This window comes from Brachyhypopomus gauderio, chromosome 5 (genome assembly GCF_052324685.1).
Source record: "Brachyhypopomus gauderio isolate BG-103 chromosome 5, BGAUD_0.2, whole genome shotgun sequence".
In the NCBI taxonomy this organism is placed as follows: domain Eukaryota; kingdom Metazoa; phylum Chordata; class Actinopteri; order Gymnotiformes; family Hypopomidae; genus Brachyhypopomus; species Brachyhypopomus gauderio.
Window position 1 is genome coordinate 22,034,038 of NC_135215.1, and position 144,179 is coordinate 22,178,216.

A 144,179-nucleotide genomic window follows, 5' to 3' on the forward strand; every position below is an offset into this window, starting at 1 on the left:
CAAATATGCACAATAATTAGGCATTAAGATAAGCATGGGTTTAATTTTTTTTCTTCCTTTCATTTTTTTCGTGCAAGAGTGTAATTAATATTCATGCTGCATTTTTAATACTTTAATTTTAAGCTTTGACTTCTGCCTTGTCAGTTATTGTATGTCATTTGGGAGTGAGTCCTCTGCCAGACTTCCTTCAGACGCTCACTCTTCCTCCAGCCATTCATGACTGGAGGTGTTTGGAAGCGCTGTCAGAGAGGGAGGGGCAGATGGAGAATCTGCGCTCAAGCCAGCAGGGTCGGGAGCACGAGCAGCTTCTTTATTACTGACAGATGCAATAATTTTGAAGTGACAATTAGCATCACAGTGTTTGTGTGCAAATCTAAATAAATGATTAAAAAACCTTGTCTTTGAGATATGTTTTAGAATTTCATTAATGCAGGATCCTGACCCCCCTCCACTCCACAGATCACCAGTGTCTTCCCCCATGATACAAGTACCCGCTAAGAAACTTGCCAGGTGGTCCTCCGCCTGAATGTGATTCGGTTAGAATGTATGCAGTATCCAAAATAAATCTGAGAAAATATATGAATAACAAAAGAAAGAAGGGGAAAATTATACATACCAGTGCGTGTCACATACTTAAAGGTAGATACTAAATATTTTAATGGATTATTTATTAACTATGTAAATACGCTGTGTTATTTCAAAAAAATTATGACTGCAACATTATTAAGTTAAATATGAAGGTATTTCAACATTTTCTGAATTTTATCTTGACATTTCTCAGGAAATATTATTGAACATGAAATCTGATCCAGTGATTGGTTCTTGCAGGGGGTTTTGAAACGACGTCCGGGATCAGCTTTGCGGCACAGCCAGGTGTCGTAAATCAGCTCTGAGACTGACACTTAAGAATTACTCCTACACTTCGCTTAAAGTGAGATTGAGAGGCTTGATAACTAACTTTTAGTCTCAGCTTTTAACTAAGAATTATTTTAGACATAAGTCAATTCTTAGCAGCATTCTTAGGAGTAATTCTAAGAAGTTTGATAAATACGGGCCCAGATCTCTTACAAACAAGTCTTATTTAATTAATGATTTAACTACATCTCATGGGCTTGATTTCATGCTTTTAACAGAGACATGGTTAAATTCATATAGTGCTGATATTGTGCTAACTGAGTCGGCTCCACCAAATTTTAACTTTTTAAATGTTTCTCGCAATGGCAAGAAAGGTGGAGGTGTAGCAATGCTGTTTAATGATACTTTCCGATGCAAGCAGTTACCACTTGGTGATTTCACATCTTTTGAATATTTAAGTGCAATTTTAAAAGGGGTACAAAGAATATTACTAGCATAGGCAGAGCCAAAGCAGGGGCCGGGGGGGCACTGGACCCCCCTGAATTCTGATTGGCCACCCCAAGTGCCCCCCCAGATGACTGACGTGTCACCGCATCGCACATCTTGTTGAGAGCCTGTCGCGTTTTGTAATCGGTAATAATACTCAATGCTCAATTTCATTTAGCACATGCAAGCAGCAGGCACGACGGAGAAATATTTTCAAACGAATGTGTTGTGCCGAATTCCGACTCCCCTCGTTTGCACACGCATAAATACGCTACAGATGATATTCGGGAGTTACAGTGATTATAACTTAGTTCACTGAGAACTCTAGTTTTGTCCTAACTAGATATTTAGACATAATACTGCTGTAATACTGCAATGTCGTGCATGGTCAGAGGTGAACTTCGGTATAGCCAGTGTGCATTTTATTTAAAATAATTAACACCCTTGAGCCAGTGTGGCTTTGGACATAGATAATGGAGTTTGCTGTGATGGATAAATAAAACCTAGCTCTTATTTATGCATAGAAACATAAATCGATAATATAATCTGTAGCGTCTTTATGCGGATAAACAAGGGTTGTCGGAATGCCCCACAACACCGGCTGAAAGCAAAAAGTGTCGCACGTGAAATGCTACAGGCACCATTCAGAAACTGAGTTTCCCAAAACGTTCTTTTAGCCCGGTGCAGTTTATAAAACATTTTCCTTTTTTTTTTTTTTACTTTGTAGGTGTGGGTAATATTATGAATGAATTATATTATAATTTTACATATTGTACATAAATAAATAGTAAAAAAAGACACTTTTCTAGGAAAAATAATATTATACTACACATTACATCTACAGTGGTTTCTTTGCCCCGACTTAAGTTTGTGTGACCGTATCAGTGATGTAAGTTACTGAAAATATGTACTCAAGTGCAATTAATTATTTAAAAAACAGTCACTCACTGATCGAGGGAATGCTGAAAGCAGCTTTCCTATTTCGTATATTTGGATTGTAAGATATGCCAGAAGTAGCACATCTGTGTTTTTACTTTTACATGTTGTACATTTTGCACATTGTTAAAAAACTGCAAAGTTCATACACAAATCTGATCTCCTGTGTGCTTAAGATGTACTTGATATGAAAAGTATAACATTTACAGATTTTGATTGCAATTGAATGCTTTTCTTAAATATACATTGTCATAGTCTATGGACCCCTTAAAATAGCTTTGGCCACCCTCTGGCCACCCCAAGGATAAAAGTCTAGCTCCGCCACTGATTACTAGTAACTCTACAGGCCTCCTAGGTACAATGCTAATTTTATTGATGAATTCACAGATACAGTTGTGATCAAATTTATTCAACCCCCAATGCTGCGAAGGGTTTTATGGAATTCAGTGCACATTTGTAATTGTGTTCATAATGAAATCTTACAAGGACTTGTTAAAGAACTAAATGCAACTAAGATAGCATCAATTTTTTTTGTCATAAAGTATTAAATGGCCTTTTTGTGATTTCTTCATTGACACAATTATTCAACCCCTTTACGACTACCACTCCTAAGAACAGAGGTTCATTCCAGTGTTTTCCATCAGGTATTGAAAACATCTGTGGATGTCAACGAGCAGCAATCAAGCATGATAAGCACCAATTAGGCAGATTTAAAAGGACTGTGATACTCAGCTCCTTCTAGACATCTACTGGTGTGTTTCCAAGCATGGTGAAGGCAAGAGAATGGTCCCAGAAGACAAGAGAAGAGGTTATTGCTCTTCACAAGAATGGCAATGGATATAAAAAGATTGCGAAGTTGTTAAATATTCCAAGAGACACTATCGGAAGTATCATTCGCAAGTTCAAGTTAAAGGGCACAGTGGAAACGTTACCTGGTTGTGGCAGAAAGAAGATCCTGACCGCGACTGCTGTGCGCTACCTGAAGCGTAATGTGGAGAAAAATCCCCGCGTGACTGCTAAGGAACTGAAAAAAGACCTGTCAGATGTGGGCACTGAAGTTTCAGCTCAGACAATAAGGCGCACACTGCATAACGAAGACCTCCATGCCAGAACGCCCAGACGCACCCCCTTGCTGACTCCAAAGAACAAGAAAAGTCGACTGCAGTATGCCAAAAGTCATGTGGACAAGCCACAAAGGTTTTGGAACAGTGTACTGTGGTCAGATGAAACTAAATTAGAACTGTTTGGGACAATGGACCAGCGCTATGTTTGGAGAAGGAAGAACCAGGCTTATGAACAAAAGAACACCTTGCCTACTGTGAAGCATGGCGGGGGGTCAATTATGCTTTGGGGCTGTTTTGCTTCTAATGGTACAGGAAAGCTTCAACGTGTGCAGGGTACCATGAATTCCCTTCAGTACCAGGAGATCTTGGAGGAAAATGTGATGGAGTCAGTCACAAACCTGCGGCTTGGGAGATGTTGGACCTTCCAACAGGACAATGATCCGAAGCACACATCCAAGTCCACTAGAGCATGGTTGAACATGAAAGGCTGGAACATTCTAGAGTGGCCATCGCAATCACCAGACTTAAATCCAATTGAGAACCTCTGGTGGGACCTAAAGAAGGCAGTTGCAGTGCGCAAGCCTAAGAATGTGACTGAACTGGAGGCTTTTGCCCATGAAGAATGGGCTAAGATACCCATAGGTCGCTGCAAGACACTTGTGTCAAGCTATGCTTCACGCTTGAAAGCTGTCATAACTGGAAAAGGATGTTGTACTAAGTACTAAAAAATAATGTCACTAGGGGGTTGAATAAAACTGATAATGATGTGAGCACAGTAAAGACATTTGTGGTTATTCCATCATAAATATTATGTTATGTTTGTCTAATTTATAAGTGCCTCTTTGATATAATTGTAAATAAGATGACTGAAATGATCAAAATCAATGTCAAACTGGCCAAAACACTTTATTTCAGTGGGGGTTGAATAAATTTGATCACAACTGTATGTTATCTTTTATTTCTACTGAATTCGATCATTTTGTTATTGCTGGTCATTTTAACATTCATATTGATAATCCCAATGATAGTTATGCCAAAGAATTCTATGATGTACTTGAATCTTTTGAACTTTCTCAGCATGTGACTGGAAGCACGCACTGCCACACTTTGGATGTGGTTATCTCAAAGGGTCTTAACATTTCAGCCTGTATTAAGGATGTTGCATTGTCTGATCACTACTCTGTATTTGTGAAATGTAGACTTCAATCCATAGCAATGCCAGGCAGGTTAGGTTTAAGAAAAGACAGATAAATGACAGGACAGCTGCACGTTTTGTTACCAAAGTGTGCTCTGCACCTTGCCAACCATCAGGCTCTGTTGATACTCTGCTGGATAGTTTCAACTCAAAAACTGCCAGTATTTCGGATCAGATTGCACCAGTTAGAGTCAAAACCATGCAATGTAAGCAGAAAGCTCCATGGAGAAATGATCCTGCAGTTCAGCACCAAAAACAAGAATGCAGAAAGGCTGAGCGCAGATGGCGTAAAACCAACCTTCATGTACATAAAGAGATTTTTAAAGATAGGCTGCGTGATTACAATATAGATATGTGCAAAGCTAGACAATCCTTCTTCTCTAGCTTTATTAACAATAATGTTAACGATAGCAAAGTGCTTTTCACTATGGTTGACAGACTAACAAACCCACCTACATATATGACCCCTGAGCTAGGTTCAATTGAGAGATGTAATGAGTTTGCAAAATTTTTTTATACTAAAATCCACAATATCAGACAAGCCATCTGTACGCCTACATCCACCAACGAGCCGATTTTCTCTCCAAAACCACACAAAATGTTCAACATGTCCCAGTTTAGTACTATTAATGAAGAAGGTTTAATTGATACAGTGAGTCATCTCAAATCATCCACTTGCAGCCTTGATACATTACCAACCAAGTTTTTAAAGAATGTCTTTTCCACAATATAAGTGAACATTCTTCAAATAGTAAATTCCTCACTCATGTCCGGTGTATTCCGAGTGCATTAAAAACTGCAGTTGTGAAGCCTCTCTTGAAAAAGAAAACTCTAGATACAAGCTTGCTAAATAATTATAGACCAATTTCTAATCTACCATTGATTGGAAAAATAATAGAAAAATTTGTCTTCAAGCAAATTATGCACTTTCTGTCCACAAATAGCTGTCTAGACCAATTTTAGTCTGGCTTCCGACCTAATCATAGTACTGAGACTGCACTAATTAGGGTTATCAATGACATTCGCCTAAATACAGACTCAGGAAACATGTCTGTTCTACTACTGCTCGATCTTAGCGATGCCTTTGACACCATTGACCACAAAATTCTCATAGATAGACTTGAGAACTGGGTTGGACTCTCAGGAACTGTCCTAATGTGGAAATGGAGGGTAATGTTTCTGAGACTGTGCCAGTGACCCGTGGTGTACCGCATGGCTGGATTACTGACTGGGCCAGTGGGGCCAGCGCCCAGGGGCCCTTGAGGTCAGGGGGGCCCTGGCCGAAAACTTTTTGCGATGCCTATCAACATTTATGGTACAATATATTTTTATTTCCGAGGGCCCTCCATTTTAAGGATCCTCTGACTATTAGGGACTTTGACCCCAGGGCCTCTTGGGGGCCCTAGCCATGCTTTTGGGCCCTAGCCATGCTTTTGGGGGCCCTAGCCATGCTTTTGTGCCCTAGCCATGCTTTTGGGGCCCCTAGCCATGCTTTTGGGCCCCTTAGGAAAATGGATGAGGCGTTGTGGCACTACTCTGACTTCGACTTATGGCTATTAGGGGTCCTAGGAAAGAGGGGGGCATATTTTTAGAGGGCCCTGGTTATGAGAGCCCCTACCAGGGGGCCCTAGAGAAGAGCAGGGCATACCATTGGAGGGCCCTTGATCATGAGGGCCCCTGCTACGGGGCCCTTGACTTCCATAGAAGTCGTTTACCATGGCTCCTTGACTTTCTAGGGACCTACAAACTCAGGCCCTTACTTGCTTCTGAATTTGTATTGTTTCAAAATTATTATGTTAAATTTCTCTTAAGCGCAGAGACACAAATTAATTTAGCAATTTTGCAATTATTTAAATTTAAGACAAGCAATTTGTCTGATGAATGCTATCTTTGACACTGATTAAATTGAGTGAATTTGGCCAAGGGTGTGATTTCACTTATGTGAAAACAACAAGCCATTTGACTAGTTTCATGTTTCCCCTTTAATAAACAACAGTAAAGAGACCAGTGGTCACTTTAGTTCTGAAGGAATGCACGAAAGGAAAAGTGCCTTTTCATACAACAGAACTGCAAGCTAATTTTACTGAGTAGCACAATTTTGGTTTGGTGACAGATGAAACAGCAAGTGGTTTTGTTGTAGTTGCTGTGGCTGCGTATGCGTGTAACCCTGATATTTAGTTTGAGGATTATTTATTGGAAAATATATTTTATTCAGCTTCTTATTCAATGACCATTCAATGACAGTTTGACATGACTTGACATGCTTCAATAAATTCCCACGGGGGCTGAGCCAATCAGGTGTTGCGAGAACTTCCAAGTGAATATGCAAGATCAAGACGGGGGCTGAGCCAATCAGGTGTTGCGAGAACTTCCAAGTGAATATGCAAGTTCTATATAAAACCCCCTGCCAGTATCAAAACATTCAGACAGTTCAGCTTGTGAACTTGCTCTGTGCTTTTACTACAACTTTTACCTTGCTATTACCAGATCAGCAACCAACAGCCTTTTTAAAGGCTCATTGACCTTTATACTGCAGTATATTATTTTATAATATATATAAATATTTTTAGATTATATTATACTATACTATATTGCATATATTCTGTTACATTATTTTTATAGTCTTTTCAAAGGCTTATATATTATATTACATTACATGATATAATATTACATTACTAGGCCTGTGTTGAAAAAATCGATTTTCCGATTCAGAATCGATTCGCATAAGATGATCTGATAATCGATTTGTACGTCCAAAGATCGATTTTTTAGTGAACTTTTACCCCCGCCTCTAAAAACAGAAGGACAGTTTATCCAGTGTCAGTGACTATTTACAGTTAGTCCATGTCACTGACAGTTTACCCAGTGTTTTTACAGTTTAAAAAAGTTAAAAATGTTCTTGTAACGTTGGGCGCAAGGCGATGGACGAGACATAATCCTTTACACTTTCCAAATCGTTACGTTTATTACATTTACCAAAGCGCAGACAGCGCACATAAAACACATTTACATAGAACATGTGTGACTCAAACATCGACGAGCACAGGACGCTGCGCGACCACATCAACCCCACGTGATTACGAGACGAGCCACAGGTGAGGATTATCACAAGACGCACCCGCACCCACGGAGATACACAGACGCAGACGAGTAGACGCAGACAACGTTAACACACGCCCAACAGGGAGGGTTCAGGGACCGTAACGTGACAGTTCTGTTATTATATTCGCACTTTAAAGAAAAATACATGTTTACATTTTATACTTTCAGTTTATTAAGTGTGAGCACTTTTAAAATAAAAATGCATTTGGTAGCAACAGCTTTTGGGTGAATTCCTAATTATTTCAATCATAATAATAATGCACTGGTTAGTGTCCCAGTAGGAGTCCACTGTTGCAGATATAGACACCTCAAAGATGTCCTCTGTTTATTGTCCAGCCGTCAGTAACTACCAACTACCAGTAACTATTTGCTGATTAATATCGATATAATACTAGTTTTAACATGTTGCTTCTGTACATAGTCAGGAAACAGCTCAAATACATTTTTAATAACACTAAACCCCGAATTGGATCGAATCGATTAAATCGGATTAAATCGAAATAAATCGATTCTTAATCTTCAGAATCGGAATCGGATCGATTCTTGGAATTTGAATCGATACCCAGCCCTATACATTACTATATTTACTATTGTCACGTTACGGTCCCCGAACCCTTCCTTTGGGGCGTGTGTTAACGTTGTCTGCGTCTATTCGTCTGTGTCAGTGTATCTCTGTGGGTGCGGGTGTGTCTTGTAATTATCTGTCTCACCTGTGGTCTGTCTATTTAATGTGCGTTCGCGCAGTGTCTTGTGCTCGTCGTTGTCTAAAGTCTGCACGTTGAGTGTATGTGCTTCAGTGTTCTCGTGCGCCATTGCACAATATTTGTTGTTATTAAACGTAACGTTTGCTACGTAAGCGGGGATCCTTGGCTGCGCCCGAACGTTACAACTATATTAAACTTTGAAAGGTTCACAGCCTTTTTCAAGGCTAGTGTAACGTTGCTAACTAGCAACTCACAGCTTTTTAAAAAGTTTATTGTTATTTGCACATTACATTATTGATAATAGTAGAAGTGTAAGCTTTATAATAGTAAAAAAAAGTGCGCGTGTGAAAAAATAAAAATAAAATTGCGCGTGTGAGCATGCATGTGTGAAAAATAAAAAATGTGTATGAAAAAAAAGTGCGCATATAAAAAAATTAATAAAATTGCACGTGTGTGAGCATGCCCGTGTGAAACAAAAAATAATAAAATGCGGGTGTGGAAGAAAGTTCGCGTGTGAAAAAAAGGGCGCGTGTGAAAAATATATATAAAAAAGTGTGCGCGTGAAAAAATATATAAAAAATGGCTGTGAAAAAAATTATTTAAAAAATGTATGTGAAAAAAGTTTGCGTCTGAAAAAATAAATAAAATTGCGCGTGAGCGTGCGTACGTGTGAAACAAAAAATAATAAAATGCGTGTGTGAAAAAAATGAGCGTGTGAGCGTGCGCATGTGAAAAAATAAAAAATGCGTTTGTGAAAAAAAGTGCGCGTTAAAAATTTTTTTTTTTAATTGCGCGTGTGTGAAGGGGGGGGGGGGGGGGCTGTGCAACCCTTTGTCCAGGGGCCCAGACTATCCTTAATCCGTCGTTGGGTGTACCCCATGGTTCAATTCTTGGGCCATTCTTATTTAATTTATATATGATTCCTCTGGGTGAAATCATGCATAATTATGGGATATCTTACCACAGCTATGCAGATGACACTCAGATCTACATGGCTCTCTGCCCAAATGACTACGGTCCCCTAGACTCACTGTGTAAATGCCTTGAGCACATAAACAAATGGATGAAACATAACTTCCTGCAGTTAAGTCAGCAGTCCAATGCCTAAATATCTAAAACAGGCTCAATACTGAATCTTCAGACAGCACTTTACATGTAAAAAATATTTCCCCCATTCAAAATGAATTGGAGAAGTCATGAATTATCACATGTAACTGTTTTTAATATATCAAGAATTCAATGTAATGTATCCTTCTTGATAAAATAAATTTATTGTTACATGAGAATCAAATTCCCAATTTCAAGAAAAATAGGAATAAAAGCTAAAACGGCTTTCCATAATAAATAGAATTCGTGATATCAAGTAAAAAAAGTAATAAAAGCTAAATGCCTGAGACATAACATCTAAACCAAATGAGCAAATGAACATGCTTTTTCTCACACGGTTCAACTATCACGGTACGCATGCTCCATCCTGATGTCGTCCATAGCTTCTAATGCTCCTCATTTACAATCTTTAGAACAACGCTGCCGCGCGGAGCACGAGCTTACAGAACACTCTTTCGACTCGAACCAAATTTTGAACATGGCAATGGCAGGAAGTCGTATTGAAACTAATGATAAATCAGCAAAAGCACTGTTAATCTCTCCTTTAAAAATTAGACAACTTCTCAGTGAGGGCTTCACTCCGGAGGATAATGAGGACGATGTCTTAAGTCGGTAAGTGCGTTTTACCATGGGAATAAATGTTAGCTTAGCTAGCTATCTAACTACGTTCTAGATAACCGGTAAATATGGCTAGGAAGTAATGTAGCTGTTCAGCTAATCTATTTCAAACTAAATTAGAGCAACTGTTTATTGGTCATTAGTGTAGCTACCTAGCCATGCTCAGCTCGCCACATAACCATATACCTCTCTAAGGGTAGTAGTAACGTCAGATATTTGCTTTATATTATCAGCAACTTAACTAGCTAACTTAGCAAGATGGTCATACTTCGCCGGTCACTGTACTAGCTTACAAGCCAGCCAGCCAGCCAGCCAGCTAACTGGAGCATAGCTGTTGTTATATTTTAATAGTACCAACAATCTATAAGATAAAACTAGGGTTTGGTGGGTTCCATAAATGTTCACATCGTGTGAATTGGTGTAGAAGCCTGGAATCGTTGGCATCGATTGTTGTAACCTAAACAACTAGTGCAAGATAATACACAATTAGTTATAGTTGGGTTATGCACAAGCAGGATGATATACAGGTAGCTTAAGTTGCTAGTTTAACTATGGCATAAAGTATGTGGGCACCTAACCCGTCATACCGCTGTGAGCTTTTGTATATATCGTTCGAACAACTGTACATAGAGTCGCCCCTCATTTATAGCTAGTTATATCTAGAAGATTTTTGGAATGTATCAGGGTTGCCAGATTACTGCTGTAGTTTCCACCCGAAACGAGTTTCACATCAGGTAAAATGCATGAAAATCCACCCAAACATACATATTTGTGTACTTTGAAAATACGGCAAATATTTAAAATTTTGGTTTAGTTTGTATTGTATTTGCACTATAACTAAATTAAATACACTTACAGTTTAAAAGTAAAACTCCTGTCAAATAATCACAAGACATGATTGATACATTTTTAAATATTGTAACCTTCCCATATCAATTATTTGAATAAATACAACAGTTAGTCAACAGACCACTTAGGCTTATCAACAGCTTTTTAACATGACAAAAATAGACAATTCAATAAGTAAAATTGTTAATTTGAAAATTCAAAATGTTAGATGTAAATGTTTAAAATTTTAAAAACTGTAAAAATAAATTTGATAATGTGCAAATAAAAATATTGCCTTTTTAAACTTTTGCATGTGTTGGGATATTTTCTCCAGACCCAGATCGGCCCCAACACTGCCCCGATGAACCGATTGGTTTTGACTGAGTTACCCAAGCAAAGTCTTAACACCAAAAGTTCTTTTAGACCAATTTATATGGAATATAAGTGAGTACAAAATAGCCAAAGTATACGTGGTACAAACTCCAGTGCACTGGTGCTAGTTGCCTAGAACTCTACCTAACCCAAGTGGATCTCAGCAGAGTCAGAGCAAAAAGTCTTCCATGCTGGGTGATGTCCTCCATTTCATACTCTTTCTCTCTCTAAGTTTCTAAGAGATTGTCAGTCATTACATTTCTTCCTTTACCTGTGAAAGGCTCCATCAAACGCAACGCAACACAATATTTTCAGACAACCGTTGACCAGCCGGCCTGCTTTCATCTTTTCAAACATCAGCAGCCACACAGAACTTAATCCCAAATTTATCGGGTTTATTGGCCATGTGCTGAGTGAAACGACAGCGAGCTTTAATTGGGAACAGTTGCTCATCAACAGTTATGTTCTCACCGGGCGTGTAAGAAGCAATACTGTTTTTCACAAATTTATCAAATATCTCTGAGATCATAGCAAATTTATCAGTCGCGAGGCGGGTAGACCTTGTGCTCTTGTCATCAAAGCCCGGTAGCGCATTATATCTCAATGTCTGTGTAGACATTGTCTCTTTGAAAATGGGATTTCCCAAGTCAGCAGACCAGTATTCATCAAGTTTCATGATTTTACCGGCTGTTATACCTCTCAAATAAATGAGACCCACAAATGCTGTCAGTTTGTCAGCTGTTAGTTTGAAGTGAGCATTATTTCGTTCAGGCTCTGCCTCTGTGTATTTCAGAATTGCACCCCACATTTCTGTGTCAAACACAGTAATCTGGACAGTGGACTTTTAATTTTGTCCTTGGCATAACACGTAGGCCCTGGGGGTTTTTCTCACAATATTGCACTGTTGTGCTCTACCCCGAGGATTGCCAGCAGTTTGTTCAAACCATACCTTACTGTCTTTGGCCTGAAATGAGTCACCACCACACTCAGTTTCAGAGTCCGATTCTGAATCAGATTCAAGATTCAGATCCATTTCACTTTCGCCCTCTCCATCAGACACCTCACATTGTTCGCCCTCCGATTCCATCTCATCAATATTGCACAGCATGTCCAGTACTTGCTTTGGGGTGTACATGATTCTCCATGCCATTTTTATAATGCACTATGCAACCATTCATACACCCAAACTGAGGAGTCACGCAAACTGTGTTGCTATTCAAACGCCCAAACCGAGCTTTCAAGCAAACTGTGTTGCTGTTCAAACGCCCAAACCGAGCTTTCAAGCAAACTGTGTTGCTGTTCGATCGCCCACGCAGAGTTTTCACTCAAACTGTGTAGCTGCGCCCCGACAAATTTATAGCTCGCGTTGCCTCATGAATGCTATTGTGAATAGTGTTCATAACAGCACCACCCATGCCATCATCTCAGTTTTACGTTGCTCGCAAAGGTATGCATTTACATTCGTAACTTGCATTCTACTTAATTCTTTTGTAATGCCAGTGTGTCAAAAGCAGCCATACATAATGTATGTATCTAACAGCTAGCGGTCAAGTAACCAGTGCTCGGCGCTTCTAGGTATAAGTAGGTCGAACAGAGGCAGCGCTTGTAGTAGACATCACAGCGGTTAAATGACCGGCGCAATGGTGCTTCTAGTGTTAAACAACAAACAGTATTTATTAATACATAATTGAGTTATTTTGACAACAGAAGTTGACATTAAAGTTCAAATGAAAAATGTAACTCTTTGTACACATGTGCATCAGTAGCGAACCGTGACCATTAAACCTGGGCCCGCTCCCGTCACACACCCCCCCCCCCCCCCCCCCCCCCGTTATTTTATATTAAAAATATTGACGGAAAAATCCGTCAAATCATAATAATAAACCACACACATGCGTGTGTTGTCTGTTTTGAGGCTGAAATATGATCCACTCACTGGATCATCAGCGCTGGATGGATGACGGTGGTGTCATTTGATTGACTTGCGGGTCATCCCGCCTTCTGATTTTCGGACATTACGTAAAAAAAGCTACCTCCCTCCAGCCTTAAGTCCAGTTTGTTTTGGTCAGTTAATGTTTTCAACTTGATTGGTCGTGCCGAAGACATTAATGCATAAACATCATACAGGCGGTCCAGGGGTTACGAGGTTCCCGAGTTATGATTTTTCATAACTCAGTCATGGCCTGGCGGTTAGGGAACTGGTCTTGTGACCGGAGGGTCGTGGGTTCGATTCCCAGACAGGTCATGACTGAGGTGCCCTTGAGCAAGGAACCTAACCCCAACTGCTCCCCGGGCGCCGGGCTAGGGCTGCCCACCGCTTTGGGCACGTCTGATCCACAGCCCCCTAGTAATCACTAGTGTGTGTGTGTATGTGTTCTGACTGCACAGATGGGTTAAAAGCGGAGGACAAATTTCGATTGGGGTGTAAAAATCACAATTGACAAAATATGGCACATTTCATTTCACATTTCATTTCATGTTCCGATTTACACCGAAAATCGATTTACGGTGGATCAACGTCGTAACCCGGGGACCGCCTGTATTTCAGACATCGGAATTTTTTTTTTGAGCCGGTACAGGTGGTCAGACGATTTGGTTAATCCTGGCCGCCTTACGGCGTAAGGTGTAATACATGAACAAAAGCACAAAATGTATGTCCTAATAAACCAACACAAAATATTTATTAAATATTTTATATATTTAAGCTAACTATAATCATAATACTTGTAATTCTTTTAAACTTTATTTGCATATTTTCTTTGAGTTGTCTGGTATCCTATAATTTACTAACAGTAATGAATAAATAATTAATCATGCCTGCCTCAGAATATTAATAGAAATTAGTTTTTTTATTTCACGATAATGATTACCTGACATATTTATTATTAATTAATTTAAAGATTAATTATTAAATATTCTAATTATGGTACAATTCCACTCCCCCCCCCCCCCCCCCCCCCCCCCCCCCGCTCATAAAAAGTTCAAGCTCAGGAATTTTTCCCACTATCACCCCTGCAATAATATCTGTACTAGATAACTTCTTAAGCAAAATAAGGTTCCAAACAAAATAAGATTCCACAGCTCCGTTTTCCTCGGGAGCGAAATATGTAAATAACGTGCACGAGGGTATCAAAGGAATGAAATGAAACTAGCTAGCGGTGGTACGCTAACGGGTGGGCGGAAATTATCATACTGTTAAGCCTGCCCACTAAGAGGTAAGATTTGATTGGTCAATTTTGCTGTCATTTGAAACTGGTATTGCACTGAATTATAACTGCAAGGCCCTCTATAAACGACTAGTGGGCCCACCAATCACCAACTTTCTGCGGAGGCATCACAGTCCTGATAGGGGGAGACACAGGCTCACAGGCTTCCACTTAACCCCTCACCTTCCAACACTGATTCTAAGTTGGACATATTGCGGAAATGAGAATTTTACCCTAAAATGTGAAGAAGAAAAAAATAATTCCTCATGCCGTCACAATTCCAATTTTGTGAGAACGACTCAATAATGTGATAAAAAAGCGAACTATTTTGAGTATATTTATAAATACGTAACTTAATTAAGCTTAAGGTGCTGGAAAATACTGAAAATGGACCTTGAAAGTGCCGTACAAGTGCTTGAATTCCATCTTGTAAAGGTGTAAGAAACCTGCAAACATAACTTTGTTCATTCCGCTGAAGTGCTGAAGGCACACATGAAGTTACACAAATCAATAGGTGCATGACCTCGCAACGTGACTGTGCAGGGCCAATGCGCATGGGCGGAACCACCGCGAATGTAATTTTTGATGCGCGGACCCTCCTGCCAGTCACAATGCGTCAAGAATAAACGTAGCGGTGTTCTTGTCGAGGAGTGCTCCCCCCTCCCTCTTGATTCAACTGGCTTAATTTTCAGATTTGGGATGTTTGAGTAGGGGGATTATTCTGAAACTATTCTGGACGCCAGACACTGTATTGGTGTACATGAGACAGGATATTGCATCCATGATGAGATAAATACATCAACACACATACACGTTTACTAACACTTTGTTGGTGTGAATTTTTTTCTTGTGTTGTAGGTCCTCTCAAATTTCGAACTCGCTGGGTCCAGATTTCATCAATGAAGCACCATGTGAGGCTACAAACAAAGATGCTTTCTTTGCTAGAGTGGAATCGTACTCTATATCCTTTAAAGCTTTTCAGATGTTCTTGAAACTCGACTGTGCAGATATTAATGCAATTCAGTAAACACATTTTATACAAGCATTACCATTTGTGTCTTCATTAGGTAAAATGCTTTAATTAGAATTGTAATTATAACTTTAAAATATTAAGAAATTACTTGTTTTCTTCAGAAATATGTCTTAACTTGCAAACTGTTTGAAATGGACTGGAAAGCCCTGTGTTCTCTCACCTTTGAGATGTGCTCAGTATGGCTGGATTAATGTAGACTGCGACATGCTGAAGTGTTCCAGTTGTCAAATGTTCCTTTGTGCATCCGTTCAACCAACCCTGGACTTCCAGAAATGTTAGTTATAATCAGAAATTGTTTTGAATTTAAGCAAATGATAAATTAGCTGACAACAATGCTAAATGTACTATGAATTGTTTACTTTTACATACAGATGAAGAACGTGTTTTGGAGTTGACAAGACAACTTCAGAGCCACCATAAAAAATTTTGTTCATGGCCGGATTTTCCATGCCCTGGTACTTGGAGATTTCTATTGGTCACATTTATAGACTCTTAAAATTCAGTGTGTCAGTGTATGCCTTTCTTTTTTAGAAAGATTTTGGATGGTTCCAATCAATGAACCCGAAGAACTGCTCAATGATTTCCTAGAACGTTTCAGGAGTGCTTGTCAGCTTCAGCAGCAGCTTCCTACCATGAAGCCAGAGCAACTCAAAGCTATGGTGAGAAAAGCCTTTTCAGTGATTTTCCCTGAAGCATGAAATATTTTCCGCAAAATGCAAACAACTTCCCAAATATAAAAAAAACCCTTGTTTTATCTTTAGTTAATCTGGGAAGAAATAGACACTGAAGTATAACAACACAAGCCTGTTGCTCCAAGAACATTTTTGGTGACCAGAATGGCCCTTGGTGTAAAATGTAAACCTTAAAAACTAGCCACACAAAAGATTATACATTTAACAAATTTTTGCATTCAGAAATGTTTTGGTTTCTTCCAGTAAACACATATCCATGTTAAAATATGTTTACATGATGAGTCAACTATGTAGGAATAGGTGCTGGGCGGTATGACCAAAATTCTATATCACGGTATTTTCCAAAATTATATCGGTTTCACGGTATTTGACGGTTTTTTCCCCCCATGCATGATGTTAACGGCATTGATTACAAAAATAATTACTGCAGTAGTGGTTAAGAGTACCCTATTCCACCATTAGAAAAATGTCTCCACCTAAGTATTACATGTAATACAGATTTGCATGGCCTCACATGATCAGTTTTCAAATAGTAGCACTAAAGTTGCAGTAAAAATGAAAAACCTTTTAATTTTTTTATCTCTTTTAATGTGATAAAAAGCTAATTATTTCGACCATATGTGTATTTGTATAAATATGTAACTTAAATAAGCTGAAGATGCTGGAAAATATTGAAAAATGGACCTGTAAGGTTCCGTACAAGTGCTTGAATTCCACCTTAAAAGGGGGGTGAACCCTGCAAACATAACGCAACCTCGACATGCCACAGCGGAGCCTCCACGATTGCTACCCGTATTTTATAGACTATAAACCACTATAAAAATGTTTCTTCACCCGTCAGGGGGTGGAGCAGGAAGTTAATCAGGTGGTAGGACAAAGTTGTAAATCAAAGAAGAAAGTGCTCAATTTCATTTAGCACATGCAAGCAGCAGGCACGATGGAGAAATTATTTCAAACGAACGTGTTGTGCCAAATTCTGACTCCCCTCGTTTATGCACATGCATAAAGATGCTACAGATGATATTCGGGAGTTACAGTGATTATAACTTAGTTCATTGAGCACTCTAGTTTTGTCCTAACTAGATATTTAGACATAATATTGCTGTAATACTGTGAAGTCATGTGGTCAGTGGTGAACTTCAGTATAGCTAGTGTGTATTTTATTTAAAATAATTAAAACCCTTGAGCCAGTGTGTTTTAGACATAGATAATGCCGTTTGCTGTGATGGATAATTAAAGTGTAGCTCTCATTTATGAATAGAAACGTAAATTGACAATATCATCTGTAGCGCCTATGCGTGGATAAACGAGGGGAGTCAGAAAGCCAAAACTGTAGCACATGAAATGCTACAGGCACCGTTCAGAAACTGATCAGTTCAGTTATGTTCCGTTAAATGTTCAGTAGATATATGCGACTTTTAGCCCAGTGTGGCTTATAAAACATTTTCCATTTTTTTTAAACATTGTAGGTGCAACTTATAATGAGGTGCGATGTAAAGTCGAGGAAATACGGTAATTTCTGACAAAAGACACGGCTCCTTTCTTTGGCTAAAATTCCTTTGGGGCATCATTTACTTCAATGTTTGGTAGAATTTGTGGTTCAGAATGTCCCTCGTTTTCAGCAAGCTAGATTTTCTGTGCTCTGTTGCATGTGTGCTTAGCGGCGCAGCAATAAAAAGCGTCCCTTGAGAAACAATTAACGACCGTGCTGCGTTCTGGACACGTGAAGGTTATTTAAACCAGTGTGGCCGGTTTATGAAAAATTCTTATGATAACAAAAATAAACATCGGTTTTTGGTGCGAACCGGTATACCGCCCAGCACTAGTAGGAATGACATTATATGGCTATCACTAAGAATTAGCTTGGAAGCCTTATCACAGATACTCGTGCTATAACAAAAAATTTTAAAACAGAGTGCCAGAACCAGTATTAATTTTAATACATTTTTTAAAAGTGTTTGACAACATTGTCTATTTATGCTTCTCTAGCAAATTCTAACTTCATTCCAATCATTTTCTAAGCACTAGAAAACCTAAAGGTGGAAAAACCATGTAAAAATATTTTTTTTGCTGAACCATCTCTTTAAATAGTACCAGAATGAGGCACTGAAATCTATGGTGCAAATTGGTCTGGTATATATCAGTCATTTCGGAACCAGTGCCTTACTGATTTGGTACCCAACCCTAATGATGTGTGTTAACTGAAAATAATCTGGAAAGCTAAAAAAAGAAAATGAAGTATTTGTAAAATGGTTTGACATGTTCAAATATTCTTAATGAGGTTAGAGCAAGATTCTTAATTTTGTAGATGAATGTGGTCTGCAGAATTTTTGATTGTTATGAAAAGGTCAAATACATTTTCAATTTTATTTATTTATTTAGAAAGGCTTTTTTGATTGTACAAGTTGGCTTCTCTGTCCACAAATTACTTTTCATCTTTGTATTTGTAACTGCAGGCATTGACTGAAGATGTAGTCAGTAGGATCTTGCAGTTGGTTGAGGATAAGCAGAAGATGCGGGATGAATCTTCATCAAATCCCCTCAGCATCCAGATTGCTGCTTGTATTGTGGCTGTGTGTGGGTGGGGAACAAGGTAGGAAAGCTTATTAAGTATCTTAATTTGCCAAACTTGTGTAGAATATTTCAGGTAGTTATTCCATGTTGCCAGTACAGCCAGATAGTATTAAATAGAAGAATGACACTACTGCCACATTGTAGATGCCAAGATGTTACAAACCCATGACCAAAATAGCGTGTGTGGAGTAGATAAGGTGTAAAAGTCAAAAGCTATATAAGCAGGCGGATACAACAGGATAACTCTTTAGTGCAAGGTGTGATAGCAGCAGACCAGTGTACGTCAATTTATACAACACTGGACAAACACACAAACACAAAAAAAGGATATAAACTAACCAACCAGGGGAGCGCTACAGATAGCACCAAAGAAATGAAACAAAAAAGCTAACAGCAGTAACTAGCAGAAAAGAAAAGATGTAATTACTACTGTCTAACCTTAACAAAACACACAAGGTGCCCGCCTCTTAACTAGTAGTCATATACACATATGATACCTGTGTGGGTGTAAGTGTGCTCTTTCTCCGAGGTGGAAGTTTCCTTACATATTTAAGCATGACAAATTGATGACCAAACCACACCTGGTTCACAACAACCGTCACGCAGCTTTTCCTGTCGAAGACTCACCCACTTTATCCACACTGCTTTCTCTGATTGGCCATGGCTCACTGCAAAATGTTTGAACACACCTGTTCTAGAGAGTACCATAGAAGTACAAGCGCTAATGTTGCATAGCTCATAAAAAATTTGTTAAACTAAGCGGTTACCTAAAATGTAGCTCAGCAATGGGTTTAATCATGGATAGATTACATTATCGACTTATTGTACGATAATTTTTAAAACCGTGATCATTTTTGCTGATGTCGATAATTGGCCATTGGTTTTCCGTGCAAATTTGTTTACATGAGAATAAACCGCAACTACATTAGATTTCAGAAAGGCACGCAGTGCTGCTCTCTCACACCCCCCCTCCCCCCTTAAGGGAAGATGAATCTGTGATCAGAGAGCGACATTTACCGGTTAGGAAATGAGTGCAGTACACGGAGAGCGTATGCGTCAATAACAGTGCCTCCACACACACAGGTGGAGATGTTGGCTCGCAAACGTATTCGAGGCTAATAGGACTCAAAATGATTCGAAATAATTCGCTTTTTATCACATTATTTAATGGTTGTCTATTATAGTGACCGTAGCACAACTCACCCACCTCACGCGAACCTCCGCGAATGGTGGGGGCACTTGTACTTGCCGCATCACATTCTTTGCAGTGTAACTGATGTTCAGGCCTGGATGAGTGATAACTTCCTAAGCCTAAACAGTACAAAATCTGAAGTCATGCTGATTTCCTCACCTGCGACTATCGGGAAGCTCAGTAACATCCCCTTCACTATACCGGGCTTTGTTGTCTCTTCCTCGGATTAGGTCCTCAACTTGGGTGTTACTTTTGACACAACACTATCATTTGAGCCTCATATTAAAAATATTTGTAAATCTGCCTTCTTCCACCTCAAGAGCATCTCAAGAATCCGCCCGTATCTTTCCTTTTCTGCTGCTGAGACCATTATACACACATTTGTAACATCTCGTATTGATTACTGTAATGCAGTATTACATGGTCTTCCCAATCGGCTGTTAAACAGGCTGCAGTATGTCCAAAACGCTGCAGCCAGGGTATTGACCCATAGAAGATCTCGGGAACACATTACACCAGTGTTGAGGGATCTTCACTGGCTGCCAGTACAGTTGCGAATCCAGTATAAAATACTGGTACTTGTTTTTAAATCTTGTCATGGCCTTGCCCCCTCATACCTGGCTAGCCTCTTGGAGAATTATATTCCGACACGCACTTTACGCTCCTCTAACTCACATCATCTAGCAGTTTCATCTGCAAAAATGCGAACTCTAGGTGATCGGGCTTTCAGTGTTGCTGGTCCTAAACTATGGAATGATCTCCCGTTACGTACCTATCAGTCATTACCGTCATTCAAAATCAGTCTGAAAACTCATCTATATCAGCTAGCATATGAGTGAGCAATTGTTTGTGTAATCATTGTTTGGTATTTTATTATTTTATAACATTTTTATTATTTTATTCTAGTGTCCTTGGGTCTCATGAAAGGTGCTTTATAAATAAAATTTATTATTATTATTATTATTATTATTCTCCATAACAATATGTGGTTGTATAAAGACATTCCCCTCAAAAACAGGGGAAGGAACATTTACCTGATGAATTTTAATATTGCTTTGTGTTTCAGGTTTGAAAAGTGCTGGAATTTAGGCTGGAATTTGTTTCACAACAAATAGCTATCTGACTGAACAGTTCTCTTGTATTACGTTAACAAATACGAGCCTCTTGTAATTCCAGGACGAAACTGGAGAGAACGTGAAGACATTAAGATTGGGCGTTTTGAAAATAAACAACCATTAAATAATGTGATAAAGCTAATTGTTTTGAATCATTTCGAGTATATGTATAAATATTTAACTTAATTAAGTTTAACGCGCTGGGAAATTTTGAAATGAACCTTGAAAGTGACGTACAAGTGCTTGAATTCAACTTATAAATGCGTATGAACTCAGCAAACATGACTTTGTTCATTGCGCTTAGGTGCAGCGCGCGCAAAGTTACAAAATTCGAGAGGTGCACGACCTCATGAATCGACACCGTGCGAGACCCTCGCGCACGGGCAGAGCTACTGCGATTACATCATTTTCGCCGTGCGGACCCTCGCGACGCATCAAGTATAAACCAGGCTTAACTCGCTATATAGCCAAAGAGATGCTTCCGTTAAATACAGTCGAAAAGAAAACATTTATAAACATGCTGCAAAGATTTGACAAGCAGTATGAACTGCCAAAGAAAACCTATATCTACCAAACTGCCTTTCCAACCTTATATAATGAAGTGAAAGATGGCATTCTGAAGAAGATTGGACATCTCATTTTACTCTGCCACTACAGATATGTGGTCAAGCTCAAATATGACCCCATACATGAGCTTTACAATACATTACTGCAAACTGGTGTAATTGTATTATTATGCTACTATATTATTATTGTGGCACGTTGTCTTAAAGCTCCTTTGGGGAGCCCAGAAGCAAGAAAACATTCTATAATGGCACTTTAAAATGACAATATTATCATTTATTGCAATAATTTCTGGGACAATATATCGTTCTGAAAATTTTATCGTGACAGGCCTAATCATGGATAAACGGGAAACTACAACAGGTTGGAACTGTGTGAGAATCTCTGATTGGAGCTGAAAGGCTATTCCATAACTGAGGGGCTTTAAAGGAGAAAGCTCTGCCTCTGGCTATAGTCTTACTAATTTTTTAAACTAAGAAATCCTGCATTTTGGGAGTGCAGAAGGCGAGATGGGTTATAATATGCAATGAGTTCACTCAGATATTATGGAGCAAGACCACTTAACGCCTTATAGGGCAACAGAAGAATTGAAGAATTTTAAAATCAATTTGATATTTAACTGGAAGCCAGTGTAATGCTGAGAGAGTAGGACTAATATAAAATTTAGGCTAGATACAGCTTGAAATAGGATGCTTTTCTAATAAAGTCCATAGGTATGAGGATTTTGCTCTATGGAGGGCATGCTTATATTCAATAAGGCTGTTTTCCATGATAATCAATATACTTCTAACTTAGAATTTCGCCATTTACACTCCAGGATTCGCGCGGCTTGTTTAAGACTATGCGTGTGCTCGTTATACCAAGGAGCCATTCTTCTTTGGCTTACTCTCTTATTGTCTTCCACAATATTGCAATGGTGCAACCTTGTCTAAAGCTGTATGGTGCAAAATCTCGACGTGCTCTGTAATACGCTCTAGCCCTTCCAGAGCTACAGGTGGATCAATGTTAATAATAAGGACAAAACAAGACATTATGAGAACCATAATGAAGGGCAGAAGACGCATGGAAACTGAAACCAAAACGCAGCATGTAAAATAATGGAAACAAGGAAATGATTGACTTGTAGGGAGGGGCTAATCAAGACTATCACCAAAATATAGATTTGCTAGGAAATAAGTTTCTTGGACATCTCTTTGCAAAGTCTTAATATTAAAAAAAAAAGGAAACACCCTGCCTTTTGCTTCATCATTAATAGGATCCTCCAATTTTAAACACCAACCATCCCACCATCATGCAATGCAAATTGGACATTTAATGTTGCATGGTGTACCAGTAGTAAAGAATTGCCACAATACTAAAGTTTTGAAAATGGGCAGTCATGGCCTGGTGGTTAGGGAACTGGTTAGGGAACTGGTCTTCTGACCGGAGGGTCGTGGGTTCGATCCCCAGACCTGAGGCCATGACTGAGGTGCCCCTGAGCAAGGCTCTTAACCCTCAATTGCTCACTTGTATAAAAAAAATGAGATAAAAATGTAAGTCGCTCTGGATAAGGGCATCTGCCAAATGCCGTAAATGTAAAAATGGTACTAGGTCAGCATTCTTAACCAATTCCGTACTTTTATCATGTCAGTGGCTATTTCACCTGACATTTGATCTGTTAAATGTAATGTAGACAGTGGTGATGTTGCACTAATCTTTTGTTGACATTGCAGGAATTAGGTTTGTAATATGAGCTGCAGCAAGAATGAAGTGAGTTGAGATCAGTGATGGAGTGTGTCCCACTTTTTTAATTTGGTCAGAAACTCCTTGACAGAGGGCTCACAAAATGAAATATGGAGATATTTTGACATTTTTGATCCAGTGATATGTGTTAAACTAATATAATCGTAAATTGTTTATATTCAATATTTTTATGCCACATGGACACCCGAGTCATCACTGAGAAGTGTAATATATTACAAATTATAGATCTCATTGTGTTCAGTGTCATTTGATGATGTGTGGGTATTTGTCTCACAATATTGTATATTCAAATTGTGCAGTTTCTAGATTTATGTATACAGATCATAGCTCACTTACGAATATATTGTTTGTGTTATGAAACATTCTTAATGGCAATGCATGTTTACTTATTTTTGTTTAGCCCAGGTCTGTGTGCAATGAATCTCCCAATTCTTACCTGCACATACTGCATGAGGAAAGTTGGCATGTGGAACTTCTACCAGTTGGACAGTGTTTCTGGTGAAGGGGACAGCTCTTCTTTCTACCAATCCACAAGTCCAGTGCAGGAAGTGCGTAGTGGAGATAGACTAACACCCACCTCACCCTCTCAGTCGCCAACCCCATGTCGAATGAAGCTGCGCAGCCAGGACACCACGCGCACAGAGCAGGTGATACACACTGCTACTGAAGACATGAAAAATGCTTTCATTTTGATTTGAAGTATTTCAGTACTGGTATTTATGCCCAATTTTGTTGTAATCTTGTAATACAACAATTTTTTTGTATCTGGATATAGCCTGAGAGTTCTTCATTCCCCCTGGTGGTTCGCACCCGGAGCAGGGACTCTCCTAGCCCCAGCGAGGAGATAAGGGGCAAAAGGCCTGTGACCCGTAGCAGAGGATATGGAGATGGCCTGATGACAGAAATGCCTTCCAGTCCCCAGAGAAAGACAAAACGGCCACGACTCTCCTCTGCCAGTAGTCCTGTAAGAACAAACTATTTTCTCAGTGTATAGCTTTAAACTCTTTATATGAATTAAGGCAACAGTATAAAGGGTATACATTAATATTTTTTTAATTCTACAGTACTGTGCAAAAGTTTTAGGCAGGTGTGAAAAAATGCTGTAAAAAATGGACATGCTAATAGTTTTTCATCAGTTAACAAAATGCAGTGAATGAACAGAAAATAAATGTAAATCAAATCAATAATTGGTGTGACCACCCTTTGCCTTCAAAACAGCATAAATTCTTCTAGGTACACTTGCACACAGTTTTTGAAGGAACTCTGCTGGTAGGTTGCTAACCCTAACCCAACCATCTTGGAGAACTAACCACAGCCATACCATCACTTCCAGGACTACTACTACTACTACTACTACTACTACTACTACTACTACTTTATGTTGAAGATATTTCTTTGACATTGGCTATATGCTTGGGGTCGTTGTCCTGCTGCAGAATAAATTTTGGGCCAGTCATACGCCTCCCTGATGGTATTGCATGATGGAGAACTATCTGCCTGTATAACTATCTGCCTGTATTTCTCAGCATTGAGGATACCATTTATCCTGACCAAATCTCCAACTCCATTTGCAGAAAGGCAGCCCCAAACTAGCAAGGAACCTCCACCAATTTTCACTGTTGCCTGTAGACACACAATTGTACCGCTCTCCAGCCCTTTGGCAAACAAACTGCCTTCTGCTACAGCCAGATATTTCACATTTTGATTCATCAGGCCAGAGCACCTGCTCTCACATTTTTCTGCACCCCAGTTCCTATTGTAGATTAATATATTGTAAGTTATTATTTTATTGTAAATAGCCTGTCCTGTTTTAGGGTTCAATATACTGGCACACCTTATATATTTCCAGGTGAACCCAAAACTGGTATAGCCCTGTACAGTAGGGGTGGGTATCACTATTGATTTCCCAGTTCGTTTCAATTCCGATTCACAAGGTCCCGATTCAATTCGATTTTCGATTCGATTCAATCTGATTCAATATCGATTCTTGTAGGGAAATTTCAGTTACAATAAAAAGTGTAGTTTGAATGTGAAATGTTGTAATGATACAAGGAACACTCAAATTTTATTAAAATGTATTAAGATATTAGTGTTTATACTGTGAACAACAGTTACATTCTTTTTTTATATTTATCAATTAATGCACACAAAGCTCCTTTACCAGAAAATGCATTGAAAGCGGTTTTGAACAGCCTTTTAAAGTGCAAATTAAGTCTTTTTTTTTTTTTTTTTTTACATGTAACAAAAACATTTATGAACATAGTTCTGAATATTGTAAACATTAAGGTCCAAAAACGAAGATTTATTCATGACTGCTTTCTGACATCTTGGAGATTGTCAAATTTTTCTGCAAGAAAAGGAGCTGATCAACATGTTGAGGAGTGAGACAGCTCCTTTGTGCAGTAACAATATTGTCAGCTGTTGAGAGAACTTCACAGCTTTATGCGTTTCGACCGGCGTGCCGTAAATGACGTAATCGCGGTGGCTCCGCCCGTGCCCTATCGCTTCGCGAGCTCGTGCACCTCTCGAATTTTGTAACTTTGCTCGTGCCGTGCTTCAGCGCAATGAACAAAGTCATGTTTGCAGGGTTCATACACCTAAACAAGGTGGAATTAAAGCATGTCACGTGAGATAAAACGTGAGCCGTTTAAACGGTACGCATATGCGGGGAAAATGGCCAATTCTAAAGATCGATCTCAGGTTTAATAAATTGATATCGAATCATTCAAATGAAGATTGATTTGAATCGAAAAATCGATTTTTTTAAACACACCCCTACTGTACAGTATATACAGTATATATTACTATTATCATTGATAGTGTTGTTTTCATGTCTTTATTACCTGTGGCTGCTGTTACACCTAAAATTCCCACCTGTGTGACAATAATAGATGTTTCTATTCTATTCTGTTCTATTCTATTCTATTCTGTTCTATGTTTTTGTGCATAGTGCGTAGAGCCACTTGGCCTTGTTGGAGCAATGTTTTTTTGGCTGCAATGCTTCCATAAAGACTACTTCTGGCCAGACTTCTCTGGACAGTAGATTGGTGTACCAGGGTCCCACTGGTTTCTGCCAGTTCTGAGGTGATTGTACGGCTGGGCATCCTCAGATTTCGAAAGGAAATTAGCTTGATGTCTGTCATCTGCTGCACTTAAGTTTCCTTGGCACTTAAGTTTCCTTTGTGCTTCTTCAAAAGAGCTTAAACATATTGAAACCCCAGTCTGCTTAGAAATCTTTGTCTGGGAGAAAGCTTGCTGATGCAGTACAACTACCTTGTGTCTTGTTGGTGTGAGCACACCTGCCATGGTCTTGCCATGGTGTATGACCTGTGACATAACTCTTCCACAACCTCAGCCTGGTAGCAGAGTTTGGCTTTTCCTCACCCAGTTTTAAGCCTCTGGCACAGCTATATCTGTTTTACTTTACTTTGTGTTTCAACCTACTTGTGAAATTGATGATCATTAGTACCAGTTTGGTACAACTAGTTGATCATGCACCTCACTATAATCCTACAAAATCCCTGACTTTGTGCAAATGTACCTATAAGAATTGATGCTGGTTTGAAGGCAAAGGGTAGTTTTTTTGTTTTATTTTACATTTTAAATCAATTAAAATTGTTAATGTAAATAATTTCAATTATTTTTAATTTTACACTTTTTAATTTTAAGTTTGTAAAAAAAATAAGATATTGGTAATTATTTTACTTTAAATTTACATAGAAATCTGACGATGATTGTTTTTACATCATTGATTAACTATTCACATAAGCAGACTATATAAGTGACCTTAAAGGGAGCACCTTGAGCTTAATAGGGACAGCAATACTTTCACATTTGAAATATAATGGACTTTATTTTAACATCAGTATTTTGTCACAAAAATGTTCTTTACCTACTATATAATCATATACTATACTATATAATCTAGTAAAGCTAGAAATACTGATTTGTTTATACTTAAGCTTTTCTCCAATGTGCTCACACTGATGCACTCCAGTTTTTATGCTGCTGTACCCTTTAAGCTCATGTAAAAATGATACAAAATCTTTAAACAATTCTGCAATCTACAAATATTATTTCTCATTCATTTGGAAATAGATTATGTGCTAAAAAGTAAAACACAAGAAATTATCATGTGTGATTTAATATATTGTTGTCTTTAGCAATCTCTTGTGACTAGCATGCTAACTACGAATTGTGGCATTGGTTAAAACGCTGTAAAACTGTCTTTTGAATTAACTGTAACTTTCTCTTGCATTGTGCTAGGTTGTGTTATAATTATTAGGGTTCACAGACATATTGTGGGAAACCTATTGTAATTGCTCGGGTTTTTCTTTATTATTATTATTATTTTCTACTGGTAAAACGCATACTGCAGCCTAGACCGTAAGGCCCAGCGACACCAAACTTGGCAGAATGGTGTAGTCTGTTTGCGGGACTGTGCTAAAGTACAGACACCCACATTGGCCTGATGGTGGTACTATAGCGCAGCATTTCGCGTTTTGGTCCATATCTCCCACCCCGTAGGTCCTAGAAACAAAATTCCACTTCAGGTGCATTCCTTAGCTCCAGACAAACAAAAAAGCCTCAAGAACCATTAAGCTCCACCTACTTAGATTTTTTGCTCATTTGCATAATATGCCTTTTTTATACTAGTCCCTGGTTTTTCATCTGATCACCACAATCTTGGTGTCAAAATATTCAATAGAATCTCAATATCAACATTCCTTAAAACATTTTGACATTTCCATACAGTCTGGTTGTCACATGTCAATCAATAGCTCTGAGGCGTGGCCAAATTTACTTAAGCAGCTATATCTCAGCAATGCTTTGACCAATCTTCATGAAAATCCATCAGTTGTTAGGGCACATGACTCTGGGACCACAGGTCAAAGCTGGCCACAATTATCCAATAGGGGGTGCTATAACATGGGAAAAACTGTTTCTCAGAAACCATTAGTTACATCAAAACTACAAAAAATACCAAAACTTTACAGGCATCATCAGGGGCCCAAGTGGTATGAAGTCACACAATGATGACCTCATCACTCAAAAAACATGGCCGCCAGGAGCCAGTTAATTTTAATTTGAATTAATTGGCCATTTGATAGACTTATCATTGGCCAATCAACATGAAACCTCACCACTGTGCATATCTCAGGACTATGTGTTATGCTATGCAGTTTTGAAACATTTGGCCACTAGGTGGCGTTATTTCTGAAAATCATGCATAACCCCTCCAAATTTTCACTTAGGAACATGCAACTTGATTATTTTTATTCCTTGCAGTACACCTGACAACTTTGCCATTACAAGTCCTATTTAAAAATGCATACTTTTGTCACATTCATCAATTGTTTGAAAATAGCTATTTACAAACTAGTCCTAGGAATTTGATCCAATTATGGCAAAATTTGTATGAGCATAATCAGTAGACTCTGAAGGTAAAAAGTGATTTTTTAAAAATTGGATTTTTATTTTTCTGATTGGTCCATTTTCCCATTATATCATTGTGGCTATGCCATATCAAATCAAATATATTTGTATAGCGCTTTTCACAACATGTGTTGTCACAAAGCGCTTTACAGGATTTACAAGGTTAACAATACTATGGGTCCAAATCCCTAATGAGCAAGCCAAAGGCGACAGTGGCAAGGAAAAACTCCCTAGATGGTGGGGAATAGGAAGAAACCTTGGGAGGACCAAGACTCAAAAGGGAACCCATCCTCCATTGGGCGGCCCGTTAACACACAAATTACACAAAAACAAATTATACAGACTAATACACAAGTTACAAGTAAATCACACAATCAGGCTAAGTATAAGGTAACTAGAATGAATAGGTAACTAGTTCTGGGTGTTGATATTGTCAATGTTAATGTCTTATGATGAACGCCAGGTTTTCATTCCGTTTCGGAGCGATGATACTGGAATTGTAGGCTCCAACTGCAGTGTTACTCCCCAAGTGAACCTCGGAGAAGAAAGATATGTGATGTGGTAAATATGTAACAGATTATTCAAAGGCCAAACTAAACAGATAAGTCTTTAGTTGAGTTTTACACATTGAGACTGTGTCTGAGTCCCGAATAAAGGCAGGAAGATTATTCCACAGTTGTGGAGCTTTAAAAGAAAAGGCTCTTCCACCTGCTGTGATCTTTTTGATCCTAGGAACAGTTAATAAGCCTGCGTCCTGTGAACGAAGTGAACGTGCTGGATTGTAATGTAAAGTGTAAATAGAAGTGGTCCTAGGACTGTCCCTTGTGGAACACCATATTTAACCTGAACAGATTTAGATGTTTTATTATTAACACTTACACATTTGAAGCGGTCGGTCAGATATGATCTAAACCAGGAGAGTGCAACTCCTTTAATACCTACCGTGTTTTCTAGTCGATCCAGCAAAATGTTGTGGTCTACAGTATTAAAAGCTGCGCTAAGATCTAACAGTATAAGGAACAAGATGAGCCCATTATCTGACGATATCAGTAAATCATTCACTACCCTGAGTAAAGCTGTTTCAGTGCTGTGGTTCGGTTTAAATCCTGATTGGAACTTTTCATGGATACTATTTGATTGGAGATATATGACCTATATTGCTATAACTCATAAACCATGTATGCAATCAACTCCCAATTTGAAAGGCTTTTATAGCCTGAGGTCCTTGTGAGGTATGCCAAGTTTGGTCCAAAGTGGCCTGTCGGGGGCGCTACAGTACCCAAAAACCTAAGAAAACATAAACACTCATGCTGCAATCTTGTTATGCAGAATACAGACAAGTAATTGGTCTTGTATGATTCAGATCAATGAGTTCTATAACATCGCAATTACATCTCATAACAAAAAGTGCACTGCCTGACCACAAATGAACCTTTTAATTCACCAAAATGTCCTATTTCATTACTGAGATTAATGAGATATCAGTATGGTAGTACTTGGGCTCCATCTAGTGGCCATATTCCGGAACTGAACTGTCTGAAGACTTGAAAACCAAAATTGTGGAAAAATATCAACAATCTCAGGGTTGCAAGTCCATCTCCAGAGATCTTGATGTTCCTTTGTCCATGGTGCACAACATAATCAAGCAGTTTACAACCCATGGCACTGTAACTAATCTCCCTGGACATGGACAGAGTTTGCAACGCAGGATAGTCCGGATGGTGGATAAGCAGCCCCAATCAAGTTCCAAAGAAATTCAAGCTGTCCTGCAGGCGCAGGGTGCATCAGTGTCAGCTCGAACTATTTGTCGACATTTGAATGAAATGAAGTGCTATGGCGGGGGACCTAGGAGGACCCCACTGCTGACAGATATAAAAAAGCTAGACTGCAATTTTCCAGAATGTACAGTGGGGAAAATAAGTATTTAGTCAGTCACCAATTGTGCAAGTTCTCCCACTTAAAAAGATGAGAGGCCGGTAATTGACATCATAGGTAGACCTCAACTATGAGAGACAAAATGTGAAAAAAAAATTGAGAAAATCATTTTGTCTGACTTTTAAAGAATTTATTTGCAAATAATGGTGGAAAATAAGTATTTGGTCAATAACAAAAGTTCATCTCAATACTTTGTTGTATATCCTCTGTTGAAAATGACAGAGATCAAACGTTTTCTGTAAGTCTTCACAAGGTTGGCACACACTGTTGCTGGTATGTTGGCCCATTCCTCCATACAGATCTCCTCTAGAGCAGTGATGTTTTGGGGCTGTCGGCGGGCAACACAGACTTTTAACTCCCTCCAAAGGTTTTCGATGGGGTTGAGCTCGGGAGACTGGCTAGGCCACTCCAGGATTTTGAAATGTTTCTTACGAAGCCACTCCTTTGTTGCCCTGGCAGTGTGCTTGGGATCATTGTCATGCTGAAAGACCCAGCCACGTTTCATCTTCATTGCCCTTGCTGATGGAAGGAGGTTTGCACCCAAAATCTCACAATACATGGCCCCATTCATTCTTTCATGTACACGGACCAGTCGTCCTGGTCCCTTTGCAGAGAAACGGCCCCAAAGCATGATGTTGCCACCCCCATGCTTCACAGTCGGTATGGTGTTCTTTGGATGCAACTCAACATTTACTGTCCTCCAAACGCGACGAGTTGTTTTTACCAAATAGTTCTACTTTGGTTTCATCTGACCATATGACATTCTCCCAATACTCTTCTGGAACATCCAAAAGCTCTCTAGCAAACTTCAGACGTGCCTGGATATGGACTGGCTTAAGCAGGGGGACACGTCTGGCACTGCAAGATCTGAGTCCCTGGCGTCGTAGTGTGTTGCTGATGGTAGCCTTTGTAACGTTGGTCCCAGCTTTCTGCAGGTCATTCACTAGATCCCCCCTTGTGGTTCTGGGATTTTTCCTCACCGTTCTTGTGATCATTTTGACCCCACGGACTGAGATCTTGCGTGGAGCCCCAGATCGAGGGAGATTAGTAGTGGTCTTGTAGGTCTTCCATTTTCTGATTATTGCTCCCACAGTAGATTTCTTCACACCAAGCTGCTTGCCTATTGCAGATTCAGTCTTCCCAGCCTGGTGCAGGTCTACAATTCGGTTTCTGGTGTCCTCCGACAGCTTTTTCGTCTTCACCATAGTGGAGTTTGGAGTGCGACTGTTTGAGGTTGTGGGCAGGTGTCTTTTATACTGTTAACGACTTCAAACAGGTGCCATTAATACAGGTAATGAGTGGGGGAAATAGGAGCCTCTTAAAAAAGAAGTTACCGGTCTGTGACAGCCAGAAATCTTGCTTGTTTGTAGGTGACCAAATACTTATTTTCCACCATTATTTGCAAATAAATTCTTTAAAAGTCAGACAAAATGATTTTCTCATTTTTTTCACATTTTGTCTCTCATAGTTGAGGTCTACCTATGAGGTCAATTACAGGCCTCTCTCATCTTTTTAAGTGGGAGAACTTGCACAATTGGTGACTGACTAAATACTTATTTTCCCCACTGTATATAAGTAAGCCGAAATCCTTCTGATTTGCCAACATGGCAGAAAAATGCCAACATGGCGGCGGCGCGTGCTCAACGCGAGGCTCAGTGTCTCTCCGGTTTTTGCAAATTAGTAGTTATTTTTCTGCTTATCATGAGTCTACTCATCAAGATCAGTCTGGCGGACATCACATACAGCCGACAACAACTTTTGGACATCCAGCCTTATGCCTGCAACAACTTTATCAACAATCTGTGGCATGCTCCGGCAGTACGCAGGACACCTGTGGCTACCAACCTGGTTAAGCTGACCGGAAGGACTCACAGACTGCGTCGAGACCGTAAACAAAGGCGGGGGAAACGAGGTGGGGTAAGAGCTAGGCTAAAGCTAACGCCTCACAGGCTGTCTCTACCCAGCATTTTTCTCGCAAATGTTTGGTCACTGACGAACAAAATGGATGAACTTCGACTGCTTATCACCACCAACAGATGGATCAGAGATTGCAACAGGCTGATCTTCGTTGAAACATGGCTCAACAGCAGCGTCCCTGATAGTGCCATCGAGCTAACTGGGCGCTACATCCTCTGAGCGGATAGAACAGCGAATGGCTCTGGTAAAAACAGAGGTGGTGGTGTATGCATTTACGTGAACAGCGCTTGGTGCACGGACACTGTTATCATTGAGAGTCACTGCTCTGCTAACCTTGAGTATCTCATGATCAAGTATCAACCTTTCTATATTCCCAGGGAATTTGCATCTACTATCGTATCTGCAGCCTATGTACCACCGGAGGCAATGAAAGAACTGCATGCAGCCATCTGCAAACAACAGTCTCTACATCCGGAGGCAGCCTTCATTATGGCAGCTGACTTTAACCACTCACACCTGAAGACTGTTCTCCCCAAATTCCACCAACATGTCTCCTGCCCCACGAGAGGTGACAAAACTTTGGACCATGTTTATACAAATATGGCAGACGCCTACAAAGCCGTCCCCCTCCCCCACCTTGGTCAGTCCGACCACGTCTCATTGTTCCTGCTCCCCAAATACACACCTCTCATCAAACATGTGAAACCTACAGTGAGGACAGTCAAAGTGTGGCCAGAGGGAGCTGATACTGCACTACAACACCAGTTTGAACACACAGACTGGAGTGTTTGCGCCACCCTTGATAGACGTGACTCCCATGTAGACATAAATGCCTATGCGTCCTCTGTCCTGGACTATATAAATACTCAGGTCAACAGTGTCACCACTACTATTATGAAGTGCTTTGAAAGAGCCTGGCCCACCTCAAAACCTGTCTGCCACCTACACTGGACCCACTACAGTTCGCCTATCGCAAGAATATGAGTACGGAGGACGCTATTTCCACGGCACTACACTCCAGCCTTTCTCACCTTGACAAAAGCAACACCTATGTGAGAATGCTGTTCATGGATTTTACCTCGGCATTTAACATCATTGTCCGTCCCCTCCTAACTACACACCAAACTCTGGGATTTGGGCATTATCACCTCCCTCAGCAACTGGTTACTGGACCTTCTAACAAACAGACCCCAACATGTCCGATTACAGAACCACACCTCCTCAACTCTCGTCCTCAACACCGGTGTCCCACAGGGCTGCGTGCTGAGCCCTCTGCTATACTCTCTTTTCACCTACAACCGCATACCTATACATGACTCCAACACAATAGTTAAGTTTGCAGATGACACAACGGTGATTGGCTGCATCAACAACGACGATGAGTCGGCCTACAGAGAAGAGGTCCAGCACCTAGCAGAGTGGTGCAACACTAACAACCTGATTCTCAACACCAAGAAGACCAAGGAACTTATTGTAGACTTTAGGAAAACTTTAGGTGGAGCACACACACCCATTCATATCCATGGGGTGGAGGTTGAATGTGTCACCAGCTTTAAGCTCCTTGGTGTCCACATTTCCGAGAACCTCTCTTGGACCCTCAACACCTCAACCCTTATTAAAAAAGCACACCAGCGACTCTTCTTTCTGAGGAGGCTGAGGAGCGACTCTTCTTTCTGAGGAGCACCAACTGCATCTCGGTATGGTATGGCAGCTGCAATGCAGCGGACCGGAAGTCACACAGAGAGTTGTGAAAACGGCCCAGCACATCACTGCCTCCTCACTCCCCACCATTGAGACCATACATCACAAGAGATGCCTGCGGAAGGCTCGCAAAATTACCCGGGACAGTTCTCACCCCAGCCATAGACTGTTTGCCCTTCTACCATCTGGGATAAGATACAGGGCTCTCCATTCCCGAACCAGCAGGTTCAGGAGCAGCTTCTTTCCAACGGCTGTCTCCCTTCTGAACTCTGCAACACATTCATGCCCCTCCTCCGGCTACCCCACACACACCTCCCCTCGGTGACTGTGCTTACTCCCCCCCCCCCCCCCTTTACCTACCATATGTCCCTAACCTCAATTTTCCATACACTTCCCAACTTGTGTGTGTGTGTGTGTATATATATATACACAGGAGCACTTCCACCCTTCGTTACCACCTCAACGCAAAACATGTTGGTGCTAACGCGCAGGTCAGTAATGATAACTTAGCTGCTAAATGTATTACTAGTATGATAGGGTGACCAAACGTCCATATTTCCCGGGACATGTCCGTATTTCACATCCTGTCCAGGGCGTCCCGGGTTTTTTTTTTTTTTTAAGTGAGGAAATGTCCTGGTTTTTAAATGACCTTCATTGGACCATTAAGACTGGATTAAACTTTTGCGAGTGGCCGTAGTGCACGACTCCGCACGTGTTTATACATGACGCGTCACATTATTTGCAGTGTTGTTTGCTCTCTGTGGTCGAAGATAAACGCTTACAAGAAGCGCTGCACATTGCGTCAACTGATGCAAGTTACGAACTACTGTCCAGAAAGACAATGTCGAAGAAAATCCAGCAGCTGTATGATGAGGAAAGTGAATTAAAACAGGTTATTGTGAAGAGCGCCACAAATGTGGCTCTGACTGGGGATCACTGGACCTCTGTTAGCAACAAGAATTATCTTGGTGTGACAGCTCATATTATAGATGATGAATGGAAGATCCAGTCATTTGCTTTGAGCATGCAGAAGACCACTTCTAGGCACTATGGAGATGCCTGTGGCAGAGGCCTGGGAAACAACAACATTTTTGGTCAGAATTTCCAGTGTTCTGAACTGTTTTCTGCAATCATCTATTGGTCTGTGTAGTAGACTGGTGGAAAAATAAACAAGATGTTGAAGTTTGTGATTATGTTCATTGATTCATCCATCATTCAAATTTAAATTAATATTTCTCATGTTAAATACTGAAATGCGATTAATTTCTATTAATTAATTACAAAGCTTCCGATTAATTCGATTAATTTTTTTAATCACGTCCCACCCCTATATATATATATATATATATATATATATATATATATATATATATATATATATATATATGTGTGTGTGTGTGTGTGTGTGTGTGTGTGTGTGTGTGTGTGTGTGTAATTCATTCACTGTATATATCCTCTTGTGGACAGATGAGTCCAAGATAGAGCTTTTTGGTAAAGCACATCATTCTACTGTTTACCTAAAACAGAATGAGGCCTACAAAGAAAAGAACACAGTACCTACAGTAAAATATGGTGGGGGTTCAAAGATGTTTTGGGGTTGTTTTGCTGCCTCTGGAACTGGGTGCCTTGACTGTGTGCAAGGCATCATGAAATCTGAAGATTATCAGGGCTGGCTCGGATGCCGTGCCGTCTACCTCCACAAGGGGCACCCGAGCCAGCCCTAGACTTCAGCAACGCAATCGCCAATGATCTGTCTCACCTGTTGCTATGGCTTCTTAAGGAAGCCCGTGGAGACGGATCATTGCTGATTCGTTGTGATTATGCCGTTGCGTTCTCAGCCTCTCCCTGTTTACTCCGTTGCTGCGTTTGCCTCTGTAGGTGTCCCGTCACCTATCTCTCTTGACTGTTTTCTCTGTCATTTTTCGAGTTCCTACCTCCTGCATCGCTTACTGACCTCCTTCAAGTTTTCCTCAACCTGTTTACCTTCCTATCCCGTTGCTGTGTGTATGGGAAGGGTTTTTTGTTTGAGCAGTTTTTTATTGCTAGCAGCCAGCTACTTCCCCTGGCGTCCTTGGTTTGCTTTATTTCTTTCTACGCGTTGAGAAGTCCGCGTTTTTTCAGGCACTCCTTTTAGTTCTGTTGTTTTGTGGCACTTGGTTCCACCTCTCCCTTGCTCTCTCTAACGTGGTGTGTTGTTCCTTACCCACCGTCGTTACATGTGCAACCAAATATTAAGTTGAGGGTGCCAATAACTTTGACCAGCCCATTTTTGGAGTTTTGTGTGAAATTGTCAAATTTGCTTTTTTTCCATCAGTTTTTTGTGTTGTTCCAATACACACAAACGAGATAAACATGTGTATAACGGCTTCAGGTGTGACATGGCATGGAGTAGACGGGTTTTCGGAGCTCTCTGTGGAGCGGAGTTTTCTTTAAAAATATCCGAAGCACTTTTCGCTGTTTATTTATCTTTTTGTTGATCCTCCGATTACCGTGTTCAATGGCGCTATTTCTACTTTTGGTCATGCCTCCCAAGTCGAATAAGACGCCAGGACCGTCGCAGTCTCTTATCAGGGCTGCTGTGCAGGCCTCATCCACGTCTCCAGGTAGCACCGCCTCTCCAACGAGGGTGGGCTCTGACCCGGCAGCGATGCCAGACATGTCGGTGCTAAAAACCGAGATTGTTCAAGCGGTGATTTCCAAAATACGTACAGTAATGAAAGAACATTACTCACGTGCACGGATGATGTGGTAGCGCTGCAGGCGAAAGTGGAATTTCTGTCTAAAGGAATTATCAGGCTGGATAAGTGCGATGATTTGGAGTCTAGATCCCGTCGACAGAATATCCATGTCATTGGGATTCCAGAGGGAGAGTCGCTCGCCATCACCACCTCAAAAATTTCTGAGCTCCTGAAAGAGGCCTTTTCGCTGGATAATCCTCCGCGGGTGGATCGGGCTCATCGTACTCCTGCTCCCAAACTGAGGTCTGGTTACCCGCAGCGGCCCGTTATCGTGAGACTGCACCACTACGAGAACTGTGTGGAGATTCTCAGAAAGGCCAGACGACAGCAGCAAATTACTGTCTCGAATATGAAACTGTTGGTCTTTCCAGATTTCCCTGCCAAGATTGCAAAGGCTCAAGCTGCATTTAACGAGGTTCGAACACAGTTGCGGACCATGGAGGGGATTCGGTACGGGACTCTTTACCCAGGACGGCTCCGAATAACTCACAGCGGTAAACATCACGACTTCACCTCTCCTGAGGAGGTGAAACGGTTTGTCGCTACGTTGACTGGATGATGTGTAGCTTATTTGGGAGACTGACTTGAATACGTTTTCATTTATAATAGTTGTTAGCCTTTATTGTTCAGTATTATTATTACGTAGTGTTAGGATTGTATATGTACACGAATGCATAGATGCATTTATTCTAGTTTGTGCACATGCTCACTGTTCTCGAAGTTCTCCGCTCCGCTGGCTCAATCGTTTGTTTCATGTTATGCTATCGGGGGCTCTGTTTATGTGGGTTTGGCTCCTATTGGAGCCAAGGTAGCTGTCTTCAGGTTCGGGGGTGTAAAGGACATTTCTGGGGTGGTTCACTGTTAAGAGTGGGTTGGGGGTGGGGGTGTTTCATATGTATATATGTGTGTGTGTGCTTTTCTTTCTTTTTTTCCTCCTTCTTTCTCCCCTCTGTCGGGTGGTGTTATCAGTCAGTATTTATTTGAAATAACCTAGATGACTGATTCTAGTTTATTAAATATGGATAATGGAGCTAGTGTTAGATTTATAAGTTGGAACGCTGAACAGTCCAATTAAACGTTCCAAAATCTTTTTTGATCTAAAGCGTTTGAAGGCGGATATAATGTTTTTGCAAGAGACACATCTCATGAACAGAGACCATTTAAAAATTCTCTGGAATCAATGACCTTTTTCACCCCACCTTTAATTTGAAAACTAGGGGAGTAGCCATTTTAATTAAAAGGGGTGTCCAGTTTATTCCTGACAATGTTATTGCAGATGTAAATGGTAGATATTTGGTTATTCGTGGAACCATACTCCAGTGTTATTGGTTAACTTTTACGCTCCTAACTCCGAAGATCCGATATTTGTGCATAAATTACTTGGTTCTATCCCCTCTTTAAATACTCATCTTGTAATAATGGGGGGAGATTGAAATTGTACTATCGATCCACTTTTAGACCGATCAGACTCCCGAATAACATCACTATCTCTGATGTCCCAATCAGTGTTGGGGAGTAACGAATTACATGTAACGGCATTACGTAATTTAATTACAAAAAAAGTGTAACTGTAATTCGTTACAGTTACAATGAGAAAATATGTAATTTATTTAGTTACTTCTGGAAAAATTTAAGAATTACAATTTTAGTTACATTTTTAAAATATAAACAAAAACCTTTTGCGAAATATTTAATGATATTTTTATTGCTTTGCGCCCTATATCGCTGTTTCCCGCTTGTTTCTGTGCTGGAGCAGCAAGCGCGCGGTTCAGTTTCAGCTCAAGCAGCAATAATGACAGACGCCTTCACTGGACATTTAAGGAGCATTTGTTTTGTTTTCATGTTGTCAATAAATGTGAACCATGTGCCACCATTGGCAACTATTTGTGATTATGCCAAGCCTTTGTGTAAATTTCGGAGTTTGGAGGTTTATTTCCGATCAGAAGGCAATAGGGTTGCCACCTAGGTCTGACAAAAAACAAGGACACTGTCATACGCGAACATAAATTGTTAACGGGGGGCGAACGTAAAATGGACACAGCGAGAAAAAAAAGACTGATTTAAAGTGTGCAGAAACAGTCTAAATAGTCGTTTGAACTAAGTTAGTGAAAACCGGGACATTAAATGATTTATTTATTTATTTTTTTTTGATGGAACCGAATATTAAAAAGAAGGCAAACTGGGACAGTCCCGGGAAAACCGAGACAGGTGGCAACCCTAGAAGGCAACCACTATTGAGGTTGTAAGCGAGCTAACAGCAAGGTATGCTGACCGTCAAACACTGTGGTTTCCATAGTTAGCTACCTGCTGGACTAGCTACTACCATTCACTTGAATGTGTTTGTCCTTTAGCATGCTAGCTTGATTTACAGGCTAACCAAATTAGCTGTATAAAGTCCTAAACAGGTATTCGTCGAAATCATACATGACTATTATAGACAATGACAGACGGTATCAAATGAGTATTTATGACTGTTTGGTGTTGGAAAAACGTTTGTCGACGTCTGTGACACGACCTAGCCTACCCAATTGGTATCATTAGACCTATCTTAGACCTACCGTTCGACAAGCAATACATTTAAATGAAATTTGTATGAAGTAATGAAATTGGTATCTAATCAAGTGCAACACGTGCAGATTGTATAGAATGCAGTATTCAGAGATAAAATGCAGTTATTTACAGCTAGTGTAAGTAAGGATGGTTAATAGATATGTGCAGAGTAGATAAATTACCTAGAGAAATGCATGTGTGTGTAATGTAGTTATGGCAGTACAATGCACAGGGCAAAGAAAAATATATGGTATACATAAATGTGATGAATACAGATGGAATCATACAGATAATATACAGATTATACTATACCACTGTAGATAAGGCTATACAGATGTGAATTGAAGAGGAACACTGTACAGATGTTGTGTGGATGGTAAGGTATGGATAGAGGGGAATGAAAGAATGGTCTTTGGGAAGAGTTCAATAAGGTGACCGCTGTGGGAAAGAAGTGGTTTCTAAAACCTGCTTGTGTTAGTCTGCAAACTGTGAAAATGGTAGAGCCTGGGGGAGGAGCAGAAGAAAGTATGGCCCGATGACAGGAGTCTGAGAATCGTACATGCCTGGTGCAGGCATCTCTTCTTGTCGACCTCCTGTGATTGCCTGTCAGCAATTCCCTCTCAGCTTAGTACTCTTAAGTTTTACACTGTCAGTTCTCAAAAATTAAATGTTGATCATGGGTCAATACTCATTTAAACCTTAAAGTAATCAAAAAGTAATCCAAAAGTAATTAGTTACATTACTTTTCAAAAGTAATCAGAAAAGTTACACTACAATTACATTTTAAACAAGGTAACTTGTAACTGTAACGAATTACTTTTTTAAAGTAACTTACCCAACACTGGTCCCAATCAATCTCTGAGTTTTTAACAAAAAAATGTATCATTGATCCTTGGAGATTTCAGAATCCACACCCAAAAGAATTTTCCTTTTACTCTCATCCTCATCAAACCTACTCCTGCATTAATTATTTTTTTGTGGACAGCTCCCTTATTTCCAAAGTTACTTCCTCCAGTTATTATCCAATAACTATTTTAGACCATGCCCCCTTATCTGTTGATATACAGTTTTCAAACCGCCCCTCTCCTCTAGCTCCCTGGAGACGTGATTCACTATTACTGTCAAATGATGCATTTAATACATTCATCCTATCGTCTATCGATGATTTCATTGCCATAAATAAGACTGACACAACTTAATTTACTCTTCTGTGGGACTCTCTTAAATCCTATCTACGGGGGCAAATTATCTCTTACACAGCTTATTTCAATAGATCACACAAAATCAAATTTCAAGATTTAATGAACAAACTTGCAGATGTAGATAAATTCAATTCGGTTAACCCAACACCTACTCTTTTGAAACGCAGACGCGAGCTACAGACTGACTGAGATTAATCTTATAATCACAAATGTTGCTGAGCAACAACTGTTGCGTACCTGCAGTAACTACTACGAATATGGGGATAAACCATCTAGACTTCTAGCCCATCAGCTAAAAAGGCAGTCTGCATCACATTTAATTCCTCAAATAAGGGACCATACGGGTGTATTGTGTTCGGATCCGTTATCTATCAATGCTGTTTATTTGAGGCTCTACCAATCTGATTCAGTATCAGAGGGCACAGAGAAGTCTCATTTTTTGAGGAGCTAACGTTTCTCTCTGTGAATCCTGCTACTACTGAGGAACTTGACACACCATTACGTTTAGAGGAGATTACCGCTTCAATTAATGCCATGCAATCAAACAAGGCACCCGGTCCAGATGGATTTCCGACTGAATTTTTCAAAAAAAATTCAAAATAAATTGGCCCCGATTCTCTTAGAAGTTTATAACGAATCTCTGCTATCTGGAACTTTACCTACAACTTTCACGGAGGCGTCTATATCTTCTTTTAAAGAAGGACAAGGATCCCACCTCCTGCGCCTCATATAAACTAGGGCTGCACGATTAATCGTATTTTTATCGTTATCGCGATGTGAAGTTTCACGATAAACACATCGAAAGAGCCACGATAACTCCTTGAATAACAGCAAACTCAAATTGCATTATCCTCGTCCAGCAATAGAGGGAGCTATTCGCGCTGCAGACTATGATCACGTGACGTAAGTAGGCAAGAGGCAGAGTGAGGCAGAGTTGCCAGGTTTGCGGTTTTGCCAAATTGGGCTTGTTTGAAAATCCAGCCGCGGGTAAAAATTCTGGGGCCGCATGGTGCGGTTTTTTGGGCTACTTTTGAGTTGGGCTACTGCGGAAGTTACAAGTCAACACTAAGAATCGATCGCGATATAATACACCCCCCCCCCCCCCCCCCCCCCGCCGACAACTTACACTCGCAGATTTTGTGCAGAAAACTTTTGTAGGACCTGGCAACCCTGGAGTGAGGCAAACACGCTCATCAGACACGCGATTTGGTTTAAGCCTGGTTGGCGAAAAATAACGTAATCGCGGCGGCTTCGCCCGTGTGCAATTGCCTGGCGCCGATTCACGAGGTCGTGCACCTCTCGAATTTTGTAAGTTCGCGCGTGCCGCGTCTCGGCGCAATGAGAACAGTCATGTTTGCAGGGTTCATACACCTATACAAGGTGGAATTCAAGCACTTGTACGTCACTTTCAAGGTCCATTTCAATAATTCCCAGCACGTTATTGAATTAAATATTTATACATATACTCTAAATGATTCGAAATAATTCGCTTTTTTATCACATTATTTAATGTTATTATTTATTTAAAGTTCGCGCGCGCCGCGTCTCGGCGCAATGAGAACAGTCATGTTTGCAGGGTTCATACACCTATACAAGGTGGAATTCAAGCACTTGTACGTCACTTTCAAGGTCCATTTCAATAATTCCCAGCACGTTATTGAATTAAATATTTATACATATACTCTAAATGATTCGAAATAATTCGCTTTTTTATCACATTATTTAATGGATATTTATTTTCAAAACGCCCAATCTTAACGTCTTCACGTTCTCTGTTTCGTCCTGGAATTACAAGAGGCTCGTACTTGTTAACGTAATACAAGAGAATTGTTCAGTCAGACAGATATTTGTTGTGAAACGAAGTAGTTACAATTTCAAGCCTTTTCAAATACTTTAGCCTAAATTCCAGCACTTTTCAAACCTGAAACACAAAGCAACATTAAAATTGGTCAGGTAAAAGTTCATTCCCCTGTATTTGAGGGGTGTTTTTTTTATACTAGGCCTACATATCGTTTCGGACAACACTGCAAAGAATGTGACACGGCAAGATTAAACGCTTCCGCCGTTCGCGGAGGTTAACGAGGTGTGCGGAGTCGCTCACTCGTGAAAGTATAAACCTAGATTGAATCTATTGTTGAATAAACCTGCAAAATATTTGGAATTATTCTGGATTCATTACACAGTAAAAAACAAAACAAATTAACGTGCTGCTGTTCAGAGAGACACTACATTTCTGTATTTTAATCTTAATTTATCGTGGTTCACATCGATATCGGGATATCCAACAATGTTATCGCACATCGCAATTCTAGTCCATATCGTGCACCCCTAATATAAACCAATATCTCTTCTGAATGTAGATCTGAAAATCCTGGCAAAGACATTGGCTCTGCGGTTGGAAAATGTTCTCCCAGAGATAATTTCACATGAACAAAATGGCTTTATTAAAGGGTGTCATCTTTTCTTCAATGTTCATACTATTCTAGATGTGGTATTTGCAAAATACAGTTCCTCTGTGCCCAAAATCGTAGTTTCACTAGATGCAGAAAAGGCATTTGATCGAGTCGAGTGGAACTATCTCTTCTCGACTCTACACAAATTTGGATTTACGAATAAATTTATCTCTTGGATTAAGTTGTTGTATACCTCTCCTCGGGCTAGTGTATGCACAAATGGAATGCGTTCTGATTACTTCTCGCCGTCACGTGGGACTAGACAAGGATGCCATCTGTCTCCTCTATTGTTTGCTGTGGCTATAGAACCCCTGTCGATTGCCTTGAAATCTCTTCTATCTTTTCATGGGATCCCTCGGTCTGGTAATAAATTGAAATTATCCTTGTACACTGATGATTTGTTACTGTATGTGTCGGATCAAACAAGTTCCCTTCCTCCAATCTTATCACTTTTGAAGAGATTTGGCACGTTTTCTGGTTATAGTGTGAACTTACATAAGAGTAATAAGTTTCCAGTGAACTCGTCTGCATTGTCACTTAATCAGGCCGCTATTCCCTTTCGATTTGTTCCGACTGGGTTTAAATATTTAGGGATTCATATATCAAGAACTTTGCCCTCTCTTTTTCATTCTAACTTTTCTCCTTTAACACTAGAAGCGCCAAAGCTCCGGTCATTTGACCGCTGTGACGTCTACTAGAAGCGCCGCCTCTGGTCAACCTAATTATACCTAGAAGCGCCGAGCACCGGTCACTTGACCGCAGCAGCACAAAAAATAATAATATCTAAATTGTCCTTTTAATAAACTAGTATTTTTACATTGTTAAAAGAAACCCTGCACATGCTAGTTTCAATCGATTTCGCTCGTATCTCTGTAATATTGTCGTCGTCGCCTACACTTCAAGACTGTGATTCTCTTTTCTGCCAGCGGGTGTCGCAAAGATTCGTATGTCATTTAATATTTAGTATAACTAAATAAAGATCAATAGTTTTCAAAACTAAATTATTCAAAGTTCAAACTGATTATTGTGTAAAGACAAAACGGAATTCGTCTGTTGAACGAAAGTGAAAGTGTTTCACTTTCCAAAGTCTTAAAATATATACTTTATTTATTAATATTATTTAATATATACTATATATAAGTTTACATCAATGGTTTTCAAACCGTGAGAGCGTCTTGCTTTGCCTAATAAATGCTTTAGTAGTTTGCAGGAATTCTGCGAATGGTAATTAGCCTACTTATCAAGTCAATATCTCAAAGAAATGATCTCTCGGGTATAATCCCTCTTCGCCAGGGCTAGCTGTTAGATACATTATGTATGGCTGCTTTTGACACACTGGCATTACAAAAGAATTAAGCAGAATGCAAGTTACGTATGTAAATGCATACCTTTGCGAGCGAAACTGAGATGATGGCATGGGCGGTGCTGTTATGAACACTTTATTCACAATAGCATTCATGAGGCAACGTGAGCTATAAATTCGTCGGGACGCGGCTACACAGTTTGAGTGAAAACTCTGCTTGGGCGATCGAACAGCAACACAGTTTGCTTGAAAGCTCGGTTTTGGAGTTTGAACAGCAACATAGTTTGCGTGACTCCTCGGTTTGGGCGTTTGAACAGCAACACAGTTTGCTTGAAAGCTCGGTTTGGGTGATCGAACAGCAACACAGTTTGCTTGAAAGCTCGGTTTGTGTGATCGAACAGCAACACAGTTTGCGTGACTCCTCGGTTTGGGCGTTTGAAAGGTTGCATAGTGCTTTATAAAAATGGCACAGAGAATCATGTACACCCCAAAGCAAGTGCTGGACATGCTGTGCAATATTGATGAGATGGAATCGGAGGGCGAACAATGTGAGGTGTCGGATGGAGAGGGCGAAAGTGAAATGGATCTTAATCTTGAATCTGATTCACAGCGGTGGAGGTTTATTCTCAAGTTCACAATTCACTACATAAATGTAACTTAATTTGAGGTGGGGAACGAAACTTATTCAATATACGCTAAAGAGAGATGGGATGCACCCGTTGTTGGCCTGTAGCTGTGTTCTACAACCTCCAAAACCTGGCTGTAATTAATAAATATTGTTCAAACAGTGCATGAACATTAACCACAGCGGTGGAGGTTTATTCTCAAGTTCACAATTCACTACATAAATGTAACTTAATTTGAGGTGGTGAACGAAACTTATGCAATATACGATACATGTAAATCACCGAATGGTGATAACGCTCGGTGATCCCACGTCCTAACGACCGTGTTATCACACATCGGCTATTCACCGATCAAACACCTCATTTGAAACGGCAACACAATACGGCAAGATAAAAAAGTGAACATTAGAGAGGACAGAGGCAACTATATTCGTGAAGCCATCCGAATCATTTTAATAATTTTGCGTTTTGTTACGCAAAGGTACATAGCCTACCTTTTATAATGATATTTTTGTAATTATTTTGCCTATTTATGCTTTTTGTTCTTTGTCTAACACAAAACATTATAGACATTTATTTGTAGATTTGTTATGTTCACCATAGCCTACAATTCACTAACATACACAACTTTTAGACATTAAAACTTGAAATGGCGTAACATTGAGTATACAAACAAACTTGCTTTAGCTCGGTCTACGGGCTTCACTTTGCTACTCTGAGTATCGAACAAGCTTTTTGTGGATGTGGGGGTGGAAGGCTGCAGCGCAGTCTGTTTCATTAGCAAGACAAAAGACGTGAACGCTTCACAGTGGGGGTGCGGGCCAGTGGGTTAGTGGTGTGGCGAACGTACATGATAATATAGTGACATATATGCCAACAGAATAACACACAGACAAATAAGCAAACTATTACACTAACCAAGCAAACTATTACACTAACCAAGAAACAAAACTGAAACTATATTTTGCATTTACGTTTTCGCAGGAAATGCAATATGAAACTAAACAAAACTGACAATGGGAAAGCTACTGAGAACAAGGTCACAAGGCACTGATTCTAAAAGGTTTAGTCACATTAATTTGTTAACATATTGACGTTACGTGCAAATGTCACCATTACGAATATTTTGTTTGGGCGGCTCATTCTTCCTTTTGTGCAAAACGCCATCTAGCGTTAATTATGTGTCAGTACCAGCTCCCCTGTGTAAAGACTCAGCGGTCTTTTGACCGCCCGAGGCGCGCTTTACGTAGGTGAAAACAACACGGCGCTAGTAGGAGGTGGTGAAATCGGTCAGATGACCGGCCCTCCGCGCTTCTAGGTATAAGTATGTAAATGAGGCGCGGCGCTTCTAGTGTTAATTAATAAGCTTAAACAAGACTTACAGATGTGGAAATCTCTTCCTCTGTCACTGCTAGAATAAATGCGATAAAAATGAATGTCCAAATTTCTTTTTTTATTTCAAAATATTCCTTTATTTTTGCCTAAGAAGTTTTTCAAGACTCTTGATCAGCTTATTACCACATTTATATGGGATGGGAAGGTTCCTAGAGTGAGAGTCATTATTACAAAGATTTAGATTTGACGGGGGTCTGGCTTTTCCTAATTTTATGTTTTATTACTTACTGGTCAGCTCACATCCAAAAAGCTCTTTGTTGGTTTAAGGCTCCAGAATTACTGTGGTGTAGATTGGAGATATATTCCTGTTCCCCATACTCCCCGCTTGCACTTCTCACGTCTCCTTTACCAATTAACATGGCAAATTCTACATGCAATCCGGTGGTACGGTCGACCCTTAGAATCTGCTCCCAATTTAGATGTAATTTTAAGCTTACGTCACCCTCTCTATCCATGCCTATTTTGGAAAACCATTTGTTTCCTCCAGCTTTGACCGACGCAGCTTTTAAGACATGGCATAAGAGAGGCATCGCATCTTTTCGTGACCTTTATAAGGATGGTTATTTTTTACAGTTTTGCCCAACTGGCTTTAGATTTTAATTTACCGTCATCCCATCTGTATAGATATTTTCAACTCGGGCACTGTCTCTCCTCTCTTTTTCCAAATTATTCATGTCTCCCTACCACACAACCATGAGATGATCTTTTGGGCTGGGATCCCTTTCAGAAAGGTATTATTTCTAGGATTTATTCATATATTATGGATCTGGATCAACACTCTCTTACTAAAATTAAGCATGCTTGGGAGCTTGAGCTGGATATGACTTTCAGAACAGTTGTGGAATAGGGCCATTTAACAAAGTACGATCGAGTTCATGTTGTGCAAGACTTCAGTTGATACAATTTAAGGTCTTACATAGAGTTCATCTATCTAGATCCCAAATATCCAAATTCTATCCGAACAACGTTACGGATAAATGTGAAAGATGTGGTGCCTCTCCATGTAATTTGAGTCATGTTATTTTTTTGTCCATCTGTAGATAAATTTTGGTCTGATTATTATGGGATTATGACTAAGGTTTTGGTCACCGACATTACTGCAGATTCTTTAATTGCGATATTTGGTTTTTCCGCTGATTTGTCTTTGCTCAGCAGAGCTCAGTCTGATATTTTAGCATTTACCTCTCTATTGGCGAGACGGTGCATATTGCTACTGTGGAAAACCTCAAAACCCCCTTCCATTTCAAGGTGGCTCCATGATGTGATGCACTTCCTTACTATGGAAAAGGTACAATTACCTTAAAAGGCAGTACTGCAAAAAAAATTTCTAAATGGAATCCTTTTTTAACATATTTTAAATCTCTTCAGGTTATACCAGCTGACTGAGGGCTTTTTAAAAATCATTATTATTATTTATTTATTTATATTCCCCTAATTATTGATCTAGATTATTCTATGGGTATGCACGGGAGCTTGTATGTGTGCATGTATGTTAGTAGAGGTGTATGTATGTGTATGTATATGTGTGCTATGTATGTGTATGTATGTATATATTAGTGGTGGGGCGTTAACGGCGTTCGTTAATTTGATACTCTTATCGGGCGATATAAAAATTATCACCGTTAATCTATTCTTAAAGTTGGGTTGGGAACTGGGTCAAAATGGGTAAGCAAACTATGATGACTTTCAACTTGATAGTTTAGCTCGGCTATATTCCTAACCAAATTGCACAGTAGGGGCGAGAACGAGTTTTCAAACCTGTGAATTACAAATCGTACGTGTGTTTACATGGATGCAGCCACGAAGTCGCCAGGTTTGCTTCATGGAAAATTCATTTTTAGGAACGTAAAGTGTTACCGGAGCTCGGAGCGGTTGTTTTCTGCATGGTCCTAGCGCTAGATTCGTCGCTATTTAAATATTTCTTTTTAACCGTTAAAACTGCAGAGGACCAAAACCGGATTTTGAAAAAGTCCCCCCCAAATTACGTCCGTGAGATTAAATGTACTAAATGTTGGCTTACATTTCAAATATCATGTTTAGCCTAATAAACATGTTATCAACCCCTTTTAATGTACAGTATAGGCTTACAAATTCATGTTTTTATCTGAATAAACCGTTGAACACGAGTAGCCTACATTTTATTGAGCATAAATAAAAATTGATTTCTTCAAGTATCAAAAGTAGAACAGCTTTCTCAAGCAGTCATTGATGCATTTTGGAAACAGGAGATGAGCCCCTGGTCTAATGCACCCTCTGTATTAAACCCTATCTCAAAAACTGACTTTTAGTCATTACTTGGGTAGCACGCATATGAGTCATTTTAATATAGATTAATCTAGATTAATTTCAAGATTTCAGTGAGATTAATCTAGATTAAAATCTAGATATATATATATATATATATATATATATATATATATATATATATATATATATATTAGTGGTGGGACTTTAACGCGTTAATTTCGATTAATTAATTACAGGAAAATTAACGCACTAAAAAAATTAACGCATTTTAACGCATTTAACGGACGAGACACTTTTGCACTGTGGAATGTTTCTCAGTGCGCGAGTTCCGGGCATACAGATTATATGGACGCACAATAAGATGAGCATGATGGAGATGACTGAAGAGGCTACGCTGGTGGATGGGAAATTTAAATATAAGAAACTTTCAGATGGAAGTACAAACAAAAATAGTGTTATTTACACTTTATGTAGGAAGGAGTTCGCTTATCACAGGAGCACTTCCACCCTTCGTTACCACCTCAACGCAAAACATGTTGCGGCTAAAGCTGGGCGTACGCTGTACGATATTTTAAATCGTGTACTCAGCTCCAGCTCAAACTGTACGACTAAATCGCAGGGAGAGTCGGCTCGTGGAGCTGCTTCAACAGTGCGATACTCTCACGAGGAGCGATTTGAATTTCAAACATGTTTGATGTTCTTGCGACGCTGCGATTTCTGATCGGGAGTTGGTCGTGAGGTGTGAATCGCTCCTCGTTTACCTGTGTAAACTATACGATGCACGACACGCGATTGAGCCGAAACGAGTGAAAAATCGGCTGAAAATGGGCCAAAAATCGCACAGTGTACGCCCAGCTTAACGCGCAGGTCAGTAATGATAACTTAGCTGCTAAATGTATTCCTAGTACGATAGGGTGACCAAACGTCCGTAATTCACATCCTGTGAGGAAACGTCCTGATTTTTAAATGACCTTCATTGGACCATTAAGACTGGATTAAACTTTCGCGAATGGCCGTAGCGCGCGACTCCGCACGCGTTTATACATGATGCGTCACATTATTTGTGTTGTCCGCTCTCTGTGGTCGAAGATAAATGCTTACAAGAAGCGCTGCGAATTGCGTCAACTGATGCAAGTTACGAACTACCGTCCAGGGGTGAGTTTCCCAAAACGTTCTTAGCGCCAAGTACTTCTTAACCTCGTACGTAAGAACGTTTTGGGAAACTCACCCCAGAAAGACAATGTCGAAGAAAATCCAGCAGCTGTATGATGAGGAAAGAATTAAAACAGATTATTGTGAAGAGTGCCACAAATGTGGCTCTGACTGGGGATCACTGGACCTCTGTTAGCAACAAGAATGATCTTGGTGTGACAGCTCATATTATAGATGATGAATCTATAGATGATGAAGATCCAGTCATTTGCTTTGAGCATGCAGAAGACCACTTCTAGGCACTATGAAGATGCCTATGGCAGAGGCCTGGGAAATTAAAGAAAGTCTACCATCTAAAATAGTATTAAAAAACATCTTCTGATTTACTTAAATTCTTCCAATATCCTGAGCAAAACTCCCTAAATTAAACAACATTTTTGGTCAGAATTTCCAATGTTCTGAACTGTTTTCTGCACACTACACATATATTGGTCTTCGTAGTAGACTGGTGGAAAAATAAACAAGATGTTGAGGTTTATGATTATGTTCATTGATTCATTCATCATTCAAACTTAAATTAATATTTCTCATGTTAAATACTGAAATGCGATTAAAATGCGATTAATTTCGATTAATTAATTGCAAAGCTTCCGATTAATTCGATTAATTTTTTTGATCGCGTCCCACCCCTAATATATATATATATATTTTATGTGTGTGTGTGTGTGTGTGTGTGTGTGTGTGTGTGTGTGTGTGTGTGTGTGTGTGTGTGTATGCATGTGTGTAAGTGTATATATGCATATATGTTTGAAACTGCTAATTGCGCTGCATTTTACTCTGTCATTATATTTGTATAATTTTTTGTTACAACTTGTTTGTGTGTGTGTGTGTGTGTGTGTGTGTGTGTGTGTGTGTGTGAATGTGAGAGATTTGAGGGTTTTTGTTTGTTTTTGATTGAAAATAATCAAAAATTGTTTGAGGAAAAGTTTGTATCTGTAATGATATATGCACGTTCCACTTTTTCTCCTCAATAAAAAAATTATATTAAAAAAAGTGTATAACAAATCATGCGTAATTGCAATAGTTTTCTGGGGAATATACTTCATTTTCTGTAAAAAATAATAATAATTCAGGGGTACCAACACTTTTGGCCATGACTGTAACTATTGTACAGTGGTCAGTATGATTGAATTTTGTTGAAAAGAATAGCAAAGGATTGAAGTACATTTAAAAACACGATTTTTAATCAGACATAACCTAGAACAGGCTTCTTAGCACTCTTTTTAGCATTCTTTCTAGCAATCTTTCCTAATGCTAGCAAACTTTCCTGGTGATTTATTGTACTAATTTTATTCTAATTTAGCTTGTTTAGTAGACATTGAAGACTAGGAGCACATACACAATATCTGCGTTTTTGTCAGCTGCCTCTGCCTTTTTTGCATAAAAACCTTTTGGAATTGTTCATTCAATAAAAGTAAAAAGACATATTGTATATTTGTCTATAATTTGTGGTGTATTGTGTACTCTTCTCCAGAAGAGGCCTGATTACTGCTGTTTTTAGGCAATGCGAGTTAGGCAATTAAGAATGCTTATAGTGTTCTGAACACGGTGTTTAAATCCATGAGATAATAAGGACTAATAAAAAAAGAATTTGGGTGGAATGTGGTCTACAGGACACGTGTTGAAGCATGAAATCACTTTTGCAAGTCTTTCAAAGTCAATATCAAGTGCTTCCAGGTACACCATGACCTTACAGGTTTGAGTCTTAGCATTGTGTAATGTACCTGATGGAAGAGATTTTACTATCAAAGAATCCAGCAAATTCATCACTTTTCATTAGAAAGTTCTAATGACATCAAAGACTGGTCATTATGCATTATCATTTGTAGTACCTGGATGTTTGTTTTGGTTATACTTGATCAAAGAAGTTTGAGAACCACTAGTTGAGACAATGTAGTACTGGTGTATTTTTGTCAATACTAAATGTCGGTAACGAATGTTTTATATGATTGTACAAGAACAATCACTACCACGCTGTGAACTGAGCCTAGCCGAGCTAATATGAAAATGATTTTTGGACTGCGTGTGTGGGAGATTGTGATTTAGGCCTATGTCCCGTTTTCCTGAGGTAATATATGGTTTTCTTAACAAAGATTATTTACAGCATAATTTAACATCTAAATGTATGAACTTCAGAATTAATAACCCATTAACGATGTTAAAAAATTCTGAGTTCTTGATCACTGCCATGCTGCATGAACTGGAGCTTACTTTAAAATCAATGCATATTCTTTTATCTGGAAGGAAGCTGACTGCTAAGTTTATTTGCAATGTAAGACATTAGCTCTAAAAGTCAGTCAGTCAGTTTGTTTCTTTTTTCTCTTCTTTTTCACAAGTGCTAAAGTCCTTTGCTATTTTGTTGCAGGAAGGGATCTTGCACAGGAATTTGTTTGACCCAGTTGCTCAGCATAGAAACTGGTGTCCATGGGTGAACGTGATTGGTGAAAACTGGAGCCTGGACAGGTTATTGCCTGTAGAATCTGAATTGGAATTTCCTCAGTATGGCTGGAGGGCAGCACTCCATCTCCTCTTGATGTTGAAAAACAGCATTAGTCCAGTAGCATCCAGCCCAACTCAGGTGAGTGCTTTACAGTATTCTTATTTTTTCGACTACAGTAAGGGGGTAAACTAGTATATGAAAATGCTGCCTGTGGCTTTCTGTGGTACTCCATTTTCCTACCAGGAATTGTTCAACCTCAGAAATACCAGTAAGATTACTTTTGTCTCTGCATACATTGAGCGCACCATATATTATTGCACTTTGCATGGTTATTCTCTAACATTTTACCCATGAATCTCAGGAAGTGCATTTTGGGCTTCTTGTCAAGGTTGTGCCTGAAAGACATGACCCGTTTCAACGCTTGAGACCTGTTGTTGGGGAGCCATGGACGTGAATGTTTAAAAGGCAATGGCACTATCCAACTAGTATTTGAGTCTTTATGAAGTCCCTCCTGCATTATCTTCATAAAGTATGTGCCCTGAATCGAAGGTGCTATCATATCTTTGGTTCTCTGAAAGACCAAGCATCCTAGGTGGTCAGTCTCACAAGCAGATGACTCCTCTAAGCATGTTGGAAGGTAAGCATATTGGAAGAGTGAGGGGCCTCCAAATTCAGTAGTAGTGGTAAAGGTGCAAACTGTTGGTGGCTTGTGTACGTTGCCTAGACATACATTGCCAACTACCACCCACCCCAAGTCTAACTTCTGTGCATAAGGTGAATTGTGAGTGTCGTTCTCCTGTTTGTGGAACTTATGAATGTGAAGCATGTCACAACCTAAAAGAAGCATGATTGGGGCATTTGAATTGACCTCTGGGATCAGATGCACCAATGACAGGGTTCCCACGGGTCCTTAAAATACTTGAAAGTATGAATCTGAAAAAATAAGTTCAAGGAGCTGGAAAGTTTTTGATAACAGGCATAAAAAGACAGCTGTTCTTGAAGGTCCTTGAATTTGGGGGGGTTGAAATTTTACAAGGATGAAGATCGCTGTCAGCGAATAATAGGGCGTTCACAGTTGGTAGTAAGTCAACATTTAGAAAAGATTTGCTATGAAAAATTGACCCTAGCAGTGGCATTGCCCCCGACAACCTATTTCCTAGGATCATGTAGGCACTCAAACCCTTCCACCACGATTAGGTGGTGATTCATGCAGAAGTTTACTCATTCCAAATTTGTCTAAAGGCCCATATCTCTTTAAAAGTGAGACTCAAAATAATAAATATATCCTGTAGCCATGTTTCTTGAAAGAACATTTAAATTTGATATTGATTCATGTGACTTTTCAATCAATCAAAATGTATTTATATAGCGCTTTTTACAACAGTTGTTGTAAATCCAGGCTCCCAGTCAGTCTACGCCCCCAGTGAGCAAGCCAGGGGCAACAGTGGCAAGGAAAAACTCCCTAAGAGCATGAGGAAGAAACTCCTCTGGCTGATGCCAGTCACCATAACAATTAAAGAGACAAAAAAACAAAGATGGGAAGGATAAATCTCATCTTTGTGTGTATTTATTAGGGGTGGGTATCACCACTGATTTCCCATTTCGATTTGATTTCGATTCACAAGGTTTCGATTCGATTTTCGATTCGATCCGATTCAATATCGATACTTGTAGGGACATTTCAGTTACAATAAAAAGTGTAGTTTGAATGTGAAATGTTGTAATGATACAAGGAACACTCAAACTTTATTAAAATGTATTAAGATATTAGTGTTTATACTGTGAACAACAGTTACATTCTTTTTTTTAATATCAATTAATGCACACTCTTCCACATCGCTTTCAATGCCTAAAGAAGCTGTTTTGAACAGCCCTTTAAAGTGCAAATTAAGTTGGTTTTTTTTTACATGTAACAAAAACATTTATGAACATAGTTCTGAATATTGTAAACATTAAGGTCCAAAAACTAAGATTTATTCATGACTGCTTTCTGACATCTTAGAGATTGTCAAATTTTTCTGCAAGAAAATGAGCTGATCAACATGTTGAGGAGTGAGACAGCTCCTTTGTGCAGTAACAATATTGCCAACTGTTGAGAAAACTTCACAGCTTTTTACTTGATGCGTCGCGACCGCCGTGAATGTCCGCGCGCCGAAAACGACGTAATCGCGGTGGCTTCGCTCGTGCGCTGTCGCTTCACAAGCTCGTGCACCTCTCGAATTTTGAAACTTTGCGCGCGCCGCGCTTCAGCGCAATGAACAAAGTCATATTTGCAGGGTTCATACAACTTTAAAAGGTCGAATTCAAGCACTTCGGTTATTTTTTTGGCACGGGGAGAACTTGTAGATAGTTTGGGTTCTGACGTTTTTTGAATATCAGGATGCTGTCGCGTTAAATGATTTCTCAGATTTGTGGTATTCCCACAATATTTCACCTCCATGTTGCACAGTTTACACACGGCTGTGCTTTTATCCAACTCTTCCCTACCATCATGGTTTCTGAATCCAAAATGTAACCATACATCTGCAGGGTTGCCAACTTTTCAAGATCGCTTGGAGTGAAATTTGAACCTGGGAATTTGGGAATTTTTTCTATTGACACAACACAACCTACAGCTCCAGAAAGTACATGGTATACAATTACAAGTATACAAGTTTCTAAACATACAAAAAAATTCAGCCTTCTAGCTGTAATAGTTTTAGAGATATTCACATTGAAATATTGCCATTTAGCCACTTTCGCAAAAGATGCGTCTGAAGGTGGGGTTACAAACAGTGATGTCAGTAACGCGTTACTCTAATCTTACCACTTTTTTCGGTAATGAATAATATAACGCGCTACTATTTCCAGTCCAGTAATCAGATTAAAGTTACTTATCCACGTAACTGTGCGTTACTATTTTTTATTTTCCCTAGTAAAAATATATATTTTTGCTTTCTTCTTGGCTCAGTTCTACTTTTGCGTCTGACCGTAGCGCTCGACTCCGCACGCTGCGCGCGACTCTGTGAGAGCGCAAGCACGTTTTACAAGTCATTTTTTGCAGTGTCCTCCAGTAACGATATGTGGTAGTGTAAAGAAACACCCCTCAACAACAGGGGAATGAACATTTACCTGATGAATTTTAATGTTGCAATGTGTTCCACGTTTGAAAAGTGCTGGAATTTTGACTAACGTAGCCTACTTTAAAATGCTTGAAATTGTAATGGTATTTAGTTTCACAAGTAACTGACTGAAGAGTTCGCTTGTATTACGTTTACAAATAAATTTACAAATAATACCGCGCAGCTACACAAATGTAATGTCAGGAGATACTGTAGCGACTACTACTCCTCACGGCGAATTCCCTAACGGACAGACAATTGGCCACTCAAGGAGTCTTAGCCCTTTAAGTGACACTGTGGGGGCGGAGCCTGCTCGCGCCAGGGTTGCGTTATCAATAAAGTTACCCTCCTCGGGATTTTTGGATTAAGCAGTTTCTGCATCGGTTACCAAACCTGCTTCAATACATTGTTACTGTTAAAAATGCACTTCCAATAAAGTGAGTATTGGAAAAATAAATTTTGTTGCTGAATGTAACTACTAAAGTTACTTGTAATCTAACGTAGTTACTTTTAAAATCAAGTAATCAGTAACGTAACTAAGTTACTTTTAAAAGGAGTAATCAGTAATCGGATGACTTTTTCAAGGTAACTATGCCATCACTGGTTACAAACACGGCTGTAACTCTTGAAATATTGAACATGGAACAGAAATACTTTTGATTTTTCCATGAAACATTTCTGCCTACAAATGGGGAAAGTTTGAAGGGATTCTGAGATGGTCTGGTGGGGACCATTGGTTGAGTTGATATGGAATGACCCTAATGAGGTCTGAACCTACTTGAAAAAAAGCATGTTGGTAAAGGGTCCAGTTAACAAATAGAGGATTTTAGTGATGAAATCACATCAAGTAGTGTTACCATGTCAACTTCTTGGAGTAACTGATGTAAGGGTTGATGGTCTATTAGTGCTTGTTGCTATATTCTGCTATACTAGTAATCTTGTCCCTAAAAAATATTGCAAACTCATCACATTTTTCAACTGAAACAGTCTCAAGGAAGACACAGGAGGTGGAGTTTACTAGTTGATCTATACTTCTGAACAAGACAGCTGAGTTATTATTGGATGAATTGATTAAGGTAGAGAAATAGTTTTTCCTTGCTGATTTGAATTCGTTGTTGTAATTCTGCAATGTTGTTTTATAAATATCAAAATGTACTTGCAATGTTGACCTTTACCAATGTCTCTCAGCCTGCCTACAATCTTGCCTAAATTTTACAATAGATGGAGTGTTTCTCCAGGACATCTTAATTTTACCAGAGATACTTTTATTTATCATTGGTGCCACAGCATCAATGGTGCCAATACAGTTCCTAACTCTGTGTGTGAATGTTTCAACTAGGAGGGAGGGACTGTATCATGTCTGTGAAGGCCACGGCACTGCCAGCACTGAGAACGCTTGGTTATTGTGCGCTTTTCACTGAGTGTTCTAGTAGATAATGACATATTAAAAAATACACCAAAATGATCAGAGATTGCAACATCAGTAATTTCAGTATTATTAACCTCTATGCATTTAGAAATGATCAAATCTAAAATGTGGCCATGCTTATGAGTTGGGCCTGATACATGCTGTATGACACATATGTCAAAGCCAAGGCCCGCGGGCTGGATCTGAATTGATTATCTATGGCCCCCTGGATGATATTTAATTACTATTAGAACCGGCCCACAGGCCATAGCCGCCCGATGGTGTTTTGCACGCACAAACACTACATTCCCCACAATGCAACAGTAGCCAGCGAAATCACTGCAGCGCACACAAGCAGCGAGGGTCCGCGCGGCGAAAATGACGTAATCGCAGTGGCTCCGCCCGTGCGCGAGAGCGTCGCACACTGTCGATAACTGTGCGCACCAGTTAAACTTAATTGAGTTAAATATTTATACATATAGTCGAAATGATTCGAAATAATTCACTTTTTTATTCACATTATTTAATGGTTGTTTTTTTTTTTTTTTCAAAACGCCCAATCTTAACGTCTTCACATTCTCATGTTTCGTCCTGGAATTACAAAAGGCATGTATTTGTTAACGTAATACAAGAGAACTGTTCAGTCAGATAGCTATTTGTTGTGAAACGAAGTCGTTACAATTTCAAGCATTTTCAAGTACTATAGCCTAAATTCCAGCACTTTTCAAACCTTCAAACCATTACTTCATTCATTTAATGTACAGGACATGTCTTCTTTGTAGGAAGTTTGTTTTTATCTGTTTGCTTGTTGAAAAATGTTTTCACTTGAAATTACTGACAGATCCATAAGAAAATATTGCTTTATTCATTAAAGCATTAAATAATATACACTGTGTTAGGTCTTGGTTCAATAGGCTATGTGCAATCATTTCCAGTCCGGCCCTCGGCTTGTAGCAAATTTGGTTTTTTGGCCCTCGGTGTATTCGACTTTGACATCCCTGCTGTATGAGATCAAAAGAGTTAAGCATCCTCATGAATTCTGAAGTGGTTGGATTTGTGGATATATTCACATGAATATTAAAATCCCCAGCAATTAAAACATAATCAAAATCAATTAAAATCCTAGAAAGCATTTCTGCAAAATCTTCATACAAAAAGAAAGTTTGTATGTAGTCTGGGAGGATGAGATAACATTCAAAAGATCTGAATAAGTTGAGTTGTACTGCCAGATATTCAAACGTAGGATGTTCCCCTAATGAGATCTGCTGACAGCAGAATGCTTTATGGTAAAAACATGCAACACCACCACCTCTCTTATTTACTCTAGAGACATTCAAATAGTTAGTCGGGAGGCGAAGCTTCATTTAGCACTATTGCTCCATTGCTATCAAGCCAAGTCTCTGTTAGAAAAAGAAAGTCCAGACAATAATCTTCAATCAATTTAGCTATTAAAAAAAGACTTGTTTGTGAGTGAGCGGACGTTTAGTAAGGAGACTTTGAAGATTTGATGTGTTTGATCAGCATCGCTTACATCACTTGTGCATTTCACTGGAATCAAATTTTGTTTATTACAATGTTTTGTACCCTTATGTTTTCTTCCAATTACATTTTTATTTGGATTCTGAGAGCCATGCCACCGGCTATTTAAAAGAACTGGAATGAAACGCTGACTAGGAGCATGGGTTCCGGTGTCAGACCTGAGAATTCACTGAGTGTGCAGGAGAAGTAGGTGAGTTCCTACAAGACTGCAGACTGTAGTGTTGCAGAACCTCTTCAATCTCCTGGAGTTTACCTCTGAGACTGTGGACAGATTCTCTGACAGGAGATGGTCAGCTCCTTTGACTGACATTACTAACGTTACTGCTGGCGGTTGGGTGCAGGTTCCGCATGTAAGTGATTCCATACATTAGATTATCCACAAACATTTGAATCTCAGCCTTGTTAGGGTGAAGCTGATCAGGTTTTAAAAGCTCAGGACACCTCCAAAAGATGTTGAAATTGTCAATGAAGTTTACCTTCCGATGTGCACGGGCTGTAGTGAGCCAGCTGTTTAGAGCCAGCAGTCTGGTAAAGTGACCACTGCCCCAACGTGCAGTTGGTATCGGTCCAGAAATGAACACTTCAGACTGGGAAAACTCCAGAATGGTTAAAATCCTGTTTCAGAATCTCAGACTGTTGTTTGTAAACATCGCTAGAGCAGACATGTACAGTCTTTCCGTAGCTGGATGATCATGCAATATGCATGGAATCATGGGTATCACTTCACAGACAGTAACACGAGGAAAGCAAAAGGCCTTAATACTGTTGCTCCATACACCTCTAATGACTGAGTCCCCAATTAGCAGCGTTTTGTGCTGTGGTGTTACTCGTCTCCTTTCACCATTAATGCCTCGGGTGCTAACATGGTTAGCATCCCGATGGCTAACCCTATTAGCATGCTTATTAGTTAGCCGTCGACCGGCATGGATTGCAAGCTGGTGGTTTGGACGACTCTTAGCATGCTTGTTAGCATGCTGCTGGCTAACACGGTTGGCAGCCTGGTGGTTGGTCCGCGAATGGCAAGAGTTATTTGCATGCTGTTGCTTAGCAACCAGACTGGAGTTGGATCTCTGATACTGATTGGGGTGTCCTTGATGTCCTGGAGAGGGAGGCAGTATGTTGTGATGAGACTGCTCAATTTCTGCTACTTCAGTTGAGGCGAGAGCTTCATATCTGTTATCTAAAAGAATGTTCTGTTCTGGAGATGGCTGCTTGCCACCGCTGCTGTGCTGGTTTCTGCTGTGTTCCTTCCCCCGAATAAGAGTCCAGCCCTTATCAATGTTGTTGTTAACGGGATTGGGAGTTGAGGCCAAGAATCGCCTTGTGTGGCAAGAATCGAGTCCAGATATTCTTCATCCTCCCTTATAGAGAGTAAGGTATGGATTCTTTCCTGAAGTTCCGCAAACCTCTGAGACAGTTTGATACACTCAGAGCAAATAGATGACGTGGAAGCATGAGCCATAATCGAAACAATATCAAAAGCACCGGGCACACAAGGCTCAAATATCCAAATTAAAATTCCAAAGTGCAAAATTAACACCCAAGAAGTTCTGGCAGGTATTTCACGGCTGGAATATCAGCCGCTGATAAAGACGGTGCACAAAAACCACTAACTCACAAGGTTGAGGTGCAAAAAACTCACATTGTCTGACTGTCGGAATGTCAAAAATGCTAAATTATCCTTTATAGATGAATGTAAAAACGCTTACCAAGTGAAGTAATGAGTAATGGACCCCTTTAACTTGTAAAAATAACTAACTTGTAGATATAACTCAAATGAAAAAAATTGTAAAGGACAAGCAGAGCTAGCAGAAAAGCATCTGGAAAGCAAGAAGCACATTCCTGTGCCAATAGTAGTACAGGGCCGCGGAGACACAGCCGTAGCAGGGGAGAAAGTCTGACTTTTGTAAGTCAGAAGATGAATCCCAGGAGCATTTGTTTTTTCATGTCAATATTCACACATTTTTTACATGGACACTAGAAACTGGATTAATCTCAAACTTAACATTCCTTCTTTTGATTCCATTTTACTTTATGTGGAAAACTTAAGTTCGGATTTCTCTGATGCCATAAATGTAATCGTACGTTAGCAAAATATCACATTCACTACAGTAAGTGGAGGTGTAAAAAACCCTCTTTCCTCTTTCCTTTTCCTTTATGAATGAATTGTATTCATATTATTCTTCATTAAGTAGATAAAAAATATTGGAAAATGCTAGAATCATGCCGCACCAGATCTCTAGAAATGTATTGTTCCAATCTTATTATATGGCTTTGCTCCTCTGTTCTGTGTATGTATATACTGTATGTGTATATGCATATGTGTATTATTATTTTTGTCTGCTGTCAACATTTCATTATTTTGCCAGCATTGGTTCATTTAAGATTACATTAATTCCACAGGGCCTATGCTGACTTATACTTTGCTAAAGTTTGGTTATTCTCCTGTAGATTTTATTGGTGAAATCCGTTTGTTTGATCGGCACTGAATGCTAGTGTTTCCTGTACATATTTACATGTGTGTAGCCGCTTTATGTGAATGCCACCTTCTCACGGGTGAATTGGTAAATTGCCAGTCACATTAACCCTCCTGTCGTGTTCGGGTCAAATCTGACCGATTTACAACTTAAACCACTCATAAATATTGTGTTTTACATCTGATTGCTGCAAGGCCTTATGCCATCCTCCACACTATGCACTGGAACATATAAAAGTGATGATCATCTTTTTCATTGAATTTTGAGTGTTTTAAACCAACGTTTTACATCTGTGTTGTTGCCGGTCAAACGTGACCGTCACAGGAAATGAATGGGTATTCAGAATATATTCATCTATCAGACAGAAAACATCCCCATACACACTCACACACACACACCTACACACACACCTACACACACAGACACACACACACTCACACACACACACACAGACACACACCTACACACACAGACACACACCTACACACACAGACACACACACACACACACACACCCACAGACACACACCTACACACACACACACACACACACACACACTCGCTCTCTCACACACACACACACACACGCACACCTATACACACACCTAAACACACACACACACACACACACCTACACACACACACACCTAAACACACACAGACACACCTAAACACACACAGACACACACACACACACACACCTATACACACACAGACACTCGCTCGCTCGCTCACTCACTCGCTCACTCACTCACTCGCTCACACACACACCTACACACATACAGACACACACATATACAGACACACCTACACACACACCTACACACACAGACACAGACACACACACACATGTTATGCCTATGTTTGCAAGGCCCCTCTGATCTGAGTGTGACATGCCACTCATGTGCATGAATTCACACACACACACACACACACACACACACCTACACACACAGAAACACATACACACACACCTACAAACACAGACACACACACATGTTATGCCTATGTTTGCAAGGCCCCTCTGATCTGAGTGTGACATGCCACTCATGTGCATGAATTCACACACACACACACACACACACCTACACACACAGACACACATACACACACACACCTACAGACACAGACACACACACGTTATGCCTATGTTTGCAAGGCACACTCTGATCTGAGTGTGATGAATTCACACACACACACACACACACGCGCGCACACACACACACTCACTCACTCACTCACACACCTACACACACACCTAAACACACACAGACACACACACACTCACTCACTCACACACACACACACACCTACACACACAGACACACCTACACACACACCTACAGACACAGACACACGTTATGCCTATGTTTGCAAGGCACACTCTGATCTGAGTGTGACATGCCACTCATGTGCATGAATTCACATGCGCGCGTGCACACACACACACACACACACACACACACACACACACACACACACACACACACTCACTCACTCACACACCTACACACACACCTAAACACACACACACACACACACACCTAAACACACACAGACACGCACACACACACTCACTCACACACACACACCTACACACACACCTACACACACAGACACACACACACAGACACACCTACACACACACCTACAGACACACACATGTTATGCCTATGTTTGCAAGGTGGTGAAAAAAATTTTTGTGTGTTAAAACAGACCGGTCTCTAAAGACCGGGAACACTAAAGTAAAAAGCGTGAGGTCAACAAAACCGAAGGGTTAAGTGTGAAGTTTTCATTGAATCGGCGCTTAATGTCACAGAAAATGTAAATTTCAGGATGCATGGCACTGCTACATTGGGAGTTGCATGGCATGGCTACATTGGGAGTTGTTATCTCGTCCCTATTGTTCGGGATATCATTACTCTATAAGGCTTTGTAATGGGAGGCGAACAGTTTCATCTAGAGATTCTACTTCATAGCCCGTAACACTTCTTCCAGATACTTGCTTCACTCCGCCACATGTTCTCAACATATAAGGAGAACTCAAACTTGTCACTAAAGACTTCAAAAAATTGTGAGGTAACTAGCGACCGGTTGCTTTGCCTGTCTAATATGGCGTAGACTCTCTTAGCCTTGTCTCTAAACCTCAATGGATAAACCTTTACGAGGCTTATTTTAGAGCATGATCTCTCAGCAAGATCTCTTCCGCAAACTTGAGTGCACTAGGTTTTTTTTTCAATTACCTGTGATTGAAGGGAAAGTTCGCCCTCCCCGCCATGCTCCGATGGAGGATCTACCTCTGCTGCCAGAGGTGCTGGTTCAGGGTGAAGCACTGTAGGTGAAGCACTATTGCATTCAGAGAACTGTATTTTGTCTGCGCAGTTCCATGTTACATGCAGTGTGTAGGAGCAACATTTAAAGCAGGGGTGTCCACACCTTTTCAGCTTGCAAGCTACTTAAAAGATAAGTCAAAATTATCTACCTACAATAAAAATGCAAAACAAATGTATTTCTTCTATATTATCATTATTTAAGTTATTATTATTACTATTTAATATTGTGTACTCTTTCTTTCCTTTTCCTTTGAATGAATGAATGAATGTTCGATTTATATAGCGCCTTCCCAAATTCTCAAGGCGCTTTACAATTTAACACAGGTACAAGTCACAGACAACCAATCACACACACACCGGCGAGAAGCGGCAGCCAATTTCGCACTGCGTACTCTACTGGAAGCCACAGCCCTCTGGGGGACTGAATGGGGTGCAGGAAGGGGAGAGAGGACAGACCCTAGTGGCAGAGCACCATCCACCACTGGGCATAAAAGCAAACACACTCACACTCACTGACACTACTTTTTATTGAACATAAGAGAGACAGACACACACTCAGGGAGAATTTGTCAGGAACTACCAATTTACCTAACCTCCATGTTTTTGGACTGTGGGAGGAAACCGGAGATCCCGGAGGAAACCCACGCAAACACAGGGAGAACATGGAAACTCCACTCAGATAGGGACTTGAACCCAAGACCCCAGTGCTGAGAGGCAAACATGCTAACCACCAAGCCACCGTGTTGCCCTTTTAGGAAAAATAAGGTATTTAATTTATTTACATTTATATTAGTGGTGGGACTTTAACGCAATTAATTACAGGAAAATTAACGAACTTAAAAAATTAACGCATTTTAACGCATGTCAGTAATGATAACTTAGCTGCAAAATGTATTCCTAGTATGATAGGGTGACCAAACGCCTGTATTTCCGTACTTCATTCAGATTCAAGATTCAAGATTCAAAGCTTTATTGTCATATGTACAGTAGAAAACGGGTTTCTCTGTACAATGAAATTCTTTTTTTGCTGTCTACGCAGGATGTAATAAGGTACAAAGTTACAAAAAGTACTACTAATAACAATAATATATATATATATATATATATATATATATATATATATATATATATATATATATATATATATATATATAAAAACACCCTGAAATAAAATTATTTACAATGTGCAGTTAGTTAGGCAAGACCAAAAGGTGCAACAAAGTGTAAACATACATGTGCAGTTGTATGTTTACCTGTAAACAGTCATGTGCAATTTAGTGCAAATATTGTGTGCAGGAGTCTGATTAATCAGATCAGCTGTTTAAGAGTCTGATAGCTGTTGGAAAGAAAGAAGTCTTTAATCTCGTTGTCCTGCACTTCACACTTCTGTATCTCCGGCCTGAGGGTAGAAGTGTGAATAGTCCATGTTGGGGATGGGTGGGGTCATTGATGATGGAGGCAGCTTTCCTGCGAACTCTTTGATGGTAGATGCTCTGGAGAGAGGGCTGTGCCGTCCTGGTGATTTTCGTAGCAGTTTTTTTGCATCACTCTCTCCAGGCGTTTACGGTCCTTCGCAGTCGAACTGCCGTACCACACGGTGATGCAGTTTGTCAGAATGGACTCGATGATGCAGCGGTAGAAGTTGCTGAGTATTTTGGGTGACATTCCAAATTTCCTCAGCCTTCTCAAGAAATGCAACCGCTGCTGAGCCCTCTTTAGCACCTGCTTGGTGTTTAGTGTCCAAGTGAGGTCATCCCTGATGTGGACCCCTAGGTATTTAAAACTGTTCACTCTCTCCACCTCAAGGTCCCGTATAAACAGTGGCTGATGAGGTCTCCTCTCCCTTCTCATGTCCACTATCATCTCCTTTGTCTTGTCGATGTTGAGTGTGAGGTTGTTGTCCACACACCAGGTAACCAGACTGTTCACTTCACTCCTGTAGGCTGCCTCCTCTCCTCCAGTGATACGACCTATCACAGCAGTGTCGTCGGCGAACTTAAGGATGATGTTGTCAGGGTTGGAGGCGACACAGTCGTGGGTATAGAGGGTGTAGAGTATAGGGCTGAGGACACAGCCCTGAGGTGTACCAATGTTAGTTGTTATGCTGGCTGATGTTCTGTTTCCAATCCTAACAGACTGAGGCCTGCCAGTCAGGAAGTTTAAAAGCCAGTCACAGAGGGTGGGGTGTAGTCCTAGAGATGACAGTTTATCTGTAAGTTTGTGAGGTATGACCATGTTAAAAGCGGAGCTGTAGTCAATAAAGAGGATCCTGATGTAGGAGTCTTTATGTTCCAGGTGTGTGAGGGAGACATGAAGGACTGCAGCGATGGCATCCGAGGTAGACCTGTTGGCCCTGTATGCATATTGTAGGGGGTCTGTAGTGTCTGGTATGTTGTTCTGAATGTAGGACAGCACCACTCTCTCGAAGCACTTCATAATGATTGGAGTGAGCGCTACTGGCCTATAGTCATTCAGGCAGGACGGGGGGTTCTTCTTGGGCAGAGGGATGATAGTGGTGGTCTTGTAACAGGTGGGAACTGTGCATTGTTTGAGGGAAAGGTTGAATATAGAGGTGAAAACATCAGCCAGCTCGTTAGCACATGCTCTGAGGGCTCGACCAGGAATGTTGTCTGGTCCTGCAGCTTTGCGGGGGTTGATCCTCCTCAGGGCTTTGTGTACTTGGGCTGTTGAGACAACTGGTGGGGGGCTGGAGAGTTGTGTAACTGAGGCGTGTGTATTCTCTGTGAGGGAAGTGGGGGTTGACGTCTCAAAGCGGGTGTAGAATTCATTGAGATCGTCTGGAAGGCTGTTTGAGGAACTTATGTTGTTGTTGGGTCTGGATCTATAATCCGTAATTTGTTCCAGACATTGCCACATACGTCTGGGGTCAGCAGTGGAGTAGAACCCTTCTGTTTTCTCTCTATACTGTCTCTTGGCTGATCTTATGGCCTTCTTCAGTCTGTACTGTGCAAGTTTGAGCTCAGCCTCATCACCAGATCTAAAAGCAATGGAGCGTGCTCGTAGCATTTGCCGTACCTCACCATTTATCCAGGGCTTCTGGTTAGGGAATTTCCGGACTGTTAGGTGGGCACAATGTTCTCAATGCAAGTGCCAATGTACCCAGTCACATACTCAGCATAGTTATCTATGTTCACAGAAGAGTCTTCCATAGTGGCTGCCTCTCTGAACACCTCCCAGTTTGTTATGGCAAAACAGTCCTGTAGAGTGCTTTCAGTTTCTGATGTCCATATCTGAACCTGTTTGTTTGTAGGGTTTGATTGTTTGAGCTTTTGTCTATAAGCTGGGTATAAGAACAGAGAGATGTGATCCGATTCTCCAAATGGGGGGCGTGGTGCGGCCCGAAATCCACCACGTATGTTGCTGTAGACATGATCTAAAATGTTCTTGCCACGGGTGGGAATTTTTACATGCTGGTGGTATCCAGATAATACAGTTCGTAGATTACACTGATTAAAATCACCCGCAACAATGAAAACGGCGTCGGGATGATTTGTTTCCAGCGCGCTGGTGACGTCATAGAGCTTGTTTAATGCTGATGTGTAGTTAGCCCGCAGGTGGATGTAAACAGCGGCCAAAAACACGCACGTAAATTCCCTTGGTAGATAAAAGGGACGGCATTTCAGCAATAAAAACTCCAGATCTGGGGAGCAGTGCTTATATACCGTTTGTACATCTGTACACCACGCGTTGTTAATATATACACACACACCCCCTCCTGTTGTCTTACCGGAGGCTGCAGTCTGATCTCCCCGGTGTAATGAATGAGTCTCGAGCTGAACAGCAGAGTCCGGGACGTTTTCTAAAAGCCAGGTTTCAGAGAAAATAAGGGCGCAGCATTCTCTTGTTTCCCTTTGTGATGTAATTCTGGCCCTTAGCTCGTCCAGCTTGTTCTCCAGAGACCGTACGTTGGCTAGCAAGAGGCTGGGTAGCGGTGGTCGGCTAGCGCGAGCCTTTAGCCTAGCATGGAGCCCGCCTCTCTTGCCTCGCCTACGTCGCCGCCTGCGAAGCGCTTTCCTGGGGTCCGCGTATACACTCGAGGCCGGAGCTTCGGGGCCTTCCTGGGTGTAGCGGTGGTGGCTATGTGAGCGCACAATGAGTTGCAGCTCCGATGGGATTTGACCAGTAAACTCCAAGTTATGTGCAGCGATATCCAATAATGCCTGTCTACTGTAAGTTCGAAATGCAAGGCATTTATGCACCACGTTTAAAATGAGAGAAATAAATATAAAATAATTAAACGAAAGTCGAAAAAAGTTACATCCTTGTGCAGAGCGAGCAAACACGTCCGCCTCGGGGGGCGCCATGTTGAACATTGGCCCATTAAGACTGGATTAATCTTTTGCGACTCCGCACACCTCGCAAGAGCGGTGGAGGCATTTATACTTGACGCATCACATTATTTGCAGCGTTATTCGCTCTCTGTGGTCGAAGATCAAGGCTTACAAGAAGCGCTGCAAATTGCATCAACTGATGCAAGTTACAAACTGCCGTCCTGAAAGACAATGTTGAAGAAAATCCAGCAGCTGTATGATGAGGAAAGGGAAGTAAAATAGGTTATTGTGAAGAGCGCCACAAATGTGGCTCTGACTGAGGATCACTGGACCTCTATTAGCAACAAGAATTATCTTGTTGTGACAGCTCATATTATAGATGATGAATGGAAGATCCAGTCATTTGCTTTGAGCATGCTGAAGACCACTTCTAGGCACTATGGAGATGCCTGTGGCAGAGGCCTGGGAAATTAAAGAAAAAGTATACCATCTAAAATGGTATTAAAAAACCTTATTAATGGTATTAAAATAAATCTTCTGATTTACTTCAGTTCTTCTTATTCTTGCAATATTCTGCACTCATCTATTGGTCTTTGTAGTAGACTGGTGGAAAAAAAAACAAGATGTTGAAGTTTATGACTATGTTCATTGATTCATTCATCATTCAAACTTAAATTAATATTTCTCATGTTAAATACTAAAATGCGATTAATTTTGATTAATTAATTACAAAGCTTCTAATTAATTAAATTAATTTTTTTTATTGCGTCCCACCCCTAATTTATATTTATAAAGTATTTTAAAGTATCACTAATTGTAGCGAGAAACACTTGCAGTTCACAATATCCTTCCAAACTTGCTGGGTCAAATCCTTGGCTGTGGCTTCAGAGCACCGCATGATTGTATTCCTCGATACCTGGAGAGCTTTGACTGAAGATAATATTTCAGATTTGTTTTTAAAGAACCAAGGAATTAGTGGCTTCAACAAATGCCTCTTTTATCATCTCTCCATCTTGGAAGGACTACTTGTATTTAACAATGAAGTGACACCCGAAATGATGCTTGAACATCCGAAAATGCCGCTTCTTTGGAATAGCAATGGCACACTGACAGAGGAGGCCAACGCACTTATGACATAGTGAAATATAGTGAATATGACAGTGAAACAAATCCTCCTCCTATTCTGTATGAAGTGGTTTTAGGCTTCTTACTCGGACCAGCTACAGCACTCATTTTTATACCCTTTGTTGTATTTAGTTTAAATAAATTGGGGGCTAGCTACGCAGCAAGCTAACAAGTTAGCGCAGTTTAACACGCATGCGTAGGGTGTCAAAAGTTCAGACGTCCAATTGGCTACCCTGTATGTCAATCAAAGGACAACTGTCAGTGCAGATGGATGATAACCTGTCATTCATCTTTTTGTCATTCAATTTCTACTTTTTAATATCATGCGATCTACCCACACTTCCATCGCGATCGACGTATTGGGCACCCCTGATTTAATGCAAACGCGATTCTCCTTCAGGAAGCTCATCTGATCCTCGATGGATTTCTCCCTGAAGAATCGGCAATGGGTGTGGCTTTTTATGTAGAAGTTCAATAGTTTTTATTGTCAATTCTGCATATGTACAGGACATACAGATAATCCCAGCAAAAACAACACTAATGTACACTAATAAAAAATATAATTATATTAATTATAAAACATAAAATTAAAAATACTAGGAGAGTGAGCAAATAACTGCAATAATAACTGTAGAGAGTAAACATGTGTGAAAAAAAGACATGAATTGGGACAATAGTGAAATACAAGGGTAGTGAAGTGGGAAGATGAGATGGGGGATTAAGAGGGAATAACAGTACCAGTGCAACAACATGTATGAACAATACTGCAATATAATAGCTTATAGCCGGTAGGTGAACAATTTAGTGCAGTTCTTTAGGACACAGTGGTAGGGGCAGGGTTGCAACTACATACTTTCTGAGGTGTATGCAAACATACTATCGGTGCCCCCTGCACTCCACCACCCACCCCCCACCAACTCGGTAAATAATTTTCTGGCATCGATTTGGCACCCCCTCTAGTGCAGTGCCCCTATGCGTCGCATACGCTACATACCCCCTTTTTGCGCCACTGGGTAGGGGTATTAAAAAATTGGAGGAAAGATTGTCTACATCCACAGCTTTCCGGACCTGTGATTGAGTGAAAACACAAGTGCTAAACACGGCAGGAAAATCAGTCACTAATGGCTCAGAAGATGTGGAAATAGATGTGGCATTAACCTCTGGAAATGCGGTTCTCTTATAAATGATATCGTCCCCCAATATAAACGTAACGTCGGGAACCAGCAATATCGAACAAACGGCCACTCTAACTGGGCCGTATAAAGCGGAACTCTCAAAATTGACATCTTTATTCCTTGTATCAAGACATCCAAACCACAACTGTTTGTTTCAGGCAACGGAAGCGCTCATTGTAAGATGAATGACCTCCTGTATCCCTCAGGATACAAACATGATACTGAATTCCATCCCTTGAAACGGCTACTGTACCATCAGAAACATACGGCTTCAAGGTCGGATCAAACGACAATAACCCATTCCCAGTATGACTATGGCTAGGTAACGGTGTGTAAAGTAAACCTACCGACTTGGGCGAAATGGTGGCTTTATGATTTTTCCACTTTAACTTCGGACAGATAGCAATTAAGTGTCCTACCTCATGGCAGTAAAAACACTCAGGGACATCGGAATTTATTGTCTGATCCTCACTTTCTGTTTTAACATCCTTCCGTGAGGTCTGCCGTTCACGTCGACCTGAAGAAAAAACCAACTTGTGCGTAAGCACAAACTCATCAGCCAGTACAGCGGCCTCCGTTACAGACGCGACTTTTTGCTCATTTAAATGAACCACAAGCTTTTCCGACGCACACGTTTTGAATTCCTCGAGTAAAATTACCTCCTTAAACTGCTCTAAATTACTGACTTTACACGCCACACACCATTTTTCCAACAAGGCTGTTTTTTCTCTAGCGAACTCCACATAAATTTGAGTGGACGATTTAATGTGACCACGAAACCGCTGGTGATAGGCTTCGGGAACTAATTCATATGCTCTTAACACCGCCGTTTTTACGGTATTGTAATCCAAACTTTGCTCTAATGTCAGGGCAGAACAAACCTCTTGCGCTCTTCCGACTAATTTGCATTACAACAATAGAGACCAAACGTCTCTGGGCCACTGCATTGTAATTGCAATACGCTCAAACACAGGGAAATATGTATCAACCTCGGTTTCCCGAAATAAAGCCACAACAGATAGATTCTTAGTAATGTCAAAACCTGGCAAAGGTGGAGGAAGTACTCTACGAGGAGCAGGGACAGGGCGTGACCGACTAGAACTACTAAAAACTAGTGGAACAGGAGAGAGAGGTCTAGAAAGAGGAATGTGACTACATCGCATCTCGATTTCCAACTCCAACTTTTACTTTTATATCTCTATGAGCCTCTAATTCTAAAGCCCTCACACGTTGTCGACTCAACTTCAGATCTAACTCCTTCAAACGGAGAGCTATCATAGGATCTTGTAATGGGGGGATGACGTCAGTGACTTCTGCGACATTAACAATGTCAGCAGATGCCATACCGTCCTCGCCTTTGTCAGACGACCCCTCCTGCACTGGAAGAACCTGAGGCTGTACTAACTCTTCACAAAGCACCTACTTTATAACTCGTTTAGTGGCTGAATGCAATACTTTAATATAAAAAAACTCCGCTACCATCAGCAGATCGTCCTTACGGCACAAGTCGAACTGCTCTACCATAGGAAAAAGTGTAAATTGCACAAGATCGAAACGCCCCGACATAACTAAAGCAACTTGCCGGAATCACTCCACCACCAAAAAAAGAAAAAACGCAGAGGAAAGAGGACGAGCCCCCAACTGTTATGTTCCCCCACCGTCTAGGTACTGAGGGACAATGATAAATAATGGCAAAAGAAAAAAGGATAGTGGAATGAATAAAAGAGTGATATTTATTGCATACATACAACTGGGGTTGTGGCGTTGCCAATGGGCAGCTCCAAAAGATCAAAACAACAAAACCTTCCCGTCAACGCATTTCCCTACACACATATACAAAAAGGAAAAACAAAAACTTAACTAACTACCTAACTACCTACCTACAACAAAACAAAGATAAAACAAACACCAAAAAGAGCACAGATTCCCATTCTCCTAATACACTCTATAAATGGATATAGATATAAATATAGTTGTGTATCTAATTATATCAGGGTCAGCCAATACAACAAGAACAAACTCTCAGCACAAATCAGGTCTGGCAAGGGGCGGTGTAAGCACCGCCATCATCCAGGGCTCCGGTGGCTTTATACATGCCAAAAGCCAATCAGGAACAACGTGCACGTGTAGCCAACTCGTATGACCCAGGTGGACCGACTTGACGGATGATCAAGGGGGGGGAACCAAACCTGCAAAACACACATAAACCACAAACGACCACGCAGGGTCATAACACAACCTCAAAGCAGCACGTGAACTCTGAGTGTCTTACTGTGATGCAGGCCAGGCATGTCCGTGTGGTATTCTAGTGTGTTGTAAAGGTGGATCAACCGATGCGCGTTCACGATTCGTTTACTCCCACGGTGCAGCCGGACTTTGAGACTGCCCAAATGGCGAAGACTTAGCAGTGACATCGCTGCTGGAGGGGTGCAGTCAAACTGGTTGCGCTGTTGGCTTGCGGAGGTTTATTCGGACGGAGGACGCGAGAGAGAGTCGTAACAACTGCCCTTCCCCCCCAGATCCAGTTAACGGGTGAAGAATGGCAGACTAGCACAATTCAAGCAAAAGGGAATTCCGTATTCCTAAATAAATTTACTAGCATTACTCTGCCTTATTAAGTATTAGTTTAGTTCTACCATTCTACACATTGAACCATTCTTAATTTCCACTTTTGGACAATAAATGACACATAATGCACAGACAGGCATGAATCTGAGGTCACATAAGCACACATGAATATACTTACATTTGATTAATAGCACACAAACTAATACATAGATATGCATATGCCTAATATAGCACATTACATGTTGATACTTGGTTATACATTAATCTAAAATAATACTACACTGGAATACAAATGTATTGATAGGTCTAAAATAATGCAGCACATGAATATGGGAATACGCAGGTCTCTATGACTAGCACACAGAATTAATGAACATAGCAGAACACACAGGTGTGTGTGTGTGTGTGTGTTTGTATATATATATTAGTGGTGGGACTTTAACGCGTTCATTTCGATTAATCAATTACAGGAAAATTAACGCACTAAAAAAATTAACGCATGAGACACTTTTGCACCGTGAAATGTTTCTCAGTGCACGAGTTCCGGGCATACAGATTATATGGACGCACAATAAGATCATGATGGAGATGACTGAAGAGGCTACGCTGGTGGATGGGAAATTTAAATATAAGTAACAGATGGAAGTACAAACACACATAGTGTTATTTACACTTTATGTAGGAAGGAGTTCACTTATCACAGAAGCACTTCCACCCTTCGTTACCACCTCAACGCAAAACATGTTGGTGCTAACGCGCAGGTCAGTAATGATTACTTAGCTGCTAAATGTATTACTAGTACGATAGGTTGACCAAACATCCATATTTCCTGGGACATGTCCGTATTTCACATCCTGTCCAGGGCGTCCCGGGTTTTTTTTAAGTAAGGAAATGTCCTGGTTTTTTAAATTACCTTCATTGGACCATTAAGACTGGATTAAACTTTCGCGAGTGGCCGTAGCGTGCGACTCTGCACGCGTCACATTATTTGCTCGATCTCTGTGGTCGAAGATAAAGGTTTACAAGAAGCGCTGCACATTGCGTCAACTGATGCAAGTTACGAACTGCCGTCCAGAAAGACAATGTCGAAGAAAATCCAGCAGCTGTATGATGAGGAAAGGGAATTGAGTACTTTTTATGAGTAATTTGTAATTTTCTGAGTAGTTTTTGAAATGTGTAATTTTTACTTTTACTTGAGTACATTTTGCCCCAAGTAGTTTTACTTCACTACATTTGAACGCCCTCACATTACTGAGTAAAAAAATATTGATGGTGAAAAATTAAATGCGGGCAGAAATTTAAATTTCTGAGTCCCAGAACTGAAGGCCAATTGCGTGGCCTTGCCTTGCGCGTGCCCTTTCCATTGTCTCATAATCAGGTCGTAATCTGCTGCACTTTTTTTCCAAAAGGATGAGATTGTTCTATCTTTAAATTTTCTATCTATCAGGTTCTTTGGGATCCTGTGGACATTTTATTGTGAAAAGTGGAATCCTGTGGGCACTGTATTTTGAATAGTTGGATCCTGTGAGCATTTTAAATAGTGGAATCCTGTGTGCATTTTGTTTTATTTTGAGATGTGGGATCCTGTGGTCATTTTATATTTTATTTTGAGTTGTGGCAACCTGTGGGCATTTTATTGTGAATAGTGGGATCTGGTGGGCACTGTATTTTGAATAGTTGGATCCTGTGAGCACTTACTTTTAAATTGTGGGATCCTATGAGCATTTTTTTATTTTTTATGTGGGATCCTTTGGGCATTTTATTGTGAGTAGTGGAATCCTGTTGCATTTTAGTTTGATTTGTGGCATATTGTGGGCACTTAATTTTGTGTGCATTTTGTTTTTTGAATAATTTGTAATTTAAATTTCTTTATTCTTATCATAGTGTTGTCCGTTGGACAATAGGACTGAAAATTGTTTGCACTTTATGGTATAGGTTGTGACTGTCCTTGTGCTGTGTGGAAGTATGTTCCTGAGCCCAGCTGATCTTTTTGCAAGTGTGGATGTGCACTTAAATACACTTTGAAATCGATTAACTTTGACATGAACTTGGTTCATGATTCATCCATGCATTAAATAACTGAAAGTAACTAAGTAACTTTTACTCAAATTACATATTAAATGAAGTAATTTTGTACTTTTACTCGAGTAAATTTTGAGATGGGTAATTTTACTTTTACTCTGAGTAGATTTTAGGCAAAGTAATGATACTTTTACTCAATTACAAATTTTCAGTACTCTTTCCACCTCTGGAATCGTGACACCCCCTACTATGTACAGATACACACACTTGACAGCACACATTTATTAAATATTTATTTTAGTTATAATACATAACCATGCTAAGCATATTTGTGCTTAATATTACAAAATAGCATACTTAAAATTGATTAAGTATATATTTAATTTAATTATACACAGTATCTCACATTCAGACAGGCCCCTGCCCACACAAATGGCAAACAAACCTTCATCTAAATGTATACTGTGATTGTACTAAAAGGATTATATAAACAGATGAAGGCGATAACTGTATATTATATAATTAGAACACACATTGATTAGCAAACCCCTAATCAACAGTGCATGTGAGCTGAAGGCTGTTTTTGAAGTGCACACGCATAGGCATATGTATTGTCCCAGGAAAATAACAGTCACATGATGGCACACCTGAACTGGCCCATGGATCGAACTCCAGGATTAGCAAATTCACATGCAGGAATCAATACACAACTGGGGCTGTAAAACCTACTGAAACTGAAGACAGAAGTGGGAACACACAAATCAGAGCGCAACACAATTTCTCTTCTACTCACACTAATGGGCAAAGAGTTGACCTATCCGTTTGTGGCTCAATTCATGGTGTTCTTGCAACAAACTAACTTTTACATGCTGATTAAAATATACTTCAGTGTGCCAGATCCTGGGATCTATTGTGTCCAATGCTGCATTAATACAGATACATCACCTTGATCTGAGGCAAGAAGATCATTTGTTACTTTAACTAGGGCTGTTTCAGTACTGTGGTGGGCTCTTATTCCAGATTGGAACTTATGATTGTATATGATTCTTATGTGATGCTGATATAAGCATATTTGTTGGGCCACAGCTTTTTATATGATCTTGGATATAAATGATAAAATAGGTCTGTAACTAGATAGTACAGGTGGATCCAGATTTGGTTTCTTGTTCAGACAATTATTGACTGATTTACAGGTTTTGGGCATGTGACCTATGGTAATGATGAGTTAACTACTGTTACAAGAGGTTCAGCCACAATTTTCTCCAATTTTGGTTGTGGGAGTGAATGAAAAGCTTCAAGCATTTATTCTAATGCAAAACACTAAACCTGCTGCAAAATTGCTGAAATCATTTAGTAAGTCTGCGTAGAGCCCTGGTGGACTGTAAACATTAGATAGTGAGAATGCATTCTAATTTGTAGCTGGATTACTTATATTAATAGATAGCATCTCCAAAGAATTTTTTTCAAGTATCAAAGTAGAACAGCTTCCTCAAGCAGTCATTGATGCATTTTGGAAACAGGAGATGATGGTCTAATGCAGCCCCTGTATTAAGAAACCCTATCTCAAAAACTGACTTTTAGTCATTACTTGGGTAGCACGCATATGAGCCATTTTAATATAGATTAATCTAGATCAGAGGTCACTAACAGGCGGACCGCGGTCCGGATCCGGACCCAAACGCAGTCCTGTCCAGACCCAATCTCATTCCTGATTAACTCTGCAAATTTCTATTCTAATGGGTACAAATCATCCAACCATTACGGTAAAACAGCAGAACGGCACACGTGGTGTAAATCAGCCAATCAAATCTGTCCATCTGCTCACATGCGGAAGACAATATGCACAGCCGCTGGCTTTGGTCCGAGTGAGACGTATACGCATGGCACAGCAGAGAGAACAGAAAGAAAGACAAAGGGAAAAAAGGAGTATGGCATGCTCAAAAATTAGAAAGGTGGACACAGAAAATAGGACTTTTAAATCGGAATGGACTGATAAGTACTTGTTCGTTCTACCAGACAGCAGGACGAAACCTATATGTCTCATTTGTTCAGAGACTGTCACCATCGTCAAAAGCAGTAATATCAAGCGGCACTACGAGAAGAAGCACAACACTTTTTCCCAAACATATCCACTTGCCTCAGCAGTGAGGGTACAGAAAATAAAAGAGTTAAAAGCTCAATATGATCGCTTGACAAGGATATTAACACAGTCACTTACTGCCCAACAGCGTGATAACGAGTGCACCCTTAGAGTTATGTGGATTTTGGGCAAACATAAAAAATCATTTAGTGATGGAGTGGTTGTGAAGGAGTGTATGACTGCAGTTGCAGGGAGCTTACTCTTTCTAGGGAAAGCAAAAAGATGAGCTTTGTGGAAAAAATAAACCAAATTCCACTTTCAGCCACATCAGTTACAAGTAAAACAGTAGTGTTAACCCAGGATGTACTTACACAGCTCAATTAAGCCATTCAGAAAACACAGTGTATAAGTCTGGCTATAGATGAGAGCACTGATGTATCTGACAATGCCCAGCTTTTAGTTTTTGTAAGGTTCTTCAACAAAGATGAAAAGCAAATCTGTGAAGATCGCTTGGGTGTAACATCCTTGCAGACCAGCACAACAGGAGAAGATATCTACGTGGCAATAAAGATGATGATTGATGAGAGGGGGATAGAAATGAAAAAAGTAGTTTCTGTAACCACAGATGGAGCCCCTGCCAGGTTAGGGAGAGAGAATGGAGCTGTGGCAAGATTAAAAGAGCACAATCCTGAGCTTATCTCTTATCATTGTATTATTCATCAATCTGTTCTGTGTGCCATACTGTCAGATCAGTATGCTGAGGTAATGAACACAATAATGAAGATGATAAACTTACTGAGGGCATCATCATCACTCCAACATCGCAAGCTCAGGGAGTTTTTGAGAGATGTTCATGCAAATGCCGATTACCTTCTTCTGCACAACAATGTGAGATGGCTCAACAAAGGCAAAGTGTTGGAGCGATTCTGGTCCATCAGAAGTGACATAGCAGCTTTCTTAAAACAACAAAAGAACCCAAAAGCAACACAATTTTCAGAATTTTTAGAAAATGTGGAAAAGATGGATATTGTGGCCTTTTTAGTTGATGTCACCTCACACCTGAATGAACTCAACTTAAAACTACAAGGCAAAGAAAACTCAGTTGTTGATTTGATAACAGCTGTGCATGCATTCCAGAAAAAAACTAGAGCTGTTTAAGCAAGACCTTCAGGAGGAGTGCACACACTTCCCAACAGTACAGGGACAAGTTAAAGTTGACAAGTCCTGTTTTGTTAATTTTGTTGACAAACTGATTGTGAATTTTGGAAAATGTTTTGACAGTTTCACACTTGGACAGCAGCTCAGCCTCTTCATTCAGAACCCATTCCTTATCACGGATATCAGAGAGTTTTCAAAAGAAGCCACTGAAACCTTCAAGTGGGCAAGTGCTGGGTCTCTGCAACTAGAACTTGCAGATCTGCAGGCAGATGTGGCCCTGAAGGAGCAACAGAGAGGTGGTGGTGATGCATCTTTTTGGATCCAAATAGTTTCAGAGACAGCTTTCCCAAGTCTGAAGAAGGTTGCCCTGTATATTTTGAGCATGTTTGGCTCAACATACTGCTGTGAAGCAGCTTTCTCCACCATGAACATTATTAAAACTAAATATCGTTCCAGACTCACGAACGAGCACCTCCACATGTGCCTAAGGATGGCCCTGATCCCATTTAAGCCCAGATTCAAAACCCTTGCTGGACAACAAAGAGCTAATTTCTCTCATTAAACAAAGTAAACACGCTGTGAATTCAGTTCATGTTGAGAAGTTTCATTGTTTGAAATAAGTTTAAAAGACAATGTTTTGTAAGACAACCACTTTATTTTAGATTTATGTTGAGAAGTTTTATTATAGGTGAAATACGTTTAAAAGAACAGCACTTTATTTTGATTTCACTGCAAACCAAATTAAAAACTAAAGATATTTTAATTTTATTTTAAAAATGCTAAAAGTGCCATCTTTATATATAATTGCTGTTTTGCTGAAAATAAAATAAAATTTGATGTTCCGGACCCTTGCTTGTGGTACATTTAAAAATTTGGACCTCGGTTAATTTTAGTTGGTCACCCCTGATCTAGATTAATTTCAAGATTTCAATATATATATATATATATATATATATATATATATATATATATATATATATATATATATATATATATATATATATATTACACACTGCTCAAAAAAATAAAGGGAACACTTAAATAACACAATATAACTCCAAGTCAACCACACTTCTGTGAAACCAACATGTTCAGTTAGGAAGCAACACTGATTGTGAATCAATTTCACCTGCTGTTGTGCAAATGGAATAGACAAAAGGTAGAAATGAGAGGCAATTAGCAAGACCCCCCCTATAAAGGAGTGGTTCTGCAGGTGGGGACCACAAACCACTTCTCAGTACCTATGCTTTCTGGCTGATGTTTTGGTCACTTTTGAATGTTGGTGGTCCTTTCACACTCGTGGTAGCATGAGACGGACTCTACAACCCACACAAGTGGCTCAGGTAGTGCAGCTCATCCAGGATGGCACATCAATGCGAGCTGTGGCAAGAAGGTTTGCTGTGTCTGTCAGCGTAGTGTGCAGAGGCTGGAGGCGCTACCAGGAGACAGGCCAGTACACCAGGAGACGTGGAGGAGGCCGTAGGAGGGCAACAACCCAGCAGCAGGACCGCTACCTCCGCCTTTGTGCAAAAAGGAACAGGAGGAGCACTGCCAGAGCCCTGCAAAATGACCTCCAGCAGGCCACAAACGTGCATGTGTCTGCACAAACGGTTAGAAACAGACTCCATGAGGATGGTATGAGGGCCCGACGTCCACAGATGGGGGTTGTGCTCACAGCCCAACACCGTGCAGGATGCTTGGCATTTGCCAGAGAACACCAGGATTGGCAAATTCGCCACTGGTGCCTTGTGCTCTTCATAGATGAAAGCAGGTTCACACTGAGCACATGTGACAGACGTGACAGAGTCTGGAGACGCCGTGGAGAGCGATCTGCTGCCTGCAACATCCTTCAGCATGACTGGTTTGGCAGTGGGTCAGTAATGGTGTGGGGTGGCATTTCTTTGGAGGGCCGCACAGCCCTCCATGTGCTCACCAGAGGTAGCCTGACTGCCCTTAGGTACCGAGATGAGATCCTCAGACCCCTTGTGAGACCATATGCTGGTGCGGTTGGCCCTGGGTTCCACCTAATGCAGGACAATGCTAGACCTCATGTGGCTGGAGTGTGTCAGCAGTTTTTGCAAGATGAATGCATTGAAGCTATGGACTGGCCCGCCCGTTCCCCAGACCTGAATCCGATTGAGCACATCTGGGACATCATGTCTCGCTCCATCCACCAACGTCACGTTGCACCACAGACTGTCCAGGAGTTGGCAGATGCTTTAGTCCAGGTCTGGGAGGAGATCCCTCAGGAGACCATCCGCCACCTCATCAGGAGCATGCCAAGGTGTTGTAGGGAGGTCATACAGGCACGTGGAGGCCACACACAATACTGAGCCTCATTTTGACTTGTTTTAAGGACATTACATCAAAGTTGGATCAGCCTGTAGTGTGTTTTTCCACTTTAAATTTGTGTGTGACTCCAAATCCAGGCCTCCATTGGTTAATAAATTTGATTTCCATTGATGATTTTTGTGTGATTTTGTTGTCAGCACATTCAACTTTGTACAGAACAAAGTATTCAATGAGAATATTTCATTCATTCAGATCTAGGATGTGTTATTTGAGTGTTCCCCGTTATTTTTCAATTTCAATGACACAGTGGTCAGCAATTTCTGCCCAGATTCAATCATACGAACGTTCTTCATTCATGTTGTGACGCAGGACCTAGTGCTATCTACGCTGGGGACAAGGTGGAAGCGCGAATCTTTACCACTACATTTACCAGATCATACATTTACCACTACATTTACCACATAGTACATTTACCACTACATTTACCACATCGTACATTTCCCAGTGGATTTAATTGGGTTATTAATGGTTTCAATCATTTTCATATTTTGCGGTAAAACAAAGTTACTGCCGTTCGCTACAGCGTTGAACACTGTCAGAGCTAGCCACAAGCTCTTGTGATAGATAGGCCTATTAAGTTTGCGTCAACCCCGTGTAGTTAACGGTGACATCAAATAAGAAACAAGATATTTTTCTAGTGTCTCAGTATTTTTTACTGGTGAATCCAGGGACGTGTGAGGATAACATTCGCGCTAGGGCTGAAAAGGTTGAAGTTGCAAACTCTTGTCATTTAATAGCCTACACTGTGCTTTAGCCCATGTTAGAAGCCTTTTGTGACTAAATAAATACACGTGAACCCTGGTATTTTTTACACTCATTTTCGCCGCTGATGTAATTATTGGTTCATTAAGACGTAATGGTTTTGACTGAGCCATCTGGAATGGCGAAAGTGGGCTTCTCGCGTTTACAGATCTGGCTCCATCCATTGACAAGACAGGTGTCCCCGCGGGTCTAAAGTGAGAAGTAAACTATAATCTGCACTCTGCATTCCAATGGACTACTCTTCTTACTCGCACCTCTCCAAGTTAAAATCTTTTTTTTTTTTATCTCTGAATCTGACCGTGTCTGAATGTCATGTCTGACATGTATTATCTCTGTTCAATGGTTCAGTTATTATTGTTAAGTTCTTAATAAAATATGGACAGCACAAGATGCATGTGATGTGTGAGGGAAAAAACTGGTTGTATATAGGGTAGCCACTTTTCAGTATTGCTTTAATTTTGGTATTTTTACTATTACGGATTTGATTATATTCAGCATATCTATATATATACAGTGGGGAAAATAAGTATTTAGTAAGTCACCAATTGTGCAAGTTCTCCCACTTAAAAAGATGAGAGGCCGGTAATTGACATCATAGGTAGACCTCAACTATGAGAGACAAAATATGAAAAAAAAAATTGAGAAAATCATTTTGTCTGACTTTTAAAGAATTTATTTGCAAATAATGGTGGAAAATAAGTATTTGGTCAATAACAAAAGTTCATCTCAATACTTTGTTGTATATCCTCTGTTGGCAATGACAGAGGTCAAACGTTTTCTGTAAGTCTTCACAAGGTTGGCACACACTGTTGCTGGTATGTTGGCCCATTCCTCCATGCAGATCTCCTCTAGAGCAGTGATGTTTTGGGGCTGTCGGCGAGCAACACGGACTTTTAACTCCCTCCAAAGGTTTTCGATGGGGTTGAGATCGGGAGACTGGCTAGGCCACTCCAGGACTTTGAAATGTTTCTTACGAAGCCACTCCTTTGTTTCCCTGGCAGTTTGCTTGGGATCATTGTCATGCTGAAAGACCCAGCCACGTTTCATCTTCATTGCCCTTGCTGATGGAAGGTGGTTTGCACCCAAAATCTCACAATACATGGCCCCATTCATTCTTTCATGTACAAGGACCAGTCGTCCTGGTCCCTTTGCAGAGAAACAGCCCCAAAGCATGATGTTGCCACCCCCATGCTTCACAGTTGGTATGGTGTTCTTTGGATGCAACTCAGCATTCACTGTCCTCCAAACACGACGAGTTGTGTTTTTACCAAATAGTTCTACTTTGGTTTCATCTGACCATATGACATTCTCCCAATACTCTTCTGGAACATCCAAATGCTCTCTAGCAAACTTCAGACGTGCCTGGATATGGACTGGCTTAAGCAGGGGGACACGTCTGGCACTGCAAGATCTGAGTCTCTGGCGTCGTAGTGTGTTGCTGATGGTAGCCTTTGTAACGTTGGTCCCAGCTTTCTGCAGGTCATTCACTAGATCCCCCCTTGTGGTTCTGGGATTTTTCCTCACCGTTCTTGTGATCATTTTGACCCCACGGGCTGAGATCTTGCGTGGAGCCCCAGATCGAGGGAGATTAGTAGTGGTCTTGTAGGTCTTCCATTTTCTGATTATTGCTCCCACAGTAGATTTCTTCACACCAAGCTGCTTGCCTATTGCAGATTCAGTCTTCCCAGCCTGGTGCAGGTCTACAATTCGGTTTCTGGTGTCCTCTGACAGCTCTTTCGTCTTCACCATAGTGGAGTTTGGAGTGCGACTGTTTGAGGTTGTGGGCAGGTGTCTTTTATACTGTTAACGACTTCAAACAGGTGCCATTAATACAGGTAATGAGTGGGGGAAAGAGGAGCCTCTTAAAAAAGAAGTTACAGGTCTGTGACAGCCAGAAATCTTGCTTGTTTGTAGGTGACCAAATACTTATTTTCCACCATTATTTGCAAATAAATTCTTTAAAAGACAGACAAATGATTTTCTCATTTTTTTTCACGTTTTGTCTCTCATAGTTGAGGTCTACCTATGATGTCAATTACAGGCCTCTCTCATCTTTTTAAAAGTGGGAGAACTTGCACAATTGATGACTGACTAAATACTTATTTTCCCCACTGTATATATATAGCTAGCCCCCCCCCTCGGTCTTCTCACCTTTTTAACCCCTGACCCATTTTCATGCCTGCTTATAATTTCATTGACAATAGCCGCTTTAGAAATGAACAATTGAATATTGAGTAATCTGATTTTCAGATCGGTCATATCATACTAATAATCGGATGCGAGGTTTGAATATTAGTTAAAATCTTAGGATAGACTTTTTCTGTAATTGAATTTAATATAGGGATGCCTCTTGGCAACTCGTAGACAGTCTGTTTTGCCTGTTTGTCTGCCATCTGATCGTGTCTCCGGATTGTCAGCAGCTACTAATTCTACTCTGTCGACTAACTAACAGGCTATGGGCTATACTGCAGGAAAGCAAGGCAGCACCATCCCAGGTGCATTTAACGCCCTGAGCTTGCTGTATTGCTGATCACTGCTCCACATTGGCATCGGACCAGAGCAGAATACAGCATCAGATATCGTCTGGGCCAATTTAACCACCTCTTTAATATTAGACTTAGTTACGTTGGACTGCTGCAGAGTATATCGCTGGCCACTACATATATCACTATCCTTGAAAATCTCCTATTAGCAAACAGTCAAAGGTTGCCACTAATGTCTGATGCTCTGGCTCCCGGTAAACAACTGAATGTAACTGCTGGAGCCCCTATTAAAGGAGGATTAGCTAATTTCACATGCCAAGTGATAGAATCACATACAACCAGAGTCTGTAAGACAGATTGCTCAGTGGCTGCTTCAATGAGTGGGGCAAACCTTTTGGACATGTGATCCAAGCAGTTGTGTTCTGGTGGGCTAGTGTTGGCATTAGCGTTAGCAGCGGCCCTCGCTTTCTGACTGTGCTGCCGAGAAGTCACCCATGCACCCCGCGGTGAGAGATCTAACACCGGAGTTGTGGAGGCACTAGCTCTCCCTGTTGCGTCCACAGCTATTATTGACTCTTGCACTCTATCCCTTAATAAGGAGTGGACACAGCGTTCTAAATGATAGAAGTAACTGGCATCTCTCTCAAATACTGTCGTCATTACTATCTGTAATTAAGGGGTTTAAGCTAAATATGCCACACTCAGAACCAGGAGACAAACCAACACCAGCCATAGATAAATCAAAAACGTTTAGCTGATTTTAGGAACTGTAGAAAATTTAGAAAAAACTGCAGCAGGAAGCAGCACCAGCGAACTGTTGAAATTCCCCTGGCCAGATCAGGTGATGTTACAAAACAAGTTTTTTATAGTGACCCTCTCCAAGTCAAGTCCGGACACTTTTAGGTCTCATCTTGAAGGTCTCATATGATCTAAATGACCTATGGCATTTTGAGATCTAAATGCATAAAATATTTTTGTGCTTTGTAAAATTAATTTTATCACAATTTCATACAAATATGTTCTACTATTGGCCATTTACTCAGATGTTTTATCTTGTATGATTTTCTTCACAAAACAGTACTGTTCACATTGTTGCATGTGCCTTCACTGACGTTTTGATTTCCTTATCTTTGTCTCCTTCAGGGTCCTGAAGAAAAGTAAAAAAAAAGGTGTTCTCTATTTTCCAGCAACAGCTTTCCAAAAGAACTTCTGAAGAAGAGAAAAAGGATTCCAAAATATATCGCTGACTGCAATCAAATGTTTTTCTGTTCATATTAAAAATGGAGGTTGTATTGTTTCATCTGAAAGTGTTTGACACAAAACACATGCCATTGACAGTTATACCACCCTTGAAATTGACCTTATTTATGCTCAGATTGCAGAATATCAGTCTTTTAGTGTAGTGTAGTGAGTGTCTGCTTAAAAGTTGATTGTACCTGTTACTCCCCCAATAAATATAATGAGATACCTTTTGTATGAAAGCAAAGTCTCTTCGCAAGGTCTCTTCACTCTTGTATAACATCAAGTTGTTTTCCTCAAGAGCACATTTACTTCAATGTAGTATTTTGGAAAGCTCAAGCACAAATCCATTTACAGTGGGCTGAAAAGTGAGCACTGGTGCTCAACAATGAATTCTACAACATGCATGCAGAGGTGACGCTAAGTTGTGGGAGCAGTTCACAATTTCAGTGAAAATGGACATGCTACAGTTGATTTCATTTCCATCTAACTGTCATTGCATTTGCAGTTTACCCTCCAACACTGCCAGTGTTAATGCAGTGGCCTGCATCAAGGTAACAACAGTTTTGGCACATTTTTTACCAACTTGTCACATTTTGAATTACATTAATCAGTGTGGCCTGCTGTGTCATTTTATATGGCCTGCGAGAGCTTAAAAAGCCTAATTGTCTTGAGGGAAAGAAAAAAAAATAATAATAAACACGTGCAGTGACCAAAAACTACATTTCCCACAATTGTTATCCACAAAGTGATGGCATCTCAACACTGCAGTGTTTCAACAACAAATATGCTGATGTGGCCTGTGGTGAAAATGAGTTTGACACCTCTGATCTACCTGCACAGAGAATCAATGGTCAGTGGTGCAGAATATTTTCTGGTTAGTGTTTCCTCCTACCTGATTGCATTGAATCTTATTTGTGATGTGACGTGATGGGCATTTTTAGGAAATTGTATCGTAAGGCATTTTGCTCTTTTTGACATTTAAGGCGGTTTTTAGTTCAGATAGTCTTTTCAGGTTACATGAGTCCAGTCACTCCCAAAAATTACACTTATACCTGCAGAGCATATTGACTCTGATATAATGCACATTTGTGATCACACTATGTGTGTTTTATTTACCCACATATAGGTGCATCTCAATAGATTACAATATAATCAAAAAGTTCAGTAATTCTAACAAAAGTGATACGCATGACATCACAGTGATCTATTTGTGTTAAAGATGATGATGATTATTGCTTACAGCCAATGAAAACCCAAAATCATTATCTTAGAAAATTAGAATATTGGACCAACTGGGGAAAAAAATAATTCAGAAATGTTTGCCTACTAAAAAGTATGCATAGTAAATGGGGCTCCTTTTGCACAAATGCATCATTACTGTATCAATGCGACATTTCCATGCTCCTTGCTTTGTGGCAACAGTTTGGAGCTGGCCCCTTCCTCTTCCAACATGACTGTACACCAGTGCACAAAGCAAGATCCATATAGACATGGATGGCAGAGTCTGGTGTGGATGGACCTGACAGGCCTGCATAGAGTCCTGACCTCAACCCGATGGAACATTTTTAGGATGAATTAGAGAGTCAGGCCTTCTTGTCCAACATCATTATGTGACCTCACAAATGTGCTTCTGGAAGAATGGTCAAAAATCCCCATAAACACACTCCTAAACTTTGTGGACAGCCTTCTCAGAAAAGTTGAAGCTGTTCTACCTGCAAAGGATGGACCAACGTCATATTGAACCATATGCATTAGGAATGGGATGTCACTTAGCACTAGCACTGCCACAAAAATCTTTGCGAGGAAAATCAGCCACCGAGTAGCCCACTTCCCCACTGTGAAGAGATTAGCGCCCTTTGACTTGCTAATGACATGGTACGCGTTTGAAGCGCCGAACCCCACTCTCCTTTCCAAGGAAAACCATCTTGGCCAGCTCATCTGTATAGCACTTTTGACACAGCTTCAAGAAGCAGTTCAAAAGTTACAACCCTTGAATCTATGCTACTTACTTTATAGCATGAAGGTAGTTATTCCTATGCTGAATATGAATCCTTTGGTTTGAATCGCGCTTAGCACAAAACATTCCAACTGAAGTAAATCTTCGCACTAAATAATAAACAATGTATTTGTAGTAGGCATACGTGTTGTGCGATTTTCACAAGGCAAATCAGACACTGATTAGCCCATTTTATGTGTGTTTCATACACATTTTATGCTTACTTCTTCACACTAAAGAATAAACAATGTGTTTGCGGTACGTGTAGTGTGATGGCAAATTCACAGAATTGTGCTACAGAGTAAACAAATATACATTATGAATCCACCTCGCTACAAACTTGTAAGATACCAGTCAATCTGTGTACCTATATTTCTTGTAATGTAACATACTTGCACATCGTGTTAGTTTGAGTATATGCACAATTTACAGAAATAACACAGGTAATAGAACCGCTGTTGTAATACTTTTACACACACACCACCCAGTAATAACAACAATAATGGTATTCTTGGCTTAGCAATGACAGGGCAAAACAAATATGTGATGCAGAACAACTTTATTTTAATTAGAAATCTCATTTGAAATACAGTCCTGTGTGCTATGAGCATCCCACAAGCTAACAGTTGCTACATATCCTTTCTACATTTTCGACAGGTGTACTTGGCACACACAGCACACCGCTCTGAGCGGTGTAAGAATCTACGCCGAAGTTCCTCAGCAAGAGCATGTAAAAAGTCTCTTCTATTCTCCGTGGACCTTGTGCATGCTGTAGGGGTTTCACCTACTAATCCTTTAAAGTAGATATAATTTGTTTTACCTTAATTATTAATCATTCTCATTAATTTAGAATCAGTCTCATATTCCAATTATACCAGAACCACAACTTTGTTATCAACTAAAGGCAATTAATGGTTTAGTATCTGCAGGATGTAACTGTGAATTTGGAGGTTTTGGCAACAACCACTTTTAAATGACATCAACACAGACAATTTGGTAAAAATAAATGATACATTTATTTAAAACCAACTATTCTAAAACACAAACAGAATCAACAAGGATCAGTATATTTACATTGAAGACTCACTAGAGCATCTAGTGTGTGTGTGTGTGTGTGGAAAGGGGAGGAATGTAAATGTGTGTGCGCGCGTGTGTGTTTGAGGAGGTGGAAGTTGTAATCTCAGTTCTCCTATGGCGAACAAAGCAACTAAAATGGCACCAACTTTAAACAGTAGAGCAGTGCGGCTGTATGTTAATGAGCTCAGCTGGTTTATTCTAACGTGGTCAACAAATGGTGCTGGCTTAATAACTAAAAATTAATGTTGTGTGTCTGAGAATGGGGAAGACTACAAGTTGTCAATTAATCAGATAAAGAAAAGATGGTTACATGCACAGCAAAGATAACTTTGTATGTACAAATCTTGAAGATTATCTAAACAAAGTTGAACAAAAACATTCAGAAGGTATTAACCACGTTTGAGTCCATCTATTTTCAGGAAATTTCCACAACAGCAGACAGGTGCAGAGATGGGTTTTTATTAAGATTAGCATAGTGAGGGGTCAGGAGTCAAAACCAGATCCAAGGAGACAACATTCAAGGGCAATCCAAAGACGGGGTCAAAGACAGTCCAGGGGGGTATTCCAAGAAGCGGGTTTAACAAACTCTAAACTTAACCCTGAAGTCGGAGTTGTCTTACCCCGATCTGACATACTCAGAGTTTTCGGTTCCAAAACGGCTGATCGGAGTTAAAGTAATCAGGGTCACTCAACTCTGAGTAGGTTGACCAAGACAGAAGCGCATTCACGCGCAACTATTAAAGGCATTCTTAATGGAATGCTGATAAATAAGATTTATCATGGACTTAAATGCGAATATCAGCTGAGCATCGTATTTCACACCACTGTAGCTTAAAGTATTAATGACTGCGTATGCAGAATATTAAGATACTACATAAATGTAATACTGCGGTAGCTGCTAGAGAAAGGCAGTCAGCATGTCAAAAAATTGCCAAGTGAAAATGATATTTTTATATTTTGCAGTAGGACGTGATTATATTATTATATTCTTCACATTTATAATACTGTATTGAGTTTTACTTTTTTTTTATTGAACACTTACTTTTTTTTTTTTTTTGGCCCACCTCCACCCCCCCCCCCCCCCCCCCATCTTTGGAGGACAACTTTGTTTTTATGTACAGATTTAAATGGCAATTATAACAATTCTGTATAATATATAGTATAGTGATAACAATATATAGTGATAGCAATATGCAAAGTGATAATTATTGGGGTTAGGTGGACCAAGAAAAGAGGGGGAGAGAAATAATAAAAAGGGAAAAGACAAAGAGGTAGGAGAACAAAGAAGAAGAAAAAGAAAAGAAGAAAAAAAATAAATAAAATAATAATAATAATAAAATAAAACACGCAACCAGCTCAAATGACCACTGCAAAGAAGTACAGAAAGTAAACCAAATACATATAGTACAGATGAGTGCGATGTATGGGTGTGTGTGAGTGTGTGTTTATGTGCAACCTAGAAGTGCAACATAGGATAGATGTATGGAATGTACTTACCAGCAAGGGTGGGTAGCTGCGACAGCATTCCCCCAGAGGCGGGCGGAGAGAGACCCGGGAATCCCACCCGCCCACGGCCCCCCACGGAGCGGTGGAGTACCAGAGCCGCACTTCCCAGAAACCCTCACCCGCCCGCCCCCGCAGGCGGGAGAGAGAGACCCCGGACAGCACCCCACCAGTCAAGGGGCGCAGGTCCAGGGGAACCAGAGGGAACAGAGCGGCTCCCCCCCAGGATGCCCCCCCCCAGGGGCCAGCGGCAAAGCCACGGCGGAAAGCCACCCACCACCCGGCAGGGCCCACCTCCCGCCGAGGAGCACCCGGCCGCCCCATACCACCACCGCCCAGGGGAGCGGGCCAACCGCCCCTACGCCGGGGGGCCAAGCCGGACTCCGGAGCCCCAAGGCGCCCCCCCTCTGGAGTGGTGCAGTAGTCTCAGGGGAGCGTCCGGGAGTGAACCCGGCACGACCAGCCCCGACCCAGAACCAGCTGTCCTCACCCACACACCCAAACCCACACTACATTCGCCCCTATACACCCCCACCATGCACACACCCACCCCCACATACACACACATACACTCAAATTCACCCTCACACCTCCAAACCTGGCCATACAGTTGTGATCAAATTTATTCAACCCCCAATGCTGCGAAGGGTTTTATGGAATTCAGTGCACATTTGTAATTGTGTTCATAATGAAATCTTACAAGGACTTGTTAAAGAACTAAATGCAACTAAGATAGCATCAATTTTTTTTGTCATAAAGTATTAAATGGCCTTTTTGTGATTTCTTCATTGACACAATTATTCAACCCCTTTACGACTACCACTCCTAAGAACAGAGGTTCATTCCAGTGTTTTCCATCAGGTATTGAAAACATCTGTGGATGTCAACGAGCAGCAATTAAGCATGATAAGCACCAATTAGGCAGATTTAAAAGGACTGTGATACTCAGCTCCTTCTAGACATCTACTGGTGTGTTTCCAAGCATGGTGAAGGCAAGAGAATGGTCCCAGAAGACAAGAGAAGAGGTTATTGCTCTTCACAAGAATGGCAATGGATATAAAAAGATTGCGAAGTTGTTAAATATTCCAAGAGACACTATCGGAAGTATCATTCGCAAGTTCAAGTTAAAGGGCACAGTGGAAACGTTACCTGGTCGTGGCAGAAAGAAGATCCTGACCGCGACTGCTGTGCGCTACCTGAAGCGTAATGTGGAGAAAAATCCCCGCGTGACTGCTAAGGAACTGAAAAAAGACCTGTCAGATGTGGGCACTGAAGTTTCAGCTCAGACAATAAGGCGCGCACTGCATAACGAAGACCTCCATGCCAGAACGCCCAGACGCACCCCCTTGCTGACTCCAAAGAACAAGAAAAGTCGACTGCAGTATGCCAAAAGTCATGTGGACAAGCCACAAAGGTTTTGGAACAGTGTACTGTGGTCAGATGAAACTAAATTAGAACTGTTTGGGACAATGGACCAGCGCTATGTTTGGAGAAGGAAGAACCAGGCTTATGAACAAAAGAACACCTTGCCTACTGTGAAGCATGGCGGGGGGTCAATTATGCTTTGGGGCTGTTTTGCTTCTAATGGTACAGGAAAGCTTCAACGTGTGCAGGGTACCATGAATTCCCTTCAGTACCAGGAGATCTTGGAGGAAAATGTGATGGAGTCAGTCACAAACCTGCGGCTTGGGAGACGTTGGACCTTCCAACAGGACAATGATCCGAAGCACACATCCAAGTCCACTAGAGCATGGTTGAACATGAAAGGCTGGAACATTCTAGAGTGGCCATCGCAATCACCAGACTTAAATCCAATTGAGAACCTCTGGTGGGACCTAAAGAAGGCAGTTGCAGTGCGCAAGCCTAAGAATGTGACTGAACTGGAGGCTTTTGCCCATGAAGAATGGGCTAAGATACCCATAGGTCGCTGCAAGACACTTGTGTCAAGCTATGCTTCACGCTTGAAAGCTGTCATAACTGGAAAAGGATGTTGTACTAAGTACTAAAAAATAATGTCACTAGGGGGTTGAATAAAACTGATAATGATGTGAGCACAGTAAAGACATTTGTGGTTATTCCATCATAAATATTATGTTATGTTTGTCTAATTTATAAGTGCCTCTTTGATATAATTGTAAATAAGATGACTGAAATGATCAAAATCAATGTCAAACTGGCCAAAACACTTTATTTCAGTGGGGGTTGAATAAATTTGATCACAACTGTATGTCCCCTCCCTCCAACACGCACTCATTCATCCACCCATTCAGAAACAAGAAGAAAACAAGGACAGAGACACACACTTATCCAGACTAGCACACCCTCTGCCGCAGGGGCAAATGGCTGGACCAGCAAGAACCGGTAGTGGTCCTAGGAAGCCACCAGCCCAGTTCCGTGCCAGCAAACCCCCCCCCCACCCCCCCCCCCCCCCCCCCCCCCCCCCGGCAGGGAGCAGGAAGCGGGTGAAGGAAGGCCTTCCCACCCCTCCACCCCCAGTGTTGTGTGTAGGTGTTGGTGTATATGCATGTGTAGTAGTGTGTGATACTATGGTGCAGTTAAAATTGAGGGGACAGGTGCTAGGACAAACGTGAGTGCATTGAACACTTACTAATTCCAGGTCTAATCCATGTGGTGTGAAACACACATGGCATCAGATACAAATGAAGTATAAGAATATAGTACAAAGTGGTTTGGCTGTACATAACTATATCTTATTCTTAAAATATATTCTAAAATGTATTTATTTACAGGAAAAATGAAATAATGAAACATAACAGTGAATTTGACTGTAATGTATATTAAAAGGTTACAGGGTGGATTGGTTGGGGGGGGGGGGTTGAATGATTTAATGTAAAAAGTAGTGATTGCAGATGGGGTCTCCGACAACTCTACCATCTCTATTGTTACCCACATGCATGTAAGGTTCCTCGACTGTGGGCATGCCAGAGATGGTAGGCTGTGTCACTCCCTGGATGGTTGCAATGTTGTGTAATACCACATATACCATTATTATGTGGCACGGCCTCACAGGGGTAACTGAGCCCTTTCAGGCACTGGAACCTGGCCTTGAGGATTCCTAGGGTCATTTCAATTCTTGCCATGGTTTTGCTGTGGACCTGATTGTAGCGGGACTGTGGTCCAGGTGAATAGCGAGTCATGAGGTAGGCAGGCAGGCATACCCTCTGTCTCCAGGAAGGAGGCCGTCATAGTGTCCAATAATCGCACTAGGGTTTGCAATGATTTAACTATTACACTGCATGTGAACAACTAGCAAATCTACCGCAGGCCTACCCTATTCAAATTTGTTGTACAGTGTGGAATCATGCACGGATCCTGACCATCTGGCTTCAACGTTTGTGATGAGGTGGGAAGCATCACATATGAACTGGATGGGGAGGAGAACAGTCAGTTACAATAGCTACATTATTTTTGTTACCATTAATGATAAGTACATTATTCATTAAGGGTTATAAAGGTTAGTACCTGTACATTAATGCTATGGATGGATTGTCTGTTTATCTAATCGCCTTCATGTTCTAATGGTGCTGTAATGGGTAGCATATGTGGGTTCAATCAATGCAGCCAATCACTCTAGGAAATTCTTAACATTTAAATGGAATGAAGTTTGTTATATATTGCTTCTCCTTTGCTTAATTTCTTCTTTATTGTCCCTGTGAATTAAAGACAAACCAATGATGCTGTGGAATTCGTCTTTGATTTCCATAACTGGCTTATACCCAGGAAACACGACAAAACTGGGTACTAGTCGTTTTAATGCCAGACATTCTTTTCGGACAGACCAACATACAGTAGCTTTGCTGACAGGGTCCGCATCTCCTACACTATAAAGAAATGAGAAAAGAGTGATATATAAAAATCTGGAGAGAACTGAGGGCTGATCCGCGATGTGTAATATTTGAAATGTGACACTTAATAATGTTACTAATGTAAGTAATGGATTGTGCTGAAAAACGATAATGTTCATAAAATATAATCCGAAAATGATAGTAGGCCTATGTCTATTCAGGGTTTTATAAGGCGTTCCCGATGAAGAGCTTGGCGAATAAACTGAGCTTCAATATACACAGGATCCTCGAGGAAAGGACACGTCATGATGACACGTGTTTGTAACTCGGGTGTAGGTTTAAGTAAACCTGCCAGCAAGCAGGTTAGCTTCAGAGCGTAAGTTGCTATAGCAATTGACACCGAGTTTGTTTTAACCAACTTTCTGGAACAGAAAGACACTTAACCCTCTTTCTGGAATACCCCCTTGGGTAAACGGTCAGTGACACGGACTAACTGTAAATAGTCACTGACACTGGATAAACTGTCCTTCTGTTTTTAGATTTCCGATTTGACTATCGTCGTTACCGGCACTGTCCGACGCCATGTCGTTTTACAGTTAGTTAGACCGAGCACGCCTGCGTGAATTCAGTGACGAGGCGGGGGTAAAAGTTCACTAAAAAATCGATCTTTGGACGTACGAATCGATAATCAGATCATCATATGCGAATCGATTCTGAATCGGAAAATCGATTTTTTTCAAAACAGGCCTACTTAATAGGTATAGCAATATGATTACTCTAAATAATACTCTAAATAATCATCAGATTATCTATAACAGTATCAATTACATCCATATAATTATTTTACTTCTGGCCTACCCAGAAGTCTCAGTCACTACATAAAGCAGTTCTGACATGCTCCAACAAGCTTCCCTGGAGTGCAGAGCTGTGCCCTGAAGTGACAAGACCAGTGCCTTGAAATTGGTCATGTACACAATTGTGAATTGCTGGAGAGTCAGTCCATCACTAGGCTAAAACCTTTCATTATTAAAACCTTTCATCATAAAAAATATGATTTGTTTATGAAGGCAAAGAAAACATTTTTTAGAAATCATTTTTTGTATTCCAGAATAAGTAATGTTAGTGTGACTCCCAGTCAACGAGGTACTGCAGGGTCCTACCCGTCCACCTCGAGTCCAGCAACTGTCTAACGTGGTACGCAGGGACGTCAGACAACTGCAGTGGTGGAGGGGACCTTCACGTACAGGCTTCAGGGTGGAGACGTGGAAGGCCCTGGACACCCTGTGATCTCCTGGTAAACAGATCCTGTAGGTGACCGGTTAATCACGTAAGGGCCTGCATAGCCCTTAACATATCACATATCACACGTAGCTTACCTTGGGACCCCAGTCTGCCATCACTGGTTGCCACCCAAACCTTATCTCCAATGTTGTACGAAGGGGCCTCTGTCTGTGGTGAGCTTTTGCTTTGAATCGCCTTACCGCCACCTGTAACTGTAAGTGCGTATCCGCCCATACCTTCTCGCTTTTCTTACACCAGTCCTCCACAACAGGCTGATCCGATGAGGCAGCATTCCAGGTATAGAGAGGTGGTTGGCGTCTCAGTACGCACACAAAAGGCATTCTCCTTGTGCTGGACTGTACCAGGGACTTTTGAGCGTACTCTGCCCAGGTGAGTAGCATGCTTCAGGTATCCGGGTAATCTCCCCAGCTCCTGGTTCGTTCCCTCTACTTGTCCATTAGCCTGCAGGTGGTAGCCTCAGGTGAGACTGACGGTTATGTTTTAGTTTCGTCAAAAAATCCCTCCATACAAGAGATGTAAACTGTGGGCCTCTATCCGAGACAATGTCTTCGGGTAGACTGAACTGTCTGAACACCTCTCGGAATAACAGATTTGCGGTCTCCCATGCAGTGGGCAGGCCGGCTAATGGTATGAAACGCACCATCTTTGAGAATCTATCAATCATAGCTAAAATGGTGGTACTCCCCTCAGAGGGTGGCAAACTTGTTACGAAATCCAGAGCAATGTGTGTCCACGGCTGCTTAGGCATAGGTAACTGCTTCAGTGCCGAAGGCCCAACGGGAGAGGGTAGGCGTAGTTCACTAAAAGGGATAATCTATACATGGCCTCAGACCACCGTCCTTCTTTTTGACAAAGAAGACACTGGCTGAGACAGGCGAGGTGGAAGGAGTGATATAGCCCTGCGCTACAGCCTCCCTGATGTACTGGCTCATCACCTCTTCCAGAGATAGCGGGTAGATGCGCCCTCTAGGGGGCGTGGCTCCATCTCGGAGAACGATAGTGCAGTCCCACAGGCGATGAGGTGGAGGTTGAGCTGAAGACTTTGGCTAGGTCCCTGTACTGACTGGGGATCGCCTGGGGGTTGGCTATGTTAGGGCTCTCAATGCTTGTGGTCTGAACCATTACACGGGGTTTGCACTGCAAGTGTCTGTGAGGGGTAGACCATCTAAGGACATGGCCCATGGCCCATTTAATAACGGAGTTGTATAACCTGAGCCAGGGGAGCCCTAATGTGATGGGGTGTTGGAGATGTGGGAGGATGTAAAAGGAAATAAATAATCAACATGAAGTGAGCAGCAATATTAAGCTAAGGCTAGGACTTTTAAACATTAGATCGCTTGCATCAAAAGCTGTGATAGTAAACGAAATAATCTCAGATAACAGACTAAATGCACTCTGTTTAACAGAAACATGGGCTAGAGTAGGCGAATATGTAAGTTTTAATGAAGCAGCTCCTCCTGGATACAGTTATGTTCATCAGCCCCGTATCACAGGGCGTGGAGGTGGAGTAGCCACAATATATGACACAGACATAGGTATTACTGTAAAACCAACCACCTCTATTAACTCATTCGAGGCTTTGATAGGTGAAATAGGCAATAATCTTATAGGCAATAAAACAAAGCTTAAATTAGTGACCATCTATCGACCGCCGGGTCCCTACTCAGAATTTCTTCAGGAATTTGCTGAGTTTCTTTCGGAACTAGTCTTAACCATCGAGAGATTTGTAATTGTGGGTGATTTCAACATTCATTATGAAAATGAATCAGACCCACTGAAAATTGCGTTCGACTCCATACTAGATTCAGTAGGTATAGCCCAAAATGTGACAGGGCCTACCCACCGCTGTAAACACACCTTAGACTTAATACTTACTTACGGATTAAACATAGAACATCTGGCAGTCATCCCCCAAAATGACGCCATTTCAGATCATTTCTTACTAATATATGAAATTACTTTATACAATGTACATCAGATGCGCCATACAAAAACCACGCGCACTATTACATCCGACACTGCAGCAACATTTATAAACTTACTGCCGGAGCTACCGAACACTATGCCACTGCAGCCCAATGAATTGGAACAGGCAACACAACAGTTTTATTCCACACTCAGCAATACCTTAGACAGTGTAGCTCCAATTAAAACAAAATTAATTAGGGAGAAAAAGCTATCACCATGGTATGACGAACACACTCGTCTTCTAAAACAGGCAGCTCGAGCAGCGGAGCGAAAATGGAAATCCACCTCACTAGAAGTGTTTAGAATCACATGGAAAGACGCCATAGTCAAATATAAACATGCCCTAAATAAAAGCTAGAGCCGCATACTATTCGACACTAATAGAAAACAACAAGAATAACCCTAGATTTCTCTTCGCGACGGTATCTAAACTAACAAGAAATATCAACGACACTAGTTCTAACACAGCACTTACACACACTAGCGATGAATTTTTAAACTTTTTCAATAATAAAATAGATAATATCCGACTACAGAGTCATAATACATCGCAGCCTAACCTCCAATCCAACCCCAGTAGTTCAGCTATTAGTAACTATGCATCCAAAAATATTACTGAGCTAAATATCTTCAATCCTATTCGCAAAAAGAGCTCACAACACTAATTAATTCGTCTAAGCCTACATCATGTATATTTGACCCAGTTCCAACCCGTCTATTTAAAGACCTACTCCCAGCCACTGCAGGGCCCTTACTTAATATGATTAACTCCTCCCTTAACCTAGGTTACATGCCCAAACAATTAAAATGCGCCGTAATTAGACCCTTGATTAAAAAACAGAATCTCGATCCGCAGATTTTAGCCAACTATAGACCCATTTCTAATCTCCCATTTATCTCTAAAATTTTAGAAAAAGCAGTTTCCAATCAGTTAAACCACTATCTCCAATCAAATAGTATCCATGAAAAGTTCCAATCAGGATTTAGACCAAACCACAGCACTGAAACAGCTTTACTCAGGGTAGTGAATGATCTACTAATATCGGCCGATAATGGGCTCGTTTCGTTCCTTATACTGTTGGATCTTAGTGCAGCCTTTGATACTGTAGACCACAACATTTTGCTGGATAGACTAGAAAACACAGTAGGTATTAAAGGAGTCGCACTCTCCTGGTTTAGATCATATTTAACTGACCGCTTCCAATGTGTAAGTGTTAATAATAAAACCTCTAAATCTGTGCAGGTTAAATATGGTGTCCCACAAGGGACAGTCCTAGGACCACTTCTATTCACACTGTACATGTTACCCTTAGGCGAAATTATGCATAAGCATGACATCAGTTTCCATTCCTACGCAGACGACACTCAGCTATATTTATCAGCAAAACCTGATGATTTAGGCGCAAACAGTAAAATTGAGAAATGTGTAGAAGAGATAAAACATTGGATGGCGTGTAACTTTCTAGCACTAAATGCCGATAAAACAGAATTGATAATAGTTGGGTCTAGGGCTGCGAGAGACAAGATACATAATGCAGCATTGAATCTACATTCTTTTACTATAACCCCCAGCGCAGAGGTAAAGAACTTGGGCGTCACAATAGACCCAGATCTCTCGTTCGATACACATATTAATAATATAACTAGGGTAGCGTTCTTTCACTTGCGCAACATTGCCAAAATTAGAAACATATTAAATATTAGTGATGCAGAAAAACTAATCCATGCATTCATATCCTCTCGTTTAGATTATTGCAACAGTCTCCTAGCTGGATGTTCTGGTAAATCGATAAACAAACTCCAGCTGGTTCAGAACGCAGCAGCACGAGTTTTAACAAAAACTAAAAAGTTTGATCACATTAGTCCCGTACTATCGTCATTACACTGGCTGCCAATTAGATTCCGTATTGACTATAAAATACTTTTATTAACATATAAAATGCTGCATGGCTTAGCTCCAGACTATCTTAGTGAACTTATTGAACAATATAACCCAGCGCGTTCACTTCGCTCGCAGGACGCAGGGTTATTAACTGTTCCTAGGATCAAAAAGATCACAGCAGGTGGAAGAGCCTTTTCTTTTAAAGCTCCACAATTGTGGAATAATCTTCCTGCCTCTATTCGGGACTCAGACACAGTCTCAACGTTTAAAACTCGATTAAAGACTCATCTGTTTAGTTTGGCCTTTGATTAATCTGTTACATATTTACTACATCTCGTATCTTTTCTCCGAGGTTCACCTGGAGAGTAACATTGCAGTCGGAGCCTACAATACCAGCATCGCTGCTCCGACACGGAATGAAAGCCTGGCGTTCATCAACAGACATTTACAGTGACAATATCATAACCCAGAACTTTCATTTTTTACCTTTACTTTACTAGTCTGATTGTGTGATTTGTGTGTGACTTGTGTATTTGTCTGTATTTTGTGTAATCTGTGTGTTAACGGGCCGCCCAATGGAGGATGGGTTCCCTTTTGAGTCTTGGTTCTCCCGAGGTTTCTTCCTATTCCCCACTACCTTAGGGAGTTTTTCCTCGCCACTGTCGCCCTTGGCTTGCTCATTAGGGTTCTGGACCCGTAGTATTGTTAACCTTTTAAATCCTGTAAGGCGCTTTGTGACAACATGTGTTGTGAAAAGCGCTATACAAATAAACTTTGATTGATTGATTGATTGAAATGTGCTCTGTGTGTCCCTGTATTGTGAGACGGAGGTATGCGGTGCGATAGTGGATGACACCCCCACCCACAGGCCGGCCGTCCAGTGCCTGCACATGCCTCGGTTTCTCCAGGGCCTTCAGGGGTATGCCCAGTCGCTCTGCCAGGCTCTGTTCCATTATGTTGTCCGAGGCTTCCGAATCCACTAAGGCAAAAACCCCTACAAAACAGCCCTTGTAAGAGACCAATGCACAGATTGTCAGTAAATTGCCAGTCAAGGAGTTACTCACCCGAGCTCTGCCACCGCTCAGGCGAGTGAATTTGGCAGTGGTGGTCTCTCTGATCTGCATCGGCTCAGCTGTGGTGGGTTCCTTAGTGGGCGTGGGTGTGGAAACGGTAGGCAAGTGAGTAGACAGCGTGTGGGTCTCCTTCTCCTGCAGCAAGTGGTTAAACATCACCGCGAGCTTCATGACCTGGTTGAAGGTTTAACCCTTCTGCTGGTACGCCAACTCTGCTCTAAGCTCTGGCCAAGAACACATCAGTGAGTGCAACATCATTCCATCTGGTCCATTTAGCTAAGGTCCAGAACTCCAATGCATATTCCGCGGCAGAGCGGGTACCCTGCCGTATCCTCACTAGGCTCTGACCACTCGCACATCTCTGAATGAAGCCTGCATAGTCTTCCAAAAGCGGCGACTCGCTTGTCAGCAGTGCCGCGCCCCACTCCAGCGCCTTGCTGGTGAGTCAGGACATAACCTACGTGACCTTCGTCTGGTCACTACGTTTCGACTGATAGGTAAAGTGTAGGCCACACTGCACGAGAAAACCCTTGCACTTCTTTAGGGTCTCCTCCATAAGCCTCAGGGGGTGCGATGTGAACTCTCTCTCCTTCCGTAAAAAGGGGGGAAGCGTTGCTCGCCTGAACGGAGAGACACTGCCAACAGCTTGTCATGATGTTCTTTAATTCACGCATCTCATTTATCTTCTGTTGTTGTCTACCAATGGTCCTACCTTGAGTGGCAAGGATTTCCAGGGGCTTAAGCTCTTCCGCTCCAGCTGCCACAGGCTGCGCATTCTGTGGTGCGAGGACAGAGGGGTGTGACAGAAATTGTCATTCTTGATTAGGTCATCCTTGCTCATTTAGATTATAAGACATCATTATGAATTTTATGATTTAGTACATGTCCATTAAATTATAATGAACAATAATGAAGTAGTGTGTTTCAGTGTAATCATGTACTTATGTTCAGTTCATGTTATGCATGTGCGTATACTGTGACCCAGAGTGCAAAGGGTAAGAACACTTTGTTAACTGGTTGTCACTAGTCTGTTATACTTGGGTTATTCAGCTGTCTCTGTGTTCAACTGATACATCAGTTTCTTCCGCTAAACCTAGAGAAGCTCCATATTAGGAGATATACATATGTGAGATAAAACAGCCTGCTGGGCGCCTATGTTTTGGAACATGCGGTGCTAAAGATAACTTGCTTGCTAGAATTGCTGAATTGTGTTTAGGATTTTATATAAGCAGGGGGACTGCCCCTTGCTTTCAGAGTTGTCATGCTTAGATGAGACTCTCATGTTTGTGTCTGTCTTTTGTCCTTTTTAATGTTTTTATATCTTTTAATAAATTAATCATTTTAACCACATCTGAGTCCTCATCCATTTTCAGAAATTTCCACGACAGCTGGCAGGAGGCAGAGGCTGCAATCTAAATGTTCAAGGAAGGAATGGAAGAGGTCCACAGGTAATGGAGGCCTGTGAGAGCAGGAAAAGACTACATCCAGCGTTGCAAGGTGAAGATCAGTGAATGTGCAGTACTGGACTGCAAGACCTGTGGGCCTTTAGTACTGCCTTGTGTAATGAGGTACAGGTGTCAGTACTGAGGGGAAAGTGATGCTGGGAGTAGTCTGGTGTAAGAGGGTTTGTGCCATGTGGGAGTGGGCTTGAGTGGTTGAGAGTGAGTTCTCATGCGCGCACTCTGGTGGCTCCTGGGCTGACCCACCGTGACAGTTAGATGTATGTTATGTGTTTTTTCTTTCCCCTATCTCTAGGTTATTTCAGTGATGATTTATTCTAAGATGATTTCACAATCAAAGTTTACAGTTGGTGACGATGATGATGGTGATGTTGGTGATGCAATGTCCCAAACCTGAAGAGGAGTAAACAGGGTGAACAACAGGGGTAAAAGGACGCAGTGCCTTGTTGCTGTGTCTGTGAGGAATCTGAACTGCTCGGGGAGTACTGGCAGTCTAGCTGTATTCTGTCATAGAGCCTGTACAACTAGAACAGCATCATCACCTGGCACCACCCACACTCTCATTCTCTTTCTTGAGGTTGCTGTGTTGATCTCAGAGCACCTGCAATAGTGCATGTGATGGCAGTATTCAGCCAAGCCTGGTGTCACGCTTCCTCCCTCTCTGTGTGAAGTCTGTAATGTTATGCTCAAAAACATACATGCTGCTTGTTGCCTGTCTATTACTTGGATATGTTTAAAATCCTATGCATTTTGTTTCATGAAACTTGTCATGAGACTTGCATTCTTAAGCAACCAAATTAATTATCAGCCTTTCACTTCAAATACATGAAGCTTATCATGTGAGAGTAGACCTTTGTAAGTGAGTACACCTTTGTGAGCGATACAGCTCCCTCCATAATTATTGGCGCCCCTGGTTAAGTTTTTTTTTTTCTTTAAAAAAAAAGAAAATAAATTTATTGCAGAAGCACAATCTCACTCTGAAAAAAATAAAGAAAAAATCCCATTTCCCATAAAATGACCTGTTCCACAATTATTGGCACCCTTAACAATTTCTTGGAAATAAATGAATTTGAACCATTTACTTAATTTCTACTAGTTTATAAATTGGATCAAAGTGCATAGGAACCTTTAATTAGTAATTCATCACTTCCTGTTTCCTTGGGGTATAAGTATAGCATTACACAGAGTCGTATTTCTCTTACTCATTCTTAAACATGGGATAAAGTCAAGCTCCTCTCATGGCCATCTCAGTCCCTAGACCTCAGCCCAACAGCAAACATGTAGGGTGAGCTGAAGACGAGAGTACAGTGGAGAGGACCCGGGTTGTGCAAAGAAGAATGGTTGAAGATCCCTCTTTCTGTATTTTATATATATATATATATATATATATATATATATATATATATATATATATATATATATATACACATACTGCTCAAAAAAATAAGGGGAACACGCAAATAACATTATAACATTGCCTAGATCTGAATGAATGAAATATTCTCATTGAATACTTGTTCTGTACAAAGTTGAATGTGCTGACAACAAAATCACACAAAAATCATCAATGGAAATCAAATTTATTAACCAATGGAGGCCTGGATTTGGAGCCACACACAAAATTAATGTAGAAAAACACACTACAGGCTGATCCGTCAACATGAGGCTCAGTATTGTGTGTGGCCTCCACGTGCCTGTATGACCTCCCTACAACGCCTGGGCATGCTCCTGACGAGGTGGCGGATGGTCTCCTGAGGGATCTCCTCCCAGACCTGGACTAAAGCATCCGCCAACTCCTGGACAGTCTGTAGTGCAACGTGACGTTGGTGGATGGAGCGAGACATGATGTCCCAGATGTGCTCAATCGGATTCAGGTCTGGGGAACGGGCGGGCCAGTCCATAGCTTCAATGCCTTCATCTTGCAGGAACTGCTGACACACTCCAGCCACATGAGGTCTAGCATTGTCCTGCATTAAGAGAAACCCAGGGCCAACCGCACCAGCATATGGTCTCACAAGGGGTCTGAGGATGTCATCTCGGTACCTAATGGCAGTCAGGCTACCTCTGGTGAGCAGATGGAGGGCTGTGCGGCCCTCCAAAGAAATGCCACCCCACACCATTACTGACCCACTGCCAAACCGGTCATGCTGAAGGATGTTGCAGGCAGCAGATCGCTTTCCACGGCGTCTCCAGACTCTGTCACGTCTGTCACATGTGCTCAGTGTGAACCTGCTTTCATCTGTGAAGAGCACAAGGCGCCAGTGGCGAATTTGCCAATCCTGGTGTTCTCTGGCAAATGCCAAGCGTCCTGCACGGTGTTGGGCTGTGAGCACAACCCCCATCTGTGGACGTCGGGCCCTCATACCATCCTCATGGAGTCGGTTTCTAACCGTTTGTGTAAGACACATGCACATTTGTGGCCTGCTGGAGGTCATTTTGCAGGGCTCTGGCAGTGCTCCTCCTGTTCCTTCTTGCACAAAGGCGGAGGTAGCGGTCCTGCTGCTGGGTTGCTGCCCTCCTACGGCCTCCTCCACGTCTCCTGGTGTACTGGCCTGTCTCCTGGTAGCGCCTCCAGCCTCTGGACACTACGCTGACAGACACAGCAAACCTTCTTGCCACAGCTCGCATTGATGTGCCATCCTGGATGAGCTGCACTACTTGAGCCACTTGTGTGGGTTGTAGAGTCCGTCTCATGCTACCACGAGTGTGAAAGGACCACCAACATTCAAAAGTGACCAAAACATCAGCCAGAAAGCATAGGTACTGAGAAGTGGTCTGTGGTCCCCACCTGCAGAACCACTCCTTTATAGGGGGGGCCTTGCTAATTGCCTCTCATTTCTACCTGTCGTCTATTCCATTTGCACAACAGCAGGTGAAATTGATTCACAATCAGTGTTGCTTCCTAACTGAACAGGTTGGTTTCACAGAAGTGTGGTTGACTTGGAGTTATATTGTGTTATTTAAGTGTTCCCTTTATTTTTTTGAGCAGTGTATATATATATTATATAGACCCTTCTTATCTAGGGGTGCCTGGTGAACACTATAGCCTGGAAACATGGTATCAGGTAGCAGGGCCAGAACACAGAAAACCCTCGTGCACTTCTGTTCTGTTGAACAGCCTCACTGTGCCTTGTTTATATTGTAACTCTGAGGTTACCGTAACTTTCATGGAGGTCTTTCATCTTTGGTTCTTTAATCTAGTTTTATGTACTGAGAATATGGGCATGTGTTATTGCATGAGCTGGTCTACCCACATAACTCCTCTGACAACTGTGTGTGTTTACCTGTGTGGAGATCATTTAACATGGGTTGAAGCATCCAGCTTAAGAAGGACATGACAGGCCATACTCCTCAACATGCATTTCCACATGTCATTTATGTTTTCCTTTCTCTCCCACATGACAGCAGACACAGCATGTGATGTGTAGTTCCTCAAGTGTCCACAATATTGTTTTGCACTGGCTTGACCTTGTTTATAAACCACAGGAAGGAGGCCTTGTTACATTTAGGCCATGTTAACTGTAGTTCTCTCACTGGGAGTATTTGTGGAAAATGCTTTGACTAACTCACTGCTCTTAATGACAGTTGATTTATTACGCATAATTAAAATTACATGTGTACACTGTAACAAATTGATGTAAATTTACAGGGAAAATCTGACAGTAAACTACTGTATACTTCATATACAGGAAGTTACTGTGAACTGATAAGCATTGTGGGTATCTTTACTGTAATTGGAACGCCCCCTTTTGAGCATTTCCTAATCACAGTAATTAACTGTAATTAGCAATGGCTGCTGGGAGATTAGAAAACCCTGAGTTTTTTCCCTATTTTTTTCTACTTGCTTGAGTGTTTTAGCAGTTGTAACACTGCATTGTGGTGCTTAAATTTACATCGTGGACCTGAAAAACGAATCTAAGTTTTTAGCTAACCGTACGAAGCTAACAAAAAATATTAGAAAAATACTTAGGCTAGAATTTTATATAAGGGCAGTCATGGCCTGGTGGTTAGGGAACTGGTCTTGTGACCGGAGAGTCGTGGGTTCAATTCCCAGACCTTAGGCCATGACTGATGTGCCCCTGAGCAAGGCCCTTAACCCGCAATTACTCACTTGCGTAAAAATGAGATAAAAATGTAAGTTGCTCTGGATAAGGGCGTCTGCCAAATGCCATAAACCGGGCAACACGGTGGCTTGGTGGTTAGCACGTTTGCCTCTCAGCACTGGGGTCTTGGGTTCAAGTCCCTATCTGAGTGGAGTTTCCATGTTCTCCCTGTGTTTGCGTGGGTTTCCTCCGGGATCTCCGGTTTCCTCCCACAGTCCAAAAACATGGAGGTTAGGTAAATTGGCAGTCAACAAAAAATTCTCCGAGTGTGTGTCTGTGTCTCTATGTTCAATAAAAAAAAAAAGTAGTGTCTGTGTCTGTGTGCGTGCGTGTGTGTGCTTGTATGCCCAGTGGTGGATGGTGCTTTGCCACTAGGGTCTGTCCTCTCTCCCCTTCCTGCACCCCATTCAGTCCCCCAGGGGGCTGTGGCTTCCGGTAGAGAGTACGCTGTGCGCAATTGGCTGTAACAGAAATTAACAGTAAATTGCTGTAGGTTTAAAAAATACAGTAATATTGTGTAGATTTTGTTTACAGTATTATGCTGTAATTGTAATTACAGTATCCGTACTGTAAAAATAGGGCATAATACTGGTGAAACTGCTGCCAGTTAATTACTGTAATTTTACATGGAAATTTTTTACAGTGTACAGCTTGAACCAAAATCTTTTATTTCCCCTTGTTATGTTGAGCAGAGCCCTTTCCACTGAAGCTTCTTCATAGAATATCAGCACATCTATTTGTTAATTATATGAGCAAATTATTGCTTTAGACAACATCCATGACCTTCTAAGTTACTTTGTCAACATGGAGGCTCACTACAAATGCTGAATATGTTAGTGAACTCATTAAAACAGTTAGATCTCTCTAAGTTACACCAACAAAGCTTCAGAGATGAAGTATGCAACATTCTTCCTCAGGCTATACCTACTGGTAGGCTGGAGACTGACACAGAGAATTATCACACATTAGTCACAGACAACTGTCATTTCAAAATTTCACATATTTTATGTCTCTGGGCTATGATATGAATAGTATTCAGTAATCTATTTTAGTTAAACAATCATTTTACAAGACAAAAAGTAAGTTTTGTCAACTAAGGCCTCAGCAATGTTTTCTCATCACACACTCCTGTGTTCAGTCTTGTTCTCTGAAATATGTAGATTCAAGTGGTAATCCATTATGAGAGGTCATGGCTCAGGTTCCCAAAAGTGTCACAGCAATGCAAGGAGTGATCAGGTGGACAGTATCAGGGCATTCCATAAAAACTTCATGGCCATTCATCACCAGAGAGAGCAAAGAGCTAGTCTCCTGAGCGACAGCACACAAGTTTGTGAAAGACTTTCCTGAACTCAGCATTGAAGGCAGTGTAGATGATGGGGTTGACTGCACTGTTGACATAACCAAGCCATGTGACCACACTGATCAGTGTTGGTCCAATGTCACATGACTTGCACAGTACTTTGGTCACATGCACTATAAAGAAGGGTGTCCAGCAGACCAGGAATACACCTAGTGGGGAAAAAGGGCTCAGGTTAGGGTGCAATACAGCCAAAGCTGTTTTATGAATATACATTCAGGAGATTGAGAGTCAGAAAGTAAAAACCCTTCTTAGGAATCTGCCCTATCATCTCAGGTTTCTTGATTAGCTTAGGGTGACCGGATGTCCTCTTTTACCCAGACATGTCCTCTTTTGGAGACTTAAAAAAATGTCACAAATGTCTGGGATTTTGTTTTACAAGAGCCTTCATAGAATTTCAAGAATCATTTCACACCCCTAGTCACACCTTCCGCTTGTCACGGTGAGGCGGCCCCCTACCGGCCGTCTCCGTCCACAGCGGTTGTTGTTGTTGTTTTGTGATGTCATGTGCGTCCCTCAGGTGGGCGGAGCCCGTGATCCGTCTCACCTGAGGGTCGTTTGTTTGCCTATATATGTCTTGTTGACATATATAAAAACCGGAGCATTTATTTCAGGGCTATTGAAAAAACACTCTGTCACGAGTGTTACATTTGCCACCCCCGCTCAACAACTTACGTTCAACGCCACCCTCCCCCCCCCGTAAAACAATTGGCTATGGAGGCAAACACATCAAACATAGTTCTCACTGCCCTATGCATCGCCAAGAAAACCATCCTCATTGATTGGAAAGCAAAAAAGGACCTGCATATTACTCATTACAAAAATATATTACTTGATCACATCTGTATGGAGAGAATGTCTGCTTCCTCTAAAAACAAGTTGGAAGAATTTAATTCTCTTTGGTTCCCACTGATCAGTTCCATTAGCTAGTCAGGGTGGTTGGCTGGGGCTTCAACTCCCGGGTAGCCTAGTTGGTGGCTGAGGGTTGACTCTGGGGGGGATTGCTTGTGCTGGCAGCTCTCGTGTGCATGGGACACTGGGGCCTTGCTGCTGGCCCGTGATGGGGGGGGGACCATCCTGGGGGGCGGCTGTTTCCTCTGGTTCCCCTGGGCCTGCGTTCCGTGCTTGGAAGCGTGCTGTCCGGGGTCTCCCTCTCCCAGCCATAGGGGTGGGCATGCGGGGGTCACTGGGAAGCCCTGGGACTCCACTGCTCCTGGAGGAGCCGCGGGTGGGTGGGATTCCCTGGTCTTTCTCTGCACTGTTTCTCTGGCCCCTGGAGGAATGTTGTCGCAGCTTTCTACCCTCACTATTAAGTGCATTCTGTGCATTTATCCTCTTACGCACTTACGTAAACACACTAGCACTTACACATACATCACAGTCATTTGTGTAGTTTTTCTCAAGTGCTGTATGTCTTAGGTACACTTTCTGCTCTTCTTTTAGGAGCAGCAGTTGGTGAACTATTGCAGTGGTCTTTAGTGCTGTCAGGTAAGTTTTAACCACAGCATTTCTTGTGGTTGGACATATTTAGGTTGGTGGTCCATTCTTGACCCAGAAGTCACATTGACACAACTCCACAACAACCGTTATGTAACTGATAAACCACCCTCACAATCGTGACCGTACCAACTGTTAAGACTTTGTCAGCAGTAGAAACAATACCCTGTATAAAACTAACCAGTAATAAGTAGATTTAATTCTTGAACCAATAGTGGTGCTGCAGACTATGACTGTCTGGGCTAAACAGACTATAATGACTGCTAAGTGGAGATCCAGCGTATAAATGTTCAACTCTTCCAACAGTGAAATATCAGCTTTGACTATATGCTGAAGTTTTTGGGTCAGATTTACCTTTTTCATGTTTTTCATGAGTATTCATGTTTTGTTTCTAAAGTAGAATTTGATGGAACAATGGCTTATGGGCTAGAGTAGAAGTAAATTGTACCAAGCATCTTATTTGAGATTTGGTTTTATAGAGATTCTGTCTGACACTTCAGGTTGAAGGTTTAGAGATTTATAATTTCATAGAAATTATTGGTCAAGAGCACTGAGTTGAAATAATTTGACCAAAACCTTTATCTTTAGAAGGCTAAGGAATAGAACTCAAGGCTTAACACTAGATATAGCAACATGGCACTCTGGTCTATGCTATAAGGTCTATACATATAATCACAAACAGAGAGACACAGTCAGATGTGACTGGCTTACCCATTACGATGGGCAGTACCTTCATGGCTTTGCGTTCTCGCCCGCTTACTCTGCTGCTCTTGCTGTGCCTCCGCCCCCTTTGTCCCTCTTGGCTCTTCGCCAGCACGTTCTCCCGCATGCTCCCACTCTTGGCGGCCTTCTCTGCAATCTCCACTTCCGATGCGCTGTCCACTTGCGTGGTCATTGGGTCACTCTCTGCCGCTGGGGTTTGTCCATCAGCCTGCTCATCCATGGTGGCAGTGACCAGGCTGGTGGGTGACAATGGGCTAGCCAGTGTGGCGGGGAGAGAGGTGGGTCTGTGGCCCCCTGGCACAAGATATGTCACTTTGTCCCTGCTGCTGCCCTTCTCCCTCCGTAGCACTGCCCCCAGGTGCAAGGACAAGCTATGGTGCCTTCTAGGAGCCCGGTTCAGGTGCGAGCGGCTGCGGCCCGAGCTCCAGCGCTTCAAGCCACGGAACATCCAGTAGTAGAGCAGGAGCATGACAGGGCAGGGCACAAAGAACGAACACATGGACGAGTACACCACAAACCTGTCGTCTTCTAGCTTGCACACTTGTCCGTTCCTGTTGGGCACCTGGTTCATGCTGATTATGGGGCTGGCCACCCCCAGGGACAGCACCCATGTTGCTGTGATCAGGGCCAGCTGACGAACACTAAACTGGTTCCTGTTGTATTTCAGAGGGACTACCACTGCTATGAACCTGCAACACAAAGACAGTGGGTCTCTTTCCTTGTCTAAATGGATCTCAACTTGTGGGAGCAGGTACAAGCTTTATTTATACACAGTATTATAATAATACAACAACAGCTTGTTTTGCCATTGTGAGAATAGAAACAAACATGCAGGTAAAGTTATTGTTGTGTTTTGATTTCTCATTAAAATTGTGATGATCGGAGGAGGCAGGCACGACGATGGATTCGGTGGTGACACATATACTTTTAATAAATGTGAAACAGTGAAGTTCGGCGCGATAGCGCAAGCACACCAACATGAAACTTACTCAGGCACGAACTTTAGACAAAGACGAGCACGAGACATTGCGCGAATGCACATTAAATAGGTGAAGAACACATTCCCCAGTGATCACGAGACAAGGCACAGGTGAGACTAATGAACACGCTCACAAACAACCCACTCCCATGGAACTACAAACATGGACATAACTAGACACAGACAACATAACAACACACCCACAAGGAGGGGTCCGGAGCTGCACCGTGACAAAACTGGCATTTATCAACACTGAACCATTCAGTTTGTGTTCATTAATAACTCACTTGTTCTCCTGATTATTATTATTATTATTATTATTATTATTATTATTAATATTAATAATAATAATAATAATAATAATAATAATAATAATAATAATAATAATAAAAGAGTTCTAACGTTTCATTCCAACATGCAAAAATATTAAATATTATTAAATATTCAGCATTGCCAAAGAGGGCAGAGTACTTTGATTGGCTGTTGTACTTTGCTCTGTGTGAAGGTGGAGTACTTTGATTGGTGTGACGCCGGAGGCGTCGGGACAAAGGCAGCCGGAGACGGGGGTTGAACAGAAGGATGTTTATTGTCCATGGCAACCAAACCAGTAAAGCTCTTAGCGCACACACTGCAAGTGATGCAAGGTAAAGCTCGTAGCGCACACCAGTAAAGCTCTTAGCGCACACACTATAAGTGATGCAAGGTAAAGCTCATAGCGCGCACGCAGGTAGGGAACGCAGTGATGGACACGTAGAGACCAGAGATGCTCATGTAGTGGCAATGTGCAGCACTGGACCAGACGACCTGCGGGCTTAAGAAGAGCAAAGTAAATAAGAAACAGGTGTTCAGTATGCTGGTGATTGTGACTGTGGGAGTGGTTGCGTGCGCGGGGGTGTGTGCTGGGATCGGCTGCTGGCCGAGATGCGCGCCCTCTGGTGGCGACCCGGCCCCCTCACCGTGACAGAGCCCTCCCCCAAGGACCCCTCCCATCGACTCCCACGCGGTCTTCTCCGTCGCCGCAGAGCTGGCCGGTCTGGATGTTCCCTGTGGAAGTCGGCGATAAGGGAGGGGCCTACCACTTGAGAGGCCGGTATCCAGGAGCGCTCCTCCGGTCCGTATCCGACCCAGTCCACCAGGTACTGTAAGCCACCTTTTCTGCGCCTCGAGTCCAGTAACCTCTCCACGAGGTACACGGGTCCATCCGATAACTGCAGCGGTGAGGGCGGCCGTGACGTAGAGGCCTCCTCCAATGCACCTGCTCTGTATGGCTTGAGAGCAGACACATGAAACGCACGCGACACACGTCTGTCTTCGGGCAGACTGATGCGGTATGTAACTGGGTTAAGCCGCCTCAAGATGACGTACGGGCCGGCATATCTCTCCCCCAGTTTACCTCTCCTGCCCAGGCGTCCATCTTCGGTGGAGACCCACACCTTATCCCCTACCTGATAAGATGGGGCCTCTCCCCTCCGATGGTCGGCTTTCTTCTTGAAACGCCGGATCGCCTCCTTCAGCCGCTGATGGGTGTCCTCCCACACCCGCTCGCTCCTCTTACACCACTCCTCGACGATGGGCTGGTCTGAGGACGCGGCGTTCCAAGGATAGAGCGGCGGCTGGCGACCGAGCACGCACTCGAACGGCGTCATCCCCGTGCTGGAATGTGTGAGGGAGTTCTGTGTGTACTTGGCCCAGGGCAGAAGGGCGCACCATGTGTCCGCGTGCTCGCTGCAGTAAGCGCGCAGGAACTTTCCCACCTCCTGGTTCGTGCGTTCCACCTGTCCGTTAGCCTGCGGATGGTAACCAGAGGTTAGGCTCACCGTGATGTTCAGCTTGGACAGGAATTCCCGCCACACACGCGAGGTGAACTGCGGTCCCCTGTCCGACACGATATCCTCAGGCAGACCGAACTGCCGGAATACGTGTCAAAACAGAAGATCCGCAGTCTCTCACATGGTGGGCAGGCCCCGCAAGGGGCTGAAGCGAACCATCTTCGAGAACCGGTCTATCACCACCATGATGACCGTGTTCTCCTCGGACGGGGGGAGGTCCGTGATAAAGTCCAGAGCGATGTGCGTCCACGGCTGCTTGGGTGCAGGGAGAGGGAGGAGCTTACCCGCAGGAGGAGTGGTTGGCACCTTGCACCGCGCACACACCGCGCAGGACGCCACCTGCTGCAGTACGTCCCGGTGCAGCCCCGGCCACCAGTAGCGAACCCCTAACAACTGAGCAGTTTTAGACACCCCTGGGTGCCCCGTCCCCACTGACGTATGAGCCCAGCTGATGAGGGCACTACGGTGCGCGGGGGGAATGTACTTACGGTGCGGCGGGCAACCTGGATGCGGGTTCGCTGCCTCGTTCTCCCGATCGATCTTCCACTCCAAAGCTCCCACGACGCACTCAGGTGTAAGCACCGGCTCCTCGCTCGTTGACTCCGTACAGCCAGGAAAGGACCTAGATAGCGCATCCGCACGCTGGTTCTTCTCTCCTGGCCGGTATGTTACCTGGAACTTGAAACGAGAGAAATACAGAGACCACCTGGCTTGACGGGCGTTTATCCGTTTCGTGGTCCTGATATATTCCAGGTTTTTGTGGTCGGTAAGCACGGTGAATGGATGCTTAGCTCCCTCCAGCCAATGTCTCCACTCACCGAACGCCTTCCGCATAGCCAACAACTCACGGTCTCCCACCCCGTAGTTGCGCTCGGCGGCGGTGAGCTTCTTCGAATAGAAGGCTATGGGACGGAGGGAGCTATGCTTCTTCAGCCGCTGTGACAGCACCGCGCCTACTCCCACGTTCGACGCGTCTACCTCCACTATAAAGGGACGGTTAGGATCCGGTTGGTGCAAAACCGGCGCGTCGACAAACGCTTGCTTCAGCTGGTTGAACACTCTCGTAGATCTCTCTGTCCAGCGAAGCTTAATACCTCTCCCTCTCAGCATGTCAGTAAGGGGCTCTGCGATCTGGCTATATGCACGAATGAACCGCCTATAGAAATTCGCGAAGCCCAGAAATCTCTGAAGCTTGCGCCGTGTGTGAGGCTGCGTCCATTTCACAACTGCCTCCACCTTCCTGTGCTGCATGTGCACGGAGCCTGGCCTAATGGTGTAACCTAGGAAGTTCATCTCACTGAGATGGAACTCACACTTCTCGAGCTTGCAATACAAACGATTGTGCAAGAGTGTGCCCAGAACTGCCCGTACATCATGCACATGTTGGTCGTAGGAGGGAGAATAGATCAGAATGTCATCGATGTAAGCGACAATGCATCTATTCAGATACTCCCTTAAGACCTCGTTAATGAACGCCTGGAAGAACGACGGAGCAGAGACCAAGCCATAAGGCAAGACGCGATACTCGTAGTGCCCCGTAGAGGTACTAAACACCGTCTTCCATTCATCACCCTCGCGTACGCGAATAAGGTTGTAGGCACTGCGCAGATCCAGTTTAGTAAAGACTTTAGCCTTCCTTAACTGCTCCAGCGCCGACGGCACTAGAGGCAGTGGGTAGGCAAAGTTCACTAAGAGGGAATTGAGACCTCGGTAATCTACGCATGTCCTCAGACCACCGTCTTTCTTCTTTATGAAGAAGACGCTGGCTGAGGCGGGAGAGGTGGAGGGAGTAATATAGCCCTGAGCGAGAGCCTCCTTAACATACTGAGCCATGACCCGCTCCTCTTCCTGAGAAAGTGGATAGACTCGACCACGCGGTGGCGTAGTACCTGCCTTGAGGGTGATGTGACAGTCCCAAGGTCGGTGGGGTGGTAACTGGGTGGCCTTGACAGCACTGAACACCTCACTGAACACCTCACTCAGATCACGGTACGGAGCGGGAATGACTGGGGTGGAGCTGATGTTAGGGCTCTCAACGCTGGTGGATTGCGCGAACACACGGGAGGCAGACCGGGTGCCCTGGAGGGGCGCTACCCACTTCAGCAGCTTACCCGTTGACCAGTCTATAACAGGGTTGTAAAGCTTAAACTAGGGATGCAAATGATTAATCGACTTTCGATTAATTGTCGATCAAGAGGTTACTCGATCAAAATGTATTAATCACGATTAATCGTTAGAGAGCGCTCCTGTAGTAACTTGAACAGAGCGTAAGAACGAGAGGCGAACACGTGTCGCGAAAGACCAGAGTGGAAAACAAAATGAAGCGGGCGAAAAGACATGCGGTGTGGGACCATTTCAACATTGTTAATTTAGGCAAAGAAGTCAGATGTTCTCTGTGTAATGCGGTATTGAAGTACAACAGTTCCACTAGCTCACTCAATTATCATTTGAACACTGTGCATGCAGCTGTCCTGCATATCACCAGTGCACCTGGTCAACCTAAAATCACAGCTACACTGGGAAGGCGAGCGTTTTCGAAGCTCGCTACGAAAAAAGAAGAGTGAGCTAAAAACAAAGCTAGCTACTGCTACTGCTGTAGCACTTAAAACAGATTGTTGGACGACTCTAACAACAGAAAGTTACATTACCGTGACGTGCCACTACACTGACGAGAACTGGCAGCTAAAATCTGCAGTGCTGATTACGACGAACATGTCGGATAGACACACCGCTGACAATTTAGCTGACAAGCTCAATGATGTTGTGGAGACTTGGGGACTCTCCGGTCGCGTTACAGCGTGTGTTCACTACAACGCTAGAAACATTGTCCAAGCATGGGCTCAATAATATTCTGTTTGGCTCTCTATTTAATTTCTTCTTTAAATTTTTTTTTTTATGTCTAATGTTTCAGATGGAGCCAGTCCTTAATTTATTCCTTTTTTTAAATGAAAGAATGTGTTTTGTTATACCATAAAAATTTCCTAATGCATAATTACTTGAGCAATATATCATATAATACAATATAATTATCATAATATAATATAATATATACTTTTTGAACAAAGTGTTTTAACTATTTAGCTGATATTTTTAAAGGCCCTATTGAAACACTGAAATTCAGGTGGAAAACGCCGCTTATCGATTAATCGAAAGTCGATCGATAAGATCAATCAACTAATAATTAATGAATTAATCGATAATTTGCATCCCTAGCTTAAACCATGGGAGACCTAATGTGATGGAATAGCGTGTGGAAGGGATTACATAAAAACTGATAAGTTCCCTTCGGCCCTGAATGTGCATGGTGACTGGTGCAGTGCGGTGAGAAATAAAACCCCCGCCCACAGGTCGCCCGTCCAGTGCGTGCACTCGTCTCGGTCTCTCCAGTTGGATAAGGGGCACCCTCAGCTGCTCAGCGACGCTCCTCCGTATCAGGTTCCCTGAGGCTCCCGAGTCCACTAAAGCAAACACAGATAGAGACATCGCCCGGTAAGACACCAACGCCTCCCATGTTAACAGGCTACCCATCAGAGAGAGACTTACCCTGGCCTGCCCTCTCTCTCTGATGACTTACCCTGGCCCTACCCTTGGGTAGTACCCAAGTCCATGGGCTCGACTGGCGTGGTCTCACGGGGCGGCGTGTGCGCGGGAGCCTGCGGGGTAGGAGGAAGCGCCGCTCCTCCTTTTCGATCCTGCAGCAACCTGTCCACGGTTATAGCTCGGTGCACCACCTGGTTCAGGTCTTCTCCCTCTGGTTGACAGCTCAGTTCCGCCCTTAGGTCGGGTTTCAGCCCCACTATGAAGACGTCTACCTGGGTGGCTTCATCCCAGCCAGTCCTGGCGGCCAGGGTCCGGAACTCCAGGGCATAATCGGCAGCGCTACGGTGTCCCTGACGTAGCTGCAACAGGCTCTGGCCACAAACCCTCCCGCGGCTGGGGTGGTTGAAAACCGCCCGCAGTTCGCAAACGAACTGGTCGTAGCTGGTCGTAGCTGTGGTCGTAGCTGTGTGCAGGGTTTCTCTGCGCTGACCTGGGCTGCTCCCCAGTCCAGTGCCTTGCCCTGTAACTGATTCACCATGAAGGCGACCTTCTCCGTATCCTCGAGGTGAGGCATGCTGGTGAAATACAGTTGGCACTGGACCAGGAAGCCCTCACAGCGCTCCGGATCCCCGTAGTAGGGCTCGGGAGGAGGAATCGGTGTCGGAGAGGGTGTGGACGTCTGCGCTGACAAAGCCTGGATGCAGCTTGTCAGAGTGGTCACCATAGAGCGGAGTTCCTGGAGCTCCTGCTGTTGTCTGCCCAGGACGATGCCTTCGTGGGCCAATACCTCTATAGCGGAGGCGCCCTCGCCTCCGGCTGCTCCAGGCTGCACATTCTGTGACGCTGGAGGCGTCGGGACAGAGGCAGCCGGAGACGGGGGTTGAACAGAAGGATGTTTATTGTCCATGGCAACCAAACCAGTAAAGCTCTTAGCGCACACACTGCAAGTGATGCAAGGTAAAGCTCGTAGCGCACACCAGTAAAGCTCTTAGCGCACACACTATAAGTGATGCAAGGTAAAGCTTGTAGCGCACACTAGTAAGGCTCTTAAAGCACGCACTGCAAGTGATGCAAGGTAAAGCTCGTAGCGCGCACGCAGGTAGGGAACGCAGTGATGGACACGCAGAGACCAGAGACGCTCACGTAGCGGCAATGTGCAGCACTGGACCAGACGACCTGCGGGCTTAAGAAGAGCAAAGTAAATAAGAAACAGATGTTCAGTATGCTGGTGATTGTGACTGTGGGAGTGGTTGCGTGCGCGGGGGTGTGTGCTGGGATCGGCTGCTGGCCGGGATGCGCGCCCTCTGGTGGCGACCCGGCCCCCTCACCGTGACAATTGGGGGTTGTACATTGCTGCGTGAGTCATTTCAGGGAATCTGAATCCATGTTGCACCCATGTTGGCCCACTGACCAGAAGAGGCATTTAATCACGATTCACAGATTCTGCTTACGAAATGACCGTGGGAGAGGGCACATCTCTCCGAGGAACTGGCTTGGCTTTTCACTTGAAATGCATTGTTCATGCAAACATTTATTCCTCTAAACTTTGGAAAATCTCTCTTTCTCTCTCTCTCTCTCTCTCTCTCTCTTACACACACACACACACACACACACATAGAGGCATGACATGTACACGTATATACATGTAAATATTTTCCACTCTATTTTAAGTTCTCAAGTCTGTGTGTATGAGGAGGCCTGTAAAACATTTTTGGCACTGCAGTGCATTCTTGCAAGGTGCCAGCATGTTTTAAAAATGTATCCCAATTTAAACATGAAATCCCAAAGAAAATGTATGGTGTTATAACTCTGAAGACAACAATTAAAACAAATGCTGAAATATGACCAGAATTACCTTTTGTAATGGGAGGGGAAATAGAAGGTCTAACCTGTCGACACTGATAGCACAGAGGTTCAATATGGAAGCTGTGCAGAGCATCACATCCATGGTCATCAGAGCATCACAAATGTACATGCTTAGAGTCCACTTTCCACCCAGGAACTGAAACACACATTAGCAAATTGGTATAGATTTACTGAAATTTAAGTGCAGTAATTGCAGAAGAGCAATTCTCAAAGGAAGACAAATTAGATAAAAAATAATGAGTGAATAAAAGGATGAGTGTACAATGCACAATGACTATCAACAAGCTATGTACAGTTGCTATCACCACCCCACCCCTGCTCAAGTAAGATTGCCCCGCTCCTGTATAGAGCAGCAGTAATTCCCTTCTGGCCTCACCTCTGAGTATACGTAGAGTGGCAGCACGAGCACAGCCAGCAGCAGGTCAGCCACAGCCAGGCTGATGATGAAATAGTTGGTGGCGGTCTTGAGGGAGCGTTCGGTCAATACACTCAGACACACCAACACATTGCCCAGGATGATGATGAAGATGAGGGGGATTCCGCACACCAGGGCTAGGTAGTTGTAGTGCTCGGGCTCCTCACCTGGGCCTCCACCTCCACCACTGTCACTGCCACTACTGTCGTGCATCACATTACCCTCCATGGTGGCCCCAGGTCCTGCAGCCAGCCTGCAGCTAGCATCTGTGGAGCAGAGAAGGGTGTTTGTGCAGGTGCAGAGCTGTGGGGGTGTGAGGGACACGGTCTGTGCATGTATGCTTATGTCCTTACATGGACAGCAGTGGGTCTAGATCAAACCTAGGCATTGTACTGCCCTCCATACCTCCAGACCACCTCTGATTATCTCTGACTGGCTCACGTGAGATTGTTGATAGTAGTCAATTATATATTATATTATACTGTGATAAGTGCATGAAATAAAACTACTTTTATTTTGAAGGCAGCTGTTTTGTTTTTGCTTTAAAATTTGTGTCTGTCCACTCGAACGTAAGTTGTCGAGTGGGGGGGCGTAAAATGTTACCGGAGGGGTTTAAAACGTTACGTTAAATGTTACCGGAGGGGTTTAAAATGGACACAGCGAGAAAAAAAAAACAGATTTAAGGTGTGCAAAAACAGTCTGAATCGTGGTTTGACCTACCCTAGTTTTTTGGCCTGGACCAAATATTAAAAAGAAGAAAAACCGGGACAAACTGGGACAGCACGTGAAAACCGGGACAGTCCCGGGAAAACCGGGACAGGTGGCAACACTAATAACCAGCATGGGTGTCTGAAAATTTGCTAGCAAAAATGCAAAGGCAGCAAGAATTTTTTACATTTTTTACATTCAATGAAGAACTCGTGCAGGGATCAGGACCAGCTTTGGACCAGGACCAAACTTACAAAAAATCAAGCAGGCGCAGAACCTCAGATTCCAGTAAACCTCACTAGTAATGTATTTATAGATTTCTTTGATAATAAAATAGAGAATATTAGAAAAAATATAAAACCTTTTATTAGCAATACAACGGGTATGTCATCTGGTTTGGTTGATATTGATTTAAATTACAGACTTGATGCTTTTCATCCACTCCCACAATCAGAATTAGAGAAAATAATTTAAATTCCTTAAATTGTGCTACCTGCACACTAGACTCTGTTCCCTCGAAGTTATTAAAAGAGGTATTACCAGCGGTAACTGAACCTCTTCTAACTATAGTTAACTCATCCATTACAATAGGTCACATGCCCAAATCATGTAAATTAGCAGTTATTAAACCTCTGATCAAGAAACCAAATCTTGATCCGACTGTACTATCTAATTATAGACCCATTTCAAACACATCATTTATATCTAAGATCATAGAAAAAGCTGTTGCCCAGCAATTATGCCTATATCTGCATAGGAATCACATATTTGAAAAATTCCAATCTGGTTTTAGGCCCCATCACAGTACTGAAACAGCATTAGTTAAAGTAACAAATGATCTCCTCCTTGCTTCAGATCAAGGCTATGTATCACTGTTAGTGCTTCTTGATCTTAGTGCAGCTTTCGACACAATTGATCATAGGATCCTGCTAGAAAGGTTAGAACGCTGGGTTGGAGTCTCAGGCACAGCCCTTTCATGGTTTTATTCTTACCTAACAAATCGCTATCAGTTTGTAGAGCTCAATAATATTCCATCTAAACGTACAAAAGTTAAATATGGGGTCCCGCAAGGCTCCATTTTAGGACCACTATTATTTACATTATATATGCTACCATTGGGCACAGTTATAAACAAACAGGGTGTCAATTTTCACTGCTATGCAGATGACACTCAACTTTACATATCAGCCAAACCTGATGACAAACTCAGTTTAGGAAAAATTGAGGCCTGTGTAAGAGATATTAAATGCTGGATGTCCCTAAACTTCCTCCAACTTAATGAGGACAAAACTCCTCCTGGGCCCTAAGGCCTCAAAACAGAAAATTCCAGATCTAATGCTTAATCTCACAGACTACCCCATTACACCTGGCACAGTAGCCAAAAACCTAGGCGTCATACTCGACTCTGACCTATCATTTGATAAATACATAGATAATACTACTAGGATAGCTTTTCTACATCTCCGCAACATTGCTAAGTTAAGAAATGCATTATCACAGGATGATGCGGAAAAATTGGTGCACGGCTTTGTTAGCTCTAGATTAGATTACTGTAACTCACTACTGTCAGGATGTTCAAATAGGAATTTAAATAAACTTCAAATAGTTCAAAATGCCGCAGCCAGGGTTCTGACCAGAACTAGAAAATTTCAGCATATCAGTCCAGTCCTATCAGCCCTGCATTGGCTCCCAGTTAAATTCCGTATTGACTTTTAAATTCTTTTATTAACTTATAAAGCATTGCACGGGCTTGCTCCTGAATACCTTCAGGAACTTATTTCCTATTATGAACCCCCATGTCCACTAAGATCACAGGGTGCTGGTCTTTTATTAGTTCCAAAAATTAACAAGGTAACAGCAGGGGGAAGAGCCTTTTCTTGTAAGGCCCCCCAGCTTTGGAATGATCTTCCTAAATGCGTCCGGGACTCTGACACAGTAACAATCTTTAAGTCTAGGTTGAAAACCCACTTATTTAGTTTAGCGTTTGATAATTAATATCTCCCCTTAGATAAAGGTACAGATCCAGGGGTTCATAGACGAAGGGTTTTATGGTAGACTGGAGCGCTGGTGCTGTCATCCTGTCACTGCTCGTGGTCACTCAAGTTTGTTGACAGTGCAGTGGACGGATGCCATTGTCTCAGGATGCCCCCAAGCCTGTGTTACCTTCTGGTTCTGCCTTTGTTAGCTAGGCTGTAATAATTTAACTTAATGCCGGAGTTGCTGCCACACTCCAGAAATGTTTATAATTTCACCTGTCATGTATATGTCCCCATGCAGCGCTAATTTTCCCTGTTTCATTTCTCCACATGGCTGCCCGCCTGCTTGAGGAATAATGAGATGAGAAGACCAGCGATCCATCCTGGGCCAGCCACCTCCTGCCAAACCGGATGCCTACACCATGATGGACATTATTATATCTCTTTCCTTTTCTTTCTCTTCTTTCTGTATAAATTGTTGTTGTTGTCATGGTGACCGGTGTCGGCCAGAGGAGGATGGGTTCCCCCCCTGAGTCTTGGTTCCTCTCAAGGTTTCTTGATATCCCACAATATTGCAAGAAACACAAAGACATTCTCTGATGGGGAGTTTGTCCAAGGATGTTTGGTGGTCTTTGCCGTGCTACTTTATCCTGAAAAAAAGTTTGCAAAAAAGAAATGTTTGCAAATATGAACCCCAGGCGAACTGCAACAAAACAGATTGAGGGGAACTTGGACATTCAGCTGCAAAACAAAGCACATATTGTCTTTTTTGTCTCTGGATGAGAGTTGTGATGATACAGCCCAGTTAGGCCTACTGGTCTTTATACATGGAGCCGTGATGATCAGTGTTGGGAACGTTACTTTAAAAAAGTATTGAGTTATAGTTATTCACTACTTGTTCAAAAACGTAACTGAGTTAGTAACTGAATTACTCTATAATAAAAGTAACTCGTTACCAGGGAAAGTAACTATTTGCATTACAGTAAAAAAAAGTTTTATGCCAATGAATAAGGATTTTTTGAAAAAGCAGTTTTCACAGTCAGTTGAAATGAGTAGATCAGAAAGGTGTTTAACTTTTGATATTTATTGCACATCAACAGACCAGTGCAGGATAAAATCCTTTAAAATCCCAAATCTTTAAAAAAATTAAATTAAATTCTCTCAACCTGAGACAACTGGTTTGTTCACAACAGAAGTAAACAATAAAACCTCTATTCTTAATTAAATAAATCAAATACCCATAGACATTCAGGAACTTCAGGTATTTTCCTGACTCGCCATTTCTGCCTCTTCTCTGTTTGTGTCGTGTGTCACTGGTGTGCACGCGTCTAAAAACACTGGCTCTGATTGGCTATCATAACGCTGCCTTAGCCAATCGCTTACTGACTTGTTAAGTTAAACAGGTGTTACACCGAGAACTGTGACCTATCAAGATCTGTTACTCCTCATTAGCCTGGGCAGGGGTCCGCTCGGATTACTGTTAGTATATCAATATATAGTAACGCACCACTTTTAATGACCAGTATCATCAACGGCGTTGTAATGACCGGAAAAGTAATTAATTATATTTAGTGGTGTCAATTCCAGGTTCAGAGATTAAAAGTCCTCACCAGGATTTTGCTCAAGCTAGCTAGATTTTCTAATTAGCAATCCAGGTAAAATTAGTGGAATCAACACAATCCAGGAAGCCTGAGCAAAATCCTGGTGAGGACTTTTAATCTCTAAACCTGGAATTGACACCTCTAATTATATTATCTCATTACTGACAAAATGACGCTGTTACCTAATGCCGTTATTTTTAACGGCGTTATTTGCAACACTGGTGATGATACAGCTCAGTTAATGATCTTTATATGTGGAGCTGTGGTAATACACCCTGGTTACTGTTCTTTATATGTGGGATAAGGAAAAAACTGAGATGACTGAGATGAGTTACAGTTATGCAGTGTGACAGGCAAAGAGTGCAAAAATACAAAGGAAGTGATCATGGTGTGACACCACCACATAAGGGAACCTGTGGGACACCTAGTTAATGATTATTGACACTTACACAGATTCCTGGTAGTGTTATTTAGGTTACCCCACAGAGTAAAGTCCCTAATTATCACAGACTGTTCACTGAGACGCATTGAGAGGGGATGTGGGTTTTTTTGGTTGTGTCCGGTTTTTCCTATGTATATGTGTATGTATATGTGGGTATGTGTATATATCTATATATATTTTGAAACACTTTCCTGTTAATTCCCAGAGAGGGAGACTTTTATTTTGAAAGTAAACCCTGATTGGAGAACAGGAAAAGGAAGTGGAGCAGCCATTTTTTTGGATGTTAAAAGTTTGGGGGAAAGGAGGCATGAAGAGCATTGCTGTGGAGGCCCCATCAAACATTTACCTTTTCTTGTACCCTCCTCCTTGTCCTTGAACTTTGGATTGCACATGTAAATATATCAAGGAACTTTTTGGTGGGGGGGTATGTGTTAAGTATACCTATGTATGTATCTATGTTGATGAGGCTTTGTACTAACTAACTAACTAACTAACTAACTAATGTTGAGAATTACATTTTAATCCCTTCATATTTTGTTTACATTACAAACAGCTTATCATACTTATATAATTTGACTAGTCATAAAGTATTAATCAAATTTCTAATATTAATCACTATATGTTTTGTTTACATTGTACTATTAATCAAGTTGCATGTTATCAAGAATGACTGGGAAAGTGCTTGCATGCTCTTTCCAATACTCTATGTCAGGGGTACTCAAATAGAAATGATGACGGGCCACATTTTATTTTTTCAATCACTGAAGGGGCCAGCTACGGGGGGGTGTTGAACGCATTTGGGCATCTGCTACCTGTTTGTTGTTGCCATAAAGGCAATCCCCGGAATCGTCTTGAGATCACGGTGCGTGATTTCAAAATAAGAGCGGATAGCGCGATTGGAAAAAAAGATTCCTAAAAAAAAAAAAAAACATTTCAAAACAGCTCGCGGGCCAGAAATAGATAGCGTATCTAATAGCGGGCCGCTATTTGAGTATGGGGGCTCTATGTGTTTGCAGTAGGCTAAAAATGGGATGTGTGAGAGGAGGCTCACTGTGACCCGATTTGGTAAGGTCAAGAAGAAAGTAAAAGTAGGAAAGAGACAGCTGTAGGTTGAACTATGGAATGGATGTGCAGCTCCTATGTTTAGCAGGGAAGCATATATAATGAAAGAGAAGCAGACAGGTTCAGAGACCTGCACACAAACTACAGGGTAGAGTAGTTAGGCTTTATGTGTACTCTCTCCAGAGCGCTCTGTATTTTTTAATTTGTTTACTTTTAATAAAAGGTTAAAGACAAGACTGGTAATGTTTTCTCTTGCAATCAACGAACATGCTGCGCTAAGGTAAGAAACGGTTAAAAGCGTAACACTAACTTTCTTTCTTTCTTTTCATAAGCAGGATCTGTTGGTGCTGTTTAGGACTCTTTTTGGGGCTACAGAGCCAATTTATGGACTTCAATACTTTCAGGCCTTGGACTGGTCATAATTTATTGATGTTCTGAGCTTGGGGTACTCTTATTGTTACTGATGCTCAGTTGGGGGGGGGGGGAGGTACTGAGTAAAGAGTAACCTGGACAATCTCTGTGGTAGTCTGATGTTTGCATGGTTTGTACTCACCCAATTAGTCCTCAAACTTTATTAGTAATGGCTGAGTTGGTCAGACTGTTACAATGCCAGTCTCAAGGAAAAGGGAGGATTTAATGGATAAAGTGCACAAACACAAAACCCATGACATAATTCATTTTAAGGATAAAATAACCAGCAGTCAACTGGTACAAAAACAAGACGTATATAGACTGACAAATGTCAGTTATCTTAATGTGCCTCGCACACCTGAGGCAGGAACACAACGCAACAATAACAGGATAACATGAAATAGTGCCACTGCAGACAAAGGCGGCCAGCAGGGGGCCTCCGTACCGTGACATGCAGTCGATGCGATGCTAGTAAAAGTACTCTCTAAACTGAACAATCACAAGTTCATTAATTAATTATATAATTCTGTCCTCCACATTTTCATTGTGTGACGCATCCACCTGTCATTCATGTATGTTTCGTTTATAGAGCCATGCGGTCCTATCTTTCGTAGTCATTCTTTGTTTTGCAATCCTGGCCCGCTTGTCATTGGATTCAGATATTTCTTGTTCTGTTTGGTGTATTTAAGCATCTTGTTATGTTTAGTCAGTGCTGATCATTGTTTTCAATATACACCTCCATTTGCTATGGTGTTCGCATCCGATTCAGTGTCTTGTTACTGCAGTTTTGTTTTTTGTGTATAGTATGCAGGGCCGGTGCCACGGGGGGGCGAATGAGGGCGTCGCCCCCTCAGGCGAGGTGTCCCGCCCCCTCAATGTAAAAAATAAGACCCATTTATTTTACAACAATCGCTACATGGTACAATCGCTCAACAACTTACGTTCGCCCCCCCCCCGAAATATTCTGACGCCCCCTCACTGTATATGTTCTGGCGCCGGCCCTGATAGTATGTCTATGCATTGTGGTTATGTTCCTGTTTCGGATTCCCTTTTGGATTTGTCCACTGCTTGCCTTTATGACTCAGAGTATGGAATGCCCTTTATTGAATCTCACTCTACTCTTCTCAGCATTTGTGTCTGCCTCTTTGCTCCCTGACGCCTGCATACATTGTATCAATGTAATGTTTCATTCAGTGTTTATTTTATTAAGATATAGTATGTATAGTGTATACAGTGTATTTGTATAGTGCAAAACCAAGTTACAGTAAGTATATTAGTCTGGCCCTCTAAAGCTGTTCCAGTTTCTCATGTGGCCTAGATGTATGTGGACATTTGCAACCATCTGTCTGCAGATGTAGCTAACATTGGGTGTATGCATGTATTCATATGCATGTTGTCAGTGATCAACTGATCTTAACCCTCTCACTCTTCTGATACTTGATGCATCTTGCAAAAGGTCTAACGAGTCCTGCATTGGGTGGGGTGTGATGGCTGACGTAAGTGTGCGTAACGCTTCCACTGTGTTCCAGTGCAGCGCTCCATGTAGACATGATTCTTCATCAGCGCAGATGCTCAATGCCATGTTCACACTTTTTTTCTGGAGGCAGACACACCTGCCAAAAAAGAGGAGGGGTGCTAATTGCAAACCGAGACATCAACATCATGGGCAACAGTTGGCGTAAGTGAAAACACTGCTATAAAAGACATGTGAAGAGTGCATATGCTCCAGTGTTTATGGAGAAGTCTTATTTCACAAAGTCTTATGTCACAAAGATGCTGTGAGTGTTGTCATTGGTCTCAGTCAAAAAAAGCACAGAGAAGGAAAATGGCATTTAATATTCCCGTGTTCTTTGTTGTAATACAATATATGTATCTAATAATTTATCTTTAGTGTTTACTTCCAATGAGATCCTATAGATACATAAATAGATAGACAGAAAAATAGATGGACAGTTTTTCCAGGCATTAACAATGTACTTATGAGGAAGCACTGAAGTTGTTCTGTGTTTTTGCTGTGAAGACTGAGAGTGGGATTAGAAAATGCACACCATTTGAAATTCTCCACTCTTTCGACAACAGGTGAGGGTTGCCATGACGCCCATCGGTGTGCGTAGCAGCATAAAGAGGCACTTGTCAATATGCACATAAATTAAAAAGCACATTCACACCGCTTCTCTCCACTTCACCTCCAGCAGCTCAGCTGCTTCTCATAATCAAGATGTACTTTTCCCCGCCATCATTAACAAATGATAGGCTTATCCTCCCTGTTGCCCTCTCTCTCAGTTCCACTCAGATGCTTAAATGTCAGTTGAAACACAGTGGTCTTATTAAGTTGATATTCACTGTGTTTTCAATGTCTGTGTTAAGTACTGTTTTGACACTTATAGCTTAGCGAGAACTGTTTTAATTTGTCATCTCCTAACTGTTTCACTGTGTATGTTTTAAAAGAAGTCTAAAAGGTTTCTTATCAAGCATCTGTTAAATCCTTTGCTGTACAAACACACACAAACGCCCCTACTTCCACTACAACCGATGTGTATCCCTATTGTCAGTCGCGTAATCTATCCAAACAGCTCTTGTACCCTGCATTCTACTCTAAATGTCATCCCAAGGGATCACAGCATAATGGGGGTGGCAAAGAGAAGACAACATATGAGAACAGGGGGTGAACAATCAAAAGGCACTAATAAGTCCTGCTGAGTGTTTTGTCTGAGCAGAATGTTTGAAATTCCTCGGAAATACCTAATAATCAGTGCACAATTCACTTTCCTGGGGATAAAAGGTGAACAAAGCCGTCCATTTGTATGTGGTTTGCAGGTATACGTGCAAATGTTCATGTTAATAAACTCTGAAATAACACAGTGGTCGCATAAGATGTCTTCAAATGTTACATCTGTAATCTCAGATGAGAGAAGCTGTAATAACCTCAGATCTCACTTGGGATTGGCAAGGGGTTCTCCAGAGACTTTCAGTTTCGTATTCTACTACGGTTGTAGTTACACTGTTGCAAGCCTTTCCATCTCTTCTTCATTTGTGAATTGAATTCACTTCTACTGAGATCCTGGAGCCTCCAAAATCCATACCACCCCAGCCTGCTCCACCTCCTCCCCAGACCTCTCCCAACTCAACTCCTCCCCACATGCCACCACACTCACTCCCTCCCCACAACCCATCCACACTCACTCCCTACCAGTGTTGGGAACGTTACTTTAAAAAAGTAATTAGTTATAGTTACTCACTACTTGTTCAAAAAAGTAACTGAGTTAGTAACTGAATTACTCTATAATAAAAGTAACTCGTTACCAGGGAAAGTAACTATTTGCGTTACAGTTAAAAAAAGGTTATATGCCAATGAATAAGGATTTTTTTGAAATAGCAGTTTTCACAGTCAGTTGAAATGAGTAGATCAGAAAGGTGTTTAACTTTTGATATTTATTGCACATCCACAGACCAGTGCAGGATAAAATCATTTAAAATCCCAAATCTTTGTTAAAAAAAGAAAGAAAGAAAAAAAAAAACTAAAGTAAACAGTTACACTATCACAGGAGCACTTCCACCCTTCGTTACCACCTCAACGCAAAACATGTTGGTGCTAACGCGCAGGTCAGTAATGATAACTTAGCTGCTAAATGTATTCCTAGTACGAGCAAAAAGTCCACGTCAGACAAATTGACCAATTCAGTGTCGAGATGGATTGTTGTGGACTGTAGACCGCTCTCTGTGGTGGAAGGCTTAAGTAAGACGCGGCGAGTTTAAACGCCTCCGCTGTTCGTGGAGGTTCGCGCGAGGTGGGCAGTGTCGCGCGCTACGTTCACTCGCTAAAGTATAATCCAGGCTTTACAAGAAGTGCTGCAAATTGCGTCAGCTGATGCAAGTTACGAACTGCCGTCCTGAAAGACAATGTCGATGAAAATCCAGCAGCTGTATGATGAGGAAAGGGAAGTAAAACAGGTGCGACACAAATGTGGCTCTGACTGGGGATCAGTGGACCTCTGTTAGCAACAAGAATTATCTTGGTGTGACAGCTCATATTATAGATGATGAATGCAGGGTTGCCAACTCTCACGCATTGAGCGTGAGACACACGCATTTAACCGTCTTCACACGCTCTCACGCCACACATCCGATTTCTCACGCTGAAAAAAAAATCTAGTTTATTTACCTCTGAACAGTCCTGCACGGATCCGTTTTTTGAGACCCGCACCCACCCATATCCGCAGAGTACAGCACCCACCCACCCGCGAACCCGTGGTTCAAAGTTAAATCTGTACCCGCCCGGACCCGTTAATATTTTACCCATTACCCACCCGTGCCCGTGAAAAATCACACAAATCGAAAGTATTCCTATAGAGCACTTTATTTTACAATGCGCCTCTGAAAAAACGTCAGTACAACACAAAATAAAATCTAATGTTGCGGTGCAGGAACAGTATTCCTATCTAAAAGTAGCAACTGGTAAAACGCAAGAAAATGTATGTAGCCAACCGGTGCCATAACACAATGCAAAACTAGAGGGAACAAATGCCAGTATAACAACTAAATAAAATCGCATAGGTTCACAGTGGTAGTTTCCTATCTGCTGTGGTGGGAGCAGCACGCTAAGTTCTCTCTCCTCATTTTTCTTTGTTCTAGCACGGCCACCCATTTAGCTTTGAAACCACCAAGCAAGCTACAATAAATGCCCGGTACTGCGTTATAACCAGCCTCTGCTCATGTTTCCGCTGGAAAAGAACCGAAGTTTGGGTATTACCCCAGAACGGGTGAAGAGTAAAGTTCAGCCCGCTCTGGCCAACGGAGCTACGGTATAAGTAAGCTCCCCTGAGCTTCGCCACCACCATCGGGAGGCGCTAATCAGGCAAAAGGTAACACTATGTTCATTACGTAGCAAATAAAAGCCTACTAAAAATGACCACATATTCATGTGCTACCCACCCGTATTTAACTTACCCGCCCGCATACCCACCCGTAAAATTGCGGTATGTGTAAAACCCACCAGTTTCAGCATATTACCCGACCCGGTGCAGGACTCTACCTCTGATCTATATGATTCAATGAGTTACTAGTTCGCTCTGGCGCCAACCACTGGCGATCGATCGATCGCGATATAATACTTAATTTGTATCCATTTTACACCCCGCCCGGTGACAATTTAACCCGCCACCCATCAACAACTTTGCTCTGTTTTCTGCACTCATCTATTGGTTTATGTAGTAGACTGGTGGAAAAATAAACCTCTTCAAACTTCAAAAAGATGTTGAAGTTTATGCTTATGCTCATTGATTCATTCATCATTCAAACTTAAATTAATATTTATCATGTTAAATATTGAAATGCGATTAAAATGTGATTAATTTCGATTATCGATTATTTCGATTAATTAATTAATTCGATTATTTGTGGGACGCGATAAAAAAAAAAATATATATATATATATATATAATGCCTTGTTGATTCCAGAGGTCAGAGGAGAAATGCCAGACTGGTTCGAGCTGATAGAAAGCCAACAGTAATTCTAATAATAAGTCATTACTACTGAGGCACGCAGAAGAGCATCTCTGAATGCACAACACATTGATCCTTGAGGCAGATGGGCTCCAGCAGCAGAAGACCACACCGGATGCCACTCCTGTCAGCTACAGGAAACTGAGGCTACAATTTGCACAGGCTCACCAAAATTGGACAATAGAAGATTTTTTGATGGCTACTTCCAGCAGGATAAAACGCCATGTCACGAAACGCGAATCATCTCAGTCTGGTTTCTTGAATGCTTGAATACTCGAATGGCCTCCACAGTCACCAGCTCTCAATCCAATAGAGCACCTTTGAGATGTTATGAAACAGGAGATTCGCATCATGGATGTGCAGCCAACAAATCTGCAGCAACTGCATGATACTATCATGTCAATACAGACCAGACTCTCTGAGGAATGTTTCCAGTACCTTGTTAAATCTATGCCACGAAGGATTAAGGCCGTTCCTAAGGCAATAGGGGGTCCAACTCGGTACTAGCAAGGTGTACCTAATACATGGGTTAAAGCAAGAAATTTTCATTTGACTGAAAATTTTTCCTGGCAAAAGACAATGCCAGCAACTACTGAAAATGTGGTGTAGTTGGGACACAGCCTCTTTTGGGTAAGTATATTTATCTAAACAGCCTGTGTAAGGAGAGAAGAGATAATCTATGAAGCGACAAAATGCAACACCTGAACAATAAATATACATAAATGTTTATTTAATGGGAGTTATCTGGGGGTCCTCTTCCAGAAAATTATTTAAAGATCAAGTCAAATTTAGTGAATCCTGGTGAGTTTTAAAAGGTATGAAGCTCTCTTGTTTTTATCAGATTCACTATCGCATAAACACAAGCAGTAAGATTACCTGCTTTAAGTAGGTATGTTACAAAAAATTAAATGTCCAAAAATGGCAAATTAAATCACACCACTGGATAGAGATTTTAAATACAAACAGAACAAAACCATCCATGTTAAGCCTGGTTTAAGCCTTGAAAGTATAAACCAGGCTTAAGCCTATGTGTCTATGTATACACATTTGTGGGTAACATCTATTTTGGGTATTTTTTATCGCTTCATGTAGTACCTGGTGTATCTGAAACTTAATTTCAGATAGAAATTCCTCAAATGCGTCCATTCTACTAGCGCGGCTCGCGCAAATTTACAAAATTCGAGAGGTGCACGACCTCAGGAATCCACTGCGCGCGAGGCGCTCGCGCACGGGCGGAGCCACAGCGATGACGTCATTTTCGCCGCGCGGACCCTCGCGCCGCGTCAAGTATAGGCGCGAGCGGCGCGAGGGTCCGCGCTTCAGCGCAATGAACAAAGTCATGTTTGTTGGGGTCATACACCTTAACAGGGGCGAGGCTGGGGTATTTTTAGTGGTGCTAGAGCACCACCGTGAAGTTGCTCAGCACCCCCTGGCTCAACACATTTTTAAAATATTATATTATGCAAAAACCTTGCTCTGCACCTGCGCAATACTTTGGTATTGTGCCTCTGTGAGCACTGGGGGCTGGGCACCCCTAAAGACCAGATCCTAAAATCGCCCCTGCACCTTAACAAGGTGGAATTAAAGCACTTGTGCGTCACTTTCAAGGTCCATTTCAACACGTTTTCAACGTTAAATTTATTTAAGTTAAATATTTCTACATATATTTGAAATCATTCGCTTTTTATCACATTATTTAATGGTTGTTTATTTTCAAAACGCCCAATCTTAACGTCTTCACGTTGTCTCATGTTTCGTCCTGGAATTACAAGAAAACTGTTCAATCAGACAGATTGTTGTGAAACGAAGTAGTTACAATTTCAAGCATTTTAAAGTACTTTAGCCTAAATTCCAGCACTTTTCAAACCTGAAACACAAAGCAACATTAATTTTTGTCAGGTAAATGTTCATTCCTGTTTTTGAGGGGTGTTTCTTTATACTACCACATATCGTTTCAGACAACACTGTAAAAAGATTGTGACGCGGCAAGTAGCCTCTGCCGTTCGCGCATGTTTAGCGCGAGGTGTACGGAGTCGCGCGCTAGGGTCAGGCAGGAGGGAGGTCACTTTTCTACGTAATGTCCGAAAATCAGAAGGCGGAATGACCGCAAGTCAATCAAATTACACCGCCGTCATCCATCCAGCGCTGCTGAGCGCCAGTGAGAGGATCATATTTCGGCCACAAAACAGATAGCACGCGCGTGTGTGTTGTTTATTATGATTTGACGGATTTTTTCCCCAAAAAAATCAAATGACGGAAATCCGTCGTAGTGACGGAGAACTTTAACCCATGACCTAATAAAGTGGCCTGTCCGTTGAGTGTACACACACACACACACACACACACACACACACACACACACACACACACACACACACACACACACACAAAATAGAGGAAAAGACAAGAATATTAAAGACATGCTAGTCAAAAATTATTTAATTAACCATTCAGATTCCAACTGTAGTACTGTAGTAGTCTGTAACCGATGTGTTACATGTAAATTGATTAACACAATCATTAAAATAACACAAAAGGATCAATTGCTATCACTCATTCATCCTCATGCACCACAGCAGGAGTTGTCTATTGCATTACTTGCAAGAGATGTAATTAAAGATATGTATTAAAGACATATCTGTTTGCATGCTATGACAGCAATGAAATTAGAAAATTCAAAGAAAAATAACTGATCTACACTCTTGGAACTTTAGAAGCCATTCTGATATGGTTGCTTTCCCTCCAATGGTTTCTGCCTTCGCCAGTAGGCCGTTACCGTTGTTGCGATCTGTCGCATATGTGTGGGTGTGTCAGAAGGGTCAGCAGAGGTGACTCGTTAGCCAAGTGCATGAATGAATTTGTGTGGCCACAAGCCCACAAGACCTATGCAGTTTACAAGATGTGAAGCCATTGTCTACATAATACTGGCAGAGAGGCGGAAATCAGCTGGGGAGGGCATGTGTCCCCCCTTGGGTCTGGAAACCATAGCAACTAACCTGTGGGTTTAGCTGGCAGATGGCCGCGAGGCTTAACGGACATGTTCCTCACCCGCCGCAATAGGAGGACTGTGATTGCGCGGTGTGGTGGCGTAAGAGGAAAAATATGTATGTCCCATGATGCTTCATAATGGCACTAGAGGTCACTGCTGTAAGGGCTTTCAAGAGCCAGAAGCAATGGACAATTCCAGCTGTGGGTTTGTTTTTGGTTTCTTTGGTTTTCTGTTCATTTATGGTACTTCTTTCCCAAGTCACCTCAAAGCCTGTTCAATCTATACATCATATCTGCAGTACCAGTGTGTGGTTTGTGAAGCCTGTTGCATGGTGGGAAGGCAGTCAGGCTGGGCTGCTGCTTCTCAAGCTTTCAGAGGTGAAGGTTTTCTGCTTGCCACACCTCATTTTTAGACCAATTGTGCCACTTTGTAGCATGTTTACTAGACATTTTCAGTAATATAAATTTCCTGGGCTAGCTAAACTTAACTAAAAATGTAAAATTCAAAATTAAGTATCTAATTAACTATATGGTGATGGAATCTCAGTGTTACATTTATAGGTTATCACTGGTGCATTGCTGGCACCCTGAACTGGGAGCTACTCTGGTCTATGGAGGAAAAGCTGTTGGGCTTTCTCATCCCATCAGACGGGACTGCAGAAACAGCTGTCTGGACTCATTTACATTTACATTTATGGCATTTGGCAGACGCCCTTATCCAGAGCGACTTACATTTTTATCTCATTTTTATACAAGTGAGCAATTGAGGGTTAAGGGCCTTGCTCAGGGGCACCTCAGTCATGGCCTCAGGTCTGGGAATCGAACCCACGACCCTCCAGTCACAAGACCAGTTCCCTAACCACTAGGCCAGGTATCACCAAATGGCGGACCGCGGTCCGGATCCGGACCCGAACGCCGTCCTGTCCGGACCCAATTACATTCCTGATTAACTGGATACGGACCCAAATGCCAAAAAAAATTTTTAACGGGAGACTATATTTTAAACCGGAGACGAGTGTTACGTTCACCACCCATTTGAGTGTTACGTTGCCCCCCCCGCTCAACAACTTTCGTTCGCCACCGCGGACCCGGACCTAAGGTCTGAGCTATCTGCCAAAAATGGACCGCGGAAAGATTTAATTGATTACCCCTGCACTAGGCCATGACTGCCCTCACCTTTGCCATGACTCCAGGCAAAGGTGAGATTTGCTGCTTCAATTTTTTTGGACCTTGTCCACTGAGTGAGGTAAATGACATTAGCTGATTGTTTTAAAGGTGTGTTTTAAAGGAGCGATAAGCGATCTGTATTAATGCTTGTGTCGTTGTCAAGCTTCCTGTGTGTGTACACACACGCATGTGCATACTTAATTATTAGGTTGTTTCCCTCAGTTCAAAGACCCATGATCATTATAAAATTTCAGCAATTAAATGTCTGCCTATATAAATGCACCACAAGGGTCTCCTTTGTAACCTCCCAGGCTGTATAGCTGAATTATGTCAGGATAAGGCAGAGGCTTACAGAAGTGGGGCCAGAAACACATTGACCAGGGAGATCAGAGTGGCCAAAAAATCCTATTCTGGAAAGCTGAGAAAACAGCTTTCAGCCAACGACCCAAGATCAGTGTGGAGAGGCCTTCAACACATTACCAACTACAGAAGACCCCCCCCCCCCCCCTGCAGACGCAAACAAAGGCCTGGCTGATGACCTTAACAGCTTCTATTGTAGGTTTGAGCAGGACACATTCACACCTCTTCACACCCCTACAGCAGCATCTACATTAACCCCACCACCTACAATACCCACTCCATCTCTCCTCCCCACCACCACTCAAACTGTACTCACAATATGTGAAGCTGACGTGAGCCGACTGTTTCAGAAACAGAGGAAGACACCTGGCCCAGATGGTGTCTCACCTTCCTGCCTTAAGATCTGTGCTGAACAATTGGCTCCAATCTTCACAAAGATATTCAACAGATCATTGGAGCTGTGTGAAGTTCCCTCCTGCTTCAAATACTCCACCATTATCCCAGTCCCCAAGAAACCCTCCATCACAGGACTGAATGACTACAGGCCCGTTGGTCTTACGTCTGTGGTCATGAAGTCCTTTGAACGACTGGTGCTGACCCACCTGAAAGATGTCACGGGACACCTGCTGGACCCCCTGCGGTTTGCCTACCGGGCAAACAGGTCAGTGGATGATGCAATTAATATGGGTCTGCATTTCATCCTGCAACATCTGGACTGCTCAGGGGCATATGCAAGAATTTTGTTTCTTGATTTCAGCTCGGCGTTCAACACCATCATCCCAGCCATTCTGTCCACCAAACTCTCCCAGCTCAATGTCTATCCTGCCATGTGTCAGTGGATCACCAGCTTCCTGACAGATAGGAAACAGCAGGTGGAACTGGGAAATGTCATGTCCTCCACACAGTCTATCAGCACTGGTGCTCCTCAGGGATGTGTGCTCTCCCCACTTCTCTCTTCTCTCTACACCAGACCTGGGCAAACAACGGCCCGCGGGCCACATCCGGCCCGTTGGGCGTCCCTGTCCGGCCCGCGAGAGGCCAATCATAAATGAAACAAATATCTATGTCGTGCGTGCAATACAACTGTGACGCTTTTATTTTGAAAGCGCTACGTTTGTGTTAATTCCGTGTGGACGTACCTGCGTGTGTGTGTGAGCTGTGCGAGAACACTGTAGGTGATCAGCGACAAGTTAAGGCTGAATTTAATTTATACTTTCGGGAGTGAACGTTGCACCTCGCGCGAACCTCCGCAAACGGCGGAAAATTTACGTGACGAATTTTAATTGTGCATTGTGTTCCAGGTTTGAAAAGTGCTGGAATTTATGCTAAAGTAAGCTACTTGAAAATGCTTGAATATGTAACTGTTTTTCGATTCACAACAAATAGCTGACTGAACAGAAAGCGGGTAAGTAAACTCAGAGTTAACGAAAGCTCAGGTTTTCCGTTCCAGAGAACCTGAGTCAGCTGGGAAATATTGAAATGGACCTTGAAAGTGCCGTAGAAGTGCTTTAAAGCTAGGTTTAAGCCTGGTTTCTACTTGACGCGTGCGAGGGTCCGCGCGGCAAAAATGACGTAATTATGGTGGCCTCGCGCGCTGTCGATTCGCGAGGTCGTGCACCTCTCGAATTTTGTAACTTCGCGCGCGCGCCGCGCTTCAGCGCAATGAACAAAGTCATGTTTGCAGGGTTCATACACCTTTACAAGGTGGAATATACGTCACTTTCAAGGTCCATTTCAATATTTCCCAGCACGTTAAACTTAATTAAGTTAAATATTTATACATATATTCGAAATGATCCGAAATAATTCGCTTTTTTATCACATTATTTAATTATTGTTTATTTTCAAAACGCCCAATCTGTCTTCACGTTCTCTCATGTTTCGTCCTGGAATTACAAGAGGCTCGTATTTGTTAACGTAATACAAGAAAACTGTTCATTCAGATGGCTATTTGTTGTGAAACGAAGTAGTTACAATTTCAAACATTTTCAAGTATTTAGCCTAAATTCCAGCACTTTTCAAATCTGAAACAAAAAGCAACATTAAAATTGGTCAGGTAAATGTTCCTTCCCCTGTTTTTGAGGGGTGCTTCTTTATACCAACACACATCGTTTCGGAGAACACTGCACAAAATGTGACGCGGAAAGTATAAACGCCTCCGCCGTTCGCGGAAGTTTGCGTGAAGTGGGCGGAGCCACCGTGATGACGTCATTATTGTTTGTGTGGCCCTCTGACACAATTCAGGTTTCTCATGTGGCCCCTTGTAAAAATTAATTGCCCACCCCTGCTCTACACTAATGACTGCACATCTAACGACCCGTCTGTTAAACTCCTGAAGTTTGCTGACGACACTACAGTCATCGGACTCATCCAAGACGACGACGAGTCTGCATACAGACCGGAAGTCGAACGACTGATGTCCTGGTGCAGTCAGAACAACCTAGAGCTGAACACGATCAAGACTAGAGATGAGAGTGGACTTCAGGAGACACCCCCCAGCACTGCTGCCACTCACAATCTTCAACATCCTTGTGTCTACTGTAGAGTCCTTCAGGTTCCTGGGCACCACCATCTCACATGACCTGAAGTGGGAGCCCAACATAACCTCCATCCTCAAAAAGGCCCAGCCATGAATGTACTTCCTACGCCAGCTGAGGAAGTTAGATCTGCCTCAGGAGCTGCTGATCCAGTTCTACACTGTAGTCATTGAGTCCATCCTGTGCACATCCATCACAGTGTGGTTCGGAGCAGCCACAAAGCAGGATAGGAACAGACTGCAGAAAACAACTGCTGCAGTCTGCAGAACAGACTGCTGAGAAGGTCATCAGTGCTTCTCTGCCCTCCATTCAGGACTTGTACTGCTCAAGAACCAGGAAACGGGCAGAGAAAATAATCACAGAATCCTCACATCCGGGTAACCACATGTTTCAGCTCCTCCGATCTGGCAGACGCAACAGAACGCTGTCCACTAAGACTGTCAGACACAAGAACAGTTTCTACCCACAGGCCATCACCTTCATCAACAGCTGATCAACAGCAAAAAGTTCATTTTATTAAGTATACTTCAGTATAAGTATAAGTATAGCAAGTATACTACAGACCATATACTTTAAGTGTACTAGAAAGTGTACCAATTTTATACTTTTTCGGACTAAATTGGAACGTTTCTAGTTTATAAAAGTATACTTTAAAGTTCATTTTAAGTTTTCAAAAGTACACTTTATAGTATAAAACTAGTATACTCATCTATATGCTATCAATGTACTTGGTATATCCTTCTTGTATGCTTAAAGTATACCACAAGTACACTTATCAATATACTGCCATTGTACTAGTTATACTTCGAGTCTATTTTTATTATATACTTTAAGTATACTGTTATTTCACTAGTTTCCTTTAAGTTTGCTTGGCACATTACTTGTAGCTTACTATTATGTACTTGAAATATACTCCTTAAAGTATTCTTAAAGTTTACTGTATATACACAAGAGTGTGATGCATTTACAAAATCAGAATGTTGAAAACAAGTTTGATATATTTTCAAACATTTCAAAACCAAATACATATGAAATAAAGTCCTTCCTTACTGGAGAAAAAAAGTGCACATTTGCATGTAAAAAAATATAAACATAATGGTCTCTCCAAGATCAAGTCCTTGTTTATAAAAAGTGGTAATGTGACACTGGGGTGCGAGATAAGGACGAGGCAGGAAGTCCTATCTTGCAGTACAAACAGCACTTTATTTAACACATGAAAAGCGAATACAGCGCTCATGAAACACTTATACATGTAAACATGATCGACTCTGACAAAGATGAGCATGGGACACTGCGCGAACGCACATTAAATAGACAAACCACTTAAGCCCCGAGTGATCACTAGACGAGCCATAGGTGAGACCAATTAACACACTCAGACACCAACCACACCCACGAAGATCCACAGACAACTAGACACAAGCGGTGAGGGTCAGCGCGGCGAAAATGACGTAATCGCAGTAGCTCAGCTCGTGCGCGAGCGTCTCGCGCGCTGTCGATTCGCGAGGTCATGCATCTCTCGAATTTTGTACTTTGCGTGCGCCGCGCCTCAGCGCGATGAACAAAGTCATGTTTGCAGGGCTTTACAAGGTGGAATTCAAGCACTTGTACGTCACTTTCAAGGTCCATTTCAATATTTCCCAGCACGTTAAACTTAATTATGTTAAATATTTATACATATATTCGAAATTATTCGAAATAATTTGCTTTTTATTCACAATATTTAATGGTTGTTTATTTTCAAAACGCCCAATATTAACGTCTTCACGTTTTCTCATGTTTTGTCCTGGAATTACAAGTTAACGTAATACAAGAGAACTGTTCAGTCAGATAGCTATTTGTTGTGAAACGAAGTAGTTACAATTTCAAGCATTTTCAAGTACTTTAGCTTAAATTCCAGAACTTTTCAAACCTTTATTACTTTATTAATATTTGTTTTCTTTGAAGGAAGTTTGTTTTTATCTGTTTGCTTGTTGAAAAATGTTTTCACTTGAAATTACTGACAAATCCATAAAAAAATATTGCTTTATTCATTTAAGCATTAAATAATATACACTGTGTTAGGTCTTGGTTCAATAGGCTATGTGCAATCATTTTAATATGTTTTAATAAACATTGAACCAGTCCGGCCCTCGGCTTGTAGCAAATTTGTTTGTTTTTTTGGCCCTCGGTGTATTTGACTTTGACATCCCTTAGACGATGTATACCGTGTATGCTCTTGGTTTTCTGTATATTATGTATTGAGTGTAATTCAGTGGGGAATCGTCAGGGTCCTCTACACCCTCTCAGAGGGCCTAAAATATTCTTAAAACATTACATATATAATTATCCAATTTTATTTTATCTACTTACAGTTTTACAATCGACATCTAAACAATTACAAAAATATAAGCAAATAAATTATTCAACCGTGTCTATTCAAATCTGTGTTGGAAGGTGAGGGGTTAAGTGGAAGCCTATGAGCCTATGTCTCCCCCTATCAGGACCAGTGATGGCTTAGTTACCTTGAAAAAGTAATCCGATTACTGATTCCTTTTAAAAGTAACTTAGTTATGTTACTGATTACTTGATTTTAAAAGTAACTACGTTAGATTACAAGTTACTTTAGTAGTTACATTCAGCAGCAAAATAATTTTTTCCAATACTCACTTTATTGGAAGTGCATTTTTAACAGTAACAATGTATTGAAGCAGGTTCGGTAACAGAGGCAGAAACTGCTTAATCCAAAAATCCCGAGGAGGGAAACTTTATTGATAACGCAACCCTGGTGCACGCCGTCTCCGCCCCCCCAGCGTCACTTAAAGGGCTAAGACTCCCTGAGGGGCCAAGTGTCTGAATTCACTGTGAAGAGTAGTCGCTACAGTATCTCCTGACATTACGTTTGTGTAGCTGTGCGGTATTATTTGTAAATTTATTTGTAAACGTAATACATGCGAACTGTTCAGTCAGACAGCTATTTGTTGTGAAACTAAATACCATTACAATTTCAAGCATTTTCACCTTAGTCAAAATTCCAGCACTTTTCAAACGTGGAACACAATGCAACATTAAAATTCTTCAGGTAAATGTTTCTTCCCCTGTTTTTGAGGGGTGTTTCTTTACACTAACACATATCATTATGGACAACACTGCAAAGAATGACTTGTAAAACGTGCTCGCGCTCTCACAGGGTCGCGCGCAGCGTACGGAGTCGAGCGCTACGGTCAGACGCAAAAGTAGAACTAAGCCAAGAAGAAAGCAAAAATACAGTTGTGATCAAATTTATTCAACCCCCACTGAAATAAAGTGTTTTGGCCAGTTTGACATTGATTTTGATCATTTCAGTCATCTTATTTACAATTATATCAAAGAGGCACTTATAAATTAGACAAACATAACATAATATTTATGATGGAATAACCACAAATGTCTTTACTGTGCTCACATCATTATCAGTTTTATTCAACCCCCTAGTGACATTATTTTTTAGTACTTAGTACAACATCCTTTTCCAGTTATGACAGCTTTCAAGCGTGAAGCATAGCTTGACACAAGTGTCTTGCAGCGACCTATGGGTATCTTAGCCCATTCTTCATGGGCAAAAGCCTCCAGTTCAGTCACATTCTTAGGCTTGCGCACTGCAACTGCCTTCTTTAGGTCCCACCAGAGGTTCTCAATTGGATTTAAGTCTGGTGATTGCGATGGCCACTCTAGAATGTTCCAGCCTTTCATGTTCAACCATGCTCTAGTGGACTTGGATGTGTGCTTCGGATCATTGTCCTGTTGGAAGGTCCAACGTCTCCCAAGCCGCAGGTTTGTGACTGACTCCATCACATTTTCCTCCAAGATCTCCTGGTACTGAAGGGAATTCATGGTACCCTGCACACGTTGAAGCTTTCCTGTACCATTAGAAGCAAAACAGCCCCAAAGCATAATTGACCCCCCGCCATGCTTCACAGTAGGCAAGGTGTTCTTTTGTTCATAAGCCTGGTTCTTCCTTCTCCAAACATAGCGCTGGTCCATTGTCCCAAACAGTTCTAATTTAGTTTCCAAAACCTGTTCCAAAACCTTTGTGGCTTGTCCACATGACTTTTGGCATACTGCAGTCGACTTTTCTTGTTCTTTGGAGTCAGCAAGGGGGTGCGTCTGGGCATTCTGGCATGGAGGTCTTCGTTATGCAGTGCGCGCCTTATTGTCTGAGCTGAAACTTCAGTGCCCACATCTGACAGGTCTTTTTTCAGTTCCTTAGCAGTCACGCGGGGATTTTTCTCCACATTACGCTTCAGGTAGCGCACAGCAGTCGCGGTCAGGATCTTCTTTCTGCCACGACCAGGTAACGTTTCCACTGTGCCCTTTAACTTGAACTTGCGAATGATACTTCCGATAGTGTCTCTTGGAATATTTAACAACTTCGCAATCTTTTTATATCCATTGCCATTCTTGTGAAGAGCAATAACCTCTTCTCTTGTCTTCTGGGACCATTCTCTTGCCTTCACCATGCTTGGAAACACACCAGTAGATGTCTAGAAGGAGCTGAGTATCACAGTCCTTTTAAATCTGCCTAATTGGTGCTTATCATGCTTGACTGCTGCTCGTTGACATCCACAGATGTTTTCAATACCTGATGGAAAACACTGGAATGAACCTCTGTTCTTAGGAGTGGTAGTCGTAAAGGGGTTGAATAATTGTGTCAATGAAGAAATCACAAAAAGGCCATTTAATACTTTATGACAAAAAAATTGATGCTATCTTAGTTGCATTTAGTTCTTTAACAAGTCCTTGTAAGATTTCATTATGAACACAATTACAAATGTGCACTGAATTTCATAAAACCCTTCGCAGCATTGGGGGTTGAATAAATTTGATCACAACTGTATATATTTTTACTAGGGGAAAAATAGTAACGCACAGTTACGTGGATAAGTAACTTTAATCTGATTACTGGACTGGAAATAGTAGCGCGTTATATTACTCGTTACCGAAAAAAGTGGTAAGATTAGAGTAACGCGTTACTAAGTAACTCATTACTGACATCACTGATCAGGACTGTGATGCCTGCTGTTCATTTACAGAGGGCCTGGCAGTTATTATTCAGCGCATTACCAGTTTCAAATGACAGCAAAATTGACCAATCATATCTTCCCTCTTAGTGGGCGGGCTTAACTTTATGATCATTTCCGCCCGCTGTGGCGACGCTAGCTGTTGTTAGCGTACCGCCGCTAGCTAGTTTCGATTCATTCCTTTGACGTCCTCATTTACATATTCCGCTTCCGAGAACCACGGATCTGTGAAACCTAATTTTGTTTGGAAACTTATTTTGCTTAACAAGTTATCTAGTACAAATGTTATTGTTTATTGCTTTTCTGAAGCTATACTGTCTCGGTTTTTCTTTATTCTCTATTGCAGTTTATTAGGAGAGGAAAAAATTTTTTTTTTCGGGGGGGGCGAACACACTTGGCCAATAAACCTGATTCTGATTATGTTGTGACTTATGCAATGGAAGATGTGAGGTTTGTGGTTATAACTTCTGATCAATTTACTCAGAAGTTCAAACATGGAAACTCACAATAACATATACTCAGTAACGGTTATGGTATCAGGCCAGGTGTCAAAACATAAAGTTAACTAATAAAAAAAATGTATGTGATGAAATGAAGAAGAAATGCATTTATACAAAATCTTTTACTTTTTGTGCTTTATGGATGCTACCAAGCAAAATGGTCAGTTCCAGTTACATATTTTGCACATGCTATCTGAACTGAAATTTAGTCTTCAAAATCCTAATGAAACCCATTAGAATCAGTAGTAGGAACAAAGATTTTTGCTGTGATCAGACTGACTTTAATCCTGTAAACTGCTGATTATTCTGAGACCATACACATTGATATTATTTCGTTGTAATTTACATAATTTAAAAGGGTAAAATAATGAATGCTTTCCTTAAATAGTTTGATGCAAATCTGACCCAACCTTTTAATTGATTCATTTGTATTTGTAGCAGCTACATATAGTTGGTATCTGTTTCAACAAATGCACTGGTAGCATATACAGAGTGGTCTTAGGCTAGTACATATCTCATGTTCACAAAATAATTGAAGCCACTTACCCTGAAGTATAAAAAACTTTAAGGTTGCAGAGAAGCATCACAGAGAATGCTCAGAATTCCGTTTTGGCCTTTCTGAAAGCTTCTAAGGCTGGCAGCCAGTGGGGCATGTCCTTCTGTTGAAGGTCAGAGGTCAGAGATGCGTGTCCTTGCGTCGCTGCTTCTGTTCAGACAGTTCTTATCAGGCTGTTGGACTCCTCTTTCTCCCGTAGCCCCAGCCCCTTCTCTAGCCAATGTCTTTCACGCACAGCAGAAACTTTCCTAAGGCTGAACATGCCTCTCTCTCCTCTCTATCATCCAGTGATCATTATGCGCTCGGTGGAGAGGCTGTGTGAGTGTGTTCTCTCACACTCTCCACCTGTGTGGAACTGTGTAGCCCCCCTTTCTTTCTCTCTCTCTCTGTCTTACTCTCTCTCTCTCCATTGGTGCCATCCTCTCCCATCCTTTGTTCTCCCTCTCAATAGTTTATCATTTTCATGTTTTTTTTTATTGCCCTATACTTTTTCTCCTACCTGTGAGGTTCAGGAACTGTCGGTCTTGCTCTTTCTTTCTCTCCATGTGTTTCTCTTTTTGTCATTTTATCTCTATAACACATGGATTTCCTGTCCATCTTTCTCTCTCTGTGCTCTTCTACTATATTTCTCACTTTGACCAGCTTATATTTCTGGACATTGTCCCCTCTAACTTGTCACATGTTAGTCCCTAACAAATAACTGACCAACATGAGATCTAATTACACCCCATTAACAACTGCAAGCTTAAGGTCAGATCATTATCCAGTATTCCCACACTCATTGAGTCCCAACCAAGATGTGCCTTCTGGTGATCTTAAGGTGCTTTTGACTAATGCTTAATTCACCTTCACAATAAACCAAAAAACGATCCAAATGTTCCTTCGCTCAACCACTCCATCCACCCAAATGTGTCAAAGAACATCCAGTCCTGGGGTCTGGTCCAGTCTCCCACAAATGTCTGAAAGAACATCCAGTCCGAACCTCTACACATGTATACCTTCTGTGTGTCACTGACTTTGACATGAATGAAGTGCATTCTGATGTGCTTCATAACATAAGCAATCTAAATTATATCCTATTAGTCAACCTTTGGTGAACATTAGGCAGAGCAGGCAACAGAAAGCGAACTTTGTGCAAGCAGTTGTCAGGGCTGGCTCGGATGACATGCCCTCTACCTCTGCACAAGGCACCTGAGTCAGTCCCAGACTAAATCGGCATAATCAGCAGTGATTCGTCTCAGCTGTTTTATAGGCTTCTTAAGGAAGCTTGTGGAGACGAATTACTGCTGAATCATTTTGGTCCCATGCCGTTGTGCTTTCAGCCCGTCTCTTTCTCTCTCTCTCTCTCTCTCTCTCTCTCTCTCTCTCTCTCTGTCATATTGTTGCATTGCAAGGTGTCTCGCCACCTCTTTCCCTCTCTCTCTCTCTCTCTTGTTCCCCTGTTACTTATTCGAGTATGTACCTTCTGCGCCGCTATCTGGCCTCTCTCAAGTTTTCCCCAAGCTGTTTTCTCTTCCTTTCCGTTGTTCATTTTTTTGGGAAGGTTTTTTTTATGTTGCGGCGTTCGTCTGCTGCCAGCCTCTCCCTTGATGTCCTAAGTTTCGCTTTCTCACGCGTTGAGTTTCTTCTGCGTTCTTTGTGTTGCATTTATTATTGTTATAAGATATATAATATTTTTTGAACCAAGCATGCTATATGCAGCATGCAAGCATGCTGTAGTATTTGCATACCTGCAAAATGCAGCTTGAAAACAGGTATATTTAATTATATGATCAGGGATTGAAAATGTACAGTGAAGAAAATAAGTATTTGAACACCCTGCGACTTTGCAAGTTCTCCCACTTAGAAATCATGGAGGGGTCTGAAGTTTCCATCTTAGGTTCATGTTCACTGTGAGACACATACTCTAAAAAAAAAAAACAGTAGCCTTTGTTTGCAATTACAGAGGTCAAACGTTTCCTGTATTTTTTCACCAGGTTAGCACACACTGCAGCAGGGATTTTGGCCCATTCCTCCACACAGATCTTCTCCAGATCAGCCAGGTTTCTGGGCTGTCACTGAGAAAAACGGAGTTTGAACTCCCTTCAAAGATTTTCTATAGGGTTTAGGTCTGGAGACTGGCTAGGCCTCTCTTAAACCTTGATATGCTTACAGATCCACTCTTTCTGGCTGTGTGCTTTGGGTCATTGTCATGTTGAAAGACCCAACCATGACCCATCTTCAATGCTCTAACTGTCTAACTGGTCCTGATCATCCTCTCCTTAATACATTGCAGATGTCCTGTCCCATGTGCAGAA

The 144,179-nt window shown here is 41.7% G+C and overlaps 2 protein-coding genes and 1 long non-coding RNA gene across 4 annotated transcripts; 2 read left to right on the forward strand and 1 right to left on the reverse strand.

Annotated features, from left to right (window-relative positions):
• The first annotated feature begins 9,779 nt into the window (after positions 1–9,779).
• Positions 9,780–84,889, forward strand: zc3hc1 (zinc finger, C3HC-type containing 1). 2 transcript variants are annotated; one of them, XR_013130962.1, is made up of 11 exons: positions 9,780–10,061; positions 15,332–15,434; positions 15,630–15,780; positions 15,878–15,961; positions 16,038–16,165; positions 18,655–18,791; positions 23,787–24,033; positions 24,162–24,350; positions 52,467–52,679; positions 52,930–53,178; positions 84,559–84,889. XR_013130962.1 is itself a non-coding variant. In XM_077006500.1 (10 exons), exons 1-10 carry the CDS (start codon positions 9,820–9,822, stop codon positions 84,574–84,576), a joined length of 1,512 nt encoding a protein of 503 aa, XP_076862615.1. In that variant the 5' UTR covers positions 9,781–9,819; the 3' UTR covers positions 84,577–84,885. The 2 variants fall into 2 exon arrangements, 1 of the variants encoding a protein (XP_076862615.1); XM_077006500.1 differs by lacking the exon at positions 52,930–53,178 and having other exon boundaries at positions 9,781–10,061; positions 84,559–84,885.
• A 15,750-nt stretch (positions 84,890–100,639) lies between these two features.
• Positions 100,640–109,648, forward strand: LOC143514840 (uncharacterized). Its single transcript, XR_013130963.1, has 3 exons — positions 100,640–100,761; positions 107,628–107,672; positions 109,072–109,648. It is a non-coding gene; the product is annotated as an uncharacterized LOC143514840 (long non-coding RNA).
• Positions 105,707–117,267, reverse strand: drd4-rs (dopamine receptor D4 related sequence). The gene is made up of 4 exons (XM_077006506.1): positions 116,995–117,267; positions 116,642–116,754; positions 108,393–109,093; positions 105,707–106,336 (listed from the first exon to the last, which is right to left on the reverse strand). Exons 1-4 carry the CDS (start codon positions 117,259–117,261, stop codon positions 106,128–106,130), a joined length of 1,290 nt encoding a protein of 429 aa, XP_076862621.1. The 5' UTR covers positions 117,262–117,267; the 3' UTR covers positions 105,707–106,127.
• Between the last annotated feature and the right edge of the window lie 26,912 nt (positions 117,268–144,179).

Bases quoted from the DNA above. Each gene is read 5' to 3' on its own strand.
- drd4-rs (XM_077006506.1), bottom strand. From the start codon at position 117,261: ATGGAGGGTAATGTGATGCACGACAGTAGTGGCAGTGACAGTGGTGGA. The intron at 109,094-116,641 runs GTTAGACCTTCT...TTTGTGTTGCAG, and splicing joins TGTGCTATCAGTGTCGACAG to GTTCATAGCAGTGGTAGTCC. The intron at 106,337-108,392 runs GTAAGCCAGTCA...TTTCCCCACTAG, and splicing joins GGTACTGCCCATCGTAATGG to GTGTATTCCTGGTCTGCTGG.
- zc3hc1 (XM_077006500.1), top strand. From the start codon at position 9,820: ATGTCGTCCATAGCTTCTAATGCTCCTCATTTACAATCTTTAGAACAA. The intron at 15,962-16,037 runs GTACTTGGAGAT...TTTCTTTTTTAG, and splicing joins GCCGGATTTTCCATGCCCTG to AAAGATTTTGGATGGTTCCA. The intron at 16,166-18,654 runs GTGAGAAAAGCC...TTGTAACTGCAG, and splicing joins CAGAGCAACTCAAAGCTATG to GCATTGACTGAAGATGTAGT.